The sequence below is a fragment of the Polypterus senegalus genome, chromosome 12, assembly GCF_016835505.1.
Source record: "Polypterus senegalus isolate Bchr_013 chromosome 12, ASM1683550v1, whole genome shotgun sequence".
Classification (NCBI taxonomy): domain Eukaryota; kingdom Metazoa; phylum Chordata; class Cladistia; order Polypteriformes; family Polypteridae; genus Polypterus; species Polypterus senegalus.
In genome coordinates this window covers 79692229-79836407 of record NC_053165.1, presented here as the reverse complement: position 1 = coordinate 79836407, position 144179 = coordinate 79692229, and the positions used below count along the sequence as shown (strand labels likewise).

The window sequence follows — 144179 nt, the reverse complement described above, 5'->3', positions numbered from 1 at the left end:
AAGAAAGGGGGCTTAAAAAATTAACCAAGCAGACGTCGTCCACTCACCTCCGCTTCGTTGTCTTCTGTGTGGCCTTCACTGCAAATTAAGAAATAAAGAAAACATAATAAAGATGGTGAGCAGTTCTTTCAGACCCTCAGAATGAAATAAGAGCAAGAAGGCAGAAGGGGAGGTAAAGCCTGCCAGAGACCCTCCAACTCTGAGGGATTAACTGTGCGCAAGGACGGGAAAACACTGACAGAGACTTCTGGATAAAAAGCTACCACATCTGAGGAGCTTCCGAGTCTGGGATGTGAAGGAAAGTACATGAAACAGCGCCCTCTGTTGGCCACAGCAGCCGCTACGGCCACTCTGAGAAAATCGATGAGGAGGTGCTCACGGCAGAAAGGGGCGTGGCTAAACCTGGGCGGGCTTCAACGTTTAACTCCGCCCGTAATTCATAGACCTTTGGGTCCTGCAAAGCTCCACGCTAGACAGGGAGGACGCAACCCACACACGGATGATGGAAAGGAGAACTGGACGTTTATGGCAGTTGGTCCACTCGACAGTCGTCAGTGTTTGAGTCAGATGAGCCTCCCACAACCCTCCACTTAACCACAGCGTATCATCGTGACAGTCACTGTGCTCTGTCAACTGTCACTTCCAGAATGGGGCATGGCACCTGTGGACTATGGGCGGAGTTAAATACTTAAAGCCCACGTGACATTCTTCATTTACATAATCTTAGCTGGTCCGCGGCAGTTAGTTATGAGTTCCCATGAAATCACTCGTCTAGTGTGACGTGCCCAGTGAGTCAGGTCAACTAGTCTGCGACTGGCAAGGACATGTACTCTCTGCACACGTGGCACACACTTATATGTTGAACTGGGGACTTTTTCAGCAGAGGTGAAACTAATGGGGGCTCGAGCACCTCTCATTCATTAGCCAGGGCCCCCAAGTCAGCAGTAAGGTCTTCCATAATATTTGCCTGTGATTTCTGTTCATTTGTCAATAAACTGAGCTGAACAAAAGTTCAAAGGGGACAAACATGGGAGTTGTTTATTGCTTGCCCATTCTGCTGTTTTCAGGCCCACCTACTTTGCAATTTTTGGCTTTGCTACTGTAGACTGCAGCTGCAGACTGTTTATAAAAACCAGAACTTTGTTTTCCGTCCAATCAGATTATCGAGAGGGCTGTCGCTCTCTGCAGTTCAGATTCCCCGCCCCTACTTCATTAGCACCGCCTTCGGAGCCGTTGGATTGGCCTAGAATTGCGACACTCCGTGAGCCATCTAATTGTCGCCACCCAGTTTTTAGTGAAATTGGTCAAGATTGCCTTCAGACGTATATACAGTATTACATGTCTTATGCATATTTTTCATATATTACATGTCTTATAGGGTGGCACGGTGGTAGCGCTGCTGCCTTGCAGTATGGAGACCAGGGTTCGGCTGGGATTGGCTCCAGCAGACCCCGTGACCCAGTGTTAGGATATACTGTAGTGGGTGGGAAAATGACTGACTGACTGACCGACAAGTCTTCCATCCACCCATCATCCAACCCGCTATATCCTAACACAGGGTCACGGGGTCTGCTGGAGCCAATCCCAGCCAACACAGGGCACAAGGCAGGAAACAAACCCCGGGCAGGGCGCCAGCCCACCGCAGGGCACACACACACAGCCAGCACACACTAGGGACAATTTAGGAGACCTGTCTTATAAACATATTATATATACATTATACATCTTATATGTATTTTACATATATTATAGGTCTTATATATATTATATATGTCATATACATTTATATCGGGCGGCACGGTGGCGCAGTGGTAGCGCTGCGGCCTCGCAGTTAGGAGACCCTTAAGGGTTCGCTTCCCGGGTCCTCCCTGCGTGGAGTTTGCATGTTCTCTCCGTGTCTGCGTGGGTTTCCTCCCACAATCCAAAGACATGCAGGTTAGGTGGATTGGCGATTCTAAATTGGCCCTAGTGTGTGCCTGGTGTGTTTGTGTGTGTCCTGCGGTGGGTTGGCACCCTGCCCAGGATTGGTTCCTGCCTTGTGCCCTGTGTTGGCTGGGATTGGCTCCAGCAGACCCCCGTGACCCTGTATTTGGATTCAGCGGGTTAGAAAATGGATGGATGGATCTATTTATATTTAAATATATATACATTATACATCTTATATAAAATGTTATACGTATTATACTTCTGATATACATTTTATATACCTGTATATCATACATCATATATATTATACAGTCATATGAAAAAGTTTGGGATCCCCTCTTAATTCTTTGGATTTTTGTTTCTCATTGGCTGAGCTTTCAAAGTATCAACTTCCTTTTAATATCCGACATGCCTTATGGAGACAAAAGTATTTCAGCAGTGACATTAAGTTTATTTTAGATTTACAGAAAATATGCAATAATCATCATAACAAAATTAGACAGGTGCATAAATGTGGGCCCCCCAACAGAGATATGACATCAGTACTTAGCTGAGCCTCCTTTGAGCCTCTCGACGCTGTCCTCCTATAGCCTGTGATGAGCGTCTGGATTCTCGATGTTGGGATTTCTGACCATTCTTCATACCAAATCTCCCAGTTCAGTTCAATTTGATGGACAGCCTGCTTCAAATCATCCCCTAGATTGTCGATGATCTTCATGTCAGAAGACTGTGACGGCCATTCCAGAACATTGGACTTCTCCCTCTGCATGAATGCCTTTGTAGATTTCAACTGTGCTTAGGGTCATTGTCTTGTTGGAAGGTCCCAGTCTGAGGTCCTTTGCACTCTGGAGAAGGTTTTTGTCCAGGATATCCCTGTACTTGGTTGGCCGCATTCATCTTTCCCTCGATTGCAACCAGTCGTCCTGTCCCTGCAGCTGAAAAACACCCCCACGGCATGATGCTGCCACCGCCATACTTCACTGTGGGGACTGTACTGGACAAGTGATGAGCAGTGCCTGGTTGTCTCCACACATACTGCTTAAAATTAGGGCCAAACAGTTCTATCTAGGTCTCATCAGACCAGAGAATCTTATTTCTCACCATCTCAGAGTCCTTCAGGTGTCTTTTAGCAAACTCCAAGATAGAACTTTTTGGCCCTAATTCTAAGCTTTATGTGTGGAGACAACCAGGCACTGCTCATCACTTGTCCAGTACAGTCCCCACAGTGAAGCATGGCGGTGGAGGGGGTCTGAATACTTTCCATACCCATTGTATATTATATATGTCATTTATATTTATATATATATGTTATATATGGGGTGGCACAGTGGCGCAGTGGGTAGTGCTGCTGCCTCGCAGTTAGGAGACCCTGGGTTTGCTTCCCGGGTCCTCCCTGCGTGGAGTCTGCATGTTCTCTCCCCGTGTCTGCGTGGGTTTCCTCCCACAGTCCAAAGACATGCAGGTGGGGTGCAGTGGTGACCCTAAATTGTCCCGTGTGTGTGTGGACTGGCGCCCTGCCAAGGGTTTGTTTCCTGCCTTACGCCCTGGGATTGGCTCCAGCAGACCCCCATGACCCTGTAGTTAGGATATAGCGGGTTGGATAATGGATGGATATATATCGTCTTATATACATTTTATACACTTTATATATATATATTGTATTACAACATATTATACATTTTATATAACATATATTTTACATGTATCCATCCATCCATCCATTTTCCAACCCGCTGAATCCAAACACAGGGTCACAGGGGTCACGGGGGTCTGCTGGAGCCAATCCCAGCCAACACGGGGCACAAGGCAGGAACCAATCCCGGGCAGGGCGCCATCCCACCGCAGCACTCTAAATATACATACAGTATAGGACTGGTTCAGCGAGACTAGGATGGCACTGACTGAACACCCAGGCTCCGATGGTACTCACCTCCCATACAGACCAAAAACACCAGAAGGGCCAGAATGGCTGCAAGTAAGGTGGCTGCCGCGAAGGATCCAGCGATCAGCGCCCCCTTTGGACCTACAAAGACAACAGGACAGCTCTAGTAAGCGGCAGCAGCTCATGACACGGGGGACGTGGCTGCTTTCCTGTAGAGGACCCTCAGATGGTCTCCACGCACAAGTGTCAGTGTATGTATGGGAGAAATGGCGTTGAATTGTCACAGGCAGTGACACTTAGAGGTCTGCCGAGTTTCAGCCAACCTCTAACAGCAACTGCTGCCTGATTGAAGTTGTACGGTTACAGAAAGTGAGGGGCGAGTCTTTTTTAAATGTTTAAACTTGTTGTCACCACTGTTGACAAAGAAATGCCATCCCTTACCTGGCAGGGAGATGTAAGCTTCTATTTCAGCGGGTGTTGTGTAACCTGTAAGATAAAGAGACCACTCAGAAATAGAAAGGGTGGACCATCTGAGCTGAAACTTTAAGAGTCTGCAAGAAAGAAATGAAGAGAAACAGAAAGGGAAAGGTGAGCAAGGACTCCGTGTAGCTGCCTTACCTGCTAGAGAAGGGACGACAGTCACTTGTGGAGAGCGAGTGTGCGCTTTAAGAGAAAACAGAGAAGTCATTTAGCACCCAGTGCCCCGCATCTCAGGGCTTGCAGTGCCCCCAGCGGACTCACACGACTAAACTCGAGGCGGACACGGACACGCTGCCACCCGCCCGCCACAAGCCGCGAGTCTGCGCAGACATCCGCCCGGCCGGCCCCGAGCCGCCCACAGGCTCGCTGCTGCTTTTCAGTTACACCACAGCAGTGGCGTAGCTTGGGTTGCGGTCCGCCCCGGGCGGCACATATTTGGGGGCGGCATTATTGGCCAAAAGGCTCAGTACAATTTGTGTGTAAGCAGCAGGGTTCGAAAAAAAATCACTCATTAATGGAAATGGTCAAATTCTCTGATTTTTAACCACAAAAGCTTGAAAAGTAATATTCAGACTGTCCTCCTGTGACGGCATCAGACACAGCAGTTGAAATTTATGAGCCAATAACAAAAATAAAAAAATGGCACCGATAATAATTTCTAGGAAGATAAACAACTAATTTACAATTTCGTTATCAATCCGAATGCGTTCTTGCTCTGCGCAGAAAACATCCCCACCTATCACTTGTACCCTACTTTGGTTCTGGTTTTCGTAGCGTAATTATATTAAACTAATAATTAGAACACGGCTTATCAGTGTGTCTATACTATATTCTTGTCTAGTTGATGCTTGTAAATATATATACAAATGATTGTTGTTTCTTTGTATATGAATAAATCTATGCAAAATGTATCTTAATTTTTCTTTATACGTCATTTTAATTTTCTATTTAAATAGTTTAACATATTCAGATATGTTAGAGGGCAGCAGCTCGAAGCCCCGCCCCGCCCCGAGCGGCACGAACTCGAGCTACGCCACTGCACCACAGCACACCAATCTGGCCAGTTGTGCCCCTCACTGGTCACTAGCCACTTTTTGAAGATCGACCACTTTTTCTCTTCCGCAAAACCCTAATTTTTTTGAAGGGTGTTACGTGATTATTATATTCTGCTCGTATTTACAGATATTTACACTCATGCACGTGTTTGCTCTCAGAACAGACCGCACATAATCCGTCATTAAATCCCATCTTCATCCGAAGTGTAAACTGTCCTAATAAAAAAGAATCTTTACGATAAATGAGCTCGTGTGCCTGCGCGTAACCCAGTCAAGCCCTCAAATTAGGGGGAGCTGCCAGCTGTGGACTCTGCAGAGGAAGCACCGTACCCGTCGGATGAGAGGAGTACAACGCGCGCACACACACACACGCACACCAACACACACGCCACACAACACACACACACACACACGCACACACACAAACACCTTTTTTAAGATTTGCAATGTTGCAGATTTCCACATTTCGGCTGCGTGTCCACCTTTGGCCACACGAGGGCACTTTAACCCCACTGGAGTCGAAACTTACTACAGTAAATAAACGCCCTAAGCTGACTTAAGGTGGCGGATTTAAGGTGGACTTCCAAGTTCCAACTGAAGGGCGCAGAAGACCCCATATAAGAAATGTTTTCCTAATCTTGTCTTAACAGAGAGGGCTCACGTTTCACTGTGATCTTCACTCTGGTGCTGCTACTGGAGTTGGTGAACCCCATGGCTGGTACTTCTGCTTGATACATGCAGCTGTATGTCGCCTCTGTGCTGTCCACCATGAAGGTCACCTCCGATGCTCCGGCGGATGGGTACTTTGAAGCAACAACGCGCTTCTTCTTCCTCTCACCTTCCATCAACAGGAAAGTCATTTGGGCTTGTGCCTTGGGAGCCGTGCAGCGGATTTTCACTTTTTCTCCCATGTGGACAGCACCATCAGGAGGGGTCACCATGATGGAGGGCTTCCCAAGGCCAGGCTGAACTGTGGAGATAAAGAATAAGCAAGTCAGCTTGGCGTTTTGGGCCAGTGTGAGCGTCAGCAACATGTGAGATTCAGGAATGTTTCTACTGCCGACGAGGAGAATGAAAGCAGCAGGGTGGATGTGGACAGACGTTAGAAAGCAGAGCTTTCAGTGGGACAAGGTGAACAGTTGTGGACACTTGACATTTGGTGATGGGCACAATTCATGACTCAGAAGGTGGCATACCAGAGCAGGGCATGTCTTCAGAGTGCCACGTCTGAGTGTTTATTCAAAGACAGGTGGTTAATTTTCAGGTCAGCTTTTCTGGGTGCCAGTTGTTCACCTATACATCGCGTCGCATGCCACACTTTTAACACATTCAGAGTGGCATAGCCTTACATCCTGGACTCAAATCCCTGCATGTTCAGGTGCCCCCTGGGCCCATTTGGATGTTATAAAGGGTCTTCTTCTTTTTCCTCCCATACTTAAAAGATGGGCATATCAGGTTAATGGGTGGCTCAAAATTGGCATAGGACTTTTCTAGATGCCAGGCTGAATCCTGGCTCGTGCCCAATGCTGCCAAATCCTCTATGACTTTTTATAAGATTCAGCAGGATTTGAAAAAGGATGGAAGGATAGGAAAAATAAAGCCTAACTGTGCCTGTCTAAATAGCTGGTTGGTTCCTATCCCTTTGGCATGAATGACATGCCTGGCATGAACCAATTTGATACCCTCACACCAAAATACTTCACTTAATATTTAAAAAATCTGATCGTCGGACAGTAATAATCACCTAATATGACAGGAAGAAGGACCTGAAGAAACTGAAGGAACTCCATTATCCACAATGCATCAGCACTTCAGTTATATTTCATCTTTACACTTCAGCAATAATTTCCATGAGTCGTAGCCTCCTCATACATTAAAAGCACATCAGCTGTTCTCTTTTTCAGAAAGGTGCTTTATAATCTCAGTTTCAAGTAAACTTTGCAGGCCAGGGCTGCCCTTACTGCCTGAAAGTGTGTCAAATACACACAGAATGTCCCTGAAGTACCAGACAGAAACTTATCTCTTGGGTTGGCACGCCCAAGCACTGATTGTCTATCACTTTTCTGCCCAACACAGACACACCAGCTGCTGCCATCACTGCCAGGGTGATGATGCCACTTCAAAAGGCTTCCTCTGGTGTTTCTGCTTTGTTTTGAAGCAACGCCCACCATGTGCTACAGGCTCCACCTACTGGACGTTATTTGCATGTAAGTCATTAAAACTCACTTGGGACTTATTTTAGGTGAAGGAAGAAATGTGCCAGGGGAGTGTGATGCCCCCTTCAGCACACCTCCCTTGTGCCTTGGCACTGGGCAGAAGCAGGTAAAACTATGAAATGGCATCTGAGCTGTCATAAGACATTTGCTTTTAGGTGATGCCATCATGGAACTTCAAATTAGCTCCCCTCATAATGGTATTGGGGGGTCGTGTATGAATTTGCTTTGCATTCCCTGGCATCTATAGACATTCTGTGCCCTCTCCTTTTCTTGGTAGTACCAGCGTCCATCATGCTGCTTTAGCTCATTCCGTTGTGGGTTTTACGTGGAGAATTTTAGGATCAAATCCTGCCCATTGCCACATAGCCAACAATAAGAAATCTTGATCTAATATAGCGCCTTTCACAGTGTGTGCTATTTAAAGCATTTGCAGAACATTTGCAAACAGCAGCAGTGAAGAGGGCAAAATGCCAACTGGAGTAATGAAAGTGAAACTGGATGCCTGGCACCCCCTTTCACTGCTGGTTCCCATATGGGCTGCCAATCCATTACCCCATGACGAACCTGCCAGTGCATCAAGTCACATTTCAGAGTTCTACCCGCATGGCACACACAGTTCTTATATAGGGTGGCACAGCACTGCAGATTTACAGCTCCAGAGCCCTGAGTTCTTGATTTGTTCCTAAACACCTGAGAGATGTCCAGGTTAACAGGTGGCACAGAATCAACACCAAACCGTTTCCTAAGGCTGGGTTTGATCCTGATTTGTGCCCAGATGGTACAAGTTGGTCCACCTATGACTTTTAAATAGATTCAATGGAGTGTAAAAATGAATGCAAGGATGGGATGCGCTGAGCCTGGCTAAATAGCTGGTGCTGGCATGCACCAAGGAAATGGCTGGCACAGCCTCATTTGATACCCACAAACCAAACGGGCAGATTTTATTCTGCCTTGACTTGAAAAATCACATTCCTTGATGGTAATGAATGGCTTACAGCAGCTTACTTTTAATATAGCGCCTTTCATGTGTACTATTTAAAGGAGGACTGAAAACAGACAGGAGTAATCAGGGCAAAGTGACCCATCCTAAAAAATTGTTTAAATGAGTGGCATCCAGACCTGACTCCACACCAAAGTGGGAAGGGGGGTATCTGAAATATTAAAGGGGTGAATTTTATAAAGTTCCAAAAATCTAACAAGGTGTAATATAGTCAACAGCGTGGGGGTCTCAACATGATATCTTTTTTTTGGTTTAAGCCTGGTTGAGGTAAGCAGGGCATGGTGTTGTCCTTTCCAGGGTTGGCACTTAACTTGGACACAAAGGTGCATACGTTAGACTTAAAAAGCAGGTGTGTGGTTGACATTAAACTTGTAAGAGGGTGGCTGACCGAGAAGGAGTAAAGGGTGTGGGCACACTCTGGCACAGCTCAGAATAGCAGACCACGTGACATTGTCCAGCCTGCTTCACCCAGTTTGGGGTTGTGGAGGGCAAGGCAGGAAGCAGCCACAAAACAAACACACAGAGGACAATTTAGAGTCACCTTTGAGCCAACCTGTAGGTTTTAAAAGTGGAGTACTTAAGAAAAAGCTACAAGGAACACGGGGAGAACATGCAAACTCCACTATGGGTGGGCATTGGATTTTTACTCAGAGGACATGGTGTATGGATAGGTACCACCAAAATATGTAAGATGATCAGGGTATTCTTTAGCTTCTGCTAGCCCCACCCTAATAAATGTATTATATGTCATAATCAGAAAACTCCACCCTGAAAAGGAGGCCTAGAAGGGTCCCAGCACACCAGAGTTGTCAGCTCAATCATGGCAGTTGAACCCCAATCCCCTACATATCTCCTGGAAAGCTGGCACAGGTGAATACAAGTCTGGCAAATCAAACAAGAGGCGCCACCTACCTGCACTGATCTTTAAATATACATAGGAGCTGAGGGGGCTGCTGGTCCACTGTCCAGCGACGAAGGTCTGGAACTGGCAGCAGTAATTGCCTTCATCGCCGGCAGACAGATTGTCCAGGATGAACTTGACGTCTCTCAGTCCCCCACGGTGGTCTTCTTGATGATCGATGAATATTCGCTCCTTGTATAGCAGGAAGCGGTTGCCTGTGGAGTTTTGTGGAGCTGCACACAACATCACTGTGGAGCCCTCAAGCACTGGTGAGCCGGCTGATAGATCCAAGGAGATGTGAGGGGCAGCAAGCTGAGCTCCTGCGGGCACAAAGACACAGCGGGTCACATCTCAGGGTTCATTATATGTTTCACATGGACAGAAGTCCATTCTAAGTGGAATTTGGGGCACACAGATAGCAGGGAGGATGTCTCAAGGAGTACCAAGGGGCACACACAATGACCTCTGGAGACCCCCCAATAGGAAATGAGACCACCTTGAGGGGGCTGCAGGATGTTTTACATTTTTGGATGTTGGTTAGATTGGTGTTTCTCAGCTGCTGGATCATGACCCACCATTGGGCCGTGGGCTGCTAGTTGGTAGAATTTATATTGGTATTGGGGGCCTCAGTGGGTGACGAGTGAGTAGGAAGAAAAGAAAGCCATGCCTGCCTGGTCAGGAAACTGGAAGGAGATGGCAACATCCCACCAGGACTGTGCTGAAGACCCTCACCCAGCTGGGAGGCCAATATAATGGAGGGGCTGGTGGAGACAACCTGCCTGGATTATATGCTCCCTCAGCACCTGGGCCACAATACCCAAATGCATCCCCGCACAGCATGCTGGGAATTGTAGTCCTGTGGGAAAGCCCTATTTTGTTTCAAGGGGGCCCCCAGAGGGCACTGTGGGGATTAGTGGTTCCAACTTTGTGAAGCCTCTGCCTGACCCAGGAGGGCTTCTTACGTGAAATATCCCAGCAGCAGAAGTCCTCCTTGGGGTCTTGGATATAAGGAGCCCCTCTGCCTCCACCAAAGCTCACCGGGGAGGAACGGAGAGAAAGACAGAAGAGAGCATCTTTATTTGTATTATGAATTCCACGAGATGCCCATTGAAGTATTTTGTTATAACAATAAAACCTTCCATTTCAAATGGGACGTTTGTCTGGGGTTTGGGACTCTGTGGTGCCCCCTACAGGTCACAGAACACAAACAGGTAAGCAAACCAAGCTCCTTGAATTTAAGGGACAGGGTCGCTGCATGCCTGTTCTTTCATGTTTCTTTTTTTTATTACATGCTATAGAGAATGCAGTTTGCTTTTTGGGAGTTGCGGTGTTGCCAATTGGCACTGCCCAGCATTTAATGATACAACAGGCGTTCAAAGTGAACACACCATTTGACACCTTGCCGTGCACAGCACCAATCATAGTAAAATGACTTGTGGAGCACAAACTCAGGGTTCGGGTAGGTAGTGCCAATCCTGACAACATCAGCAGGCAAGGCACAGACCAACCCTGGGCGCAGGGCTGTCTTAACAGCATCATAGGCCCCTGGGCAAAGTGGTGAGCTGGGGCTCCTGTTTTGATAGCAAAACAGAAACATCCATAGGCATCAGAAACATCGTGGGCCTGTGCCCATTGTGCCCATATATTAAGACAGCTCTGCCTGGACGGGCTGCCAGTCCAATGCAGGACCCACTCACATAAACACACTGAGGCTATAGAGAGCCAGCCTGGAGGCGTCAGGTAAGCTGAACTGTGTGTCTCAGCACCGAGCACTCGAAGAAAAGACGCACGCGCACAAGCGGAGAACATGCAGACCCCGCGCGCACTTTCACGACTGGGAAACTGCGAGGCGCTTGCGCTTACACTAACTCACAAGACGACATAAAGTTCGACTTTTTGGCTTTTTAAAAATGGTCTCATTTCACGTTTCCTTGTCCGAAAGTCATTTCGAAAGGACAAAGCTGCATTCCTAATGTACGAGGCCCCTGCACCGCACGTCTTACTGCAGGTAACTGTCACGATGTCGCCCGCCTGCACGATCTCTCCGCTCTACTTGCACCTTCGCTTTTCACGAGGCAGTTCCCCGGTTCGGAACGGGTACACCAGAGGGTACTTACCCGTCGTTTGAGCGTGAAAGAGAGGGGTCCACGACCACAGCACTGTTAAACAAGGTAAAAACGGCCACATTTGTCAAGACGATGCCTTTACAAGGGCGGCTCTGTTTTGCGCTGCGGTTAGCCGACCTGAGGCTGAGTTTTGGGGATGGGTGTCGAAACTCCGCACAACGACAAAGGAAGGAAATGATGCTGCTGGGTAAGAGACAAAGAGAAGTAAAAGCGCACTGTTTGCGCCTTTCTTCTTTGTTGGTTGAACTCTTTGGTGCGAAGGTGAAACAGCTGCTGCCTCGGACAGAAATTGCAAGTGGACAGAAGTCAGAAGCCGCTCGGTGCGCGCGCCACAGTTCATCACACGAGGCAGTTTAGCGGGCGCTCCGCTGGCACCTCATGTTTAACCACACGATGGCGCAACTCACCGCACTGTTCTGCGCTCGAAATAAGCTACACATGCAGATATTGACACGTCTAAAAGTCAAGACGTCGAAATGAACATAAGATTTTTATGGTATTGCTCCCCATCAGCCAACGTTTTTTTTCAAAGGTTGCAATATCACAATTCAGGACAAAAAAAAAACTAAGATTAAAATGGGAAATCTTACACCCTTACCCTGAGCACTGGTGTGCCGCAAGGATGTGTACTAAGTCCCCTTCTCTATGCACTCTTCATCCATGACTGTCAACCCATCCACCATCCTCCATCCATCCTTATCCAACCCGCTATATCCTAACCACAAGGTCACGGGGGTCTGCTGGAGCCAATCCCAACCAACACAGGGCGCAAGGCAGGAAACAAACCCCGGGCAGGGCGCCAGCCCACCACAGGGCACACACACACAGCCACACACCAAGCACACACTAGCGACAATTTAGAATCGCCAATGCACCTAACCTGCATGTCTTTGGACTGTGGGAGGAAACCCACGCAGACACGGGGAGAACATGCAGACTCCATGCAGGGAGGACCCGGGAAGCCAACCACCCATCCACCAATCAAACATTATTATGATACGACGGCCATTGGACTTGTAACAGAGAACAATGAAGCTGCATAAAGGGAAGAGGTTCAGAATATGACACCAACAACCTGGTCTTAAATACCAAAAAGACCAAAGAAGTTATTCTGGACTTTAGGACCACTAAAAAGACCAATCACAGTCCGATAACAATCAATTCAGATGCTGTGGAGAGAGTTTCCAGTTTTAAGTTTCTAGGTGTCATCATCTCAGAGGACCTGTCCTGGGCTATAATAGGCAAAGCTAAGGAGAGGTGACCTCCCGCAGAAGCTGCTGGTTCATTTCTATAGATGCACCATCTTAACTAACTGCATGATGGCCTGCAGGTACAACAGCTGCACCAAGGCTGCTAAAGAAGCCCTGCAGCGAGTCGTAAAAACAGCTGAGGCCATTATTGGGACTGAACTGCCATCGCTCGAACTCTCGTATAAGGGGCCACAAACATTCTCAAGGACACAACTCATCCTGGAAATTCTTTGTTTGAGCTCCTCCTGTCAGTAAGATGCTTTAGGTCAATCCGTGGACGCACAAACAGACTAAAAAAGAGCTTTGTCTCATCTGCCATAAACTTTCTGAACTCCGAATCTCCTCAGTCTGAGATCATTTTGAATTGAACATGTGCAATAAGCTATATTGGTAATGTGCAATATGCTAATGTAATACAGTATAGAATACTATATGTAATGTACTATTCATTAACAGGCGCAATAACAATTTATGCTACTGTACTTCGAGTAATAATAATTTGCTCTGGTTACTTGATCACTTAACACTGTATACGACATATTTGGAATTATTTGACTTTTCTTTAAATGCACCTTGGGGTTGTCATAAAAAGTCATTTCATTGTGTTACACAATGACAATAAAGTGCTTGAACTTGAAGCATTGGATACTTTGCTCCAAATGGCTTAAACGACAAATAATAATGTTAGTAGGGTCTGCTTAATTAACTTCATTTTATTTATTCATTATAAGTAACTTATTTACGGACTGTTAATAAATATACTGCGCGTGCGCACATTTCAATAGGCGCGTAACAGTCAACCGCCTGCCTGGTGCGGCAAACCCGGAGGAACTGCGGGTCTCAGAAGCGCCTGGTCAGGTCGTGACCCGGTGACGTGCACCGGGGGTGTTAAAGCCCCGCCCCTTTACCCTCAGTGGCTCAAGTGTTCAAATCCCCCGCTAGTTTTTTTTTCTTTTAAAAACTTTTTATTCGGCTCTCATTGGATTGGATTGTACTTTTTGGAAGTAGTTGTTGAATCCTGCGTCCCGGATGGCCGGTGGATTGTTTCTATTATTGGATATTTCCTTTTTCCTCCTTCCTACGCGAAGCCCCCCTTTGCGAGTAGGGTGTACACCCCAAGTCACCCTGATGGTAGATCCGACCATGCTGCGGCTGAAGAGAGAAGGTTCAATACGGAGATAACATCATGTCCTCGTCGTGTCAAGTCCTTTTAAAAAGAGAAGGGGAAAAAAAGTCATGCAACTCAGTTTGTTGAGACAACAGCAACGAAACTGAACGAAAAGAACAAATAAAAGAGAGTGGAGTTGACAGGTTGTCTCTTTGACGTGCGCGGAATGAAGCGGGGAATGTCACTTGAGATGAGTTACGTGCTGACTGTCACAACCAGCCATATGGGAACGAGAGGATCTGGCAGAATCACACGGCAGCGTGACCTTTTAATTATAGCGCTCTGTGTGTGTGTGTGTGTGTCTGGGTGAGGAAAGGGGGGTCGTTATAAACCCTGGAATGTCGTTGCGTATTTCTACTCTGGGTCGGATTCCTTTAATTAGTACTCGGGCTGATGTTGTGCACGCATCGAGACACCAGGGGGCAGCAGAGTGCAGCGCTTCAGTAAGTAAACCTCAGTTACTCTTCATGTCGGTAAAACTCTTAACGCTACGTCCGCATTACTACGTTTTCATTAAAAAAAGAAATTGTATTTCAAGTACAATCACGCATTTCCTCACCGTTAAACCCAAAATAAGGTTATCAAAAGTGAATATGACGTAGTCGTTCGCATACACCGGCAGTGCGTACGTCGGCTGAGACAGGCAGAGAACGTGTCCTCATTGATGGGATGGCTACACCGCCAGCCATGAGAATTATCGCGTGGATAAAAGGCGAAAATGGAAGCTAAAGTAGTGGTGTGGCGTGCTTGACCAGGACAGCAAACAAACTTCATGTACTTCAGTTCTGGCACAGTTTTACCGTAATAGATTACTAGTTTAGCGTTGGGCGGCACGGTGGCGCAGTGGGTAGCCCTGCTGCCTCGCAGTTAGGTTCGCTTCCCAAGTCCTCCCTGCGTGGAGTTTGAATGTTCTCCCCGTGTCTGCGTGGGCTTCCTCCGGGTGCTCTGGTTTCATCCCACAGTCCAAAGACATGCAGGTTAGGTGCATTGGAGATTCTAAATTGTCGCTAGTGTGTGGCTGTGTGTGGGTGTGTGTGTGCCCTGCGGTGGGCTGGCGCCCTGCCCAGGGTTTATTTCCTGCCTTGCACCCTGTGTTGGCTGGGATTGGCTCCGGGATGGATAATGGATGGATGGATGGATAGTTTAGTGCTTGCAGAACTCAGGGGTTGCCTTGACGGAACCGGTCTCATCTTGACACATTTCCTACCTCGTTACAATGGCCAGACCTTAATACATTAAACTGTAAAGCTCCTAAATCAGCATTTAAGGGTGCACTTAAAATTGGGTCTTCAAACTGCAAGGTAACTTTACTACATTATTGTCACTGTATACTAATCAATTAATCAATCCATTGACCAATCAATGAATCAATCAATCGACCAATTTTTCTATAAAGTGTACTGTACAGTGTTCTTAGGCCCACATACATTTTGTCATCGCTGTTCCAACAATGACAGTGAGTGCTCTGGATGGACGAATCCAAATTTGAAAGGTGACAGTTTGGAGAGGGTGACACGGAGGAGTTTGTGAGGCCAACAGTGAAGAACACTGAAGGCTTCCTCATTTGTCCATCTTACAGTGCAAGAAATGTAGAAAACACTGCCATTTAGCCCCCCTTTCTTCTTCTGCCCCCAATATCTGTCTATAGGACCGTCTGGCTGGACTGTTTTATTACCATGTCATCCTGTGTCTCCAATCTATGGAAATTTAGATAAGAACCCCCATTTATATAACATCTGGAAATCTCTGTGAGCTGATGACCTGATATGTGGTGACTGATGGGGCTTGGATTTCAAAAAGCCATCTTGGTCTGCTTGTCCTCCATCTAAGCAAACCTATCTATCGACTCGGGGGACTCTGCCTGGCACTCGGACACCTCTTTTGATTTGGTGGCACCAGAGAATCTCTTTCACCTGAAGCTGAATTTTTTAATATAGTCCATGTAAGGAATTGGATATGAAAGACACTATATAATAATAGATAGATAGATAGATAGATAGAAAGGCACTATATGATAGATAGATAGATAGATAGATAGATAGATAGATAGATAGATAGAAGAAAGGCACTATACAGTATACATTGCATCCGGAAAGTATTCACAGCACATCACCTTTTCCACATTTTGTTATGTCACAGCCTTATTCCAAAATGGATTAAATTCTTTTTTTCCTCAGAATTCTACACACAACACCCCATAATGACAACGTGAAAAAAGTTTACTTGAGGTTTTAGCAAATTTATTAAAAATAAACAAACTGAGAAATCACATTGTCGATGCACCTTTGGCAGCAATTCCAGCCTCAAGTCTTTTTGAATATGATGCCACAAGCTTGGCACACCTATCCTTGGCCAGTCTCGCCCATTCCTCTTGGCAGCACCTCTCAAGCTCCATCAGGTTAAATGGGAAGTGTCGTTGCACGGCCATTTTAAGATCTCTCCAGAGATGTTCAATCGGGTTCAAGTCTGGCTCTGCTCTGGCTGGGCCACTCAAGGACATTCACAGAGTTGTCCTGAAGCCACTCCTTTGATATCTTGGCTGTGTGCTTAGGGTCGTTGTCCTGCTGAAAGATGAACCGTCGCCCCAGTCTGAGGTCAAGAGCGCTCTGGAGCAGGTTTTCATCCAGGATGTCTCTGTACATTGCTGCAGTCATCTTTCCCTTTATCCTGACTAGTCTCCCAGTTCCTGATGCTGCCACCACCATGCTTCACTGTAGGGATGGTATTGGCCTGGTGATGAGCGGTGCCTGGTTTCCTCCAAACGTGACGCCTGGCATTCACACCAAAGAGTTCAATCTTTGTCTCATCAGACCAGATGTTTTGTTTCTCATGGTCTGAGAGTCCTTCAGGTGCCTTTTGTCAAACTCCAGGCGGGCTGCCATGTGCCTTTTACTAAGGAGTGGCTTCCGTCTGGCCACTCTACCATACAGGCCTGATTGGTGGATTGCTGCAGAGATGGTTGTCCTTCTGGAAAGTTCTCTTCTCTCCACAGAGGACATCTGGAGCTCAGACAGAGTGACCATCGCGTTCTTGGTCACCTCCCTGACTAAGGCCCTTCTCCCCCGACCACTCAGTTTAGATGGCCGGACAGCTCTAGGAAGAGTCCTGGTGGTTTGAACTTCTTCCACTTACGATGATGGAGGCCACTGTGCTCATTGGGACCTTCAAAGCAGCAGAAATTTTTCTGTAACCTTCCCCAGATTTGTGCCTCAAGACAATCCTGTCTCGGAGGTCTACAGACAATTCCTTTGACTTCATGCTTGGTTTGTGCTCTGACATGAACTGTCAACTGTGGGACCTTCTATAGACAGGTGTGTGCCTTTCAAATCAGGTCCAATCAACTGAATTGACCACAGGTGGACTCCAATTAAACATCTCAAGGATGATCAGGGAAACAGGATGCACCTGAGCTCAATTTGGAGCTTCATGGCAAAGGCTGTGAATACTTATGGACATGTGCTTTCTCAGTTTTTTATTTTAATAAATTTGCAAAAATCTCAAGTAAACTTTTTTCACGTTGTCATTATGGGGTGTTGTGTGTAGAATTCTGAGGAAAAAAATGAATTTAATCCATTTTGGAATAAGGCTGTAACATAACAAAATGTGGAAAAAGTGATGCGCTGTGAATACTTTCCGCATGCACCGCATATAGATAGATAGATAGATAGATAGATATGAAAGGCACTATATATTAGATAGATAGATAGATAGATAGATATGAAAGGCACTATATAATAGATAGATAGATAGATAGATAGATAGATAGATAGATAGATAGATAGATAGATAGATGTGAAAGGCACTATATAATAGATAGATAGATAGATAGATAGATAGATAGATGTGGATGTGAAAGGCACTATATAATCCGTCATTTGCCCACCTTACCAGAGGCTCTGCCTGCTGTCTCCTTCTCCGTTACCTCCATAATTTTTATGCCTGAACGTCCCAGACCAGGAGCTTTTTTCTGAGACGCCCCACTGACTATGACATGTCCTGGCTGTTCGAGGGCCTGGCCAAACCGCACCTAAAGGTTTTCTTCACGCCTGTTGCGGTGCAGCCAGCTGATTTGCTGTTTGCATTAACAATCAGGTGTACCTAATAAAGTGGCTGCTGAATGTATACATATATATGTTCATGTTTTATACTAGAATAAAATGTTTTACAAGACATTTTACAAAACGTTTAGCGAGATTTTGTGGGTAGAAGAAAGTGTTCAGTGTTCCCCACACCACCACCACCTCGTGGGGGCTCAGTACGTCTCCACCATCGTAAAGCAAACGGCACGCTGGACCCCCGGCCGTTTCTCAGTCTTTCCTCATCACTATCTGCCTTTTTGAACTCACTCACCTGGTTGCTTAAGGACAGATTTCATCAGACCTCCTAGTAATGGCAGCTGATCTGTTTACAAAAGGATTGGAGTTTGCAGTCTGGACAGCCGGGCTCTTTGATAACAGAGGTGAGCAGGTACACGGGGCCACTTTTAGAAGAATTACGAAAGGCAACGCGGGCGGGGATTTGCGGCTGGGATCGTCACATTATCTCCCTTTCAGATCACAGACGGGGATGGCGCTTCACAGTCTTTTCTCACAGTCAGTGGCTATAAAACAAACATAACAGAGGCGCAGGGTTCAGAATTGGAAAAGATTTCAACCAATTCATGTTAACACCGCACAGTCTGCTGGTTAGCATTGCTGCTTCACAAATCCCGGGTTCAAATCTCACGCCTGGTTGTTTTCTGTATCAGAGGCTCTCAGCCTTTTTGGTTCCTCTTATATTTTGTTAAAATTTGGCCAAAGCGATCATTTAGATTGAGATGTCACGCATCAGTCACACGTAAACTACAAACTATAAAATGCCTGCAATAATGCTGGCAAATACAAAATGGCAGCCGCCATGGCCCACAATACAAAACAAAACGTCATAGTGACGTCATGAAAATGACAGTGATCTTTATTAAAGACACATACAAAATACTGCGGTGGGCTGGCGCCCTGCCTGGGGTTTGCATCCTGCCTTGCTCTCTGTGTTGGCAGGGATTGGCTCCAGCAGACCCCGTGACCCTGTGTTAGGATATAGCGGGTTGGATAATGGATGGATACAGAATGAAATTCTACACAGTTCAGTAAAACTTGACAATAAGTGGTGCGTGACCACAATAAGTCCATTGGTCTGATGAAAATAAGCGTTCAAACGGCAGCATTTTCTGATGATCAATAAAAGTCAACTCTTCATAGACAGCAAAGGAGGGCGGCAAGGCGATAAAAACTCTAAGCTCGTCATGAATGTGAACAGCGTTCCGGTGTTCTTCGTGATTATTCCATGTATTTCCAAGTTCTTTTCTTCTTTTTTGGAGGGGTTTCTGAGTGTAGGGAGTTCTTGTTTTCTTATCAGCAGTTGTTTTTATTTTGTTTTTTCGGCATGCGGCCATTTTGTTTATTTTATCAGCCCCAGCATTTTGAGGTACGTTGATTGTGGTGGCCATGCTGGTGACAACAGGAGGTCACAACTCATAATAATTAGGCTTTTTGGTTTATTTTTATTTTCCTATATATATAAATATTTTTTTCGCATTGGTTTCCAAAATTAGTGTTGCCAAAAGTTTGAAGTGTGCCGTTGTGATATGTGAGGTTTTTTCCGTACACATTCATTTATACAAAAAGGGTCATTGAGGCCTTAAATAAATACAAATGAAACCACACAAATCAGCTGACAGAGAAATGTGGAAGATGACTCGGGCAGGCAAATACATGCACCCTATGCAGGATACAATTGGCGTAGTCGGCAGGATTGTCGCTAAATTACTAACCATGATTCATTATTTTCTTTTATTTTTAATAGGTTCTTCCAATGATATTGGCATGAGAAGGACCAGCTTCACATGGGTGAGGAGACCATGGACTCCAGTGGCTGAGTGAATTTTAAATCGACATCCTGGCTACAACTGGAAAGGGAGCTGATTATACCTGAAGTTGTAAGTCATCGGACTGAAAGTGAGGCTTAAAATATCAGGAGAAAGTCTAGCAAGCAGTTGGAGAAATGCTGCTTGTGATCACATTTTACACGACAGTTAAGGGCTTTGGAGGCTCTTGATGATGATATTTATTTTTTTCGAAATTCCAGCCGATTAAAATTTTGCCTAATTTTTTGATGGACTGTTTCGTCCATGCATTTCGAATTTCACGTTGTTGCTGCTATGTGTCCTTCCCGTCGTCAGAACCACCTCGTATATTGCTAAGGGTGTGTCCTCAGAGGTCGCGACCTTTGGAGAATGACATAATGAGATCAAAGGTCATTGTGAGTTGCACGCACAATCACCCTTTGTTGTAGCGCTCTGTCTGAGAGTTTTCAGTTTGTTTTATTTTCTGGGTTCTGACCTTCTCGCCGTGTACTTTTGGCACCGATTTGTGTTTGTTTGATGCTCATGTCTTTGATCTGCTGGTTTTGACCCTTTTCTGTTACGCTTTTGATCTTCCGGTTATTTCCCAGATCGAGTCATTTGTCTGACATAACAGTGCTCCTGTATAGAGGTCAGCATCGTGCAATGACACCCATTTGCTAACACGCGACTGACGAACGCCCGACTTGTGATATCATCAATACGCCTTGTTGATCTTGGATTTGTAGTAACGTTACGAGCGATTCTGAGAAGCTTCTCTCGATAATTTGGGAGTCATTTCTACAGCAGTTTGGTTTTCTGAACTGCTTGAGGTGCATTGTCATTCCTGACTTCCCTATCCAGTCTGAACTTTGATCTCTCTGTCTCCTGGTTCTTTCCCACTTCTTCTTTCATACCTGCCTTACTAGATCAGGCCCAGTATGACTTCAGGAGACAGGAACATCAGGAGATTAGGAGAAGATTTCATGGAGGTGAGGACCATGAAGCCCCCTACACCTTTAGCCCAAACCGGCAAGAGGAGGGACATTCAGCAGAACAAACCCGTCTTCTCATAACGTACAGAGAGACCAGAAAGTGGAGGAAATGGAGGAGCAGAAGCTGTGCAGGTTAGGGTTTTGACTCGGATGCTTGGAAATTTTCCATTATAAGTTGTTCATAGGGAGTGCACACTGGGTGCTAACGGTTAATGGTGTCACACACATGTGCACTCAATCGACTTAGCTAAGGGAAAAAACGTCGGGTCAGGTGTTGACCAAGTGCACTAATGTCTATTCTGCCTTATCTCCAGATCACCAGAAGGAAAGACCACCTAAACCCCATGCAGGTTCCACTTCTGTCTCCAGACCACGTCCTCCTACTGACCTCACTTCCGCCCGTTCTCCCGCTGGACCCTCCTCTTCCTACCCATTACCAATAAGGCCAGCCACTTGTCTTTCCCAGTCAGTCCCGTCTTGGACTTGGTTGTTTAAGACTACTCGGTATTTGTTAATAATGTGCGATGTCCAAGCCCAAACCTTTCCCTCGTCTGTTGTGCACTTTTATGATGGTAATTACAGTCTCAACGGTTCCACCAAAATGGTTCTTCTTGCCCTGGAGAAACTTCAGTTCTGGCCCAGTGAGATTGTTGCATTTTGAATGATAAGTTTCAGTTTTATTAGTACCCCAAGCAACTTTCCAGAAAATCTAAATCTGATGCAGTCAGATCTTCCTCCTTGTCTTGCTACTCTACAAAATACAGTAACACCTCGATTATCCGTCACTTGATTAACCGTTAGGGCAACAAAAATAAAAAAATGTGAACGCCGGCATGTCTACCTGTTACTATTGCTGCACAATACGCTGCCAGCTCCTGGAACAGCTCTGCCTTGTGCTAGCGTGTTGTGATCGTCCTCAGCCCCTCATGTCAGGCAGCATTTGGAGATCATAGAGTCAGTTACACACCTTCAGCTTTAATAGCATTTAGAAGACGGTGATGGTGCTAAGAACCTCATCAGAACTGGCTGATGTTAAGAGTGGTGACCAGCAGGGGTCAGTGTGGGGGGCTGCTGCTATTTTTAATATATATGAATTATTTAGATAGGAATATAAGTAACAAGCTGGTTAAGTTTGCAGATGATACCAAGAGAGGTGGATTAGCAGATAATTTGGAATCCGTTATATCATCACAGAAGGACTTGGACAGCAGACAGGCTTGGGAAGAATTGTGAACGATGAAATTTAATGTCAGTAAATGTAAAGAATTACATGAAGGAAGTAAAAATGTTAGGTTTGAATACACAATGGACGGTCAGAAAATCGAGAGTCCACCTCATGAGAAGATTTAGGAGTCGTAGTGGACTCTAAGCTATCGACTTCCCAACAGTGTTCAGAAGCCATTAGGAAGGCTAACAGAATGGCAGGTTATATAGCGCCTTGACGTGTGGAGTACAAGTCATAGGAGGGTCTGCTTAATCTTTATAACACACTGGTGAGGCCTCATCTGGAGTCCTGGGTGCAGTTTGGGTCTCCAGGCCACAAAAAGGACATAACAGCACAAGAGAAGGTCCAGAGAAGAGCAACAGGGCTGATTCAGGGCTACAGGGGATGAGTGATGAGGGAAGATTAAAAGAGCTGAGTCTTAAGAAGATGAAGAGGAGACCTGAGTGAAGTGTTTAAAATGATGAAGGGCGTCAGTCCAGTGGATTGAGACGGTGACTTTAAAATGAGTTCATCGAGAACACGGGGACACAGTTGGAAACTTGTGAAGGGGAAATTTCACACAGACATTAGGAAGTTTTTCTTTACACAAAGAACAACAGACACTTGGACTAAGAGATCAAGTAGTGTGGTGGACAGTCAGACTTTAGGGACTTTCAAAACTCGACTTGATGTTTTTTTGGAAGAAATAAGTGGATAGGACTGGCGGGCTTTGTTGGGCTGAATGGCCTGTTCTCATCCAGATTGTTTTAATGTTCTAATGTTATAATTAATCTACTATACATTGTTATGGCTGATAAACATATGCATGTGGTGTTGGAATTGTCACAAAAAATTGAAATTGTTAAACGTTTACAAAACAGCAAAAGCGCTTCAGGTGTTGCTTCAGTTTATGGAATGGACAAAACAAAATCGAAAAACACGTTGAAAATGGAAACAACTGGCAGTAATGTTATTCTGTATTAATGTTAATCTCCTGTATTGTCATTTTCGTTTTAAGTTCTGTTTTGTTTTGTTAATATATTGTGACGTGCAGGCAGCTTATGATGGGCTGTTTGGGTCCAAAAAGGGCGGAATGATGGACTAGGGGCGGGGCTTCTGCTCTGTAAGGGGAGGACACGCCTCTTTAGGAGATGAGTGACAGGAGAAGCTGGGAGAAGAAGGAAAGTGCGGCGAAGGAAGTACTGAGTAGGGAATCAGTCAGACAATAAGTATAAGAGTGTTTGGGGTACAGAAAAAGAGAGAAGGTGAGGGGCAGGGGATAATTATTGGTAGGGAAAGCTTTCTTTGATTGTTTAGGAGGTGCACTTCGTAACTCAGGTAACGGAGTATAAGACTGGGCACCGTTTGTTACAGAATAAAGACTCCAAGTAAAACGTAGAAAACTGCAGTACCTCTGAGTTGTATTTGCTTATTACGCTGTTCATTACAATATTATATACACATTCATTCATTTTGTTAATATTATATTTTGTTAATCTAGTCTTATGACAGTTTGCTAAACTAATCTACTGTATATGATTTTTAAAGTAGCTGTTCTGTTATCCGTCGCGGCCTCAGTCCCGACCCCTGACTGATAATCGATTTTTTACTGTATCTTTATTCCTGGTGGCGTGGACTGGTGGCTCTGAGGTTAGGGATCTGCGCCGGCAATCAGAAGGTTGTCAGCTCCAATCCGTAAACGCCAGAAGTGACTCTACTCCGGTGGGCCCATGAGCAAGACCCTTAACCTGCAATTGCTCCGTCCTGTGTATGACATTAACCTGTTCTTCTACTTACAGGGGGAACTTGGGAGTTTGGTGGCAGGACTGGCACTCCAGCCACTAGTGCTGAGGTGTCAGCCGCTGCATGGCTGTACTCGGGTCCTAGTCTGGGACCCTGAGGTAGTCTGCCATGGGGTGGGTGCAGAAAGGCTCTGTATCAGCCCACGCTCGCTCCTAACCTCCTCGATCTTTATTCCCGGACGAAGCTGCTTCAAGCGTGTTGCAGGGTTTAGAACAGTAAGACGAGTTTCATTTGTCTTAACGCGGGCACGAATTGCAGGACCACCACGAGGACCACCGAGAGGAGAAGCTCATCACACTTTCCGTCTAGAGGGGCTTTTTTTTTTTCTTATACAATTTTTTTTATGTCAGCTCCACAGAAATGCAGAATAACAATATGGCTTTAACAGCTGTTTTTTTTATCTTAACACCAAACAAGTCGATCTCCATGTGCGAATTTCGGTTCTATTTTCAAAGATGGCACAAAATCAAACAAAAGACAAACAACTTCTGCACCTTCCTTCCCAAAAAAAAAATGGGAAAAAAATCTATTTTTATGTCACGCGCTTATCTTCATGAAAATGTCAATATTTTTGTTTCTCGGCGTGTGCGTGTTTATTTAATAATTAATTCTTTTTTTTTTTTTGTTAGAAGCTAATTTTGGATCTTACATCAAAGCCCGTCAGTTCTCAGGAAAATGAGTCAGCGGACTTTTTTAATTAATGAAAACGCTCATCTCGGCCGAGGTGTTTTTTGAGCTCCTTCTGTTCAGCCTCTGCGACCGCAGGGAGTCTTAATGCGAATTTCCCAGGCAGGCTCATCTCGTTGTGGTTCCCTCAGTAGTTCCGTATTTTACTTCTTTTGTCATTCTTTCCTTATTTATTGTTATTATTATTAGTGTTATTATTATTTGGTTTGGCTGAATGTACCCAAACGAGTCAGGCTGGCAAACCCGTTCCGCTGGTATCTCGAGCCGCCCACCAATGAACTCGCTGATCTCGAGAGTAGTCTGGACGAGAACGGGCCATTCCGCCGCACGCAGCTCGCCAGCCCTCCCCGCGGTTAACTCCTCCGTCATCGGCGTCGAGTCGCGCTTGGAAGGTCAGCTAACGTCCTACTGCGCGCCACACTGCGTGCCTGTGCCTCCTGATGCTTGTGTGACATTTACTCTTGAGGCGATTCCAAAGGCCCCCCACCCCGTGCTCTGTCTGCCCCTGCACTTTGTAAAGGTCCCGTGCCGCACAGATTCACACCGTCCTATAAATTTTGTTGGTGGGGATTCCAGGAACCACTCATCGCTGGCCCGACCCTAACTCACTCAGAGACAGAGACGCGAAATCCATCCACCCATTCATCCATCCATCCATCCATCCATCCATTATCCAACCCGCTATATCCTAACTACAGGGTCACGGGGGTCTGCTGGCGCCAATCCCAGCCAACACAGGGCACAAGTCAGGAAACAAACCCTGGGCAGGGCACCAAACCACCGCAGATCTATCTATCTATTATATAGTGCCTTTCATTTCTATTTATCTATCTATCTATCTATCTATCTATCTATCTATCTATCTATCTATCTATCTATCCAACCCGCTATATCCTAACTACAGGGTCACGGTGGTCTGCTGGAGCCAATCCCAGCCAACACAGGGCGCAAAGCAGGAAACAAACTCTGGGCAGGGTGCCAGCCCACCGCAGGGCACACACACACCCACACACCAAGCACACACTAGGAACAATTTAGGATCGCCAATGCACCTAACTTGCATGTCTTTGGACTGTGGGAGGAAACTGGAGCACCAGGAGGAAATCCACGCAGACACGGGGAGAACATTCAAACTCCAGCGAAATCCAATTAATCAAATAAATAAATATACCGCTCTAAAAACCTGAAAGGCACACTTTTTAATCGGAGTATAGCATTAAGTCAATGAAACTTGTGGGCTACTCATCTGGTCAATTAAGTAGCGGAGGGGCTTGTTAATCAGTTTCAACTGCTTTGGTGCACTAGAGGGGCAACAATGAGAAGACCCCCAAAACAGGAATGAATGATTTAACAGGTGAACGCCACTGACATTTTTCCCTCCTCATGTTTTGTCACTGGCTTTGCATTTGGCTACACGGTCAGTGTCACTACTGGCGATACCTGGACCCTACAGAGCTGGCACACGTAGTCCAACTTCTCCAGGATGGCACAGTAATACGTGGCATTGCCAGAAGGTTTGCTGTGTCTCCCAGCACAGTCTCAAGGGCATGGAGGAGATTCCAGGAGACAGACAGGGCCCCTCTTAGAAGGCCCTTAACCCATCAGCAGGACTCACCCGTATCTGATCCTTTGGGCAAAGAGGAACAGGATGAGCACTGGCAGAGCCTACAAAATGACCTCCAGCAGGCAGGCAGGCAGGCAGGCCACTGGTGTGAATGTCTCTGAGCAAACAATCAGAAACAGACTTCATGAGGGTGGCCTGAGGGCTCAACATCCTCTAGTGGGCACCGTGGAGCTCAATTGGCATTTGCCATAGAATACCGGAATTGGCAGGTCCACCACTGGTGCCCTTTGCTTTTCACAGATGAGAGCAGGTTCACCCTGAGCACATGTGACAGACATGAAAGGGCCTGGAGGAGATGTTGAGAACGTTATGCTGCCAGTAACATTGTTCTGCATGACCAGTTTGGTGGTGGGTCAGAGATGGTCAGTTTGGGGAGGCATATCCATGCAGGGACGCACAGACCTCCACAGGCTAGACAATGGCAGGCACCTTGACTGCCATTTGGTATCAGGATGAAATCCTTGGACCCATTGTCAGACCCTGTGCTGGTGCCCGGCCTCTAGTGGTGAGAGGATGAAGGAGTTGATATCATTGACTGCCACCCCCCGATGCTCACTCGCCTGACACCTCTGGGTGGGACATTATGTTTCAGTCCATCCGACACCTCAGCCTGTCCAGGAGCTCAGTGATGCCCTTGTCCAGATCTGGGAGGAGATCCCCCAGGACACCATCCATTGCCTCATTAGGATCATGTCCCGACATTGGGGGGCCATACAAACTATCCATCCATCCATTATCCAACCCACTATATCCTAACTACAGGGTCACGGGGATCTGCTGGAGCCAATCCCAGTCAACACAGGGCACAAGGCAGGAAACAAACCCCGGGCAGGGTGCCAGCCCACCACAGGGCGCCATACAAACTACTGAGTATCATTTGGAGTTGCTGCAATGACATTTCGGCCAAATGGACTCGCCTGCCTGCCTGCCTGCCGCCTCATTTTTTCCCTTTGATTTTCGGGATGTCCCTCTCTCTGTTGGTTGATCATTTTCATTCCCATCCTTTCGTTCCTAACACATCACCATATCAGTTCATATCAGTAGAGAGGGCCAGCAGGAGTTTTTTCCCATTGAGGTCTGATGTGTTTTCAAAGTGTTCCTTTCATTTTTTGAAGCAGTTTATATTTTAAATGGAAAGTAAACATAAACAACAAATAATCAGATACCCCCCCCCCTTCTCCTACAGCGATAACTAATACAGCACCCAGCAATAAACCCCCAGGACGGTGCCCATGAATCAGTCCCAATGCAGCAGTAACGGAGAGAAAGATGACGATCCCAGGAAGAGCTTTCTGTACGTAACGTAATAAGCGGTCCTAGCTGTAGTCGTGATGAGATTTGGGGAGCACTCCCTTCGATGAAGCACGATGACCAACCCACCGCGACTCACAGGACAGACAGGCAGGCAGGCACAGGACCCTCCATACAGCCTTACAGGTTCACAGTCCAGGGGGGTTATGGCAGACAAGGCAAATGGGTGAGCAGAAACCCAGACTGCGGCCTCCTTCGCTGCTTAGCTTAGGCGGCTCCTTTTTAAGATTCCTGCTGGCCCCTCTCCTTCCCAGCAGCCCCTGCTTTCTACTCAAACGTCCAAACTCCCGGGGCAGCTGGGAAGTGGAGTCCTTTAAGTTTTAGCACGGCTATGACTTCCTCGGCACCTTCATCCTTCCCCTCAGTGCACACGCAAAGTCTAATGGAGTTCTGCTCACGTGAGACAACGGCACAGCGAGATGGTGGCTCTCGCAAGTCACAGGTGAGAAGAAGACCCTCCAGTGTAAAACCGAGCAGATGATTAAAGTGACTGAGGCAGACGATTCAAGAAAGTAAGCACCTGCCAGGCTCGTATTCATGTAATAATCCAACAGAAGTGTCCCCATGTATACAGAGCCCCCTGAAACCCCCCCAAATGCTGAGTGTCTCAAGTTGTCACTCTACTTCTGGCCATCTTTCTAAACATAAAGTTTAAAGAAAAAAAAAAAAAACAAAGCCCTTGTCTAATAATGGCTAAAACACAAATCAGTGTCTCCTGTATAAAGAGACCCCCAAGATGCCCACTCAGTACTTGTCACTCTTCTTCTGGCCATTCATCTGAAGTAACAATTTGATGAATAAAAAATTATCAAAGCATTTGTCAGGCCTATATTTGTTAACCAATAAACTAAAACCAATGCCCCCCATATAAAAGGGGCCCTCTGGGTCCTCTGAATACCTACTTTGCCTTCACCTTTAGCTGCCAGCCTTCATCTTCTAAGACCCTTAATGACATCACCATTGCTCCACCCACTGGTGACATCACTTCCAGCCAAACCCAGATGACATCATTTCCGATACCCAGAATTCCCTTTCCTTCCACATCAGTTCTGGTCCAAGGTTGTCCTGACTCCGCCTCTTCCTCCTACCCACCATATTTGTAGAGCCGTCTCAATCTGGTAATCAGTTCAGTTGTGAGCTCCGCTCCTGTAAAGAGGAGTTTCTTTTCATTTCCTGGTGTAGCGGGTGCTGCCCTTGCACCCGGAAGAACTCTGGGTATCCCTGGAAGGATCTTCCTCCATCTTCCCGGGTGTGGTGGAAGTGAACGTTTCCCAGGCTCCATAACGCTTGGGGTGCCCTCTGGTGGTGGCCACGTGTCCCAACAGGCTTGAGACTCCTTGCACCTCTTCCGTGGTCCTCTCCCGATCCAGGGGGGTTGCCCCCTCGTGGCCTGGAGGACGTATATACCATCTCCCGGTCCTTCCAGGCGTCCAGGTTGGGTCTGTCCCCCAGCCTCCTATGACACTTTCTATCTACTATATAGTGCCTTTTAGTTCTATCTATCTATCTATCTATCTATCTATCTATTACAGAGCACTTTTTATATCTTTCTATCTACTATATAGCGCCTTTCATTTCTATCTATCTATAATTTTAGTTTCTGGCTGACTCCTTTATCCCAGGTGACTTAAACAACATGTCAGAGGTAAAATTATTTCAATTTCTTTTGTTTTTTCCAGTTTGAACACAGTCAGGTGAAGTGACTTGCTCAGGGTCTCACTGTGTTGGGAAAACAGGATGTGACCCACAACCACAACCTCTGAGTTTCAAGTCCAGAGTCTTAACTCCGCCATCCTGCTGGTTCTAAACATGGATGGATTAAACAAGAAAGTTCTGTGAGGGCTCAGACACGTATATCATGACATCGACTTCATCCCAGTGAAGTGACAGTGACTTTGTGCAGCTCATTGTAATTGCTTTGCTCCTGCCTTTCTTATAATATTTTATTCAGTGAATAATCAGTGGAATTCTGGAAAAATGGATGCCGACCAAAAGTTTTCAAGCTTCTCTTCCTGTTTGAAACTGCACACCTTACGACTGGACTTTGGTTCAAAGGCCTCCACTGCAGCTTCCTCAGAAACAGACATGGACTAATTTAAACTATGAGGTGTGTTTGTGCACCCATGAGATGGCAGCAACACCTTAAAGTAGGTGCCTATTACCCTTCAGATCAAAAAACTGGCATCTAATAGAAGTGACTGGAGGGCACATGCCAGGCCAGTGACTGTCAAGGATTTACAGGACTCTCTACAAGTCCGATGCACGGCTGCGGTTCTCTAATCTCTCACTGCTTTACAGATCTGCTGCTTTAGCAGGGGTGGGCTGGGGTGGGGGTGGAGTCAGAAGGCTTAATTAATATGCAAAGCACTTCCTGTGAGCCCAGGTGGGCTCATTCTGACGCAGCATCTCCCTCTTAAGGCATCAGAGGTCCCTAATGAAGATAACCGCCCGCCAACTTCCGATTGTCTCTGGGTATCCTAGCAACCACATCCCCAATTGGCAAGTGACTGAGGCATTCAGGGCCTCGCCGGCTGCGTGAGCACCCAATAATTAGCAAGTGAGGGACTGGCAGGCTCTGCCCCTCCAAATGTGCCAAAGCGTTAGTGATGAGGGCCGCAGAGGGGCAGGCGACCTCCACAATGCTTGTGGATTTTGGGTGGCATGACATTGAAGTCTCTAACAACCAAAGACAGAAGTGTCACCTAAAGCAGTAAGCCTATCTAGGGCCTCAGTGGGACAGCAAGACTTACCATTGGCCAAGGCAGACGTTGTTTTATCCTGACGACTATAACAAAATGATCTATCTATCTATCTATCTATCTATCTATCTATCTATCTATCTATCTATCTATCTATCTATCTATCTATCTATCTATCTATCTATCTATCTATTATTATAGTGCATTTAATTTAATTTCTATCTATCTATCTATCTATCTATCTATCTATCTATCTATCTATCTATCTATCTATCTATCTATCTATTATAGTGCATTCAATTTCATTTCTATCTATCTATCTATCTATCTATCTATCTATCTATCTATCTATCTATCTATCTATCTAAAAGCCTAAAATGGAGGTCAGGATTTAACATGATAAAAATATTTTTAAAATGTATAAATGACCGTCAAGGTAGAGGATGACTGTGAACCTCTGGCTTGAAAAGCCAAAAATGTTTCTTAAACATAAAGAATTTATTAGCAACAGCAAATGTTAAAATAAAAACTGAAGACCAAGAAAAAATGGTAAAACAAAGTTTCGGACGTGAGCATCAGTAGGCTTTGCGCCCTCGGTGCCAAGTCACTAGAAGTATTCTCTAACATTTCAGTGCTGTTCTGGATGTCTGATCATATAACAGGTCATTACAATAGCCATTCACTAGAAGAATTCCTAATTCATTGCAGTATTCCAGTATTTTAGGGTCTCTTTCTCTTGCACAGTTTGGCATGAAAACTAATCAGCACATCGTCGTCTCCAAGCAGACTTAAGTTTCGGGTTTGGTGTTTTTCCTTTCAGCCGTTTTAGCTGAGTAAAGTAAGCAGTGGCCTCTCCATGGGGTGCCAGCGGAGCTCTGTGGCTTCTGGTTGGCACAGCTCATATACCCAGCAGCACCCTGGTCGCCGTGCCATCTGACGGCCGTTCCCTCATAAGCAGGAGTTTTTTTTTTTTCTTTTAGAAAACATGTGACTATATCAGTCTTTTACAAAGGGGGCAAAATGACCCCAATTTTGTGCTCTTAAAGCATCATTGTGGCACGCTCCTCCAGAGACGCCGCAATTATGGGTCTTTGTGTTCTGTTTCTCTCAAAAGAAAAGTGCGTGCAAGAAGAAGATTAGCAAGAAAGTAACGGTTCTCATTCAGCCTTTGCAAGCACCCCCAAACACACTCCCACCCCACCCAGCCTCCCATCGCCCCAAGCCAAACCAAACTGGCATTGTATCTTCAACTGTGTGAATCACCCCCTCCAGATGCACATGGCATCACCGAACAGGAGGCCTCAGGCTCACGTGGCAAGAGAGAGAGAGACCCCCCCCCCGGTCCACCTTTACGATGATATGATTAGGAATTGTTACCAACCTTCCATTGTTATGATGCTCCTCTCGGTATCCTGCCCTACCACCTGGTGCCACAGCTCGACGCCCCACTTGTTTTCCTGGCGGAGGAGTAGAACTAAGAAAAAGTGAGCTGGAAAGACTCGGCCGCCATATTAGATGTAGAGGGGCCGGCATGGGGGGTGGCAGCCAGTTGGCAGATGACTCAGGGGTACTATGGTCATGCCTGATCCTGACCGTGGACCCCCAGAAGTTTATTTTCTGCACTGCTGCTGCTAACTGGGGGTTTTGTTTTCCTCTTCTGAATGGACAGACAGCAGTGCCGGCCCTCCATGTACGGGAGTCTGTCTGCTTCAACAAATCTGCGCCTTGACTTGAAAGAGCTGACGACTTATGCAAATGATTTTCTTCTGTTTTATATTTGCGGTAAATCTCAACCGCCCTGAAGAGATTTGTTTTCACTTTGACATCAGGGTCCAAAATAGCCGACCCTTGAAACACATATATGGACTTTTGAAGTGTAGTGAGACCACCAGTGCCACCTTTGTAGAGACAGCCAAAGGGCTTTCTGGGGAGATTCTAGATAATGCTTTCCATCATCAAGACACAGCGCTACCCTATGGACCACCATTTCCATGCCTTGACCTGCAGTCTACTACAGTCTGCTGTCCAAGGTGAGATGCCTTCCTCTGACCACTCACCATCTACAAAGCCCCTTGGGCTGGCATGGATTGTCATCGAGTCTCCTTCCACGATGAGTTCAACTTCTAACATCACTGGATTTGCATAGGAAAGTGACACAAGCACATTCACAAATGATGGCGAGGCTTATCATGGGGGTCTCTATGAGGGGAGGTTTACATTCAGCTGGTCCTGAATTATCAATGAACTTTGGTCAGCTGGCTCATGGAGGAACTGAGGGGGCAATTTTCTTTTCACATTGATGATCCAAGTGTTGAATAACTTTATGACTTGAGCATATTTAGTGGCAAATCACAAATGGTGCTAAATACTTACTCATGCCCCTTATGACCGCTAATTCTGAAGATCTGAAGCCAATCATTGTGACAAAGATAAAGAGGATGTCAGGAAGGGGGCAAATACATTTTCACAGCACCGTTTGCAGAAATGAACACTCAAGTTTTTTAGGAGATATCCACAATCTTGGACGTGGCCTAACATGTGGCACCGGCTTTTAAAGTGTCACCTGAATGAGGTCACGGGTGTGACTTCTGGGATCCATGCCCTCAGCAATGATTTTTATGTGGCATGACAACATGGTGAAACAAAAAATATGCCCTTAAAATGAGGTTAAAAAAAACACAGCGACCCAGGGTTGTGAAGTCTGCAATTCTGAATGCCAAATGGACATAAAATTCTACACAGTAGAAGCTCACTTACCGGTGTTAGTGGGGCAAGGGGTAACGCAAGGTGAGATCAAAAATGATTGGGGTGCCAACTGGGCAAAACCCCATTGAATGCGTTGGCACAAAAAGTAAATGAAATTGCTAATGGAAAGGATCGGCAAGTTGAGGCGCCCGTGTGGCCCTCCTTGTGGCTTATCAGGTCTGAAATGAGACGCCACCTGCTAGGAGTGTCCTTCCGTTAATAGGGGTGGGGCTTCTCAAGGGGCGATTTCTCAAGGCTAGACTGTGTCTAGTGACGGCACCTCCTCTCGTCCCAGGGTGGTACCACAAGCAGAAGGTGATCGTCTGACACTGGCAGATGCTAAACTCTGTATTAACCAATCACATAAGCGGGCACTGATTTAACACCTTCTATTGGCATCACTATGGCAAGGGAGCTCAAAGGTGGATTTGTCAAAGTTTGGTTTCTAACGTGGATTTTAATACGGAAGCTGATAAGCTGCCCCCCCCAAAAAACACTTGAATAATGTATCTGGCTACATTCCCATAACCCATAAGCTCACTCACTCACATAAATAAGAAGCTAATCCAAGAAGGCAGGGGTGGCTCAGTGCCAGGAGAAACTCGTTGAAGAGGTTGGCAGGACTTGAATGTGCCAGAATGGCATTAAAACAAGTAAACAGTGACTGGCGAGCGAGCCCAGGATGGCTGCCAAGCTGCAAGGCGATAATGACGGCTTTGCACAGCGGAGCGAGCACTCAGTAAACACAAACAGACGATTCTTAAGTGGACATGGGGGCTTCTGGGCTTGTCATGCCATTGGGGGGGCTCTCCGCTGCAGGGTCTGGGGAAGGGAGCTGTGTGAGCCCATCCTGGATGAGAGAATTAAAAGAAAATGAATGGAAATGATAACAGCTGATAGGTAACGAGTGGGAGGGCTGAAGGGGAGGAGTCAATGAAAGAGAGAAGAAGAGGAAGAGAGGCAGGGACTGGGGAAAGGGGCGTGGCTACCCTCAGAGCAGGGGAGGAGCACAGCGGTGAGGGGGCTCGACGGCCTTGTCGGAACGTCTTAATTGTGTTTTGTGGCCTTTCTACTCAATTATTGGAATATTTATCTGTTAGGGATCTGGTTGGCTGAACACCACATGGGGAACCTCTTGAACCCCCGCAGTCGATAATGAAGCCAAGAGTGGGCCTTGGCAAGTGGAAGCACCCATAGAGAGCAATGGACGGGTGTACAAGTGCAGGGGCTTTAATTAAAACAAATTCAAAATAAAGCCAAACAAACATATAATAAATAAATAAATAATCCAATAAATATAATCCTCCAGGTATCCATAGCGACAATATACAGCTTAAGAACCAGAGGTAAAGACAAAGTCAGGACCCCTTTATAAAACCCCTGCTGCAGCTCTCTCTTCCTTTCCCTCAGCCATGGGCTCCATCCTCCTGCCAGTCGTCTCACTCCCATCATCCTTCTCCCTCTCTCCTTCAGCCCAGCGTGTCCCCCTGACTTGCTCCGTCAGCAGCTGTAGCCCCCCATTGACACCCCAAGCCGCTGGAGACTTTTGTCCATCCCTGCTACCCGCCAAGCTGTTCAGCCCCTCAAATGTCGATCACACGTTCCTCTACTCCGCTTACCTCCACTCGAGCCTACTGACCTTCCAAATTCCCCATTTTCCTTCTTTGGCTCCTTTCGTTGTTCCTCGCTCTTGTCTGACTCGATGGGTGCAGCGCCACAATTACAAAACGAATGCAGCAACAAGACAGACCACCTGACGTGTAGGTGTGCGGCGCCCCATCTCCACCAACCGGAGATCAAGCTGGCTATTAATGTCGCTTGCTACTTACTTATTTAAAACCTGTCCACAAATTGCTAAGCCATGGACCCTCTATGCCACGTTACCATTTCAAATTTCTGAATGATTAGTGCTAAATAACCATCGTTAGCACACACCGCTATGGCATTTATTGTCTGACGTTTGTCCTGCCATTTGGTGTTGTATTGTTCCGTGACGGCAACCATACTGTTGTGAGCACAACAATACTCGGTGTCAGGTAGTGAGGCATAAAACCCGCTTCTCCTCGAGTCTGGTTAAGACCGCAAAAAACAAGCTTGTCAGTAGTTTGGTAAAGGGGTTCCAGGGGGTCTTTTAGTGTCCCTGAGGACTAGGGGTGCACTGGACTGCTTATTGTGGCCACTGAGCTATGCGGCAGTAATGCTGACCACCTCCTCACAGTACGTCTACAGAGCCTCGGGTGCTGCCCCTGTCACTGCCCGATCTGTGCTGCCTACCGAGGAGCTGAATCCAGCAGTGAAGACACCACGTACAGCCAGTCTGTGCAGAACAGCAGAGGATTCTCGTAATACAGTCGACCCCTCGTGCCCTCATTTACAGAAATTCCACATTGTCTGAGGGGAGCCTGAAGTGTGACACGCTGCAGCTCTTATAATTCATCAAAGCTTTGCAGTGAGTCCTGGACGGAGCGCGGAAATACGTTTAGCGGTCGAGGAGCAGATGACTGTGGGAATGTGGCCGTGACCCGCTCATAGCTCCACCCCATGTGGCCTCCAAAGCGCTGTGGCGCACCGCTGATGGGAACAGTGAACCCACGTTCTGTGGCTCAGAGGCGAGCATTATGTGGCGTAAGTTAAATTTGAGACCTCCACCTGTCAGCTGCCCAGAGCCCACCTCTGACCACCTTTGGTGATCTCATTTCGAGTTACCAAAATGGCGCCCCTCAGTGTCCATAGTGCGCATTCAGTGTTAATAGACCTCGAGGATTGTGGGGGAGGGGGATTGGGGGTGTTTGGGGGGGCCAGGTCTTCATCAGTATTTGAAACACACTTCCTTCGAGTCACCAAAACGGCACCCCTCGTGTCCATAGTGCACTTTTATGGTGGGGTTTGGCGCCCCTCGTTGTCGGGATAGTGTGCACCTTTTGACTTTCATGAATGTCACCCCTCGGGTGACGCCTGGGTCATCTAAAAGGTTAACCAGCTCTGCCAGTCCCCAGGTGTTTGATGCGTCCTTGACATGAAGTCCAGCCTCTAAAAGACTATCTGACGGTTGGGCATTTCTCGCCCGGCTCTTTATCCTACACGCTCACACACCATTCGCTCCAACTTGGGGTCCCAAAGCGAGATGAGGCCCTGCTCTAGCAGCAGCTCTTTCTTACCACGGTGGCCGCCATGATTCTGTTCTTGTGATGGCGAGGAGCAACAGTTACGTAGCACGGGTGGCTCTTTTGAGGGGACGACATTTTTGAATCGTAGAAGGTACGCCTATCTGTACGGGTCTTCCAGGCGTATCCCATAGAAATCCATGGAAACAAATGACCGACATTGTGTATGAACAGTGACTTTAAAGACATATTCCCCCCAACACCTTTGAATCACTGGGCACAAGGCAGAAACCAACCCAGGGTGGGATGTCAGGCCATTGCAGGTCAATTTCTTCTTAGCTGTTAAGAAAAAACAGAAAGATTTCCAACCGGGGCTGACACACCAACCGAGGGGCTGCAGCGAAGCCCCCCTTTCAGTTGCTATGGTTATTTACATCAGAGAGCCTGAGAAGTAAACAGTGTGCCGAATAACGGGAATGAAGGAAGGCTGAGATGGAGGACGGGCAAGGGGGTTAGCGATTGGGGGGCCAAGGGTTGGGGGGGCTAGGGGGTGGTGCTTGCGGTGACCTACATTTGACGTTGTTTCTCTTCTCTGTGCTTTTGTTCTTGTCAACATGCTGTGACGATTCTGTAATCACGGATTATCCCTGCATGACCGAGGTGTGTGTGTGTGTGTGTGTGTGTGTGTGTTCACATGTGTTTTCAGCTTTGTTTAAAGTCACCGATGCTGGGTGGGAGTTGATGGAGGAGAAATTAATGGACAAACAAGAAAAAAAATAACAACTGGAATAAAAATGAGAAATGTCATATGGTTGAAGAATTGTTTACAATATTATATGTTGCTGAATAAAATACAGCTTTGCTTTGACATTATGTTGTCAAATTCTGTGCTGCAAAGAAAATGAAAATGAAAAAATAATACACAATATTGAGACAGAAGACATGATTGGTTAAACAAATCATAATTCTGAACCTTGGGGGCCTTTGGATCGGCAGCAATACACAGTGGGCACCTGGAAGGTAAAAGTGAAGGAAACGATTCGCACAAAATGGAACGAGCAGTGAAAACATCCTCCCTGTAACCTGCTGTTTATCCCAAGCCATTTCTATCTATGTCTCTGAGTCTGCACCCTCAGGCCAACTTTAGCTTGCTGTCTATCCCTGGCCCCTCCTACTTGTGACTGAGGCTCCACCCACTTTTAGCTTGCTGTTTATCCCAAGCCCCTCTATTTGTGTCCGAGGCTCTGCCCCTTCCTTTTTTTTTGCCTACTGTTTATCCCTTGCCATATCCATCTGTGCCTCTAAGGCTCAACCCCTAACCCTTCTATAATTTGTTGTCTACCCCCAGCCCCTCATTTTTGGGTCTGATGCTCCACCCCTAACACTTCTTTATTTTGCTGTCTATTCCTGGCCCCTCCTATTTGTGCCTGAGGCTCCACCCAAGCCCTTCTTTAGCTTGCTATTTATCCCAAGCCCCTCCCACCTGTGTCTAAGGGGCCTGCTTTTTTTCCCCAACCATATTCATCTGTGTCTCTAAAGCTCCACCCCTAACCAATCTATAATTTGTTGTCTACACCCAGCCCCTCATATTTGGGTCTGATGCTCCACCCCTAATGCTTCTTTATTTTGCTGTCTATTCCTGGCCCCTCCTATTTGTGCCTGAGGCTCCACCCAAGCCCTTCTTTAGCTTGCTATTTATCCCAAGCCCCTCCCACCTGTTCCTGAGGGGCCTACTGTTTATCCCCAGCCATTTCTATCTGTGTCTCTAAGTCTCCACCCCCCAGGCTTACTTTAGCTTGCTGTTTATTCCTGGCACCTCCTAACAGTATTTGAGGCTCCGCCCCAGTCGACTGTTTATCACTGACCCCCCACCCCCCCACTAGAGCCTACTTGAAGAACATTATACAGATGTTTAATCCACTTAGGGATAAAGTAATATGTTATCATAACCATATTTACAGTCCTGTGATGTCACAGCCACGATAAATGTGGTCATGTGACTGAACTCAGAATTGTGCCATGTAAATTAAACATAATAGTAATTAAAATGAACTTTTAAATTGCCAAACCAATCATGGTATAAACACACATATTAAACATGCTTATTATTACATGTGTGTGAGAAAGAATCCCAGACTTGATGGAAAGGGTGTCAGACCTCCAAATGTACAGCCTTCAATATATAGAGAGAGACAGATAGAGCCTCATCCCTAGGTAGCCAGGCTCCAATTACTAGCTGCAGGCTGGGAATGGGAAACCAGATTTATAAGTTTAAAAGTAGAGAAAGTCTAACAATAAATCAAAAACATCTCACAAGGGAGAGAAAAACCAAAAAGCTCTGGCGGGCAAAGACAATCCACACCGTAATCTTTATGAATTAAGGATTTTCTAATCAGAAAGGAAAAAATAAGGCAAAAATAGAATGCAAGAAGGATCAGCCTAAAGGAAACAAATCCCAATGTGTATCCCAAATGTATAAATCCAATTACAAAACAAAAATTCCAAAAAAATAAAGATCAAAAGAGGACAAACTCAATAATCCACTGCTGGGACCCTCGTTCTCACCTCAAAATAAAGTGACATCCCACCTGTTGAGATTCCATACCAAAAATAACGAGGGATGGAGGAACGTTTAATGATCTGGACCATAAATATTACACAATTGTAACAGGAAGACAAAGAGAAAGAAGGAGGTTTGGGGAATCCACTCCGTGTATTGTAAGTCAAAGAAGACCGAGTCCCAGCAGACTGAATGGGGAGGGGTGCAGGAAGAGGCGGGTCCGTGAGGGGAGTGGCGGAAGTGAGGTCAGTAGGAGGGCGTGGTCTGGACAGGAATGCGGACGCTGGCTCCGGTTTGATTGGGCTTCCCTTCTGTTGATCTGTAGAAGAGAGAGAAGAGAGGTGAGTGAACTTCAACAACCCTGAGCTGTCATCTTACCTTCTCAGTAAGCCCTTTGACTGCCTCCCATGCGCACGTGTGTGACATCAATGAATAAGCATAACGGTACGTACAGATATGAAAATGCTTCAAACACCACAACAGCAAGAAACGCAAGCCGCAGAATACAACCTGACTGTACCACAAAGCACATGAGTATCCCTGGTGACGGGTGGGCACACCGCCGGGGGGCTTCTGTCCCGACGCTCCAATGTAACAAACCCAAACCTTAACAAACAGAATGGCTAATAAAAAGGGGACGTGGAAAAATCACCTGGAATACTGAAGTGTGTTCAGGAAACTGAAGGACGGATGATCTAAAAGCACTCGACTTCTTCTTGGTTGTTCTCATTGATTCATTTCGATACACTGTTTTATTTTCATTCATTCCATGAATTACGTTTTACCGCGTGCCTTATCAGTGAAGTTAATGAAATTTAACTCAATCGACCTCGCTATTCTTCACCTGGAAGGCTGCTTCTCCATCTTTTGAGATAAGAAATAATGGAGCACTTGACGAAAGTCACCGAGCCTCAGACACAGACTGACGTCTTCAGACGGAAAACGTTTGCCTCCCGAAGTGACAAAGAAAAATCTGCTTGATGAATGGAGACGAGCGAGCTGCATGCTCTGTGCCTCTTGATCCTGCTGGAAATGGAGCCAATGCAGTCCCTTAATGTGGAGAGACTTTGTCATGAAACTTCCCTGAAAGATGGTGTAAGATGAGGAGATAATGAAGGTCTAATTAACGGGAATGCTGCTGTGACCCTCGGGATGGCAGATACGGCCCGGCTGCTTCTTTAAGGTCCCATTGAAATGAGCCCTGAGATGCCAGAGATAGAATGAGCAGCGCAGGACCCTCAGAAACAAGCAGATTGGTCATTTTTTGCTAGTCAGTAATGGGGCCAGTGGTGTTTTGTTTGACCCCAGCCCCACCATAACGGGGGCCTGTGAATGTGACAAAAAATGCATTAAAAAACCCTCTGCAACACCCTAATATAAAGACTTATATAATAAATTTATATATCCACCTTAATAAAAGGATAAGCGTCTGTGTGTCTGACTATTTGCTATGTCTCTGTCATTCCAACAGATGGCGCAGCATGAATATTAACACTGCTTTTACAAACCCTATACCAAATGGCACATAACAGAGACATGCATTGCATTTGTCATTCCAACATATGGTGCATCACAATGCATTTTATTGCTGCAAATGTTTTGTATTGCACCATATATTGGAGTATCAAATGCAATGCATTTTTATTAAAAATATGTTCCAATGGATGGAGCAACAAGAATGTTAACACTCAAAACACTGAGGTCTGCATTGATTAATTAGATTTCAGCCCATCTTTGACAATTAGCACAGCTAGTATATATTCAAAATGCCAATGGTTGTGCTTGTCTGTCACATGATTACTCATGAACCACTGGGACTACAGCCTTGATCTCGGTCTTAATCGAAAACTTAGGATGTGGTCACCATCATAAAGTTATCAGGATTTGCATCTTTGCTATGGCAAACTGCACAGGGAAACAGATCAAGATGGTGAAATAGCAGAAGGAAAACGAAGAGCAGCGACATCTGCTGAGCAGGAAGCAAATGGCAGAGGCCCCATTACATGATAGAGACAAGAACAATGACAGCCCTGGACTCTGCTGAATGACATCTCCGGACTCCACTGGTCGCAACCTCTCCGTACTTCTGAACTTTGGCTGGCTAGCATCAACATTGACAAAGTTCTCGGGCATCGCAACTTTCTTACTGCAAATGGGATACAAAATGCAAGTTCGACAAACACAGATATGTGCCTGTGCAAAGTGAACTGTGCCTGCTACATGATCCTTGCAATTGCAAAAACAGACCAGTGCCCATCATTATGGCACAACGAAGAACAAGAGCCATGATGCCCACATTTACGCAAGGCCGGAGTAAGACCCCTACAGACCCCTGGGTGACTCACCTCCTTATCACACAGTTGATCATACAATACACACCAGGTTGTCTGATATGAAGCCGATATTTCTTATACTTGATTTCCCTGTGAGATTTTGGGACCCCCTTAATCATTTCAGTTTCATAGATTGGGTTAGGGGGGATATTGACATAAAGGCCTCTAGCCTTCACTGATTATGTCAGAGCACGCGGCTGGCTTCACAGGAGCAAGTCACTCCTGCCACTGAATCACTAAGTTTATGTAAATGAAGAGCACTACAGAAAATCACTGGAAAAGTCTTCTGAAGTGACACGGTCTAATCGGCAAGCCGACTGCAAAAGAGTCCAAACCCACAATCCATAAGAAAAATCTAAAGACAGAAGTAGAAGCAAAATAGGCCCTCAAATCCTGAAACAAATAGCAACAGAGATATCAGTATAATCAGCAATCCTCCACAAACACAACGTTCTCCTACTCCGTGCTTGAACATCCAGATGGTGGGCTCATGAGTGGTGATGTCGGGGGTTTCGCTCCACCCACAAAATGAAAGGAAAGGAGGCAAATTTAAAGTAACAGACCCATAATTGTAAAGAAAATGGAAAATACACATCAATATGAAAATAATCATTCAAAAACATCAATAAAATATAAAAGACACACAAATACAGACCCATACAAAACACAAACACATAAAATGAGGGAAGGAGAAAGAACACCAAAAAGGGGGAAAAAATTTCAAGACTGTGCCCTTTCAACCTTCTCATGTTTCTCCTTCCTCCCACAGGTCCACCATCCTCTTCCTCCTCAACAGGAGATCTTTTAGAGATTTGGAGGTCCTGTTAAAGTTATCTCCAGTAGCTAGCGACCACTCCCTGTTAAATTACAGACAGGATTTATTTCCTGGTGTATGTTTAGTTTCTGCTTTATTGCTGTTTTGTACTTGTTTTGAATGATTGTTTTCATATTTGTAGGTCTTTTCTATGAGGTTTGTCTGTGATTTAGTCCATTCAGAGAAGAGGACCTCAGCAGTGGTGCATTGAGTTTGTGGAGGAGTCCATTGTAAATAACTGGATTCATTTTGATTTGCTGGCCTTGTGGTTTATCTATCTATATAAAATTGTGATCCTGCCGACTATTCTAAAATGAATATCTATCTATCTATCTATCTATCTATCTATCTATCTATCTATCTATCTATCTATCTAATATATAGTGCCTTTCACATCTATCTATCTATCTAATATATAGTGCCTTTCATATCTATCTATCTATCTATCTATCTATCTATCTATCTATCTATCTATCTATCTATCTATCTATCTATCTATCTATCTATCTATCTATCTATCTATCTATCTGTCCTTCTGTCTGTTTGTTTATTTATATATTGTTCTGTTTATTGGATTTCTGCTACTGCATTGTTTATTCTGAATTGTTTGCCTGAGTTTGCCTTTTAGGCAATTTCTTTCGGCTCCTTTTGAACTTTTTAAATATATTTTTTAAATTCTGTTTAGAAACCGTTTATTTTCTAAATATGTCTTTGGTGAAACTTGTCTCCACAGCCCAAGTTTTTGGATTCCCTCCCTTGTAAGGCATTCTTCATATATTTTGGGCAAGTTCAGGTCACTGTTTGAAGTCAAAGCCTCTTTTTAGGCCTCTTTATGCCAGGGCCAGCCAGTAGAGTATTGGGGGCCCGTCTGCCTTAAGTGAGATTCTGCAAGCAAGAGCGATTTGAAAAGTAAAAGGGAGAAAAGCTGAAAAGAGTTAAAAAATGGAGAATGCAGTCGCAAAGCCAATTTGCAAGACAAACATTGAAGTCAAAAATACTAGCGCAAGTTGAGACCAGAGAAAACTTTAAGAATAAAGGGATTTTTGAACAAAACAACAAGTGACGATAAGGCTTTTGGATTTTTTGAACTTTTGAAGGCAACACCACGTTTAGGCCTGTTTAGGCCAAAGCCAGTCAGTAGAGTATTGGGGTCAGCCTCCTTTACATAAGCAAAAGCTTTTTGAACAGTAACCAGAAAAAAAAATAAAAATGATCAAAAGCTGAAAGGAGCTGACAAACTGAGAATGCAATCACAAAGCCAACATACAAGACAAACCAAAAGTCAAAAATTTTAACATGAGTCGTCTACACAAGTACATTAAAATTAGCGCCAAATTGGAAATTCAGTTGGCTGTCTGATCACAACAAGAGACGGTGACACAGATTTGAATTATAGGACTGGGAGATGAGAGGTAGTGAAACATAAAAGCAGAGGTTGATACTAACAAAGACAAACCGCTCTTTCACCAAGCAGGAAAGTTAAGAATTAGAAACCACTGTGCGATAAGAGAGTCAAAAAACCAAAATCAGAAAGGCGCTGATGTGGAATTCTGGGAAAGTTGCCTTGGCAACAGCTGATGCTCCTGCCACAAAACTGCAGGTTTTGTTTACGCTCCATTTGTTTTGTGGGTGGTCCCCCAAGAGGAGGGGCTACCATGTGAGTAGTCCACAATGGCATCATGGGATAGATGATAATGATATTTAATTGTCAAAGGAAGACAGACAGTAAAAACTAAGGTGAAAATTTGACTCCAAGGGTATAAAAACCCAAGATTAGCCGCACGGATCTCAAAAAAAGTACAAAGACAGCAATAAAAAAAAAGTTCAGCTCCAGCTCATGCCATCATCATCATCATCATCATCATCATCATCATCATTATCATCATCAACCTGCACTTTGAACTCTCCCACCATGGCTGGAGTGAGCTGATCTGTTGTAGAGGAGGAAGTCCAAGCCCACCTTCAGAAGGCCTTATTTGCCCTCCTCTCCACGCCGTCAGTGACACAACAGCACAAGAAGAGCTTTTTGTGGGCCGTTGTGTTCTGGTGTGGGGCGCGAGACGCCTCCTGTCATCCACAACACATGCACTCCACACGTTTACGACATTTCAATAAAACAAGGAGCAAACCCAGTTTAGTGATTGTCTGGTAGACACCGGTGCATAGAAGGTGGCCGATAACAGTAGGCCTAATGAAGGCGGGGGTCCAGTTAAAGTCTGCCATGAAACCCTTTGGCCATCGAGGGTCCCCAGCGCTTGATTTCCTCTCCACTCTGCCGAGCTGCTCTTTCCAAGCCTTTTATTTGCATAAGCCCCATTTTGTATCCGAGACACACACGAGGGGCCTTCCTCTGCTGCACTGATGTGCCACGTTAGGCCTCTGGCACGAGGGCAACGAGCTGAAAGGCCGTGCCAGGTTTTTATGTTTCTTCGATTTCCATTTCTTGTGTTTTTTTGGTTTTTATATGCAGAGGGGATGAAAAGAAAATTCTGCACGAGGACAGAAGATGGAGAGCATCAGGAGAAATAAAAAATGTTGCCAGAAAAATCGAGACGCCCTGACCCTGGAGCAGGACCACCTTGGGAGAAGAGACCCCTTCTGTCTCAGCCCACTTCATGTGCTTCCTGCCACTGCACATTTCGTGTTTGTGTTGTTATTTGAGTACCATTTTGATATTTTGTGATTAATTCCCTTTTTGTAATTTGGGTCATTTTATGGTTTTCTTTGTTTCTTTGCTTCAGTTAAGAGAACACGGGTTCAAGTCCTGGGTCCTCCCTGAGTGGAGTTTGAAAAAGAACTTTGAGTAGTGAGAAAAGCGCTATATAAATGTAAAGAATTATCATTATCATCATCATCATCATCATCATTATTATTATTATTATTATGAGGTAGCGTTGTTTGTGTCCCGCCCTGCTCCCTGCATGTAGAGCTAAGCTGTCATGTCTCACCCCAGGTCTCCTCCACATGACTGGAGATTAAATTCATCTTTTGTTCATTTTTGATTCCTTTTATGTTGATTGCGTACATCACTCTTTACTTTTGGTGTTGTTTATACTGCATGTGTTTTATGGGTGGTCCCCCAAGAGGCGGGGTCACCTGCCAATCATGGCCAGGAACTGCCCCCTTGCCCTACAAATCTGGTGGATCTCCCACAGATCCTGTGAATGCTCTCTGTAGTTGGCGAGTTAGTCTGCCCTTTCCCGTGCTTTTTTTTCGTGAATTATTGGATTTGCAAGCGCAGTCTTGATGGCGTCACGCTGTTTTCAAACAGGATACAATGGAAAAGAAAAGCACTTTCAAACAATGTCACCTGAAAGCCCAAGCAGCCTTCTGCTCCTCTTCCTCTTTCTTCTTTGTCTTCTTCACAGGGCAGGTTTCACCCCTTTTTGGAGATGATGTCCTTTTAGGGACGACACTCTGGATCATTTTTCAATTTCCTCTGAAAGTGACGAAGAAGAAGCAGAAGGAGGAGGAAGAGGAGCAAGCAGAACCAGGAGGAAGCTTCTCCATACTTAAACATTCGGTGGGACGGCGGAGTGACAACATAAATCTGAATTCTTCTTGTACTCTTTTTAAAAATAGAAACAGGCGCCCAGAGCGCCTTTTGTTTTGCTCTGATTTGTAAACTCGGATCCACCCCACCCCACACAGCTCCAGTTTTAATCCCGATTTTCACCTTGCCTTGCATTTCCGTGTTGCACTGCACTTGGACTGCCTTTGTGCTCTACAGAGCTGAGCATTGAGGTAAGAATCCATCTTTTAGTTTATGAAGATTCTTCATTATTACTTGCCGGGGTTTCATGGTGATATCCCCCTCTACAGTAATGACCATTTTTGGATTTGACTACATTAGCAGTACTGAAGCCAAACCTCTGGGACATCTTGATGAATCTGGATGAGAACAGGCCACTCAGCCCAACAAAGCATCGCCAGGCCTGTCCACCTGATTCCACCGCAAATAACAAGTCAAGTCCAGTTTTGAAGGTCCCTAACTGTCCACCACACTACTTGGTCATCTCCTCCATGTGTCTGTGGTTCTGTATGTGAAGAAAAACCTGGAAATCTGAGCATAACAAGTTTCCAGCTGTGCCCCCATGTTTTCGTTGAACCCACTTTAAAGTAACAGCCTCGATCTGTGGGACTGGCCCAATTGCTCTCCTACGCTACAGTAAGGAGGACGGAGTAGCAGGTGGTCAGCCATATCTGTGCCAAGTGCACAATGCAGGATTCTACTGAACATGTAAGGCAGCACTAAAAGGTTCTGCACTGGCCAGTGCCCAAGAAATGCTGCCAGTACACGCCTGAGAAATTTCCATCATGTGGGAACATGGCAGTCCGAACTGAGCGCGTCGTTTCTGCTAAGCATCCTGCAGGAAGGAGAAGCAAGTGCCTGCCGATCAATGTAGCGATCCCAGCTGACAATGCCATCATGCTCAATGACGCAGAGAAACAGAAAGATCTGGAAGGATGCGTGGCACTGAGACTAGAGTGGTGCCCATGGTGTCACCAAGAATGAATTTGTGAATTTGTGAAGAATCTACCCAGGCACCACAGAGCCTAAAAAGGAGCTCCTGGTCCAGACACAGACACCCCAAAGTGTCCAAATAAAACAAATCCTAATAATGCTTATCCAGGTCTGGGTTGCAGGGGCAGCAGATATCCATCTGTGCCACCCAAGGAGGGACACCAAGATGTAACCCCTCCAACAAGTCTTTTCGGGTTCTTCCTTTGGGGTTGGATGTGCATCCTAATCCGATGCTCAAGCCACCTCAATTGGCTCTACACGACGTGGAGGTCTGCACCCTGAGCTCCCCCTGAATGTCTGCGCCCCCCCTCGCCGTATCTCTAACCGCAAGCAGGGTGTGAAGGAAGTTCACTTCTGCTGTGAGTTCATTCAGTCACTTCCCAAGGCTCATGGCCAAAGGTGAGGGTGGGAACGCAGATCGGCTGGCAGAGCGAGGGCCTTGCCTTTTGGCTCAGCTCCCTGTTCAGCACGAGGGACTGGCTGGTGCAACATCCTCATAACTGATGACGCCACTCCTGGGCTCCTGTCGAACTCTCAGCACATATAATAATAATAATAATAATAATAATAATAATAATAATAATAATAATAATAATAATTTAGTAGCATCTTTACAAAACGCAAGGTTGACAAATAAATTGAGACCAACTATTCAATCCGCTAACTACAAGAACCAGAAGTCCGATGATTTCACCACCCATGCAAGTATAAAAGCAGATTTCGGATTGCGTTGGAAAGTCCCCAGCTACTGTGAAATTAACAGGAAAAAAAAAAATCCCAAAACGCTCCCCGACGCCTGCAGTGACCCTGCGTGACCCCCCATACCCCCCCCATGTGCCCAGTTATGTAGCGGCAGGCTGGTTCCAGCAGGACCTGCCCTACTTTCTGCCCACTTTTCCTTATTGAGGTCATATCCATTAATAACTCAGATTTGGCAAAGGGCTTTATTGCAGATTGGATGTGCCAAGGTTATGTAACACTAATCTTTGTCTGTAAGTAGGTCATGGCGGCTGGTCGGGGGGGCGGTGGAGCTGTGGGGTGGGGTGGGGTGGGTCCGAGTTTAGAAATCAGAGCAAAACAAAAGGCTCTCTGTGCGCCTGCTTCCTTTTTTAAAAGAGCACAAGGAGAATTCAGATTTATGATGTCGTTCTGCCGTCCCACCGAATGTTTAAGTCAGAAGAAGTTTCTTCCTGGTTCGGCCTGCTCCTCCTCCTCCTCCTCCTCCTCCTTCTTCTTCTTCTTCTTCTTCTTCTTCTTCTTCACTTTCAGAGGAAATTGAAAAACAATCCAGTGTGTCATTCCTCACAGGACATCAAATCCAAAACGGGGTGAAACCTGCCCTGTGAGGAAGACGAAGAAGAAAGAGGAAGAAGAGCAGAAGGCTTCTTGGGCTTCAGGTGACATTGTTTGAAAAGTGCTTTCGTCCTGCCCGGCGTATTTTTCTTTTTCCACGTATCCAGTATGAAAGCGGCATGATGCCATCAAAAGAGTTCGCTTTCAAAACAACAGTTGCTCTTTCCTTGAAAAATATAGGTCAGCTGTTTGAAGGATCTTGGGGTCTGTGCTGCAGTGGGCTGTGCTGAGGTCCTGGTCGGTGTAACTCAGAGACTAAAGAGAGGAGCAATGAGATATCAATGTGACGATGAGGACCACCTAACAAACAATGAAGAGCAGAAGGCGAGATCTGAGTTCTCAGGACCCTTTCCGACGTCCGTTTGACCCTTCAGGCCTCCTGGTGCTGTACTTGAAGATCTGAAGAGTTCTCAAACGTGACCAGCGGCGCCCTCTGCAGGTCCTGTACTGCTGACAGATGGAGGGATTGATATTGAGGAACAGATGAGAAGAGGTCCACGAGAAGAGGTCCTTCATTGTCTTCTGTTGATCAATACTGTGGACCTCTTCTCATCTCTTCCCCAACATCGTCACTCCATCCTGGGCAGGGCCGTGGGGACGCTGGAGTCATTCCAGAAAGCATTGGGCACAAGGCAGGAACAATCCCAGGACAGAGTGGCCTACTCGTTGCAGGAAGAGCACACACACACACACACTCACACACACACACACACACTTGCATACACACACATATAAACACACACACACACACATATCAAAACACACACAAACACAAGCACACACGCATAAAAACACACACACAAACACACATGCATACACATGCACACATATAAACACAAACACACACATAAACACATGCAGACATTTAAACACACACACACAAAAACATACACATTAACACACGCACACACACAAACACACATGTACACATATAAACACACACACACACATATAAACACAAACACACACACACACATAAACACGCACACACACCAGTGGTTCTCAAACTCAGACCCCGTTTCATGGCTATGGTGTTAGTTTTAAGTTTAAAAAACTCGGCCGTGAGCGTCAGTGGGCTTTGTGCCCTCAGAACCAGGTGACCCGGACTGTTCCAGAACATTTCCATCATTATTGATTATTATTAAAACAGGTCATTATGACATCAATTGATGAGAAGAATCCATAATGAATTGCAGAATTCCAGTACTTGAGGGTCCTCTAGAGGGTCTCTTTCTCCTTCACAATTTGGCTCAAAAACAAATTGGCACCTCGTCATCTCACAGCTGGCTTCAGTTTCGAGTTTGGTGTTTTTCCGTCCAGCCGTTTTAGTTCTCGACCGTCATCAAGAAACTGTGACACACACACAGACAGACACACATCCGTCATCGAGATATCGATATTTTTGGTGTCAGGGGACCTGTCAAGATCCATTGAATCAACTTTTATGATGAATGTGAAACTTTTCCTTCACCCCCCCCCTTAGGCGATAGGTTTTGATGAATGCCATCACTCAATGATCATCAGAGATTTAGGGTGGATTGGACATCCTGGCTCCAGCACTCACTGTGTGTGTAACACCAACTTCTGCTCACGTCCTTTCCTTGATAGCCAGGTGACCAGAAGGCACTATATAATGAGATGTCCTGAATTCAATAAATGACCGTGTGACGTCACCCGGGGGCTCTCAAAGCATTTAGGCCGAGGACCACCTTGTTAAAGACATGGCGGAGCACCTGTGGTGGACAGCTAGTTGGCACTGTAAAATTTCACGTTCTCTTTTACTTCAGGTTCTCTTGTAGAAGATCACGTAGCGACGCGGGGAGCAGAGACGCCACAGGCTCAAAGTGTGAGTCCGCAGGCCTGAACAGGGCGGCTTATTAGGAAGCCCCTCCCCAGTTTAGGTACCTGTGCTTCTCTCTCTTTGTGGAAGGTGCCCCCCATGCCACAAAGTGGACAACAAAAGTCCAACCCGAACAGCACCCCAGTAAACTCAATCTGCTCCCAGTCTCTTTCATCTCGTTGTACTGATTTTCTATGAGCTCCTAGGCTGCCTCCATTTTGTAGTTCTTCCTCCTTCACCTGGTACCCTCTCTCACATTTGGGTGGCATACCCTGCTCTGTTTGAGATTCTCAGCCCTGCACACCTAGAAGGAAAGTCTGTATAACAAGACCAAGGCTACGTTCACATTATTTTTTTTAAGGTTGTAGGTTCCGGAGAGGAAGGACAGACATCCTGGCCGGGATAAAGGAAGGATTCACACCCAACCAGGAGGCCATAATGGAAGGAGCAAGTGAACGGGCTCAGCTGGTGCAGTTTATTCCCCTTCAAGACAGATGGCAGTGCCCCCTCAGTGCTCAACCCGATCAGGACACCCTTAGAGATAAGGGAATAAGCACCCTAATCAGGACACCCACAGAAGTCTGGAAATGTAGCCCTGTTATGGTCTTTGGGGACCACCAGAGGGCACTGCCAGAGAAGGACACAGCCTGGACAGAAGACTTAGACTGAAGTAGTTCCCGGGTTTTGTTCAAAAGGAAGCCCACTGCCTCACTTAGGTGGAGTCAGAGTCAGAAAGCAGTGGGCGACACTCTTGGAGGACGGAAGGAGGATGAAACTTGATTGTATTGCCTACGATGACCGATCTTTAAACGGGCGATTATTGGAAGTTTGCTTTGGCTGAATAAATATCTTTAATTTAAATTGAGAGATGGTGTTGGGTATTACTGGGTCTGAGGATTGGTGCTCAGTGGCGCCCCCCGGTGGCTACCATCCATCCATTATCCAACCCGCTATGTCCTAACTACAGGGTCATGAGGGTCTGCTGGAGCCAATCCCAGCCAACACAGGGTGCAAGGTAGGAAACATACCCCGGGCAGGGTGCCAGCCCACCGCAGTGCATTGAGTTCAGTATGTTTTTATATAGCGCCTTTCACAGCCTGCACTCTTACTTAATGCAATCATAATTCACTGCAAACTCTCGAAATAACTCAAATGCCATATCATCAGCTTACATGCTAGATGCCAAGGAGTAGTGAAGGGCAGCCAGCCAGATAAAACCCAAAGGTTCAAAGTCAGCTCTTCCAGCTTTCTCCTGTGTGATCTGACATGACCACCCTGAATTTAGAGATTGTACATATATGTGTGATGTGAGACCCCCCATAACTGCCATGTGCCACCTTTCTAATAAGCGACAATCCTGCAATGCCCCACAGACTTTGGGGGCAAAAGAGCCAAAGGAGAGCAGCAGAACATCCCTCCGCTGGTGAGTGCCAGTCTGACAACAGTGAAGATTTTTTTCCCCCCCTGAAGTCAGAGAGCAGCAAAGCACAATGGAGGCTGAAAAACAAATCCGCCTGACCTACATATGGCAGCGCCTTACATTTCTGCTCCATGGATCTTGGCAGCGTGTCCTGGCTTTAGTATCCGTGTAAGAGGTTATTGGACGGCCTTTTTTTTTTTTTTTCCTGAAAGTGTTTACATGTTTAACAGGGAGGCTGTTCCATTACCTCGCTCCACCCCCCCGGCCCCCCGCGGCCCCCGCCACTGACCTAGTTTCCCGACCTGTTTTCACAGGCTTCTGCCTCCTGTCCGCTAATCGAATGAAAAACAAACGACTTTGCTTTTCCTCCAGTTCTCCCGTTACAGATTGGTTTGGGGGGGAGGGGCACGCGGTTCTCCGATGTCACCGCTCTCCATGGGGCCTCCTAGAAGGCCTTGGCAATGGCAGGAGCTCTTTGGGGGTTCAGCCTCACTGTCTTGCTGACAGGCCGTTTATCTTTCCAAACTAAACGTGGGAAGGGGTGCTTTTGCTCGATTCGTTCCAAGGCCAGTCGCAATGTAACTGGGGTGGGGGATAACTTCTTCTGATCTTTACCAGTATGGATTGGGGCACCTGAAGTGGCATTCCAGATATTCCCACTGTGTGTGCAGAGCTGACTAAGAAAACATGCACTTGCCTCACTGATCTCGTCTGTCCCTGTTTTGCTACTGACTGGTGTACAATTTAAAGAAGAAGAAAGGGATGAAGTTTGGGGTCCTGCAGGAGATTTTGGCGTTCAAGGGACAAAAAACCAAAGCAACACCCAGTCATGCAGAATAAACAACTGGTTTTGTGCCATTTTGAAAAGGTTTTTAGAAGTTCTGAGGTCCACAATTGAGAACTGGCGTGGCTGGAATGTGCGCGGCTCCAGCTACAAGCGAAAACACCTCCAAGGTCTTCGGGACTTTTCTCCTCCTCCAGTTTAAGGAAATAAATGGAATAAAAGTTAGCGAGGGCAACTGGCTCACCTCTTCCCCATATTCACTTGACACAGCCCCTTAAAATGCTCCTGATGCCCACCTGTCTGACTCTTTATTACTTTTCATGCCACGTAAAGAAACACCTCAAAAACGTACTTTTGTATTCCTTGTTATCGAGAGATTTCAGTAATTAAACTCCTGACCTGGAGAGCTGTTGCGGTACCCCCAGTTACTAAGGAATCTGGAATGGTAAAGCGTAACCCCATGACGTCACCATGGCAACGGCATTAAATGGACAGCCTCCAATGGGATCACGACTTTGGGTTTTGGTTTCCGCTTATGAACTGAATTTCGACTACGATTCTGACGTGAATTGGTCTCTGTTCTTTACTTCTTATTTTCTTCCCTGGGCCAGTTTTAGTGATCGGACGCTCGTTTTGGGTAGAATACGATCCTGATGTGTATTTTGCATTTCTCCACTTTCATTTGTGTGAACTATTTGAATGTGTTTAGGCCACCTTTTGTGTTTTTGTGCGATCGTCACTATATTTGGAGGACCTGTCGTTAGGGCAGCTGGCCACGTTGTTAGGGGCGTGTCCTTGAGGTTGCGACCTGTGATGCGTTAAAAGGTTGGATGAGAATTCGCTCACAGACCATCTCCACGGGGTGGCGCTGCATCCTAACGCCGTTTCTTTTCCTCCCAGATGATTGACAACCTCACCACCTCTGACGTCACTTCCGGTGTCCGTCCACCTGGACCCGCCTCTTCCTGCCTGGCCGTGTCGCCATCTTGGATAGTCTAGTCTGAGACTCGCGTCCTTAGGGTCTTTTTTTTGCTGAAAAACTTAATTCATTTTGTTGCCTTTATAATATACAGGGTCGCGGTGTCACCCCAAATCTTTATCTCTGTCTAGTCCTCTTTGACACAGTGGCCCCAAACCCCCAATATGAATACACACAGAGTCCCAGGTTCAAATAAAGGATGGTTTATTCACCCACAAGTACAAGCGATCTCTCCACAATACTCTCACCACCGCACCGCCCTCCTTGTGTTGCCTTCCTACCTCCCAGCCACCGACTCGCCTGGACAAGGCAGTGCAGTCCCTTTTATTGCGGGGTCAACTGCCTGAATTAAAGTACTTTCAGGTCATACAGAAGTCCTATTGTAGGGAGCACAACTCCCTGCAGTGCCCCCTTATGGCATCCAGGGACCCCGGCTGGGCTGTGTTGCCAGACTACACTTCCCAGCATGCCCTACAGGTTCCATACTGGGCACCAATATCCAGAGCTGCTGCCATCTAGTGTCCTGGGGGAATAAAGAGCCCCCAATGACGTCTTCTTCTGGTGGGCTGTCCCTCAGCTTTTTCCAGCCATCACTTCTGGGTCTGACTCTTTCCTCTCTCCTGGTTGGGATGCCCATCTTCCTGTTCGGAGCCTCCCATCCCGGGTAAGGAACCATCCTCTCCTCTGGTTGGGATGCCTGTCCAACCCCTGTGGCATTTACACTGTATATGTTACATTATGTATGTTTTTAAGTTAACTGGTGGGTCTTCTTTAGCCTGTGGTGGGTGGCCTTGTGCCCCAGATTCCTGCCTTGCACCCAGAGTGGCCTGATGTTTTTTATATTGGACCAGGTGGATACATTCAGAAAACAGAGACCCACGGACCCACCCTAAGACCCAGCCTTCTCATTCCCCTGTGTTCTTCAATCAGGTAAATGGCAGAGTCGCTCTGCGGGGCTTTAAAAGGCCCTCGGGGATGTCCTGTTAGAACAGATTTGGTTACTGAAAACCAGAAAGGCAAGCCTCTCCGAAACAGAGGAGCGTGAAGATGTGCCAGCCGGGAACACAATCAGCTCATTATGAGTGCCGATCGTCTGCCCTGCTCCCGGGCTGCTCTCCGCTGCCGACTTGCGTGGACAAAGTAAACGTGAGTTACGCAGAGGCGGCCATATGGCCATCACAACACTCGTCTTCACCACGAGCCGGATCTTCGTGCTCCTCGTCGGCCCTCCTGCTCCTCTGCGTCACCTCGACTCCGTGCCAATTTACATGTCGCTTTAGCAGAGATCTGTTTATAGATCGGGGCGGGAGGAGTGCAGCTAAAAATGGCTGAGGCATTCACGGCGAAGTGCAGGTCTTGGTTACTTATCTGAATTAAGTGCCTCTGGGGGGGACGGGGGTTGTCGGTTTTTAAGTATCCTGGGAGCCATGGAAAAATACAGAGCTGTGAGGAGCGACAAGGAAGGAAGGAGATGTCAATTGAAGCTATTGCTTTGTCATCCAAGGCGGGCACATTACCCAGTTCACCTTAAGTAAAGCCTGAAAAGAACGCTGAGCCCACCCAAGCCGAGCTGAGCCCAGCCGAGTGGTGACCGGGTTGGCAGCTGCAAACATACGAGGGGTGTTCTGTTCAGGTCTACACAGTACGGAGTCTGACGAGGGACAATGGGGGCACCCTAGGACCCTATCATGATAACAGAGTGGGTATTTTGGTGACTTTTAGACTGTTTTATAATTGGGCTTCACTTTGCTGTTCTTTTGTAATTCATCGTTTGTTTTTAGGGTTGTGTTCATCTTTCATGTGATTACTCGCGAATCGCTGCGCTACAACCTTGAAAAGCTTATGACATGTGTCACGCACGTGCATCAGAGGGTCACTTTCTAAGCTCATCCGACATAAGCAATGCCACTCCGGGACACGAGGGGGCGCTGTCACTAACGGTATTGTCTCTCTCTGTTTCCCTCTCTCTCTCTCTCTCTCTCTCTCTCTCTCTCTCTCTGTCTCTCCATCCACAGTTCAGGGAAGTCACCCAATTAGGGCGTCTAACTCCGCCCCTTCAGGCTAGGGCGGGGATATTAAACCAAGGTGGTGTCTCAGTTTGGAATTGGGCCAGCCGCAGGGCGGAGCTCTACACCAAAGACAGACCCCGCCCAGCCGAGCTTACTTGAATAAGTAAGCCTACGACTTTCTGTTTTTCTGTTTCTGTTTATGTTGCGGTTTAATGCACCATTTTTAAAAGGCGTGACCCAATATTTATTATTTGGACTTGGCTCATTCATCGCTCAAGCACACGTGATACCTGCTGGTGAAACGCAAAATGGTATTGGCGGTGTGATGTAGTGGTTAACACCCTGAGGTTGTGGGTTCAAATCCCACTACAGACACGTGTGACCCAAAGGAAGTCACTTGACCTCCCTGTGCTCCAACTGGAAAACCACACTAAATGTAACCAGTGCTATCATAAATGCCAACTAAATAGATGTAAATATTGGTGACTTTCTTATAGTTAACTGCTCAAGAAAGGCAAAGAGCAGCAGTGACATCTGCTGAGAGTGAAGCAAATTGCAGAAGGCACTCATGTGATGAAGAACACCATCATACAGAGAAGATACGAGTGGCGCCATCTACTGAGTGACTTACTGATGGCTGGAAACATTTATTGTTATGTAAAAGCTCATTCCCCCGTAAGCCCATCTATAGATAATCCCCCCAGGACATGGTACACACGTGTCCAGAATTCATAATCAATTGTGAATATTTTGTCTATTGATCACCAATTGTGATGAGGGACTCCGTCTTAGGGTTTACTCCAGGATACCAAACACGAGAGACATGCCTGCCACTTTGGAAAGCCACCTCATCAGTGCGGTCACTGAGATGATGGTGAAATCAAAAGACGGTTCAGCTTGCTGCGTATGGCCCCCCTTTACCTGTGGAATGGAGGTCCGCATGTTTTCTATGTGTTCTATATTTTGTTTTATTACTTTAGCTTGTGTTCTAAATTACAAAGTGCTCTGTGCATTTTGTTTGAAAGGCGCTTTATAAGTGAAGCTTTTACCATCACTGCATTCAACTCGGCGTCCCAGCTGCTTAGCCACCTGAGTGCAGGACCCCCGGTTAGGTGGGACTAATCTCCAGATAACAGGATGCGCCCAACAGTTAATGAAACAGAAAGCACAAACTCCTTTTTTTGGTGTTTGCTTTTTGACCTGAATCTGTGAGTGCTCGGTGCCCATGGTGGCTTCCCCGTGACCTTTTCTTTATTATATTTTTTCTTTCCCTGCATTGACACCTCAGTCTTTCTGGGCCACTCGGTCATAAAGCCACGTGTGATGATTTCAGCTTCTCCGCCTGAATGTAGGTCAGTATACCGGCAGTGCGATGCTCTGGCTGCCTCTGGGTTGAATGTGGGTTAGGCAGCCGGGCCAGGGGCTTCAGGGCACACCCTTCTTCTTGTCGGGTCCAACTGTGGTCCTCCTCACCACTGCAGTGAACGGGAGTAGTAATGAACGAAGAGCATCAACCAGGCAACTCTGATTCCATTCGGATGAACGTCCGATTTCGTCATCTTTTTAGTACAAATGGAGATGTGAGGTGGCAGCTTCATGAAGGACCCCCCCCACCCCGCCATCTTGCAAAGATGTGAAAAGAACCATTCAGTGAGGCCATTCAGAAAACCTGCTTTCTTTATTGATACTTTAAATTAACAGTGTCATTAGTGTCCACTCATTCTGACCATGACCTTCAGGGCAAATCTCAATCTGGAAGGGGTGGTGGTTGGGGGGGTGGTTTTGGTTTACAATGTAGGGTTTAGGGGGCTGGTGCTGAAGGAGAAGTCTGACTAGCCATTCCAGGAGTCAGCTGATGCAATGGAGCCAAAGCTGCAGACCTCCACAGCTCCACTCCACTGACGAGCCAATCAAGTTGCACACTTTGAGATTCATGCCTCGGCATTACATGTCAGTCATGTGACACGACACGTCCCGGTGAAGGCGAGGGGTCTGGGTGGGCTACTTTAGTCAGGAGTACTCTGTAAGGGTGTCCTGTGGTGGGCGTGTCCTGTTGTAGGAGTGTCATGTAGTGCTGAAGCCCACAGTGACATAAACGTGCAATCTGATTGGCTGTCCTGTGACTCCCCTGAATAGCAGGACTCTGGAGGTCGTCATGATAGACCCTTTCTCAGCTGATGGGTATCAAAGTGGGTGCTGGGGTGGTATAGAAGCTGATCTGGCAAGGGTGTTCGTGGGGTGAGAGTGGGGCAACAAGTGAAGGGGTAGCACTGTTAAATTGTGGGGATCACGTCAGGAGACAAACATAAGGGTGGGACATCTCCAGGTCACACAAGCACACACATGGCACACTACTCACAATGAAGGGCACCACACAGTGTCCCGTTGGAAAAAAATAAAAAAGAAATCAGAAGCAAAACAAACCAATTCACTCGACAGAACGGCTGTACAGTTATACACAGTGTCATCATGAAACAATGGCCGTCCGGGGCCAGTGCACTCAGTAGTACGGGTCAGGTGGACAGAAGCTCCCCGACTGGCAGATTTGTGCTTTTCAAATAAACACTTCCTCTACCTGGCATCACAATGCAGAATTCACACGAGATTGCTGGTGCTAATGTTTCCGTGTTTTCGAAGGAACCCAGTGGGACATTTCTCAGGCCTTGGGAGCCACAGAGAGAAAGGCACAAGGAAAGGGAGCTGAGAAAGGGGGAGAAGGCGCAGGGACCTCTAAAGGGGGCTAAGGAGAGGGTCATAGGGATAGAAATATGGGGCAGCGGTAGAGAAAGGGGCTTGAAACGGGGAGTCGGTAAGAAGGAAAGAGGGAGAGAGAGAGAGGTCATGGAAAAGGATAATAAGGAAGGAGGTGTGCAAAAGAATTGGGGAAGGGGTACGGAGAAAAGGGAATAAGGCACAGGGTGGGAAAACGCAACAGGAGAGGTTAGGGATACGGGTAGAAGAATTAGGGAAGAGGGTACAGAAAAGGGGATACCAAATAGGGAATGAGCAGTAGGAAAGAAAATGGAATAGGGACAAAAATAAGGAGCCGGAGAAAAGGGAACAAAGAAAAGGGACAAGGCACAGGGTGGGAAAACACAACAGGTGAGGTTACAGAGAAAGGGATGGAAGAATTAGGGAAGAGGATAAAGAAATAGGGATACAGAATGAGAAGCAGGGAAGAAAATGGAATGGTGAAAGAAATAAGAAATTGGAGAAAGGGAACAAAGAAAAGGAAATGATACAGGGTGGGAAACCACAACAGGAAAGGGGGATAGGGAAAGAGTTAGGGATATGGGTAGAAAAATTAGGGAAGAGGGTACAGAAAACGGGATACCGAATAGGGAATGAGCAGTAGGCAAGAAAATGGAATAGGGACAGAAATGAGAAGTCAGAGAAGGAGATGGAGAAAAGGACAGGACACCAGTTGGGAAAATACAACCGGAGAGTTTATAGAGAAGGGGATAGAAAAAATAGCGAAGAGGAGGAGAGAAATGGGAATGCAAGAGTAGTAGGTAAAATAATATAAGGGATAAGGAAGGAGATGAGCAAAAGATTTGGGGAAGCAGATGGAGGAAAGGGAACATTAAGGAAGGGAAAGGGGGAGGGTGATTAAAAAAACAGGGAAGAGGATTGGGGGAAAGAACTTAGAGAAGGACAAGGAACGGGGATATTAAAATGGAACACGGGGAAAAATCTGGAGATGGGATGTGGAAACTGAATGGGAAAAGCGTATTTGGAAAAAGAATTGGGAGGAGGGTAAGAAAATAATAGAGGGGATTGGATACGGAAAGGCAATAAGAAAATGGGATGGGATACTTGGGCAAGTAAAGTGGTATGAAAATAAAATTAGAGAGATATATGGAAAGAGGGAAAGGGGAAAAGGGGATGGAGATCAGCAACCGAAATAGAACGGGAAGCAGAATAAGGAAAGGGGATCAGGAATATCTACAAGAAGGAAAAGAAAATTGGGAAATGGAACTGGGAAGATGGTAAAACAATAAGACAGTAAAGTGCTAAGGTGAAGAGAATATGGAAAAATAGGGGTAGGAATGAAATGGGGAAAAGGCCAAATCTAGAAAGTATGGTATAAAAATGGGATGGGAAAGTTAAAGGAAAAAGGGATACAGCGGTAAAAAAAGAAAGGTTAGGGGAAGGGATAAGTAAAGGGAGGAACAAAAGAAAAACAGGGATGGTGCTGGGGCGACGGAGCCAAAGAAATGGGATGGAGGGATTGTGCTCCGTGAGACCAACGTCATTAAGTGCTCAAAGTATGAGGAAATCCTCCAAATGATGGCGCTAAAGCCGCCTGCAAAGCAAACGCTTGGATGAGCTTATTGGAGACAAAGCCATCTCAGAGCGGAATGAGCGGCCGCGTCATATCACTGGAAACGAGCAACTCGGGAGCGAAGCAACTGGACTCCCAGGGCGAGGCATAATGTCTGATCTACGGAGCACATTAAGAAATGGAAAGTGAAAAGTATGTGTGGCTGAGACCGACTCTGGCCGATGTGGTGTGACACCAGCCCCCCAATCAAGTGACACACATTGAGAAGGACCCTCCGTACATCGCAGCGTTGATTTCGAGGCAGAGAATGCGGTATAAAAATAAATTGGTGAGTCACCGCAAGACCTAATTCTGCAACCAAGGGATACGGCTAATGACAATTCTCCAAACCACTGCTGCAAACAATTTCTGGAACATTCCAGCTCCTTCTCAACCCTCGTTGTCAATTTGTATTTTACTGGATGTGCCGCCAACCAAAAAAAAAAAAATAGGCATAGGAAATAAACAATGTGACAAGTCAAGTGACGGGGACAGCGGCAAGATGCTCAGAGACCAGGGCCCTCATTTGTTAATATTAAAGGATAAGCAGAAATTAAGACCCCCAGGGTTACTCTTTACTTTTTTTGGGGGGGTAAAGTGTTTAGCGGACAGGAATTTTAGGAACTGCCCCTCAACATTAAGGACTACCCAATTAATTTCCTTTCAGTGGTACTCAGCTCTTTAAGGGTAATTTATTAATGTGATTGTGTTCTGCTCATTTAAATTCATCTTTTGTTGTTTACAGGAATAACTGTAATAAAGGGCTCACTTTGAAAGGCGCTATATAAGGAGGGCTTGAAGGGAACATGGCCGGTCATTCCAACTGTAAAAAAGGTGATTGTGGTAAGGGTGCTATGTAAGGTGAAGAATGGCAAATCAATCCCCCTATAATTATAATAAAGGTCTTTTTGATACTGCTCCCTATGAAAGGCGCTATATAAGGCAAAGATTGACCAATCAATTCTGCTTCAAATGTAGTTGTAATAAAGAGCCTTTGTGACAGTGCTCCCTGTAATAAGCACTATATAAGATAAAGAATGACTACTAAATCCCCCTATAATTGTAATAAAGGTCATTGTGATAGTGCTCCCTGTCAAAGGCGCTATATAAGATAAAGACTGACCGATCAATCCCCCTATAATTGTAATAAAGGCCACTGGAACAATGTTTGCTATGAAATGTACTATATAAGTCAAAGACTGCCTGTGCAATTCCTCTTCAAATGCAATTGTAATAAAGAGCTTTGCAATACTGTTTACTGTGAAAGGAGCTATATAACAAAGACTGAGTGACCAATTCTGTGATAGATAGATAGATAGATAGATAGATAGATAGATAGATAGATAGATAGATAGATAGATAGATAGATAGATAGATAGATAGATAATTTTGGTGTAGTTGGCAGGATAATAGATCTGAGGATCGCCCTCCAAGTTCTTCCCATGTATGTGATACCACCCCAGACTGACAGGGGGTGCTGCTGCTACCTGTCTTCTCATTTTTTTTCTCCACAGTGTCATGAAACCGCCCAGTGAGGGCAACTTAACTTACTTAACCAGACAAAAAGAACCTGATTAACGGCAGCCACTCATTTTATGAAGTAACTGTTTTGTTTTTCATCTTGCACCACAATAGACGGATAGATAAGTAGAATTTATTATAATAAAGGGTGTCGTATTTAAGTGCTCACTGCAAAGGGAATTACATGAAACAGAGAGAAGGGCCAAGTTCAACTGGAACTGTAATAATGGTCTTTGAGCTATCGCTTACTATGAAAGGTGCTATATAAGATAAAGACAGACCAACCAATTCCCCTCTAATTGTAATTAAGTGCGGTGTGATGCTGTTCACTATAAAAAGTGCAATATAAGACAGAGCAGCCAATCGAGGCCTATTCGAATGTAATGATCATACAAGATAATACATACATATAAGATCTAGTCTGACTGACTGAGCTCCTCTACAGTTGTAATGAAGGGTGTTGTGATGGTGCCCACTGTGAAAGATTCCACATTATAATGACTGCCTGAGTCCCCTTTGAGTGGGCCAGTGCTCGCTGTGCAAGGTGCTATATAAGATCACACTGACTGACCAGGTCTCCTTTAATTGTAATTAAAGAATGTTGCGATTGTGCTCAGATGAAGGCTGCTATATATGATAGGCTGACAGGTTGAGTCCTCCCTAAATATAGCTGTAGTAAGTGATCTCTGTGAAAGGCGCTATATAAGTTGCAGACTGACTGATACATGTCCATACATTGTAATAAATTTGGGATTGCGCTCATATGAAGACTGACAGGCCAAGTCCTCCTCAGATGTGACTCTAATAGATGGTGACATCGCTCAGTATGAAAGGGGCTATATCAGGTGGAATGACCGCCCTTTAAATGGTTCAAATGAAGACCAGCAGAGCTGAGAAAACCAAGAAAGGAAGAGGGCATCATGGTGGGTGCTGTTGGCCTTTGGGCTTTGATGGATCTTGCCAGTGTCCCCCATGCCTGTATCCACAGTGAATACTCACGCTTGCCCGGTAAGGGGTGTGAGGGTCTATTTGGGCCGGAATGTGGCTCTGGGCCCAAGTTTGGTGTCACTTAATGGGACAGGCTGGGGTGTCACTTAATGGGACGGGCTGGGGTGTCACTTAATGGGACGGGCCGAAGCTGAAGTGCTGGGATTTGCCAACAATTAAAGAGCTAACTGACTTTCCACATTTAGAAAGTTTTGGGTGGTTCTGCAAAATCTGCTGTCACTTTTTGAGGATGGGTTCTTTCATATCTCTTTTATTCATTTATTTTATTTTTTTATTATTTAAAGATTGTCACTGCTTTAAAAATAAAGCAGAAAAGGTTAAAGTGCTTTAAACATAGAAAAACAACTTATCTAAATTGCTATTGTCCACACTTCAAAAAAAAAAAAAAGCGTCTTTTGTGAACTGAGCGTACAGCCAAAGTATTTTGGGGGTGGGGGTCCGGTGAGGGGTAGTGTGGGCTATTGGGGGTGGGGTGGGGTACCCCTGAGTGCATAAAACCAAAAAAAAAAAAAAAGGGACACCTAAAAGGGTTGAGATAGAGTGGTGTGCCCCCTAGAGGCAATTCCAAGTACAACTACTGTATAAAGAGGAATTAAAAACCACAAACAAACATCAACCATGAAGAATTCCTTTGCCCCTTTCCCTGGACCCAATGGTGAGTAGCATGGCATCGGACGGACACTTTTAGCACCCATCGATGGGACTTGATATACACAAACCTTGAAGGCCTTTTTCCACTATGGCACCCGAATGCACTCAACCTCTGTTTGCCTGCCTGCCCACCAAAATGAAGTGCAGCCCACCCTTTTGCTGGCCCACACCAAGTCACACTGGCAGGATGTTCATTACAAGCACCACAAATTCCGATCAAGAGTCAATCTCTAAACCACAGGGGGCGGTGGCACTGCCCGCTATGCCAGCCTGCAATACCACGCCGGGCTGAAAAATGTGGTGGCATGCTGTTCAGTTTTGGTCTCCTCCATCGAATACCTGTGAAAGGCGCTATATACACCCAAGTCACAATGACTTACTCCCAGGTCCACATATCGTCAGTGCCAGTGTGGCAAAAGTGCATGAAAATGGGGAGCAATGAGAACCCATTGAGCAAACGTAAGGGCAGTCGGTGGGCCGTAGTGGAAAAAGGCGTTTTTTTGGTACCTCAGGATGGTCCACACAAAGGCTCTTGGAAAAAGTTGGAACCGTTTTATTGTGCTGGAATGAAGCAGTTTGCAGCCATTTTGGGTGGCTGGGAGTCCAACCAGAAAGTGGCAAACAAAGACAGTGGCTTGGGGTCACTCAGCTGACAAAGGTGCAAGACTGACTGTGCCCAGGTGATGCCTCCACCCAAATGCATACAGTATATGCGTGTGTGGTATCTGTTCCATAAAATAAAATTTGTATATATCGTATGTACTATAATATTTCACACTCATTTACAGTCCAAGTGCTCCATAAAAAAAGAGACGTGGAAGAAAGTTCTTGCGGCGTCCCAATGGGGAATGGAAGCCGGCGCAGTGGGAGTGGACTTGTGGGGTGGTTCTTTGGTTGAAGAAATGTCTCCAGCAACAAAAGTCCAGTTGGTGGCCCCGTTGAACTTGTCAGTCAAAAACGAATAACAATGACAAAGGAGAAGAAGGAGAAGAAGAAGAAGAGTCGAGATTCGGCTTCCCCCATTTCCCCCACCTCCACTTCTCCCCGGATCCCAAAGGAGTTCCATTCTCTGTCACTGCATTTCCTTCCCTAAGTGCTTACGGGGTCAGCTCGCCAAGTCACCCGGGCCACCTCAACTGTTGAGCCAGCAGGGGCTTTTTTTTGGCCAAGTGGTCGGTCGATCCTGCCGACTCCGCCGTCTCCCTGCTCAGTCACGCCGCTTGTTCCGACAAGCAGCCCGCCTCTCGAAATCCTTCGATGAGTTCTCCTCACGGTATTTTACTTCCCCCTGCGGTGACTCTGGAGCCCCGACTTTACAGAAGCCGTTAGGGTCTCTGGTGGGCATGACGGGCATGTGTTCATAGACCTGGCATCTGCTGGGACTGTCCTTCTCAAGAGCAGATGGCAGGCTGACGTGAGTAAGTGCTAGGTAAGGGTGCTGTGGTAACGCTGCCGACAACTCGGGTGGGCTGCCCCCGCTGTTGCTTAGCGCCCGGTACTTGAGGCGCAGCTTGTGTGGCAGGGCGGTAGCTTTGACCTCCACCTGACCTTCAGCGGAGCCAAGCAGAGCTGGTGCCACCACTGTGGGTGAGAGTGACTGGGCTGAGAGCCCGTGGTATCCTCCAGATTCAGAAGACGAGGAGGAGGAGGAGAACGACGGTGAATCTTCATCGGCAGACGTCTCCTTATCTGAACTCCTCACGTCTCCATCGGTGGAGGAGCAATCTTTGGTTAAGCTCTCGTGTAAGTAGACGTCCGAATGCCTCCTGCCTTCGAAGGTGAGGACTGGCGGTTCTTCATCTTGGGAGCTATGATAGGAATGATCATAGGCCGGAGAACACGCCTCTTGGTGGTCACCACATCCGGTCTTCCCCAGATCCGGAGCAAACGAACTCGGGGGGAGATGTGGATGCTCCCGATATTGGTGCGTGTCCATCACTAACGTCTTATAAGGAGAGGGAGACTTGGGTTCCATCTCTTCCGGCTGAGCAGCTTCTTCCGAGAGTTGGTCCGGGACGTCTGGCTTGAGTGGGCCTCCCCCCAGTGGTGCCAGTCGTGGCTGTTTCTCCAAGTCCAGCAGTGCCTGGCTGTCCACAAGGTAGGAGCTGCCGCTGCTCCTGTACAGGATCACTCCTCTAGAGGGCGCCACCATTGAGGGAAGTTCGCCGGCCTGCTTGTCATTGAAGTCCAGCGCCGTTTCCAGTTCGTGATCGGGTTTAGAGTTTATGCTCCGGAATATCATTGGTGAAGTGTCCGCGTCCAGGCAGGACATGTCCATGTGCGAGCCGTCGTGCTTGAGCTCATAGTTCATGGGCTCGGGGCTGTCCCTGGAAGAGCCGTCCGACATATCGGAAAGGGAGCCTCGTGGCGAGTATTTTGCCAACGTGTTGTTGCCCCGCCCCCGGACAGACTGCTCCGCCTCCGAGGAATCCGAATTGAGCATGACCTGGGAGCCGCTGGAGTAGCCGCCCGAGAAGTAATGGTTGACTGCGTTGCCGCTGATCTGCTGGCTTTTCTCCACGTAGGACGCCGTGCTGATGAGCCCGAAGCGAAGCTTCAGCTGTAGCAGCTCCGTCTTCAGCCGCACGTTCTCCTCGTTGAGCGCCAACACGCGGTTCTCCAGGACCATGTCGTTGAGGCGCCGCTTCTCCCGGGAGCGCTTGGCCGCCTCGTTGTTCTTGCGCCTTTTCTCCCAGTAGGAGGCGTCCTTCTTCTCCTCCGAGATGAATTCTCGCTTGCGTCGGCAGGTCATGTTAAGCTTGTTTTTCAGGAGCCTCGGGGGTCGAGGGGAGGCGAGGTCGTCATCAAAGGCAGTGAAACTTTCTGAAATCGTGACCGATGGCGGCGTTAGGCTTTCCATTCTCCGGTAGCGGCCAGCTTTACTTGGCGCGGTTCAGCTGGCATTGAAGATCCAAGGTGGGAAAAAAAATGTTCACCAAACCAACCGATTTTGTGTTTTTTTTTTTGGCCGTGGGAGGCTTAGGTCACAAGGTTAGCAAAAAACGGTGGGTGACCCGTGCCAGATAAAGCAGTCGGGCACTTAGCTGACATACTAAGGGGTCTCGTCTTTGGTGAACCAAGAGTAAGTTTTGAGTAGTGGCAGATGGAAATTCCACAAAGTCAGCGGTCAGTGAGAAGCCGATGGGCACAGGCTGACCTTCTGGGGACGGAAGAAGATTCCGGATCTTTCCTGCAGGGTTCAGCAGTCCCAAGACATTCCAGGATTCCTCGTCTTTGGACACAACTCCAGCTTTGGAAAGGCTGCCACCTATCGACTTCGTGTGCGAGAGCCAAGGAGACGATCCTGAGGGGAAAAACACAAAGAGGAGAATGCAGTTAGGATCCATGTTTGCATGAAAAGACCCTTCAGAACCGAAGACCATAAAACTGGGCCACCCGACCCTGCCGGTCCTCAGTATGAGATGCTTGACATATTGGGTCTGCTACTGTTGTGCCACCCAACCTTCAGAAGCAAGCACACGGGGTCTCGGGAAGGGCACAGATTCGGGTGCACAAATCAAGGGGCAAACCGCACTTTCATTACAAATCTAATCTCCCAACATGTTTGTCTTTTCAACATTCCATTCTCCGCCATCACACTCGCTTGAGAGGACCTACTCCGGCCTAGCAGCCCGTCCACTTCATGCCACCTAATATTTACAACCTCGAGCTCACATTTCCTCGAGTTTGCTCTCCCCACCCTCCTGTGCATACCTGACCTTTGACTTATAGAATACTAGCCATTTAAACCCCCAATCTCTGCTGTCCCGTAATCGTAGTGAAACTGGACAAACTTTATAAAGCAATAAACAAACAGGTAGTGCTAGCTAAGTGAGGGCAAGGTGCGCTCCAACACATGGCGACAGGTAGAGCGACTCAAGCAGGGGCTGATGCGCGAGTGATGATGGCCCCGCCTGCCTGCCTCCCCACTCCTGAGGTCCCGCCCACCTCCCCACTCCTGAGGTCCCGCCTCCCCCTCCCTTCGGTACCACAAGAGAACTCTGATACTGAGGGCAATGAGAGAAGTTGCAGAATCAACTGGAATGTTCAAGCAAATCATAGAAAAAAAACGAGCTAAATCTGTGAAGCAGTTCTCTTGTGAAAAACAGACAGACAGACATTGGATTTTATATATAGAGAGACATAGACAGGTATAGAGAGATACTGTATGTGAAGTGAAAGGCACTACATGATAGAAATTAATTTTGGGAGAGTTAGCAGGATACTAGATATATAGCTCGATACTGTATGAAATGCACTGCATCAGGGGTGTGCAAATTCTAGAAAAAAATCGATCTAAATCTGTAAAGTAGTTCTCTCGTGAAAAGTGGACTATCCATCCATCCATCCACCCATTATCCAACCCGCTATATCCTAACTACAGGGTCACAGGGGTCTGCACGAGCCAATCCCAGCCAACACAGGGCGCAAGGCAGGAAACAAACAATTTATATATAAATAGTCACAGACGAGAGACAGTTTACAGGCTCAAATAATGTCGTTTCTCAGCCGAACCAGGGGTTGGCGCTGTCATGTACCTTTGTCCCTCTGCAGAACAACCAAAGAGCCCTCCTGATGACATCACTTCCGCCTCACAGAACCCTCCTCCCGATGAGCTCACTTCTGGCCCTGGTCCATGAAATCCCGCCTCTTCCTGTCTACTCCATATAAGGAGAAGAGCCTTCTCAATGTTAGTCAGTTCAGTCGTGAACTTCTTTCTGGAAAGGTGTGTTTTGTTTTTTCAGTATATGGGGTGGCCATCGCCAAACCTTTTTCTGCCTCCGCTCTATTTACTTTATATATATATATGTATATATATATATATATATATATATATATATTGTGGCCCCGGCGAGGGCTTGTGCCTCCTCCACACCCGAGGCGTCCGTCCTGGTTCTGTTGGGGCCACGGGTTGAGGCATGGAAGCCCTTCCCTGTAGGGGCCCGTGGTCACCGCCAGGCGGCGCCCGATGCGGTTTGTCCCGTCGCGGTTGCCGATCGGGGCAGGAGCCCGGCGGGGCGCTTGAGGACCGGAGGAGGCGAGTGCCTCCTCCAGACAGAGTGGGGGCGTCCGTCCTGGTTAGGCAGGGGGCCTCGGGTACAGGGCACGGAAGCCCAGCCCTGCAGGGACCCGTGGCCAACGCCAGACGGCGCCCAGTGCCTAATTATCCGGGAGCCGACACTTCCGCCACACCAGGAAGTGCCGGGGGGAAGACTTTATGTGGCGCCCGGAGAGCTGCCAGGAAGGCAGCCGACACTTCCGCCACGCTGGGGCGTGGCCAAGGAACAGATGGCGGAAGCACCTGGGGCTCATCCGGGGCATTATTTAAGGGGCCGCCTCCCTCCAGTCATTGGTGGAAGTCGGGAGGCAGAAGGACTGAGCAAGAGGAAGGACTGGAGGCGGCCAGGAAGGCACAAGAGACTGTGGGCCTGGACTTGGGGAAATCGGTGCAAGAAGGCACTGGGGGTGCACGTGAGCACGAATTGTAAATAATATTAGTGACAATAAATAGTGTGTTGGGTGAAACAATGTTGTCCGTCTGTCTGTGCCGGGGCCAGCCTTCACAATATATATATACATAATATGTATATATTTGTCATGCATGTCTGTGAATCGCCGGCACGGTGGCGCAGTCGCTAGCGCTGCTGCCTCACAATTAGGAGACCCATCTGGGTTCGTTTCCCGGGTCCTCCCTGCGTGGAGTCTGCATGTTCTCCTCCCACAGTCCAAAGACATGCAGGTTAGGTGCATTGGCGATCCTAAATTGTCCCTAGTGTGTACTTGGTGTGGGTATGTGTGCCCTGCGGTGGGCTGGCGCCCTATGGTGGTGCCCGGGGTTTGTTTCCTGCCTTGCGCCCTGTGTTGGCTGGGATTGACTCCTGCAGATCCGGTAGTTAGGATATAGCGGGTTGAATAATGAATGGATCGATGGATGTCTGGGAACCACCGTCCTGGACAAGAGAGGGCACTGATGCTAACGCTATCTTCTCCTTTCTTCCCCGCAGCCAAGAAAAAATCCCTGAGAGGGACGACTGACCACACCTGAGAAGTTCCACCCCTTCTGGTTCTCAGAATATAAGAATGGCTCGTTCCTGGATGGTGACATCATATACAGTATTTACAGAATGGTCTCTCCTCTAGTGAGTCTTATACATACAGTACAACTCAAGTGGCCTATGTGTTCCATTTCCCGGGGTGTCAATCAATAATGAGTCTTCTTGATCAATCAATTAATCAGTAAACTTATATATCAGCACGTCTGGCAATCAATCCATTCAATCAATCAATCAACCAGAGTTATTTTCACTGTCTTTAGCCTGAGGCCCCTGTGCTTACAACATGCTGGTGTTGATGCTTCTGGAATGAGCCTCCTAATTGTGTCCATCGATCAATTATTATTATTATTATTATTATTACTATTATTCTCATTTATTAACTTATTATTACATCAGCTCTGATACAGCTTGTCACATTTCTTTCATCCCACCCCACCCCCCCGGTGCAGAGGCAGGTGACGTGACTTCCTCGAGGTCACACGGTGCCAATCAATCAATCAATCAATCAGACAGACCTGGCACACAGCAGAAGCCCTTTGAACCCGGTGCTGTGCCCTCACTCCTTTGTTGTCGGGCTCTCCGTTTACCTCACAAGCTGACGTTTTGACACTGAAAACATTAGTGGGCTTCATTTCTTTATCTTTTGAGAGAGGTGGGCCGTGTGTTTTCTCTCTTGTTAAGTTTTGGCGGCCGGACCCCCTGAGCCTTCATAGTGTACATCTGCGTCAAAGTGGCAGAGCCACCCCCACCGTGCACAAGTCCTGTGCTCATCAAGTGACACCCTTAAGGCTCCCTTTTGTTTGAACTCCAAGAAAAAACACCCACCCACACAGAGGGGCTGCGCACTGTGAGGATAAAAACAAGTGGGACCCGGCGACACGTGGCCGACAGACACGTTGGGCTCCAGTGTTTAGCCTGAGAACAGTGGGCCGGTCACGAGGAGATGGGGGTCACGGCGCACGCGGATGGTGACTCGGCGGCCACAAACATCAGGCAGCAGTCAGAAAAGAGAGCGCCGGCCGGTCCACAGGCACCAACGATGGGAGGGAACCTAACTCTTTATAGTGCCTTTCACAAAAACTGTACAGCAGACACGTGCAGTGATTCTGAATTCACAAACGTGCACCTCACAGCCTGAACGACCAGGCCTGCAAAGTGACCAACCAGCTTGGGCATCTCCCACCCTTCATAAAGGCGGACAGCAGCTTTGCTATCACAAATTCTCACTACCTACAGAAGGTCGAAACACGGTGGGCTATTAAGGTCTCTCCAAAGACTGATGCATTGCCGTTCTTTTAGCTTCTTGCTTTGAAAAGCACTATATAGCATAAAGATCAGCCCCTGTGTGGAGTTGGCATGGTCCCCCAGGGGTCCAGTTGACCACCCACATCCCAAAGACACATGGGCTACTCTACGTTGGCCCATGTGGGCCGGGTAATTGACTGGCACCCCCTTCAGGGTCGGCTGCTCTCATGCTGTCAGTGCTGCTAGTGTTGGCACCAGATGCATATGACCCTGAAATGGCGGAATGTGTTCATCTTAAAAGATTGATGTAAACTTCAAATTTAACTAAAGGAATTATCTGGAATGAAGGCGTGGGCACAACTGTGTGGGCACTTGCCATATAAGCATCAGCACTGATTTGGTTACGTGTGATAGGAAAGGCACTATATACCTGAGATATCAACTGACATATGTCTTTGGAACTGGAAGGAGATGGAAACTGCTGTTTTTTTGTCATGTAAGGCACTATATGAGTTTAACAAATGAAAAGTTTAACATAATAATGAAGGTTAATCCAACTGAAGCCAAAAAGGCAGCAGCACTAACCACTGTGCCACCATACTGCTCACCTGCATGATTTATCCCTAGAAAAGTGCATGAACTGTGGAAATGAAAAGTGTACTGTTATTGCCATGAAAGGCACTATATAATTTCAACAAGTGAATGGTGTAATGTAGCAGTCTAACTTCACCCACCTGAAGCCAAAAGGCAGTAGCGCTAACCACTGCACCACCATCCTGCTCATCTGCATGAATTGTCAAAATAAAAACACAGCATTTTTGAAATGTGAGGCACTATATCAGTTCAATAAATTAATGATTTAACCCAGAAATCTAACTTAAACCAACTGGAACCATAAGGCAGTGGCACTAACCACTGCACCACCTTACTGCTCAACTCTGTGATTCATCCTCCAAAAAGTCCATGGAAATAAAAGCGTGCCGCTTTTCCCATGTAAGGCACTATATCTGTTCAAAAAATGATTGATTTAACACAGAAGTCTAACTTAATCCAATTGAAAATCGAAAACAGCAGCGCTAACCACTGTGCCATCATACTACTCAACTCTATGATTTAACTTTCAAACAGTCCATGAACCAAGGGAACAAAAATGTACTGCTTTTGCTATGTAAGGCGCTATATCACTTCAACAAATAAATGATTTAACACAACAGTCTAACTTAATCCAGTGGAAACCATAAGGCAGCAGCGCTAACCACTGTGCCACCTCACTGCTCGCCTGAATTCCCTGATGAATGCAAAAAAGTGAACTGCACTGTAAGAAAGAATAGACACTGAAAGGCGCTATATAAACATCAGGAATGAGATGAAAGGGCACTCTTTAAATCGGAGATGGGCTGACAGATGTATAGATGGGAGAGGGAACTTTGAAGTGACGCGTGATGCGACCTGACGTGATGTGACGTCACAAACTCAAGGTGTGTTGGATTTCTGTTCACTCTTACATACTGTAACACATTTTGCAGAAGCGCACACTCCGCAAGGCCCTGTCCACATATTTTGCTGTTTGCTGAACCTCAAGCCTGAGTCCATTTACAACTTTTAAACAAACCACCTCTTAGCCTGGAGGCCACTGAAGGTGCTGCTGAGGTGCTTGTGGTGAGCTGAGGCTGACATTTTTATGCTCCGAGTGATCCAGTGACCTGGGTTCAAATCTCACGCTCCAGTCTGTGGGTTTGCTTCTGGATGCTCCTGTTTCCACACACAACCCAAACACATCATTTTGATTGGCCCAGACTGTACGATGGAGTGCCATCCCATCTGAGGTTGGTTGCACCCAGTGCTGCTTCTGAGATGGGCACCGGCCATCGAGTCATGCAGCTTGGCACAGCCCAAATCAGAGGAAGCATTCGAAGGCCACTCCTGTTCTAAGCACTGACTGCACACACTTGTGACGCTGGTTCTCAGCCCATCAGGCTACAGGAACATCACTCAGCCCAACTGGCTTTTCCACTTTTGAATCCCAGAGCCATGACGTCACCCTGTCACTTTAGCACGGCCATTTGCCTTAAATGTTTTTCCACTGGCACCACTAGAGGAACCCATGTGTGTCAAGGAAAGCCACCTGAGCCATCTGGACTGATTGTCTGACCCCCGGCTAGAGGGTCCCGAGCTCGGCCAAAGTAGATGTGCCCACCTTCAGGATTCCCTGATGTAATGTGTGGTGCCCTGAATCCACACCTGAGACCCTGAAACAATCTGCCTGCACACAGGACCCCGGCTTTAGGCCCACCGGATCTCCTTCCTCCGTGATTTACTCCTCTGGGCTCCTACTTTCTGTCTCCATCTCTCCCTCTCTCTTTGGTTTTTTTCTTCTTCCACCCTCTAAAGCTTCAGCGTGTCCCACTGACCCACAAAGTGCTGACGCTCTACTATAAACACGCCGCTGTGCGCCGGCGCCGTTGCCAGGGAAAGTAGGTCAGTGGGACTGCAAGCGCAGCAAGGCGGCCAAAAATAGAAGCGGCGAGGAGGAGTCTGTCAGGAGAGCCGGGAAAAGGAATTTCACAGACTCGGAGCGGCTCACGGGGGGCTAAACACATTCTGGTGGAGACAAAAAGCTTGGGAGGGTCTCTCCAGGGGGCTTCTAGGTCCACATTCCGGGGTCGAGCAATAAGGAATGAAATATAGAGAAGTGGGAAATACCGGACAAGTGGCACTGTGACAGCATAACAGGTGTCAGACCCCCAAGGACAAACGTCCCAAGACACCATCCATCCAAAATGTCCTAAAAAGGAATGAACCGTCCACCATGGAGCAACGTGACAAGATAAGATAGGTGGGGTTCGAAAATCATCAGGCCTGTCAAACCTCATTCTGTGAAACAGGAAATCAATGAACGCCACCAGAAAATTGGGAGCAAGTGGCACGCTTTGGTATCTGGATTGAAATCTTGAGGCCACTCAGCCCTCCAGGCCAACCTCCACCAATCAATTTGGAATATCAATGAAACAGCCGTTCCTTTTCCCAAACTCGCTTATCCTGAGCAGCGTCACAGGGAAGCTGGCACCTATCCCAGCAGGGATCGGGCACAAGGTAGGAACAACACCGTGGAGAGGGCGCGGGTACATCACAGGGTGAACTCACAGACACAGCCAGGCGATAACATCCAGACCCAAGAAACTTAGGAGAACACCCCCAGATGTCCTTCATGCTAATTCTAGTTCTGCATCAAAGTGTGGCAGCACAGTGGACAGGTGGCACTGCTGCTTCATGGATCCAGTGACCAGGGTTCAAATCTCACACCCAGTCTACGGGTTTCCATCGGCATATTCCTATTTTCCTCACACATCCCAAACACATGCAGAGGAAGCGGATCATCAGTTCCACACTAGCCCAGCAAGTACCCCACCACCAATGTGATGGACTGGCATCCCTGGTTCCAGTCTTGTAGTGTCACTTAAGCCATATCAGAGAAACTGATCCTGTTCTACTATATTTAGTGAACGCGCTTGATCCAACTTGAGGGTTTACGCATTGTTACCCTCATGGACCCCTAAGGGATACCTTCAAGGGTCTGCCCCAGGCGAGGGGTGGGGGGGGCGGATGCTCATTAATGTTTTCTCCCCTTTTGCCTTTAGCTCTGAGGATTAGATAGATAGATAGATAGATAGATAGATAGATAGATAGATAGATAGATAGATAGATAGATAGATAGATAGATAGATAGATAGATATGAAAGGCACTATATAATAGATAGATAGATAGATAGATAGATAGATAGATAGATAGATAGATAGATAGATAGATAGATAGATAGATAGATACTTTTTTAATCTCAAGGGGAAATTCACATTTTAAAATTAAAAATTAAAAACCCAGACGACTCCTGGCTCCGCCCCAGGCTTGGGAAACCCCGCCCCTTTTGGGTCAACCGCTAGAAGTGTAAAGCAGGAGTTCAATGGAGGGAGAAGGGCTGAGACCACCAAAAGAGAAAGAGAAGGACAAAGGGGTCTGTAGCCTGCTTTTGTCCTGCTGTTAGAATCTGTGAGTTTCTTATTGAAAGGGTATTGCCAGGCTGGCACACCAAATACTTGCACCCAAGTCCAAGTCTTTGCTGACCACAGTTCGTAGCACCTTTCACATTGCTGTCCATTTTTCTTCACACTCACACACACACACACACACACACACACACACACACACACACACACACACACTCAGAGATGCTTTATGAACGGGGGTCTTTGTAATCTCTAGAGGCCACCTACGTCCCCCCAATGTTCCAGTCTCGTTGTCTTTGTGTCTTCCATCTCATACCATTTCACTTCATGTCCTGGTGAATGTATTAAGCCGAGTACTGGCAGGGATACGATGCCAAGCTTCTGGTCCAGGACTGAGGGTCTTCTCATGTCCCGGTTACCCCACTTCCAGACCCGACCCTTGGTCTTTGTAAACCACATTTCCCAAGACGAGCTGAAGGACAGTGCTGGGATGCCATTGTGCCATTACACAAATAGAGAATTAGTATCCATGGTGACCCTGTCGTTAGGCTATAGCGAGTTGGATGGATGGATGGGCACCAAAACCGGAGTCAGATTCCTTATATTTGTGCATACTTGGCCTATAAATCTGATTCAGATTCAGATGAGGGGTCTCAGCTACAGAGCCGTATTAATGGTAATAGAAAGTATAAAGAAGGGAGGCTCATCCAGACAGGAATCAGAATGTGTTAGCAGTGAGAAAATAAGTGAATGAACTTTTATTATTAATGTATATGGAGAGCAGTTCAACTGTAGAGCAATAGGAAGATGTTAGCAGGGGAACTCTCATATTAAACCAAAAGACGATTAACATTAATGAGATTTAAGAAAAGGGGGCTCATCCAAATGGCAATGGAAAAGTGTTTGTAGGGGTATTAGTATTAAGGTAAGAAGTGAATTAACACACAGTATATTAAAGAATAAAGAGAGCCGATCAAAAACAGAACAATAGTAATCTTAGCAATATTAGCATGAAAAATAGTTCATTAACATTAGTGAGAGTTAAGGAAAGGGGGCTCAACTACAGAACAATACGAATCATAATGTAAAAGGATAAGGAAAAGGGGGCTCTTCAGAATATAATGTGTTAGGTGGGAGACGAAGCACCGATTATCGTATAGGGGCCTCGAGTGTCCCACAGCCATTATCTTAATGTTCAAGTGCCAGGGAGCAGGCAGGCTTGAGCAACAAGCAATGAGATGGCATGAGAGTGGTACGGCAGCGCCACCCTTCATGGCACCATCAACCGAGTATCAGGAGTGAACTGCGCGACTCTGATTGAGTTTGAGGGAAAGGAGCGAGGCAGCAGCAGAAAGGGGGCCATACTAAGAGTAGTGTTAAATTACAAGAAGTCCCATTGAGGGGGGGAGGAGTGGAAGCCCATACAGTGTTGGTGACAAATGGCCCACATAAGGGACCATCCTATCCATGTAGAAAGGGGGCCGCCTGCACAGACTCGGGTGTCACAAAACAGCAATACCGATTAAGGAGGGGCAGTAGGGAAGGCAAATAAAATGAGGTCCTGTACCCAAATGCAAATGGAAGCTGCAAATGGAGGAGAAGGCCATCAGCTCCAAGAAGAAGGAAGGGGACGAGCGGCGGATGAAGTGGAATGGAGGAGTGAATGAGTGTGTCTGGTCATTAGATAAATGGAGCAGCGACTAAACTGGCAGAGTCTGCTATGAATGGGTGACTCAAGTGCAGCAAACAACAACATCTGTGCAGGCTTTGGAAAAGCAGACTCCGGGTCTTCAGAACAAGACAATAAGAAAATTAGCAAACAAAGGGATTTGCCGTAAACACGCAGCTTTTCTACGAAGCTCAGTATGGAAAGGGCTGTGGAGACTTCCATCCTGTTGGCTCCCAAAACGTGTGACTGATGGGCACGTGGCCCTGTGCTTGTGCCAGTGAAGCAGGTTAGCCCCCTGATCACCAGGCTCTCTGATGGTTAATGCTCTTCACAAAAGTGGAGATTTGCCCATCTCAACAAAACCCTGGACTGTGGTGAGCCTTCGTTTGTTCTGCGTGAAATAAATAAATAAAAGGAAGGAATAAACATCTCCTTACAACTTAATGCAGGTACCCTGAGATCAGCACTGGGTACAAGGCAGGGACTATGCCAGGAGGGGCACTACTCAATTGCTCACATACCAGTGGGCATATGGCATGTGGAGTGGTCAGATGCCTCGTGTGTTTTTCATGTCACAGTACCTGACATGCAAGAAATCAAAAGGGATATTTTATTTATATAGCGCCTTTGCCATGCTCAGTGTGGCTACCTTTATTGACGCCAGCTACTTGATTATTTGCACAGCTATGCCACCCTCATACTTGGTGTGTCTGTGAGCAAATGCAAGAAGTGCTGTCTAGCGCAGCCTGAATCCATCCTGGCAGCAGTGGGTACCAGGCCAGTATGGGCATCATGCAATTACTACGCATATACCAGTAGGCACCCCAATGAGAACATACCACCACCCCCATTTGCTTTTTCATGTAGCAGAATCTGACATTTAAGAAACTAATAATAGTACATTTTATTTATAAAGTGCCTTTCTCATGCTCAGAGTGCATACCTTTAAGGATGCCAGGTACACCACCCTCATAGTTTGTGCGTCTTTACTGTAAGTAGAAGTGAGTGCATTTGAGCAGACCTGCGAAGCCATGCAGTGTGTGTGTGTGTGTGTGTGTGTGTGTGTGTATGTGTGTGTCTGTGTGCATGTATGTGTGTGTGTGTGTGTCTGTTTGTGTGTCTGTTTGTGTGTGTGTGTCTGTTTGTGTGTGTGTGTGTGTGTGTCTGTTTGTGTGTCTGTTGGTGTGTGCGTGTGTGCATGTGTGTGTGTCTGTGTGTTTGTGTGTCTGTTTGTGTATATGTGTGTGCATGTTTGCATGTGTCTGTTCGTGTGTGTGTGTGTGTGTGTGTGTGTGTGTGTCCTCAAAATGGTAAATGCAGCCCAACTGCCTGGCCGGGTTTGATCCGCTAACAGAGCGAGCAGGCGAGCGGACAGAAGGGAATCCAGAGCCATCAGACAGTCTGCTCTCCGCTCGCACCTCTGAGAATCCCAATTAAAAACGTCTCAAGAGCACAAGACACCAAACAAGCCCGACTTCAGCTGTCGGCGGCTATAAATAGAGATGAGGTTCACTAAGGAGCGAACACCAACAGGAACTGGGAGGAACAGAAAAAGAAAGCACGTCAAGGAGACGGAGAAGGGCTGCGCCTCTCCTGGGGGTCTCGTTTTACTTCGGTCGCGATCGGGGTCCGCTGGTGACCTTGAGTTACATTTACTTCTGTGTAGCTGCCCTGTGTGCTCTGCTAGAGATGAACGAGCAAAGATGGTAATGTCAGTGGAAGAAGGCGGACCCCCGGGGGGCTCCTGCTCATACGTCACATAGTGCCTTTCAGAGCCCATGACCTTAACAATTCAGTGATTCTCATGTGACCTGACCAGTAGGCCGCACGCAGGAGGGCATTTTGGTTTAACTTTATTTTATGTGGCGTGACGTTGTTTTTGTATCGTTCGTATTTGACCTTTTATTGGTGATTGCGATTACGCTTTCCATACGGCCTTTAACAGCTGATTTTAGCTTTTCTTTATTTCATATTTAGCTTTTCTTGTGTGATTTGAATCTTTCTTTACTTCTATAGCATTTTAGTTATTTTCTTTGCAGTGGTCCTGGAAAGCCACACCTTTTTCAATGTGGCTTTAGTATGGCTCTATTTTATATAGCGCCTTTCATAGATGATTTCTTTGTTTTCTGCAGCAGTTTTTTCCTTTTAATTTACATAGGACCTCTCGTGTGTGATTGTGTTATTTTTGATATTTCATGACATTTATATGGCTGAAGCTTTTATCCAAGGCGACTTTTGAGACAACACTTTGAGACACAATCAGTTCCATTTCTTTTTTATTTTCCAATCGTAAAAAGTGACGTGCTCAGGGTTACTTGGTGTCAGCAGTGGGATTTGAACCACGTCACACACGTGCACATGGGAGGCGGCTAAAAGACGGCAATTCCTTGCCAAACCAGGGGACGGCAGAGAGCACTAATCCTTCTTCTTTTCCATTGACAGACCGATCATGGGGAATTCCACTTGGGCCCGATGACGCCATTTCCGGGTCCGGCCCCGAGCACATCGCTTCTGCTTCCTGTCTGATGACATCATTTCCCGTTTCCTGCTATATAACCACCATGTTTGTCCATTTGCGTTGTTGCTTGTTATGCACTGATCTGAGTCATCTGATTTTTCTTTCTTTATGGTGGCTGCCCGCAGACCTCTTTTCTTGTGTTGTGTGGATCGTTTACAACCCACAGCCTTTTGATTTGAGGTTTTCCTTATTTGAGATTTCATCTTTTATAGGAGACCTTAGTTTATCTTATGTCACACATTTCATAAGTGATCATTTCTTTTTGCCTTTACATAGTGTCTTGCATTGTGACTAGCCTACTCCGCCATCATAGCTCATTACAGATGTTCCTTATTTTATATAATTGCCGTTTATAGAGGGCGCCCTTCATGGGTGATTTCAGCTTTTCTTTATTCTACATCTCAGTATCCATAAGAAAGTTTAGCCTGTCGCCCTCCACCACCACACAGGGAGAACATGCAAACTGTGAATGGGAAACAGGACTTGGTGTTAGAAGTGACCCGCCATAGCACACCTGGGCTTCTGAGTGTTAGTGTTAGGGTTAGTGACCCACACCATCAGTCGTTTATTTTATAGCGCCTTTCAAATCAGAGCCACAGTAACGTTAAGGTAGAGGCCGGCCGAGGACGCGGTCACTCAGAGTCCATTTCACGCATTTACTTTGATAGCATGCGCCGCCTTTAAAGAGTCCACATTACGAATACAACATGTGAGCGTCAGAACGCTGAAATGAATATAGCGCCTTTCACCGAATGCCCCGTCTCAGGGTGTTCTGTTTAACAGTGCAGCAGGTGCCATCAAGTTGTAGAAGCTGGCAGCCCCGCCAGATGACAGGTTATATTTATCTTCATATAGCGCCTTGCATGGCAAACGCTTCTAAATACTCACTAGGTTTGGAATAGAAACATATCACTTGTTCTTATAATTGCTGACTTAATGTTTCTGTACATTTTATTGCCCCCCAAAAAGAAAGCACAACTTGTGGCCCGTTAGGTGAAGTTTTCAGGACTCAGTGACTCAACGTTTATTTTATAAAGCGCCTTTCCAGATCGGCCTTGTGTTAAAGTGGTATACAGTCTAGGTCTTCGGTGCCACAGGGAGCTGGTACCTATTCCAGTAACACTGGGTACAAGGTGCGGGGCTCCTCAGGACCGGATGCCAGGCACACAATTGAGGCCAGCCAGTTAACCCAACATGAGGATCTTTGGGATTTGACAGAAAACTCCACATGTGTGGCTCCAGAGCTGGGGTGCTACCTGCGCCTTTCAAGACCTCCACCAGTTACTGGGTGGTTTGCATCAGGCTGCGAGAAGGTCAGCTGACATCCTCCGTGATTACAGCGTCTTCTGTCATGACTGCCTTCTTCAGGTGTTTAGCAGCATACGTCGTATTTTTCACAGTTAGCTGATAAAGTGTGTCTGGCACCCAAAGAAAACGCACCTCTTTTTAATTTTTATTTGCCCCGGCCCCTCCCATTTTTCTTTGTTGCTAGGCAACAATGATTACACGACTACTAGCCAAACCCCCTCTCTTTTCCACCCCTACCTCTCTCCTCGTGTGACTACAGCATAATTAGTGTTGCCCAGCAACCAGCACAGCAGGGGTACATGGCATGCAGAGGGAGGGGCTGGCTGGGGGGGGGCGGAGCTCGTGCCAACTTCTGACAGACTTTTCCTAGCACACGTCCTTTAGGCACACTTGCCGTTTGCTTTTCCCTGCACCTGAGGCACTCTTACAGTGACCATGCAGGCGGACGAGGGGCCGAGACCAGCTCACTCTCGCAGGGCTTTACGTTAAAATGATAGACTTGGCATGCAGGGAGCCCGCGTGAGCTTCTTTGACTCTTTTTGTGTATTTTTAAATGGCACGCTTCACAGGGAGCACCTCGGAAAGTTTTATATCAATACAAGCAGGCTTGGTTTGGGGGCATCCACCCGTCCATCCACTTTCTGAACCTGTGTATCCTGGGGTGGGCAATGACGCACCTGGAGACCATCCCAGTACTCATATGGCAGGGCAAACACACATGCCCACCAGGCCAGTTAAACCACCCCAATGCCAATCATTGTTTTCTAAAGTCCCTTTCACAGTGAACACCTCCTGCCATTAAACACCTCGCAAGGAGTTAAACGATGTTAGGTGACATATAGCGCCTTCCACACAGGCTTCACACCAGGTGGCCTAAAGTAGACAACCTAAGACCACAGAGAGTTAACAGAGACCCTTTAAGACAAAATCATAAGGGGTGTCCATCAGATCTTAACTTCTAGGTGTCCTAATCCACAATAAGCCGCAGCCCATTGGTCCAGCACTTCAGTCTACATGCAGAAGCGTCAGCTAAATGAAATGCACTGCAACCCACCATGCCAACGGCATCATTCACCCCCACGCGGACTCAAACGCATCGTTCTCGACACCCTCATTCCAAACCATCTGTTGCATGTACAAATAAAATGCAATGCATTTTTAATTCCAATAGATGGCGCACACAACTGACATGAAAAAACATATAATTTAGGAAAAAATGATAGATAAATAGAAAAAACACGCAACAAGATCAAGGTCACAACTCCAGTAGTTCACGAGTACCCACGGATTACCCTGCCACATGTGGTTGACAGGCAGCAGATGCCGAAGCTGTCATTCTTCTTCTTATATCAATCACGTCATCAGCGTCTGCAGTTTGCTTCACGCTCAGCAGATGTCACTGCTCTTCTTTTTCTTTCTTAGACGTCACCCTCAGTCCACCTAGGCAGTTTCCCATTAGAAAGACAGGAACCCCAATAACGTCACAGAGGTTGTGGCTAGCCACACGTTTTGCTTCATCAGCACCTATCACATCATAAGCTTTTGATTAAGATCAAGATCAACGTTCTAGCCCCAATGGTTTACGAGCAATCGCGTGACAGACACACACAACCCTTAGGATCTTATGTGGTCTGGCGACCATTGACTGCGTCATACACACGAGCCTGGTGAATATCTCCCGGGTTATGTGACACGGCTTCTGTATCCTCGACTGTGAAGCAGCCAGAAGATGATTGGCTCTAGCTCAAGCCTCGCCCCCTCTGGTCTCCCGAATGCTCAAACTGCTCCTCAACCAGAAATCGGTGCTGCTTGCTGGGCCCACTTTGGAAGAGAAGGGAGCTTACGTATAAAGTATCATGGCTGACATCATCAGCACTTACGATGAACATCGACAGAGTTTTAACCATTTCTTTCCATCTTTTTTGATACTGGACATTAAACAGGGGGTCCGGCTGGAGCCCCAACTCTTCCTCTCTTGACCGTTGTGCATTCACAGCAGTCACATTGATTTGTCTGACCGCTAGTGTCTCAAACTCAGGTCCTGGGAAACCAGTGTGTTAACAAAATATATTTTTTATTTGCATAAATTATTCCTATTCTCAGAACACTGAAATGTTCAATGGACTTGATTCCCTCTGATATTTCTTCTTTCATTTCTTATATTTTTTCCTATTTAAAATGTATTGTATTAAGTTACAATGACCTTTGTTTGTCTGTTGCCTCAGTTAAGCAGCATTTACTATCAGATTCTCAACAGCAGAGCTAATGTTTCAGATGCACCACTTGTTGGAATTGAAAAGTGCAACATCTTTTGTTACTACGTGGATCACAAAATGCATTCCAACAGACGGCGCATTGCAAACACAAATGCTGAATGCACTCAACAGAGGACAGCAAGAAATCAGCTTCTCCTCGTAATGGAGAAGTGTGCAGAGGTAGTGGGGCTGTGGTTGGCGCTGCTGCCGCTGCCTCACACATTCAGTGCCTTGGGTTCAAATCCTGTGCCTCTTCTACTCCCAAAGGTCCAGGAAGATTTAAGAAAGAAAGGATCAGAATAAGAAAAACAAGAGAAGCCAACATCATTACCAGAAAATCAAACCACGTGATCGACATTTCTAAAAAAGAAAAATCAAAGACCCTAACGGCAACATGAAAGTACGGCGACCAAAAAGAATTTCGAAAAGCAAGAAAACACACCAACGACGTTGTCATTCAAAACTCTCTGCAAGTGCCAGCTTATAAATGGCTGTGCTGATGATGTCAGGTGGGTTTGTGGGTAATTTGCCATAGCAACAGCTGATGAAACTTGAGTAAAATAGCTGTATGTGTAAAGAAAACAAAATGGCGTAGCAAGAAGGTGGTAAAAATATTCAAAGATGTATGTTAGAAGAAAACAAATGTTGCCATTAGACTCCTTGGGTAAGAAAACCTCAGACTCTACTGTATAATAAAACGCTAAGGTCTGTGTTTGTGTGTCCAGTCCCTGAGAGCAATCTGATTGGTCCGTTTGGCTGTGCTGTGATCGGTCCGTTTGGCTTTGCTGTGATTGGTCCGTTTGGCTGTGCTGTGATTGGTCCATTTGGCTTTGCTGTGATTGGTCCGTTTGGCTGTGCTGTGATTGGTCCATGCGAGTGTGAGACACACGTGGAGGAGCCATACTGAGAGCTCCTTTCTGTCATGAACCACAAGCCCCAAGCATTAAAGAGTTACAAAGCACGTCATTCCAAACACTTCCAACAATGTCCACTAGAGGGGGGTATCTCTATCAAACCCTGGCTAGCGAGAAAGGTAAACAACGAATCTTTCTACAATAAAAGATTTACTCTTCACAAAACCAACAATGAAGCTCTGTGGAGCAGATGGGCAAAATGGAATTGCAATCCAAACCAAACAAGTCCTAAAACAAATTCCAAAGGTGAGGAAAAAGAAAACAAAGCAGACAGTCGAAACGTCTGAGATCCAAATCATTCACAGTACGCTCACCAACTCCCAAGAGTATTCACTGTGGACCTCCAGGGATTGTGGAAGACCCTCCTGGTTTAGAGGGCAGTGATTGGCAGGTGGCTCCGCCTCTTGGGGTACCTCCCACAAAACACATGGAACATGACAAAGGAATCAAAAATGAACAAAAGAGACACAACATATGAATCTGAACCCCAGCCTTTTGGGCCAGGGGGTGGGCAAAAAAATGACAGATTCTGAGAAGGAGGCTTTCCAGGCAAGTGCTGGTCAAGAGACGTCCAGTTCCTTAGGGCAAATATTTTAAATGTATTCAACTACCCGTCCTCAACACGTAACGTGGCTAAAAGCTGTAGAGACTGTTATAATACGTCCTGGATCTCTCACAAAATCTTCATTACATAATTCCCAATTATTATCCATGTGGACTTTGCACCCTGATGCTCTCATTAGGGCGACCTCCTGCCTTGCACCTCTGCTGCCAGGACAGCCTCCAGACCCCCATACAACCCATGCTTGGACTAATATCGTATTGTAGTGGGCTTTGTTTGCCCACAAGAGCTTGAATGTCCACCTCACACCCACTCTGCACCACCACCAGGCTCATTCACATCTCGTAGGAGGGTGCAGTGGAACCGCTTTCTGTTTGAAGCCCCCCACCCCTGTGGATCTGATTAAACAATTGGGCTGTGATTTGGGAGTGCTGGGCAGGGAGGCTCTCTCAGAAAACGGAAACACCTGAAGGATACCATCAGCAGTGGGGTGCCCCTGTAATCCCCCGGACTTGAGTGGCATGTTAGTGCAGACGAGCCCCCCACTTCAGTGGGCAGTCCCATCTACTCCATGGACACCTTTCCAACTAGCCAGCTCATCCTCCATTTGGTTTTATTTTGTAGTCTCTCGCCAGTCTGGGCTTTCAAAAGCTCGGCGGTGGTTGGAGAGTCAGGAGCGGCAACTTCATCAAGCAGCGCCTGGCGCTCCCTCCCCTCGCCCCCCAGGCAGCCAGCCGGTATGATTCATCTGACCTACATTGCGGCGGCCCAGCTTCTTTAGCGATGCATTACGAAAACATTCTGCTGGCATGGCGGCACTCGGAGCACACAAAAAAAGAAAACAAACAAAACAGAAACACGGTGGGCCTCCTTCAATGGCATCACCATGTTTGCTAGAGCCATTCCAGTGCGGATTTTTATTATGCAATTAGTTTATGTTTTACTTTTTAAATGGGGGGGCTAACAATTCTAAAGAGGATTTGGCTTAGTGGGGGGGAGAGGCAAATGTGACACAAGGAACAAAACAAAAGTCTAACAGCTCTCAACGGCAGAACCTGCCACACCCAAGTGAGCACCGTGGAGCCTGGCATTCTGCCTGGCACCCTGGGTTACGTAACAGGCACTAATAATGAATGAAGTCCACATCCTCGAGCTGGAAATGTGCTGCTGCTGCTGCTACCTACCACACCCTTTACTTTACACAAAGCTTGAGGGTCTTCTAGTTTAATTCAAGACATTACCATAGAAAATAAGGGGGGTGACGGGGAGGGGTGGGGGTCCAATCATCAGACTCCGGAAGCATCCAACCCAGAATCACCTGCACACGGCCATTTTCCTTTTATTTTTCATTCTGTAGCTTTGAAGCGGCCCTCCTCAATCCCAAAAACATTCAGGATCTGTAGTCAGCTGCCCCATCCACACATAGATCCTGAGTTTTTTGGAGATTGTGGAGGACCCCTCCTCAAGTAAGTGGCCCCCAGCTGTCCACACCAACTCCTCTTTCTAGCAGCAAGCCAAGCATTTTCAGAGATGGCCTCTCATTGGGCCTGGGCCCAAACATACTGACCTGTTCTGTAGTGCAGGTGGCATTAAGCCAGATTTTCTGCCTGGCACCCAATGTTATGTAAAAGAGAGCAGAGGGCACTTACCCTGAGCCTCACACTGTCGTGTACAAAATGGGTGAACTCCTTCGGATGAGACCTAAAAGCGAGGTCATGACTCTCTATGGTCATTAAAGACCCCTGGGCATCTTTCAAAAATGAGTAGTCCTGGCTAAACCGCCCACCATGACCTTGTCGGTTTTAGCCCCCTAATCACCCCCTGTATCTCACTAGCTAAGTCTCTCTCTCTCTTATCCCTTCATCACATAATAGCAAACGTGTGACGAGAGTACTGGCGTAGGAATGGTTACTGTCACATCATTCAGGTGGATCCTGAACATTGGTGATGGATGAATTGGACCCTCACTGCCTACCCAAAGCACTTTGAGTAGTTAGAAATGCACAATATAAATGCAAAGAATTATTATTATTAAAATATCCATTCTGTCGTGCCACCCTCGGTGAAACACCAGCATACTGCAGACTAACAACCGTTACAGCATCTTCACACTACATACCATCACAAAGCAAGTCAAACATCAACACCACCACGAGTCGGGGACTCGCTTATAGATGGAGTGTCAGACAAAGAGGAAGACACCGCGAGAGAGAGACGCAGAGGAATGGAGGCGGAGCGAGCTTGTCGTTCACCCAACCAATCATCTGCAAGACTGAAGGAAACAGAGCGCGCGCCAAGAGCAAATATGGGCGGTGCCGCGGAGTCGGGGGGCGGGGTTTGTGAATCAGGCGCGAGGCAGGGAATCAGCCAACGTAATGTACCCTACCCGGGGGGTTTGGGGGCACTAAGTAGCCCCTGCCCACCCTGTTGCCCAGACTGACAGTGCGCTGAAGTTCAAGACAAACGTCTGGCATTTTAAACGCGAGGACGTCCAACTGAAATGAAGAACAGATACCGCCAAAATTAGCGGAGGCTACCCGCACTCAAATTAAAGAAACCAGCCGTCATCATACTTCTTATCAAGTGCGGGTTCAAATGTATTGTCATCTGTCCGCTTTACAATTAATTTGTCACTCGCATACCTGGCACAGACGCACCAACTACAGGACATCAGAGATTAAATGTAACATGGAAACCGTACTGTGATACAGCTGAAGTTAATATATAAAGTGCACGGCACGATGTCCCATGATTTTCAGATTAAGTTATAACCGACACCTACTGCTTTGGGGGATTTAGGCTCCAGCTTCCCCATGACCCTCAGGATAAGTGGGTTTGAAGATGGATGGCCAGACAGACAGACGGACTTTCATCCATTCATCCATCCATTACATAACTCGCTTATTCAGTTCAGGGATTAAGGGCTGAGAGGACCGCCAGTCCATCGCTGGGCACACAAGTTCACTGGCACCAGCAAAATAACATAAAAAAAACTACTGACTGGAAAAAATGGCAAATGTGTGACAAATGGCAAACGAAAAAGCAAGCGAAACCAAAGTCAGATCATTTATAGCCACTCGTGCTGTCACCCTTAAGCCATTAATGAGTTATTAATGCGTCAATAATGAGTTAATGGCTTAACAGGTGGCTATCTGGACTTGAAACTAATCGCGTTTAGAATAACCTTTTTAATATAAAATAACTAGGAAAACTTTTCAGAGTAAAATAAGAGCGTGTAGGATAACGCTTAACGAACGTCGGGTTATCGATAAGTCCGGAGGGACGCGGAATTGCCTCCAAATGCCCAGCGTTCGGTTATTGAGTTGGCTCCTTTGTTGCGTCCACGCGGATCCATAAGGTTGGAGCAATGGATGCTTAAATGCCAGGCTGATTTTTGTTCTTCCCAGTGTACCCTGCAGTAACTCGACTTCCGCGCTTCTGCATGTCCCCATCTCGAGAACACGTAACAAGGTGGTCTTGTCACTCCACACCGTGGGCTACACGCACGTCCTGCTTACGTCTCAATTCGCAGAGCCAGGGCGTAACGTGACTAGAGCGGCCATCGATCTGAGAAGAACTCAAATCCGCCAAGACGTTGGTGTTAATCCGTTAAGGTTTCAGGCTGTTCTGACAGACCTCCTGCGTCACGCTTGGTCTCGCGTCTTATCTTAGCGCTTTGTGAAACGCGATCCTGCCATCCCAGACCTACTTTATATTAAATGTGGGTCACTACATGCCCTTCAGGAATGTTAATGAAAAACGCGTCTTGCTGCAACACACACACACACTGCCCTCTCCGGCCGCTTAACTGTCAGCCGCACTTTGTTACCTCAGTAGTGAAGTTCACGTCACAACCATTGGAGCAGGAGGGGCTGTCCGAACGTACAGCGTTGTGCCCAACCGCCCCATCCGAGAAATTCACCATTTATAGAACAGGAGGTGCTTTGTAAAATCCTCCGTTCATTAACTCGCTCTCCAGGTCAGGCTGCTCAGCAGTGGAGCTGCCATCAGCATCAGAGCCCTGCAGATGGCCGCTATTCGCCCGCTTTCTGGCATTGCAGTTTTAAGAATTAATAGCATAAATGTATTGGTTATTTATATAGTGCCTTTCCAAGTGATTCGGTGCCAGTCCGAGAGGCTGTAAGGGGTGCCATTCCATGGCAGGAGAGCCGCGCTTTATGAAAAAAACGTCTTTAAAAAGATAATTCTGTGCTTTTAACGACATGCTTAAGTTAAAAGTTAAGGGGCTAAAATTTGTGATTTTGTGATGCCGCTCACCGTGTAAGGCGCTATATAAAATGTTTAAAAGCGGGTATCGGTTATCTAAATAGTTTGGCGATTTTTAGGAAGTAACCATAGCCAATAAAGATGACTTCCTGGCTTATGGAATTTTTCTTTGGCCCCCCAAAAAAAGTCTTTGTCGGCTTTGATCTTTAAAAAGAACTTTAGTTGTTTCATTCTACTGATTGCTCAGTTTTTAAGTTACTTTTTGGTACTGTCTGCCATGAAATTGTAATATTTTTGAGAAGGTTTGTTCTTATTGTTAAATGAAAAGAAATTAAGAATAATTGATTTCATGCAGTATAGTGAAAACTGGCAAAAAAAAGAAAGAACGCTTTGTTTCCTGACAAATGTGATTAGCTTAGAAAATACCTGATATTTGAAAAAGACGCGACTTAATTAAAAAATATATATTTATATATATGGTTGATTGATTGACTGATTGGTCAGAAGGGGGGGTTCGTGCGAAAGGCAAGTATAACATGAATTAACTAATATAAACAGTGCTCACTTGGAAAGGCACTATATACTGTAAATAACCAATACATTTATGCTTTTAACTCTTAAAACTGCAGTGCCAGACAAAGGGCGAATAGCGGGAATCTACAGGGTTCTGATGCTGATGGCAGCCCCACTGCTGAGCAAAGAGGGGGCGCTCTCAGTAAAATGTCTCCTTTTTTGCCTCAAGGACAGACCCGCCCCCTGACTGCTGACGACCCCGTCACCTGACTGGACGCCACGCCCCTTGTGCTTCGGATGGGATATAAAAAGCCTCAAACGCGGAGGTCGACCATTCATCGTGGCGCATCACCACACCAGCCTGGACTACGTGTATCAAGAATATTGTTTTTTGGTAGACCTAAGTAGCCAGCGGTTGGTTTTGTATTATTACAATTTGTTTTTCACTTTTTTTTTTTCATTTCACTACAGGGGGCTTACCCAAGGGGTACCCCAACCATTCATATACACTGTATATTGTCAGACACGAGTGCTTAGGTCAGTCTTTCTCAACCATTATGGTCCTGCAACCCCATTTTTCATTTTTGAATTCAGTGACCCATTAGGAGCAATTGTAAACTGCCCACTTGTTGTAGAGTGCGGTTGGCTTTCGGGGGATTCCCCCATGGTGAAACTGGTGCTGGCAAGGGGTGAGTCACCTTTGGTGAAATAAGCTCACTTAGAAATGGGGAAACACATCACTCCATGCTTACAATTACTAAGGTGACCCACTTGCAAACCAATGATGACAACACAAGGTGGCAACCCAGTGACTGAGAAACACTGGCTTAGGGGACACCTTCAGTGTTACTGACAGAGTAAGCAGTACCACGGTACACCAAGAGGGGGCGCAGTTGCTAACTCCTTCTGCCTGCCTCTATACTGTAAAGGGACTTCAAATAAAAGCACAGTCATCAATAACACCTGATGAGTGGAACTTCACCCCATAAAATGACAACCATCTACCCGGCTACCCGGACTGGGCTGGCTGGCTTTCAAACATCAAAACCCTAGACCACCTGAGGGGTTTATCCAGCACTTATCATTAAATCAAGTAATGTAGCAGAAAAGGAAACCCCACCGGCCTTTATCTGTCACCGTCACCTTGGCCTCACACTCCTCCTCTGCTGCTCGGTCCCTTTGAGGGGTCGTAGCTTTGGCGGTTGTGCTGACTCTTTTTTCACTTGTACTTCTAACCCTTGATCAGCAGGTTTTAGGACCTTCGCTGCTTCTGATTTTTATTTTAAGCTGACAGACCCCTTATGTGGGGGGGTCAGAGTTATTGCTGCAGGAATCCTCCATCCACCTTGCTGAACCTGTTCTGTTGTGGGAAGCCACCCAGTGCACCTGACCTTGTGATTTGAAGCGGGGCTAAAATAAATAAATAAAAGCACAAACGCTACTCAATCACTTCAAAGCGCTGAACGCCTGGGCCTGAACTCTGACCTCGAAGCTGAAGGTAGAAGAACCAGCCGCACAGCAATTGGCAGAGAGCTTTTTATGTGTTTCGCCATTTTCTTGGTCTCGTCATGCTTTCCCTTGGCTTGGCTGTTTAATTACTTCACTCGGGTTTATTTTTCTTGTGTAATGAAATCCCACATCACAATACCAAGATAATTAATTCCAATATAAGGATGCCACCAAAGGGTCGCCCACTGCACCTAGATGCTGCCAAGTCATTCTTTTTCGAGGGGTACTCTGACAGAATGCATCTTTATGCCTAAGTTTGAAATCTCACATTTTGCATTTCAGTTGTGTGAGTGAATCTGTTGGCTGCGCGGGAGCAGGACGGCTGGTATGTGTGTGGAGTTTATATGACAAGGTGTTCTTCAGAAGTTGCAGCAGATACTTCAGGACTTTCCATTTCTGTCATTAGAATGAATCTGTTGGCTGCGCGGAGGCACACCGGCTGACCTGTGTGGATTTTACATGCCATTGTGTTCTTCAGAAGTTTCAACGGATACTTCAGGACTTTCCATTTCTGTCGTTAGAACGAATTTGCTGGCTGCACGAGGGCACACTGGCTGGTCTGTGTCTGACGTTCACGTGCCTTTGTGTTCATTGAGACGTTTCACCAGTTCGTCTGGTTTCCTCTCACACTCAAGTATGCACGCCATTGCACAGCGTCAGCTCGCCATAACCGTTTATATGTCCTGCACTGCACTGGCACTCTGTCCTTTACTTGTGCCTGATGCCGCTAGAAGTGGACCCTGCTCCGCTCAACAATTAGGCAAGTTTAAAAATGTGTCTGCGTCTCCTGCAATTAATCAGGGACATTGCGTCCCCAGGCATACTTGGTAGCCCAGAACGAGGCAACCAAAATAAGAGTCAATGAAGGAGGATGAAGGGTCCCCCTTGAAATGACTTTTGGGTGCCCCTCCTTATATGATCAGAGGTGGTCCCATCCAGAGTTGTATCCCACCTTACTGCAAGAACAAATTTTGGCACCCATGACCTTGGACCCCATGGATGGTCTGTTTAATTTGTAACATCTAAGGGTCTGCCTATTGCTTGAGTAGAAATCCCTTCCCGATGTCTTCAGTTTTAAGGCTCAGTCCTGCTTCCTGAATTAATGGAATCTCTTGATATACTTAAACTCCCACCGATCTGCGAGGGGGGGGCCATAAGTTAACTGCCGACATGCAGCAGCATTCGATCCGCCAAGCACCAGCGATTCCGCCATAATCACCGCAATAAGGAGCTCCAAGAAGCGCGAGCGCTCCGCTCCTGTGAGGGCCGAACGAGACACGGCGGTGCTGGACTTTCCCCTCTTCAATCCAGCAATCTCAACAATTTGGATAATTTTCAACCCCGCCAAAATAAAAAAAAGAAGAGAAAAAAGAAAAGACTCGCTGCCTTAGCCTTCGGGTTAGATGTTATCTCGGGAGCAAAGGTGGCCACTTGGCCCGACGGGGTTGATCTTTTACTGCATTTCTGTCTAGCATTGTTTTTTTTTTCCTCAGACAGGAGCTTAAAGCATTTAAAAAGGGGCACTGGAGTGTTTTTTTTAAGAAAAAAAACGAGATAAGCTATGGAGTTACGATCGATAAACGCGCACTTGGAAACGTAGGGACATTACGGAGTCACGAGAATGCGGGCTATGAATGAAACGCCGCGGAATTCCGTAGGAAAAGGCGCATCACTCCCGTCTGCTGTTTCGGTTGGAGAAGCTCCGCATGTCACAAAGTGCCACAGCCCCTCCACTTTTTATTTGGAGACGATTGCTTGGCTGTATATGGGGGCCGCTTTACAGACACCAAGCCAGAGTGCCATTGTTCTGTATTTGTTCAAGGTGGCCGCTTAAAGTTGCGTATATCTGTGGAGTCCTTTGTCAAGGCTGTGATTGGGCCCTTCAAACTACAATGACTGCAGGGGGCGGACACGTATATTACAAGCTCCCTTTTGACTGGAAATAACAGAATGAGTGAGTGAGTGAGTGAGTGAATGAATGAATAAATGAATGAATGGTGATTAGCACACACAGTACTTCACTGCGCTCTTAGCACGTGGCCGTCTCTATAACCCTATAAATTAGTGCAGGCATTCCATACGGGCCACCATCTTCTGTCCGCTCAGGGTAGACCGCAATTACCCTAAACAGCAAAAAGATTAATGAATGGAGGGAGAATTCGTGGTAATAATGGCAGTTGTTTGCTGAAGTACCTCCAGTATGGGATTGAAAGACTCTTTCTTTAATCTTAATGCCGTTAATTGCTTTGAAATGAGTTATAGGACTATGAACGACACAAGAAATAAACGGCTGCCCACTGCGCGATATGTTAGGGTTCACGGGAAACGCGACATACAAACTGTGCACCAATCTAGAACTGTTAGTTGATAAAATGACGGCGGCAACATAGATCAGCGTGTTGATGGCCATCTCAAAGAGCTTGAAGCGCACAATACCGGCTTATTACTAAACTCCCAGTCACCTACACTCTTAAAAGTAACAGTTCAAAAATGGCACTGTACTGGTTTGTATTGTGCCTCATAAGTGTAACGTGATATTCGGACACTTTGATGTTATTGTGTAACACTTCGTTTCGCGTCTGTAATAAGGCTTACAGTCGAAAACATCAAGAAATAATGATAAAATATAAAAATTAGCAAAATAAAAACAAAAAATGAATAGACCGGTATCAAAACTGGCCAGTCTCATCACAAACACACATCTATCATAAAGAAATCGTGCCTATAGCGCCCCCCAAACAGATGAACCAAATACCCCCAATTCGCAGATTGTCGAAGTTGAGGTCATAAGACCAGTCCGCGCTCACTTCTCCTATAAAAGCGCTTGCGCTGCCCGGAAGGATTATGACGCACAGAACGATTCGATTTTTATGTCAATTTCCAGATTTTTTTTGTTGATTAACTGCTTTTTGTCATTTGTTACTGGCAGCTACTCATCCATCGATTCTCAAAACTCGCTTCATTATAAGCCCACGGCACCAGCATTGGGTGCAAGGCAGGAACAATACCCGAACGGGGCGGCTGCCAATCGCAGGGCACGCACAAACACGCACAGGGCACCACTCTTAAAAAATGCCGGTTCTCTATACTTTACTGTGCTGTGGGGTTCCTCGCAGGTTCACTGCTTGACAAAGGACCATCTTATTCGGACTTTCATATGAAAGTAGTTCATTGATCTTTGAAAAGGCTCCTAATATGTGGGCAATGCAGGATTCTTTAATGCCTGGTAGGCCAGGACCCTGAAGTGAACGAATAGTAAGAGTGTTTTAAAAATCATGAAACTCTACTGTATTCCCACATGTGGCATCATCCATCCCTGGGTACTTACGGAGCTTGTTAAGGATCTAAACAATGAAAGGTTCTTTCTACTGCCTTCATGTGGATGGTCCGTATGGAAACCCACAAAGATTCCCCTGAGGCATCGTCCTGAAGAACCACACTGGCACCTTTATTTTTAACAATGTGCGGCTCACTTGGCATCGCCAGTTCTCCTAACCTGCATGTCTTTGGACTGAGGGAGGAAACCAGCATTAAATCACACGGCAGAAAGGAGGTCAGTGCTGGTGACTCACGGATCGCTCATCGCGGGCTCTACTGGTGAGTACCTCTGGGTGGAGGAGTGGAGGTCTGCTCTTTCTCAGTGCATGTTAATTTATTTGTTTACTTATTTGCTTTATTTCCAGTTCCCAAATCCTTACACCTTAAGTCAATTGGAGATGCTAAACTGGCTACGGGTGCGAATGCGCGTGCGCTTCATGGACGTGCATCTAGTGCTGGAGATCTTGTCGAGATCGGCTCTTCCAAACGACCCCTTGAATTGAGCTACGAGGTCTTCTGTTCCTAAGTGTGTGCATACATACGATTACGGTGTAAAAAAAAAAAAGGAAAAAAAAACAACTTTCAAAAGTTGATCCACTCTCGGGCTCACTGTACATAGGTGGGCATTTCTGTAAACGTGTGCGGTGCTTTACATGCAGATTAAAAGAGTTAGCATTTAAACCAAACGATCGGCGCTCTTGTCTGTGTCATTCATTGAAAAACCCTGGAAAATTAAACAAAGAAACCTCCAGATTTCTGCAAGCTCCTTCCGAGTGGCCATCATTTTAACTCCGTTGCGCTTTAGGCTCAGCTACTGTTACTTCTTCCTCAGTTCTTCTCATTTTTATAAGGGGTCGCTATTTTTGACGAGACTCCTCAAGTACTATTAAGTTTCATCACATCAATAGGCCGGATGTTACTATTGCTGTCCAAAAGGATTCGACGCGTTAAATTCCTTGTTAATAGTTAAAAAATAAATACATAAGTACATAAAAATAGCCATAACATTAGAATAAACTCTTATAGTTGGCCATTGGCTTACACGGTCGCTGAAAGATAAGCGCAAATGGCGAAGCTGGTGCTGGAACAGCATGAACTTGACAGCGCAAACAAATCCCGCCACGCTTTTCATTTTCCGGGTGGGCGCTGCCACCCACCCTAGAGGTCTGGACATCTGATTCAACACATGGAGTCGATCCTTCATTTCGGATAGAAAGCGGTGAAGAACATGAACACGATATGCGGGGGTCCCGGGATGAAAAGACCCGCTTTCTACGTATACAATGCAGAATAACCGGCTGACCCTCATCCAGCCTTAATATTAGCCCCCCCTTGAATGGTAATGATGTAATTAGTGTTGTTATATAATTTTTTGATTATTATTCAATTATTTCAGTTGTTGAGTGCCAGCACTGAGCGCTGAAACACGTTCACAAGTAGAATATAATTACAAAGTTTACAAATGGTTGATTACATAAGGAGAGAGATTAACTTGAACACACAGCAAACAAAGCAGTTCCAAACCGATTGAAAATAATACACTTCTATTAATATGACCCTTGAGCAACAATGTAAAAAAAAAATGACAGTAATTTACGGTTGAAATCACCGGCAGCTGAGCTGTCAATCATTTAACCACCCAATAAACCGTCCGGTGTATCTCGGGAGGTCAACAATTCTAATTCTATCACCGTTAATATTACATTAGACTGTCCTATCCAGATGACATCTTGAAATTACAGCAAATCAAAATCACTCACGAGAAATAGTTCTGTGACGTCACTTTTAAGTTATAAATATTCCCACACGACACAGTTCAAGCCTTAAAGAGAAAAACTGCTTTACTATAGCAAGACATTAAAAATGTTTAAACACAATTATTTAAGTCATTGCATATAATCCAATGTTTACAGAACGCCGTTCATGTGGAAAAAGGGAACGTTGCTTATCTGATGCCCTGTGTGCGAAACATTCGCCGTCATTTCAAAGATAACTGAGCATAAATCAGCTTCCATAACCATAAACAAACACTCAAAAATGATTTGGCTCACCATCATTACATTTTTGTTTATCTACGGTGCAGAAATATGCGGGTTAAAACGTGGAAGAATGTGAGGCTTTACTACAAAGGGGGTGTTCCCTTATGCAAATAAGGTCCGGTATTTATGCAAATTTGGAATACTGAACCGTTTTGAGTTTACGGCAATGCAGTAATTATTCATAAAACAGTCTTGCGCATCGAAACAATTGACATTGACAGATAAAACTGCTCAAATGTAAATTTGCGTGTATTTAGTATTTTTATTCGAAATATTTCAACTGTTCAGTGTATTTTTTTGCCTGTGGAAATACAATGTAATGTATTTTTATTGGATTTTTTTACAATGATATAGCCAGCTGACAATGGAAAAAGGAAAACAAAAACTTGAACAACATCCCTGGAGAAAACAAGCCTCGGGGGAGGTGGGGGGGCGGATAGGACAGACAAAGTCTGACACAAACCATTTAACTGGTTAGCCATTCATTTGTAACGCGCTGTAGTGATTAAGACATTGGACTCCACACTATCAGAGTGTGACCCTGAGTAAGTCACTTCACCTGCCTGTATGGCACTTGGGGAAAAAAACAAAACAAAACAAACCCATTGCATCCCAAGTGTTGAAAAAAATAACTTAATAATGATAGATTGGAAAGGCGCTATATATAGGCGTCCACTCCACGTGACTCTACATTGAATAAAATGGTTCGGAAAACGGGTAGGTGAATGTCGATGACCAACTCTAATATACAGACTGAAAAACCGGCATTCGCTATAGCTCCAGTCTTAACATTACTGTGACACTACAATGACAGTCACCGTGCATGTCGGTATGACGATTTATTTAGAATTTACACTGAACAAAACAAACAAAAATAGAAACTTTACCTCCACATAATATTTTCCTAACTTGCCGTCTCGTCTGCACCTTTTATTTCAGACTGGGAATTCTCCGGAATTTAAGTGAGGTCTTAGCCATACAAACGGGCACTGATGTCATGAATAATGGCTTCTCTTTGAAATGAATCACGATAGCGGATCGCAGACGTCTGGATGTCTGAGAAGGACTCCTAAAGGCTCGCTCCAATGCCGACTTATTTACGAAGCCAAAAGAGACACGCGCGCGGTATTGAGACTCCCATAATAAGCCTGTTGGAGTTTGTGAAGTGGCCGCCCCTCCCCCGAGCCGAATCACAACTGAAGCACGCCGCGCCTCTTTGCTGTTTTACGGCGACGAACACAATCATGGAAAGCCATTTCAAAGCAAACCATCAATCACCAAAAAAAAAAAGTGCGAATCCATCCAGCCTTCTAAATCCGGCGCGAGTTCTTTGTCCGAAAACGCGTCTCAAGTTCATTCGCGATCAGGCACGTAGCCCGAGCGGTTTGTGTGTGAAAATCCGAATGACAACAAAAGCGTGGAGGAGCGCGCCGATCGGAGCAGCCGCACTCGCACCCAAACAAAGCCGCGGAGCCAGAAAGTGCTCAACGCGACCAGAGGCAGACCTCCGGCAATTCGCGATTTGAACGGACTGGAGACTCGAATGCTGTCTATATCAATCAATGTTTTATTTTTTTCTGAATTCAAAGAAATTAAAACACACTCACGCGCGCACACACACACGCCAGACAGGTAAGGAAAGACAAAGAGTGCCATGAATCCAGAACAGCTGCTGGTGAGACACACCGATTCAGTCATTCCGGTGTAAAGCGCACACCCCCTGTCTAGCAATGCTCGTCTCTGAACCCATTCTCGTCTTTATTATTGATTCATGCCAAAAAAAGAAAGAAAAAAAAAAACATGCGAAGGCAGAAATGCTCAAAAATACGGGACACACGCACGCGCACACATCCACGCCGTGTCGCAGCATTTTCGACAATTACCTCCTGATTCATCGAACTTCCAGTGAGAAGAGCCAAGAATGGACGCGAGTGCCGAGAAAGAAGCCTGCTGCGCACCTGCTTTCCCACTGCGGAGACTCGTCTCGAGCTGTCCAGCGATCACTGCGTCTCTCTCGCGTATGTCGAGATGTCCGTCGCGCTGCCTGCACTCCGGTGCCCCGCTCGTCCTTTTACTATTTCGTCTCAGATCCTCATGTTATGTTTCGCGGCTTGCTCCAGTTTCCCTCCTGAATGTATGTTAGTAGGTCATTCGTTGCATAACAGCCCTCTTTGAGTGCCTAGTCACGTTTCCACTTTCTCTCTCTCTCCCTCTCTCTCTCTCTCTCTCCCTCTCTCTCTCCCTCCCTCCCTTCCTCACACACATTTCTTTCCCTTCCTATCCCGGGCGGCTGCAATTAGATCGGGGGCGCAGCTCCGAAGAGGGAGGGGCTCGGCTGTGAGCCAGGCGCTCGCATCTTTGGCTGAGATGTAGGGCACTGATACGCGTAAGAGAGAGAGAGAGAGAGAGGAGACCAAACAGGGAGAGGGAGCGGAGGGAGCGAGAAAAGAAGAGAGAGAAAGAGAGAGAGAGAGAGAGACGCGACAATTTTAGAAACAAGCCTGCAGTTGTAGACAAAAAAAGAAACTCGCGCGCATAGCGGTGCGCCCATTCAACACCACCTCCAGCTGGCCTGCAGTACACACATTTTTTGGCATTCGCCTCTGTGCTTTTAAAAGTACGATTGTTTATTTCGCAAATCATGTATGCTTTTTTATTCGACTGGACCATTACTGTCTCACAGGCAAGATCTTTGCAAAATTCCCAAACGTAAACGTACGGCTATACGCAGCAAAAATCAAAGGAGCTTCTTTAGTGTAATCTGGTGGACTATCAGATTTCTTGCGTTCCAAACAACCCCCCGGCTTCCTCTACCACCAAAGTGTGCCTATGCTTGCCTGAGTGTGGGCTCCGGGGGCTGTGGTGCGACCACTTATAGTGATCGATAGATAGATAGATAGATAGATAGATAGATAGATAGATAGATAGATAGATAGATATGAAAGGCACTACAGTGGTGTGAAAAACTATTTGCCCCCTTCCTGATTTCTTATTCTTTTGCATGTTTGTCACACAAAATGTTTCTGATCATCAAACACATTTAACCATTAGTCAAATATAACACAAGTAAACACAAAATGCAGTTTTTAAATGATGGTTTTATTATTTAGGGAGAAAAAATCCAAACCTACATGGCCCTGTGTGAAAAAGTAATTGCCCCCTTGTTCAAAAATCACCTAACTGTGGTGTATCACACCTGAGTTAAATTTCCTGATTACTGCCACCCCTGTTTCAATCAAGAAATCCCTTCAATAGGAGCTGCCTGACACAGAGAAGTAGACCAAAAGCACCTCAAAAGCTAGACATCATGCCAAGATCCAAAGAAATTCAGGAACAAATGAGAACAGAAGTCATTGAGATCTATCAGTCTGGTAAAGGTTATAAAGCCATTTCTAAAGCTTTGGGACTCCAGCGAACCACAGTGAGAGCCATTATCCACAAATGGCAAAAACATGGAACAGTGGTGAACCTTCCCAGGAGTGGCGGCCGACCAAAATTACCCCAAGAGCGCAGAGACGACTCATCCGAGAGGTCACAAAGACCCCAGGACAACGTCTAAAGAACTGCAGGCCTCACTTGCCTCAATTAAGGTCAGTGTTCACGACTCCACCATAAGAAAGAGACTGGGCAAAAGCGGCCTGCATGGCAGATTTCCAAGACGCAAACCACTGTTAAGCAAAAGAACATTAGGGCTCGTCTCAATTTTGCTAAGAAACATCTCAATGATTGCCAAGACTTTTGGGAAAATACCTTGTGGACTGATGAGACAAAAGTTGAACTTTTGGAAGGCAAATGTCCCGTTACATCTGGCGTAAAAGGAACACAGCATTTCAGAAAAAGAACATCATACCAACAGTAAAATATGGTGGTGGTAGTGTGATGGTCTGGGGTTGTTTTGCTGCTTCAGGACCTGGAAGGCTTGCTGTGATAGATGGAACCATGAATTCTACTGTCTACCAAAAAATCCTGAAGGAGAATGTCCAGCCATCTGTTCGTCAACTCAAGCTGAAGCGATCTTGGGTGCTGCAACAGGACAATGACCCAAAACACACCAGCAAATCCACCTCTGAATGGCTGAAGAAAAACAAAATGAAGACTTTGGAGTGGCCTAGTCAAAGTCCTGACCTGAATCCAATTGAGATGCTATGGCATGACCTTAAAAAGGCGGTTCATGCTAGAAAACCCTCAAATAAAGCTGAATTACAACAATTCTGCAAAGATGAGTGGGCCAAAATTCCTCCAGAGCGCTGTAAGAGACTCATTGCAAGTTATCGCAAACGCTTGATTGCAGTTATTGCTGCTAAGGGTGGCCCAACCAGTTATTAGGTTCAGGGGGCAATTACTTTTTCACACAGGGCCATGTAGGTTTGGATTTTTTCTCCCTAAATAATAAAACCATCATTTAAAAACTGCATTTTGTGTTTACTTGTGTTATATTTGACTAATGGTTAAATGTGTTTGATGATCAGAAACATTTTGTGTGACAAACATGCAAAAGAATAAGAAATCAGGAAGGGGGCAAATAGTTTTTCACACCACTGTATATAATAGATAGATAGATATTAATTTTGTATACTTGGCAGAATATTAGATAGATAGATAGATAGATAGATGTGAAAGGCAATATATAATAGATAGATAGATAGATAGATAGATAGATAGATAGATAGATAGATAGATAGATAGATAGATAGATAGATAGATAGATAGATAGATAGATAGATGTAATTTAAAAACGTGAAGGAAAACTTTAACCAACGCAGTGAGAACATGGAAGCCCACCACAGATAGTGGGCAGGGCCAAGATTTGAACCCAGAACCTTGTGAAGGAGAATTCCTAAGCACTGTGCCAGTATGCCCATTATGGTGATAGGCTTTTTCACTTAATTATCTCTTCTAATATTCTCATAACATTACATTTTATAATTGTATTTATTTATTTTAAATTCAGAGATTTGATGACATTACAATATGTTTGAAGGTGCAGCTTGATTTCTTTCATTTTTGCTGCTGGTATATGAAGCTCATTCTGCCTCAGTTCACGTGTATATTTGTATACGTATGGTGCATGTATATTTCTGTGCACATGTACAGTGTGTGTGTGTGTGTGTACAGTATATGCACAGTCACAGAAAATTCCCAGGACCACTACATTAATATGGCAGGGTCTCTGTTTCCTCTCAAAACATCCTTAATTCTTCATGGCATGTGTTCCCCCAGATGCTGGGCACACTCTGAGAGTCTGGTCCATGCTGACGTGATTGCATCACACACTTTCTCCAGCGCTGCCAGCTGTACATTCCTGCTGTGAATTTCCTGCTCTACTGCATCCCAAAGATGTTCTACTGGATTCAGATGTGATGATGGGGAAGGCCACTGAGGAACACTGAAAACTGAAGGGATGCACATGGTCAGCAGTAATACTCAGATAGGCCACGGTATTCAGGTGATGATGGATTGGCACCAACAGGCCCAAAGTGTGCCAGGCATTCACTCCCTACATCATTGCAGCACCAGCAGCCTGGACGGTGGCCCCAAGGTGAGTTGAGTGCATGGGTTCCTTCTATCGACACCAAATTCTGCTCCTGCCATCTGTGTGCCTTCAGCAGAAGCTGAGATTCATCAGACCAGGCTACGTTCTTCCAGTCTTCACCTGCCCAGTTTTGGTAAACCTGTGCCAATGTGACCTCAGTTTTCTGTTTTTGGTTGATAGTGGAACCCGCCATGGTCTTCTGCTGCTGTAGCCCATCCACCACAAGGTTCAACGTGCTGTGCATTCTGAGATGTTTTTCTGCTCACCACAGCTGTACAAAGTGTGTATCTGTGTCACCGCAGCCTTCCTGTCACCTCAGACCAGTTTGGCCATTCTCCTCATCAGAAGTTTTTGTTTTTGATTTTTTCACATAGTTCTCAGTAATCTCTGGAGAATGTTGAACATGAAAATCCCATGCTTGTGGTGTCAGCGGTGGGATCATAGCTGGTTTTACATTTACACATTTGGCTGACGCCTTCATCCAAGGCAACTTACAACCTTTATGATACAATTGGTTCCAATTTCTTTCGGTTTTCCAAGTGCAGCACAGGCAGGTCATGTGACTTGCTCAGGGTCTCACAGTGTCAGAAAGGGGATTTGAACCCACAACATTGGGGTTTGAAGTCTAAAGCCTTACCCACTACACCACACTGCTTTAATGCAATAATGCCATGTAAATTATTCTGGCTTGGTGCCAACACATAGTAAGTAAGAAGTGGGATCACAGCCTTTATATCCAATAATTTCATGTCAGTTGTTTTGCTTGGCATTGCACTTGGAATCACCAGTGGGATGGCAGCCAATGTATGCAATGATACCCTGTGAAGTGTTCTGTTTGGCGTCACACATGGAGTCTGCAGTGGGACCATAGACAGTGTATGCAGCAGTGCCATGTAAGTTGTTCTCGTGGTGTCAGCGGTGGGATCACAGCCGGTTTATCCAATAATCCTATGTGAATTGTCCTGGCTTGGTGCCGACACATAAAGTAAGAAGTGGGGTCGCAGCCTTTATATCCAATGATGCCATATAAGTTGCTCTGCTTGGCATTGCATGTGGAGTGAGCTGTCGGATTGTGCCCGGTGTGTACAACGATTCCTGGTAGCCCGTTTGGTTTCACAGACAGAGTTGACAGTGTTATGTGCAGCAATGGCATGTGAATTGTTCTGCTTAGTGGGGCACATGGAGTCAGTAAAGGGACCGCAGCCCATTTATACAATCGTACACCGTAAGTTGTTTAGTTTGGAATCAGCAGCGGGATCACAGACCGTACATGCCTTGTAAAATGATCTGTTTGGTGTCACACATGGAGTCTGCAGTGGGACCATAGACGGTGCAAACAGCAATGCCATGTAAGTTGTTCTTCTTGGTGTTGCACATGGTGTCAGCGGTGGGATCACAGACCGTACATGCCTTCTAAAGTGTTCTGTTTGGTGTCACACATAGAGACAGAAGTGGGACCGCAGTCAGTATTGTGACCGGTGTCACCGCTGGTTAGTTACCCATAATGACGGCGACAGTCGTACTTCAGTGCAGTTCAGTTGACAATCAAAGGCCAGCCGCACATTTCTTATGCTCTTATCTGTGGGCTCCCTCTCTGTTAAACTGTAAACCTCTGGCAAAGAAACACAGCTGCCCTTCAGAAAGTCCCTCTTAAACACACTCTTACCCGTCCCCTCTGCGGGATCAGCTGCCGGCTTGCAGGCTTACTGCACAACAGGAGGTTTAGAACATGTAAAAGACCGAGACCCCCCACCCCTGGTCAACCTAACGGCCCCCATCTCCTGTCCTCTCTCCCTCCAGAGTGCATCTGCCCCAGTCGCTGCTTCCAAGCCATTGAACCCGCTTGATGGGGAGGACTTTGTGTTCTTTTGACCTGGACCACCACGTTTGACAGTTTGCAACCGGTGTGCTTTTCTGCTGAGGATAATCCCCTTCGGAATAAAGTCTGGTGTCTGCACCTGCCTGTTCAGCAATAAAGATTGGAAACCTGATCCCTTTTCCAGTCTCTTGTGCAACTCCGTGCAACCCAAGCTTGACAAGATGTTCAACCATACCAAATAAGGTGTTTACGTTATGTTGCACATGGTGGCAGAAGTGGGATCAGAGTCGTTGTATCTAATGAGACTAAGAAAAGTTCTCTGCTTCGTGTTGTATTCGAGGACAAGGGTGGGATCAGAGCAATCTGATGAGGTAAAGTCTTCTGCTGTGGGTGGCACAGAAGTAGGATTCTGAATTGTGTTCCCAGCCCATGAGACTAAGTGCAGTGATGTGATCCACACCAGACAGAGTGAGTGTCAGCCACCCGGAGAGACTGACTACAATGATGAGCTCAGTGTCACTGATTATTTCAATTGTTTCTATGGCTATGCTGGTGAAAATAAATAAATAAATAAATAAATAAGGAATGCACCCAATTCAGTCGAACACGAGGTCCTGCTGGGGTCCACTTTGCTCTAAAACTCCAGCGTTCGGACGAGGCGTGAACACTTCGGCAGTTAACAGATGCAATAACACAATTTGACCACAGGAGGGCAGTAGAGCTCAGTAAACGCCACCATCTTAAATGAGCCTTTCAGTGAGGGACGAAGCCAACAATCAGATACGTAAGATCAATAAACTGGAAGTAAGATCAATAAACTCCAACTGATTCTTTTATTTAACTGTGGTTAACAATTATTGCTTAGAGCTCACTATACGTGACGACATTAACAAGTGGGAGCCTCCCGGGGAGATTCAGGGTGTGGTAGTAGTGGGGTCACAACTCGTGTTTAAGGTCCCTGCTCCTCAGCTCTATGACCACCGCCTGCCATTATTCTCACCGTCATCATTTCCATGCTCTGCTGCCTCCAGGGTGCACCCTAAGGCTCTTCTTGAGTTTGTTGCACTCCCGTCGCTGTCGTTGTCCCCGTCTGCGGTTTTCAGACCCGACACTAACGTCGCCTTTCCATTCTGCTTCTTCACAGACGTCACTCGCCTTGTTAATATTTATAACAGTTTGCAAATAAAATATGTCTGACATAACTGCAGACGTGACATGTAGGAAATTGATAACAGCTGGTAGCCAAGTATCTGCAAATGATATGCAGCTAAAGCTGGCACAAGCAAAGCTGACGAGCAGAACAAATGGGTGCCCAATATGGTGCCCCCTGCACAGCGCTCTCTGCAGGGCCCTTCTGTCTCCATCTATGTTTGTCTTCTGCGATGACGTGTGCCCACCACCCAGATACCAGACTATAGGAGGACTAGCCTCACAGTTTAGTCACCAGGTGGGCTATGAGCTATGGTGGCAGCCTGAAATCGGGCATCCATCGGTTAACCTCACAGCAGTTAATGTGTTGGGTTTCACCAAGATCGGGAACATGGCATATATCCATCACATCTACTTAGTTCTGTGCCCCATGGAGCAATGTGCCAAGTTCTCAGCTCAGAGATGCCAAATATTTTCATATCGCACCTTTTGGACAGTGAGCACCCTCTTAAAGAGTTTGACCAAGATGGCGCCATACTCGTTTCTTTGTTTTGGTGGTTACTAACGGTACAAACAGACTCCTTGCCCCTCATTCCCCTGAGACTTGCCAGTGTTGACTCCTTATGGCTGGCAAGAGCTACCAACATATCAACAGTCCTTGTCCTATTACATTTACCCCTCTGCCTTCGATATGCCCAACCACCAGACCTTCCTTGCCACCCTCTCTGGCTATGACACAGAAATGCCCTCAGGTGGTTTGATTCATACCTCTTGGGCAGATCCTACCATGTAGATGTCAAGGGTGCACCAGGAAAGCTTGGGTGGTACTCCCAAGGATCTCCTCTTCTTCCTCTGCACCTTCTTACTAGACCCTGTCATCCATGCCCATGGTCTCTCATGTCAGTGCCATGCTGACGATGCACAGCCACACTGTAGTCGCACCGTTCCCCCCAGAAGACCACTCGGTATTATCTCCACATGCCTCACTGATGTCGCAGCCCTGATGAAGGCACACCATCTGCAGTTCCACCTGGCACCCTGATGAAGGCACACCATCTGCAGTTCCACCTGGCACCCTGCTATCCCAGCTCGCCTGTTTCCATTCAGCTCAGCTCATTAAGGTTAAAGGTCAGGTGGAGGTCGATGGCCAGTGGCCCTTGCCTTCTCTCGGTCTCCATAAGATCAGACCAAAGCTCCTGGTCCAGGTTCGGACCACTCCAAGTCTCAGGAGCGCCATCAAGTGTCACCAGGCACCTGCTGATGATTCATAATGAGGCTGCACTTCTGGGGTTCAACCAGCTGAGGAGGGCACACGTCGTCCCTTTTTTCAGATCACCACATTGGGCTATCAGGTTCAGATCCTCGATGCCCACCTACAGAGCAGTCAAAGGGTCCAAGAAGATGAGCAGGACAATGGTGGACACAGACTCTTCAGCATCAAGTACTTATGGAGGAGCAGCTTTTAGCTCCAACACCCTAAAAGCTCCAAACATGTGGGCCCAGGATTCACCAGGACATCATTGTCATGTTGAGGGGGCTGCAGTGTCTGGCAAGTCTGTAAGGAGAACCTCATCCCACTAGTGTGTTTATGTGAGTCAGGCATGGAGAACGTCATCTGCCTGGTGCACGGCCTCAGGTGGCAACTACGATTGTCCCAAATGTCAAGGGTGGCATTTTGGGGGGCTTGGACAGGAGTGAGTTCATCCTGCTAATCCACTCCAAGGAAACATGGATGCACTGTATTTGATATGCATTTGTTTAGGTGGTCTGCTGGGGGGGGAGGGGTCTTGTAGGCATCAGTCCAAGTTCAGATGCTATCTTAGGTCAACAGCAAGTTCGAAGGGTGGGACAAATAGAAGAAGGATGGAGTAGATGAGTATGAGAAGGGCAGGAAGACCACTCGTGAGCTGTTAGCCAATCGTACATTCGCTCGTCGACTTCTAGCACCACCCTCTCCTGCAAAAGTCTCCTCAAGATGGTCCAGAGCATCCTGAGAGCTGGCAGTCCATGACCACAAAGCTGGGATGAACTTGTGGGACCAGCTGAGCCACCCCAGGAGCCATCAGGTCAGGTGGAGGAGGACAGCTGACATCTTAGTGCTGGTTCACTCCCACCCCTCCACCAGACCAGACCAGACCACAGGTCCCAAAGACTGTGATTGGGCTCTGGAGGAGTTTGCATTATTTTCAGGATGATGGGGTCCTGGTTTTTCAGATTTTGTTCTGTGATGATGTCCTCCATATTAAGAAGACATATTCTCCAACCCCCCCCATAGTTCTCTTCAGAGCTGTTCCATGAAGTGCTAGAATGTGACCCCCTGCCTTTTTCATGCAAAAAGGGCATTAACTTAAAGTGGTCTAACCCTTCAGGTGGACTTCCAGTGGTCTTCCTCTTCCTGTCCTCTTCCATCATCACCTGCCAGTACCTCCTGTGTAGGTCAAGTGGGCTGAACACCTGGGCTCCTTGTACCAGGGGCATGGGGTATGCATCCAAACCAGTCTTGGCATTTACTCCCCGGTGGCCAACACAGAGCCAGTATGATCCATTCGATGTTGGCACCAAAGAATTCGCTCAATCTGAGTTAAGGGTCCGCAGTGGGTGTACAGCAGGACTCAGGCCAGCCTCACACATCATTTTGAATGGCCAGCTGAATTGGAGGATTGTGGGAGAAATGAACACCGTGGCACGGGGAGAAGCAGTGAGGGACTGGGCCAAACAGCATGGAAGTGCCAGGTAGAAGATCTGGGCACACTGCCTGCCACCTGTTAGTCCATTCACCATTTATTTTTTAATCATTTGTGGGAATGTGGCAAAAAATATACATGCACCATTCCCAGTGCTCGAGTGTGTTACTTTATAGAGCACCTCTCATAACGCAAGTGATCAAAAGGCAGTGTGAACAGTTTCAATGGTATATGTAAGAGAGAGATGGGCAATAAACAGCGTAGCACATTTGGGGGGCATCTGAAAGTCAGGGTGAGATGGTGCAAAAGGTAAGCAATAATTGTTAAAAACAATTAAATAAAAGTATCTATTGATCTTAATAAGGGTGGCACAGTGGTAGTGCTGCTGCTTTGCAGTAAGGAGACCTGGGTTTGCTTCCCAGATCCTCCTTGTGTGGAGTTTGCATGTTCTCTCCATGTCTGTGTGGGTTTCATCCCACAGTCCAAAGACATGCAGGTCAGGTGCATTGGTGATTCTAAATTGTCCCTAGTGTGTGCTTTGTGTGTGTGTGTCCTGCAGTGGGGTGGCACCCTTCTTGCTGTTTCGTGTGCCCTGTGTTGGCTGGGATTGGCTCCAGCAGACCCCCATGATCCTGTGTTAGGATATAGCAGGTTGGATAATCACTGACTGATCTTAATTATCTGTTTGTTGGCTTTGTCCGCCACTCAAAGGCTCAATTAAGATGGGTGGCGTTTAGTGAACTCTACTGCACTCCTGTGGTATAATTTAGGTACTGCACATTTTGGCAGCCTAAGCCTTCACGCTGCCCGCTTTCGTCCGAAGTCGAGAGTTTTAGCCCAAGGCGGTCCGAGGAAATAAAATTATTAAAAATGACAGAGTGGACCCCAGCAGGACCTCGCATTCAACTTAATTGGATGGATTCATAATTTATGCATTTTTTAACACCACCATCACTATAGAAAATGTTTAAGTAATGGTAGCATTTAATCCTAAAAATTAGAAAGCAGAAAGCTAACAAACAGCAATACTCCACCTTCACCATCTTGATTTTCTACCGAACATTATTCATGGTTTAAAAAAGCAAACAAATAAATAAGTCATTATAATAAAATGATCAAACAGAAAAACAATATTTTAATTTCAAAATTGCATTGTGTAATAACGATAGCACTGCTGACTCACAATGAGGGGACTGGGGTTCACATCCGGGCCCTCCCTGTGTGGAGTTTGCGTGTTCTCCCCTTGGCTGCGTGGGCTTCCTCAAACACTCCAAAGACATGCAGGTTGGGTGAATTGGTGTATGTGTGTGTGTGTGTGTGTGTCCTCACACTGTGATGGGCTCAAGTCCTGTCCAAGGTTTGTTTCTGCGTTGTGCCCTGTGCCAGCTAGAGTGGGCACCATCGAGTGACCCTGGACTGGATTAAGTGGGTTAGAAAATGACATATTGTGCTTTTAATTTCGAGTCATTCATTCATATTACACTGATTTATTTTCCAACACTGATTCTTTGATACACTTATATCTATTCTCTGCTCGGTTGTCTGTTTGTATGTTTTCTTAGAACACTTTTAATTTTTTTTTATATTGCATAGTTGGAAAAGGTGAAAGGCAATAAAACTTAGAAGTGCAACGATCAGAATCAACAAACCGCCCAGGACTCAGGCACCATGTCCAGTCACAGTGTGTACTAAATCAGTTCTCCCTCCACAAACACTCGCAAAGAAGGACTGGCAGTTTAAAACTGGCACAGTTAGAGTGTGGGCATGAGGGGCAATCACATGGAGTTTCATGCTGACCATGGCTGAGTGCTGCTGTGAACCAGACGATGCCAGGATAGACACCTGTGTGGCAGGACCCTGAACTGGACTAAAGGGCTTGAAAATTTTATGTTATCATATAGAGTGCCTTATATAGTGCCATCTTGGTGCCAACCCTTATAGAGCAAAATCTATCTATCTATCTATCTATCTATCTATCTATCTATCTATCTATCTATCTATCATTCATATAGTGCCTTTCACTATCTATTTATCTATCTATCTATCTATCACTGGTGAAACAGTCACAGATTTATTTGCACAGCTGGAGACTTTTGGGGGGATCCCTCTTAGTGTAATTCACTGAAGCACACCAGATGGCGCTGTTTGAAGTGAACTCATTTCATGTGACTGGCAGGTCTCTTGAGTTTGGCTCCTTAGTGATTCTCGCCCTCAGCCTCCCGGCTGCTCTTACCTTCTCTTCTCCATGAGAAACATTTTGTAAAACTGAATTTGAAACACTGCCCAACAGCTTCTGCTGTATCCCACACTCTGCAGATGTGGCACGTTGTTGACGGGAGGACTGGCTGCCCCCTGGACGTGGCACACTTTCTCTCCAGCTTGTCACCACTCATTTTTGCCGATAGGACGTCAGTCGTTTGTCTGTCCCTGCTGGTTAACTTCATAAACAGGGCCGTCTGTTTAATGACGGTGTTGAACCGCGCACATTCCAGGATATTAAACACTGTTATAATATTCCTGCTCCCTCCTTGTTCTTTTTTCGGCAGCTCTGACTGGTCCTAAAATCATGTGGCTTTTCATTTAAATGGCCATTTCTTCTTCTTCTTCTTCTTCATCCCCTCTTTTGTGTGTTTTCAGTCTTAATTCCCCAGGTTTTCTTTCTGTAGTCAATGTTCCACGACTCTTTCTTTAAATATTTTTGTTTTCCTCAGATTTAGTTCTGTGATCACAATTGAACATTCGTGCCACCGTTGCTGCAGGAATACCAGGTATATTTAAAAATGTGACACGATGCTCACAAAATCCTGCCTACTGGTGTACACAACACAAGTTCCATTAAGATTTGATAGGAAGCTCTTCCTTGGTATTGTAGCCTGTGGGGCATTGGGCATCTCTAAATGGCAGCAAAAAAGCAAAATGTGCATCAATTTTATCAAAAATAAGGGTTTTAATAAATCAGAATCATGGGAGGGATGATCAAAGGGAGTTACACAAAGTCAAAATTACAAGCAGCATTATAGCAAGTTGTAGCTACCTCTCTGAAATTAAATGAAGGATGGCCAACACTCCTGCCACATGCTTGTCCCCACTTGTGTCCCTTGTGTCACTTTGGCTCTTCTGGATTCCTCCAGCGTCTCCCTTCAGCCTCCTCACCTCCTCAAAGTCTCTGACATGAGCCCACCAGTAGATCAGAGTATTATAACGCCCTGCCAATAACTCAAAGCTCTTCATAGAGTGCCCTCTGGTGGCCACCCTTGTCCATGGCATGAATTTACAAGGGCCAGGTGACTGTGGGACGCCCCCTTTGGGTTCACCTGCTGTCACCATGGGGCTTGGGGGCAGACTGATCCTTAAGACATTATTATACTGTCACCTGGCCCTGCCACTATCAGGTGACTTTTTCTCTCTCTGGTGTTGTCTTCATGGCCGCACTGTCCCTTTGATCGCCTGGTAATCTGTCACGGGGCTTTTGTCTCTACTTAATAATTTCAATATTTCAGATGCCAATGGACAAATAAACATTCAGGTGGGCTATTTATTTATTTATTTGTTGCTTTTTTAACATTCTGTCCAGAGCTATCAGAGGGCTCTTTGCACAACTAATAGTAGGACAAGTCACTCTGAGGGGAGACACACCTGTAGTGAGTGAGTGTGAGTGTCTAAGGCGTCACCATGAGAAAAAAAGAATGGCTGTGACATTGAGCCCTTGTGTTTAAACATTAGACATGTGCCCACAAATCAAATGAAGTCCCCCTTATTAAAAATAAAATTCCATGTGTACATAAGCTGGTGACGTGAGGCGGTCCGAAGACGTGGCATAAAAGTGATTCCCCTGAAGAACAACACATATCACACCAGAGAGGGCGCAATTGAGTCCCAAAGTACCCCTGGAGGTGGCTTGGGCTCAGAATTTTATGTAATGACAATTAAACCCGAGTCAGGCTCGGGGGGGGGGAGGGAAACGTGGAATGACGTGCTTTATGGGGATAAGCACTGAATGACAGTCAGGACGGAATTCTGCTGCCATCTAGTGGATGAAATAACTCCACGCTGCAAAACGGCAGGAATATCTCTAGGCTTTCTGCCACTTAAAGGTAACCAATTAATATTCATGAGTGGGGCGGAGCCAACAAAGAAAAACATGATGGGAAATGAAGAAAAGCTGTAAGGGGCAGTTTAACAATAAACCGAAACTGAACCACGGGTAGTGAAACTGGAGCAGGAGGTGCTGAGAGTGTGTGACAGAAAGGCAAAATGTGTGTGAAGGGCAAGAAAGATGTCACAAGGTGTGGATCAGACACTGACATTCTACCCTCTCAGGTGCAAGTGACAGAAAAGTGCGCCATGATGCACATGGCTGCTGTCTCAGTTGTGACATCGAGCTGCGCGTCGATGACCGTCTGCACTAAACCTACCAGAGCACAAGCCGTCCACCCTCAGTTACACATGCAGGCTGTTTGAAGTAGCCTTCGCTGAAGGATGGGGCGGGGTCTGGTGTGGGCGTGTTCACGTGTGGGCGGGGTCTGTCGTTCAACCCTCCTGCATTCAGTAATCCTCCACTCTCTGTTAGAATGTAACGAAGGTATGCTATGAGGTACGTGTTGATTTATTTAATAATTTAGCACTTTAGTAATGAGGTTATTTCTTTATTTTTCACCGTTCACCCCGTAATGTGCCACAAGACAGTAACACCACACGCCACATTTGCAGGGCCGCACAGCACAGTTGTATGACTAGCGATTATTAAGGTAAAGCTTTATCATAAACGGCTAAGCACAGAGAGGATTACTGAACACAGGAGGGTTCTGGCAGACCACCCCACCCAGCGAGGACCCCCTCCAAGCCAAGCCATTTATACATAAAAAGATAAAAGACAAAATGGATGGACCCTCCGAGAAGACCACTATTCTCCGCAGAGCACAGCTTCAAAGCCAGCGCCTGTCATTAAAACGCTCCGTGTGTAACGGGGGCTGGATGGAGCAGAATGACCACCGTGAAGTGGATTTCAACGCCCTCACCTTTTTTTTTTTGACTTTGAAAGTTGCCGTATTCTGTCTCCTCCACCTGGTGGTGCCCAGTGTCGGGTGGCTTCTCCATGGACTCTTGTTAATGAAGCCATGGCCGCTTGTTCAATGCCCATCCCAAAATAAGAGGTCAGTTGCCCAGAAGTGAAGCCAGCGTGATCATCTCCTGGGCTCAGAGGGCTTTTGGAAGAAGGTGATGAGAGAAGAGCCTCTTCAGCTGGGCAACCTCCTCTGACAAGAAGGCCAGTTGGGATTTGAGCGTGGAGCTCTCAGAGGGGCTGCCAGCCTCATTCCCCAAAGGCGCCCGGTGCCGGGCACAGTACCCAGAGTCAGCTGACATTTGTCCTTTGGATCCTATGCCTTGTCCATGATACCTGGTCTGCATGCCCCTACGATCCAAGGGACCCCTCTGCTGAACACAAGCATATGTCTGTTCTTCAGTTGGCCCCCTGCACACGGTTGTTGCCAGGGTCTTCCCTTGTGGCATGAAGGATTCTGGGATTGGCTCCACGCACTCCGGGCCTCCTGCTGCCTTAAACCTTAGCTTGTGGGGGAGGCTCTTGATGCCATCCCCAGGCTCAAGCCTGGCCGTTGGCACAACTTCGCTGGGACAATGCCCTTCTCCTGCGGTTTCAAGGGACTCTGTCTCTAGGTCACTAATCCTGGCACACAGTTGCCCCTCAAAGCCCGGAGGAGAGTATCGGCCATGTTCGCTGAGGCGGTCATCAAAGAACAGCGGACTACCGACGCGCGAGCCCCCTGGTGTGGAAAACCCTGAGTCTTCTGAAAGGTTAGGAGTTTCACGGTTGTCACTCAACGGTCGACCTGCAAATCCCTGAGGATGGATATGGGAACGTCCCTCGGCTGGACAAGGAGGCTGCGCCATATAAGGAAAAGAGCTGGAGTGACCTGCTGGTCCAGGGTGGTATTTGGGAGAACCCTGCTGGGGGCCGCTCACTGGGCATGACAAGGAAAGGACGGCCACTTCAGAAGGATCCTTGACAAGTCCAAACCGGAATTTGAGTGCCAGCAGCTCAGTTCTGAGCCGGGCATTCTCCTCCAGGAGGGCGAGGACCCTGTTCTCCAAGACCATGTCGCTGACCCGTCGTTTTTCACGGGAGCGCTTGGCCGCTTCATTGTTTTTCTTCCTCTTATCCCAGTAGCCATCGTCCTTTTTGTCATCCGGTATGAATTCCCTTTTCCTTCGCAAGCCGTTGACTCCTTTATGCTTGGCGGGCGCAGATCCGAGCAGAGAGTGGGCCAGGAGACCGTTGGTGGTCAGGATGGACGCGGCTTCCTCCGTAAAGGTCAGCGACCTGCTCTGGAGGTCCGCAGTGGGTATGTGAAGTGGGGGAAAGACCTCCTGCAGGAATTCGGAGGCTGGGTGAGGGATGGCACTGCCCGCTGTCGGTCCACTCATTTCTGGATGGCCAGCTGCTGGATTCCAAACGTCCAATCGGCAGGTTGGGTTCTGTTAGCGCCTCATGTGCTCCATCTAGTGGCAGGAAAGGGAAAATGGTAAGTCGCTGGCAAACATTCCCGCGTTATAAAAGGATTACGTCAAGAAGATAGCAAAAATGTGACTGCAATTACTTTACATTTGAATATGTGAAGAAGAAAAGTCACCAAGAGACAGGAGTGCTTTGCCCCAAAGTCCCCAAACCCACCCCTGTGTTCCTCAGTTTGACTCCTATTTCTGGTCCTAGTTAAAAGAGACGTCAAGTGTGCACCTGGCAAGCATGGGGGTCCCCCAAGGGTGGGTGCTGGGCCCTCTCCTCTTCTTCCTATGCACATCCTCGATGGTCGCTGTCGGTCAGGCCAGTGGTCTCTCGCTGATGATACCTGTCACTCCCCTCCAGAGGACCACACAGTATCCAGTATGACCCCTCTGCCTGTCACACTGAAGTGGCAACCTGGAAAAAGGACCACCAATGCCAGCTCAATGTGGCAAAGACAGAGCTCCTTGTCATGCCAGCTCTTCTGTCCATTGGGCACCCTATCTCTGTTCAGCTGGGCTTGTCACTGCTAAGTCAGCATGTGAACTTGGAGTGGTCCTTCACTCATCGTGTTTCGGGGGTCTCTCGGTCTTGCCAATTCACTCCATGAAACATGCGCAAGATCGGACCACATTTGACAGAGTATGGAGCACAACTCCTGGTCTGGGCAGACTTTGGTCTTGTCACATGTGAGAACTGGCATATGTCACCAAGCCACCACAGGTGACTCAAAATGCAGTGGCACATGTGGTGTTTAGCCAGCCAAGGTAGGCACACATCACAACTTTGGGTTCCTGTGGCATCAGCTCCTGGTCCAGGCTTTCATCCTGTCACGTCTGAGAAGTGGCATGTGCCACCGAGCCACCACAGGTGACTTAAAATACAGTGGCACGTCTCGTGTTCAGCCAGCCAAGGTGGGCACACATCCCTCCTCATATCAGTTCACCACATTTGTCTCCTTGAAGCAGCAAGTGCTTGACATCAGCCTGCAGGGTGGTCCATGGGTCAGCACCTATGTGTACATGGAGACACTCATGAGGTGCTGTGCTCCTTCTTGACCACTCAGGTCTGCATGGCGTCAGATTTCAATACAAACGTATTTCAAGATAGCTGGGGGACCGAACGGCCCACGTCCTTTCAGACATCTGACTCCCTGAAGAAGTGTTTGAAGACCCTCGTCTTCTTCTGAGTTTCTATCTAATTGATGGTGGCTTTGATGGGTTCTTCTAACCAAGGAATTGTAACTTGCTGGTATTTTGTTCTGAGTTCTTCACTTGTGACAATCAATTTGTCACCTTGTCCTGTCACACCCGTTCCCAAAGAGTCCACCAGACTGACATCTACTCCGTTATGATGACCTTCTTTTGTAAGTTGCTTTGGATAAAAGTGTCTACTAAGCAAATAAATGTGAATGTAAAAGTCCAGGACCCCAGTGCATTCCTATGTGTAAGTCTGGATTTGTTGTTCTTGTTGTTGTTCGGCCATCTCATTCTAGTCTTGGTGCTGCTAAGGCAGTGGTGGCCTTGGTCCTGCTGAAGACGTCCCTCTTGTCAGGGAGTAACACTCTCTACTGTCCTGATCTGCCTCTCGTCCTTTTGGTAATGGAAGAAGACCTCGTCAGCTTCACCACAAACCATAATGTCAGGACTAATCAGGGATCATCTTTGATGGTCGTGTCATGTGCTTCTGGAATCTTCCACAGTTACCTTTCACTCCAGAGATCTGTGACTTGTGCAGTCCAGTTGGCTACCATTGCACTTCTGCAACACCCTGCAAACTGAACTCACCAAATGTCTGGTGGGCACAATTGAACTGCATTTACTCACTTGTCACTTGTCATAAATCATGGCTGAGATGTTCAAGCAAGTTGGATCACACACTGAGTGTCAAAAAGACAAACAAATTAGGAAATGCAAAGGCTGCACAACCCGGTGAACATGGAACAGTCCGTGTGTTTATCCAGCACAGACATTTAAAATGGAATAAAGTACAATAATAAGCAAGAGACAAAGGTTAAGGGGGCAAAAACAACTGACCGTGTTCCTTAGCAGACACGCAGGATCAGTGCCACCTCAGACTGAAGCCATCTTGAGGGCATCTCGGGGGAAGAAGGCCAACTTCGGCTTCCTCATTTATTCACCCACCACAAGGAATGTGAGTTGTGGTGTTCATCTGCAATTCACACAAAGCAAGAAACAAAGAGAAAGCTGAAAAGAGGCATTGGAAAGCAGCAAGGGCCCACCACCAACTTGCTATCTATCTATCTATCTATCTATCTATCTATCTATCTATCTATCTATCTATCTATTATAGTGCATTTCATTTCTATCTATCTATCTGTCTATCTATCTATTATTATAGTGCATTTAATTTCATTTCTATCTATCTATCTATCTATCTATCTATCTATCTATCTATCTATCTATCTATCTATCTATCTATCTATCTGCTTAATGGTGCGCCGATTTCTTGAGCACAATCTAATGAAAGAATGAAGTTAACAAAACAGTGTAAACACTTCCCAACAGCGCCATCTGGTGTACGTCTATGAATTACAGCATGCGTTACTTCACACTCTTGATTGCGCCAATTTGAATTAGAAGTCAAATTTTGTTGCAGATTCCACAGAAGATTGGGAGGACGCTGGGAAAGGAGTGCAACTGACCAATAATTCAGTTACATTTCTAACAATCTTATTAAAAGAGATTTTGTTCCTCATGTTAAGATTAAGAAACGGACGTCTTTTATCATGAAAGCATGCATTAAGGAGATTAATTAAGGAAGCAGCTCCCAAAACGTTTAATTCCTATGTTTTATATAGTGTTCTGCTTATGTATGTATCTATTATATAGTGCCTTTAAAATCTATCTGTCTATCGTGTAGTGCCTTTCACTTTCATCTAACTTTTCAATCATCTTTTTCATATATTTATCATATAGTGCTGTTTACGTTTCTCTAATTATTATATAGTGCCTTTCATTCCTCTCTGTTATATGGTGCCTTTAACTTCTTTTTATTATATAGTGCCTTCCATCCTTAGATTTTCATTATATAATGGTTGTCATCTGTATTTATCTCGTATATTTGAATCTTATTATTTTAAATCTGGTTTTGAAAAGATTGACTTTTCCACACCCCGTACTTGTTTAGGTCATCATGGGTCTCTTGAGTGGTCAGCATGGCCTCCTTGCGGCCACCTGTCAGTTTTCTCCGGCACCTCATTTTCTCCAGACATTCAACACGCGCGCAGCTCACGCCGGTTTGTTAACTCCGAACTGGCCTGGGCGCGAGGATCAGTGCCGTTGTGTGCCAGTATTTGCCTTTTGCCACGTGTGCCATCTCTGAAATTGCAATGGAACAGGGCACCCTTTTGACAAGTAGCAGCCTTCATCTTTCCATAGGATAATGGATGAACCTTACTAATTAATGTTGCTTAGAACATTAGAACAGTCTAGACGAGAACAGGCCATTCAGCCCAACAAAGCTCGCCAGTCCTCTCCACTCCACATCAAGTCGAATTGTGAAAGTCCCTAAAGTCTTACTGTCCACCGCACTACTTGGTAGTTTATTTTAGTGTCGCGCCTCTCGTGGTTGAGGTGGCTCCGCCCTCTTTATGCAAAGCGTTTTGCGAGACTTAAAAAGCGCTATAATGCATATAAATGCAATGTCTTTTTTATTTATTTATTTATTTATTTGTTTATTTATTTATGTATTTATTTATAGCTAGTGGAGGAGCTTCTCAGAATAAAAAAAGAACAAAATGCCTGACCGGTCGGATATTCTCTTTTCTGGTTTATCGTTGCCCATTTCTCTGCTTGCCCACGTCTAACATCACGCCGACTTCACGAGCTCGGCGATTTTCCGATGTGCTTGTTTAAACATCACTGTTGTCGTTTGTCTAATAAATGGCGGAGATGAACTCTTTATGCTTTGTTAATTCTTACATTAACTCCTGGTGGTTCCAAAAGACATCTGAGTCTGGGGTGATGCAGAACTGTTTATCCCCACACACACAACTCTTCGTTTATTGCGTAACTAGACTGTCCCCGAGCTATAAGTGACACGAGGTCTCAGTGGCTTTAAGCGGCACAATCTTTACCAAAGGTTAAACAGGGGGTGGTTATTGGAGCTGACATTTTGGGTCTTAAGCCGTCGGTCCTGGGCGATTAGAAAGACTAACACGTCGAAAGCCGCAGTCGTCACTTGGCATCAGGTGGATTACTTTGAAGTAGCAGGGATGGGGCGGGCGCTATTTGTGGCTTTGTTTATGATCGCAAGGGACAGCCGAGCTCGTGTCCTGGATTGTCACCTCCGACTTACTTTTCGCTGTACGCAAAATTAGCACATCCATGACATTACCTGCATGCCCCTTAAATCTTCAAAGATGACAGACAAAGCGTCAGCGCGATGCCATCGAGAAAACATCTTTGGTTTCCCTGAAGTGCTTTCCAAATGCAGGGTCCAGAATGAACGTAAACTTATTTAACAGCCTCCATAATAAATGATAAAAGGTTTATGAACCCTCAGCCTGCTTCTGATTTTAAAGCGACTTGTAAAGAGAGACGCCATTTAAGATGTAATGTACGAGTGACGTCACGGGGGGACGCGCTGCTGTCCCTTTATGGCTGATGGCCTCTATAAGTCAGTTTTGAGTTTTGATTGTCACCAAATATGGTGATTCAGAGGTGACATTGCTGCCTTTCAGTAAGGAGGTGGGGTTCAAGCCCCCCCTGCACTGATCTTGCAAGTTCTCCCTGTGCCCACCTCCAGGGATTCCACCTTCTTCCAAAAGTCCAAAGACTTGCATGTTAGGTGGACCTCTGACATCGGCACGTTCTAAAATGAACGTGTCCCCAAACTCACTGTGACAGCCATTATCGTAGAGGACATGCCATGAAACTCATGAAGCTTAAGGTGCAGGACCCCCCTAACCCCAGAGGGGCCCCAGAAGTGACTTTAGTCAACATTGCCTAAAAATTATTGGGTATCTACTGTATGAGAAGGGCTTTTAAAAAATAATATTATTAATACTGCTGTGATTTAATACAAAATAATAATTCAAATTAAAAATTAAAAGGTTATTAAAGTTTCATGTTGGCCATAAATGAAAAAACATTCGAATTAAGAATGTTTCATTCTAAATATATGAGGGGGGTGAAGGGGCCTCAATAAGAGTTCAAGCTTCAGGACCCCAAAAATGTCAGTCAGCCACTGGAAGAGGATACAAAAGAGGTGAAGGAACAGACCATGAGGGGGACCCTGTGGGGGGCAGCATGTCAGAAAGACCACCAGACACTTCCAAAAAAGTCAATCAGCCAACCAGCCAAACCGACATCCTGACACATACAAGTCTTTAAATTCTAGATTTATTTATTTATTTAATTAATTAATTAGTTAATTTGTTTGTATTGTAAGGCATGGCTGGCATCCTTACCAATCAGGGATGCTCATGAAGTAAAAAGATGGAAGAAAGGCAGCTTCAGGAGGACACTGCCTCCCCCGTCCCGCTTGCTAGCAGCCCTTCCAATGGGTTACAGTGGTAGTCCCGGATTCCCTCAGGGCATCATGGGACTTGGAGTTTGCTGAATCAGAATCTTTAAATGCACGTCACAATATTTACCGAGCGCGACACCGCCAGCTCAAGCCTTTGTCGGGGGTCCCAGTCTGCCCTGAGTCCACCCGCTTGTCTTTCTAATACCTTCAGGCCAGGGGTGTTGTGCTTCATCATTTATTAGGGGCTCATCCCCTCTCTCTGATAATACAGTTATTTAACATGTGTGTTGGGGGGGTCCCACTTTGAATTTGCTTAGAGTTTATTTAACACTCAGTATAGCAGGGTGGGGGGACTGGGGTCTTAAGGTACCACATGGAATTTTCCTGCAGTTGTACATGCAGGTCAGATAGCTGACCTGGAGGAAGATGAGGGTCCATAAGCCTTGGACCGGGGGTGGGGGGTGGGGGGGGTGGATTGCAGGTGGTGTCTCTGTCTGTAAAAGTCAACGTGGCTCAGAGGTGCATGTGGACTTTTGTACAGACGAAAGTGACTGAGGCTGTGTTTGGTGAGTTGTTGTGTGCCTCGAGAGCGACGCTGGACTCAGGAGGACGGTTACAGTTGGCGTGTGTGGCTCTGTCATGCGTATCCCATGAGGCAGTAGGAGGGTTAGAGTTGGTGGGTGGGGCTCTGTCGAGTGTATCCCATGGTCTTAGAGTTGGTGGGCGGGGCTCTGTCTTGCTTGCACTCACTGTCTTGCATGCCCTTAGTGAATTATCCATCCATCCATTTTCTAACCCGCTGAATCCGAATACAGGGTCACGGGGGTCTGCTGGAGCCAATCCCAGCCAACACAGGGCACAAGGCAGGAACCAATCCTGGGCAGGGTGCCAACCCACCGCAGGACACACACAAACACACCCACACACCAAGCACACACTAGGGCCAATTTAGAATCGCCAATCCACCTAACCTGCATGTCTTTGGATTGTGGGAGGAAACCGGAGTGCCCGGAGGAAACCCACGCAGACACGGGGAGAACATGCAAACTCCACGCAGGGAGGACCCGGGAAGCGAACCCGGGTCTCCTAACTGCGAGGCAGCAGCGCTACCACTGCGCCACCGTGCCGCCCTAGTGAATTATATATATAGATTATTCAAACAATATGTGTGTCATATTTTCATTATTACTATATATGTAAACCATCATCCTTTTATACTTTGCTGCTCCAGTCTAAATGCACAACCAAGTTTAGACTCTAAGAACATTCTGAGTGTTTGTTCTTATGAGATCAAATGGCGTCCCATCCAGGACTGATTTCCACGTAGCAGACTTGTTAGCGCGTGGCGTGCTGGTTAAGCTTTGGGCCTCAAACCCTAAGGCTGTGGCTTCAAATCCCGCAGCCACTTTTGAAAATTCTGGGATTCTTTCTCCTTTGGGCAGGATATGAAATTTTTAGTGTCTGGGCTACCTGGCTGGATAAGAGAGATGAAGAAAACCTGAACTGGGCCTGTGACTGAAGGTGGTGAGAGTCCTGCTAAAATCAGGAAGCCATAAGGATTTTAAAAATATGTTATCATCTATTCATGGTTATTTATTGAGTCTATTATGGAATCAAGCAGATAGATAGATAGATAGATAGATAGATAGATAGATAGATAGATAGATAGATAGATAGATGAAAGGCACTATATGATAGATAGATATATAGATAGATAGATAGATAGACATGAAAGGCGCTATATTAGATAGATAGATAGATAGATAGATAGATAGATAGATAGATAGATAGATAGATAGATAGATAGATAGATAGATAGATAGATATTAATTTAAGTATAGTCAGTAGGATCACAAAATTAGATAGACAGAGGCAGTGTCCCTCAGATTATTTGGTGTCACCATCCACATTCTCTCATTTAAGTGTTTTTGCTTTGTGTTGCCCCTTGGTTGATCAAGCAGAATCATCTGAGTGATGCCCTCTGTAGTGCCCAACATTTCCATTAGAAACAAAAGTAACTTGTGACCCATCGGCAGCAGGCCATGACCCAGTGGCTGAGAAACACATCTCTCTAAAGGACAACTGTGGCACCTCCATTTGTAGGAGTGTACTGACACAGTGTGACCCTGAGCAAGTCACTTCACCTGCCTGTGCAATAGTTTGGAAAAGGAACTGAATCAATAATGTTTCAGATGTTGTAAGTAGATAAAGGCATCAGCCAAGTAATAATTAATATTAATAGTGTTAAATTAACAATTTAGGTGTCAATACGGGTTCAATCCTTCTATGTTTACACTTAATAGTTACTTAAACACTATTGGAGGTCATTTAACTCCAAAAATTCTGCCTGCTGCGCCCCTTGGCAGTCACTATACAAAGGCACTGGAAAATGTCCTAAAGACGACCCAGTCTGCTGTGTATTAAACGCCCCAGTCGTGTTCCTATCTTGAAACAAGTCATGGAAGGGAATGCTGCTCGGGGTATTATAATTAAGCACCTTACAGTTATCCATAGGTCGTACACATTAAGAAGTGGCCCGCTTATCTGCCAGCACTTTAACGCGCTGTGCCAATGAGAGGGCGCTGTCTGCCCGCCGGTTTTCCTCCTCATTAAACGGACACACTAGCCCCCCAGTTTGGCTCGGACCACCGATCTCTTGGCGCATCCGCTGTTTATTCTGCAACAGCGCAAATCCACAACTTGTGAAATTACAAAGGTTATATAACGACGGTTTGGGGCAGATCTGATAAACGTGCGCGCACACAGACACACACGCGCGTGCACGCACACACAGAGGCCGTCTGCTTCTCCAGATATTTATATAATAGCGCGCGATTGTGCAAAGTTCTAAGATTGCGCTCACTCTTCACTATTATTAGATCATTGAAGTTCTTCTTCAGTACAACTAACTACACAAAGCGACTCGTTGGACTTTGCCCCTTTTTCTTGGCCGGAACCCCCCCACCACTGCTTGTTTTTCCGCCCCAGTCCTCCTATTCCGTCCCGAGTCCTACCTGCCGCTCCGTCTTGTGCGCTCCTTCTCCCAGCGCGCCGCGATCGCCTGTGCCCCTCTCCCGCAGCGGACAGCCGTATTTGTCTCCTCGCCAGATGAGTTCATTCAAGGGCCTGGCTTCACCTCGTACGACCCCAACTGCAAGCCCCCTCCTCCCTTCTCTCCGCTCCTCCGCCACCCCTTCACACGGCCCCGCTAACACCGCCCAGCCGACCCGCCTCTTTACAGACTCGGATGAGAACCAACACCCAGCGCGGTGCACCCTTCAACTGCCGGCTGGGCACCTCAGGTTTTCGGCCATTGTCTGGTCATGAGGGGTCGCAGAATAAGAGCTGAACTTGAACTGAAACCAGCAGGGCATGAAAGGTGTAAAGAAAGTTGGCTGAGTGTTTAAGATGTCTTACCTGCGCCTTGCCCGACTATAAAGAGCGAAATCCCGTCGCTTGCGGCCTTTTCTTTATTAATTACAGGCGTGTGAAAAAGTAAAGACACCCCCGGAATATGTGGACATTTCAAGATTTGATCTTCATTTCAACAGTGTCAGACAAATGTAATATAACTGAAACAAAAACAATCAAAATTTGACTTTGTAATAATTTACTCAACAAAAAAATGAACAAAAATGCCATTTCCATGTCACACTGGTGCCCCTTTGACTCTAATGGCTGTCATTGTCCCCTCAAGTTGCCATTTCCTACTGTTTACCAGGCTTTGACATCGATAGGTTTCTTCACCTCTCCATGCAGCTGTGTGATGTCTGAAGGGTCTTTTCCGTGCCAAGCCCATTTTGAATCCCCTCACAGCTGATCCAGGGTTTAACTTGGGCATTCCAGAAACCTCCATTGCTTTCTTTTCAGCTATAGATTACTGGTATGTTTAGGGTCACTGTCATGATCCATTTCTGGTGAACCTTCAATCTTCTGACAGGTGGTCTCACAGTATCCTCAAAACACCTTCTGGTGACTTGAATCATTTCTAGTGGATTCCCGGATGATGAGCTGATGCAGCAAAGCTGCCCTAAACCAGGACATTGACACCGCCGTGCTGGACAGTTGCTATCGAGTTCTTCTGGTCAGATGCTGTCTTTGGTTTTCACCAAACACGTCTTCTTGTTTTGTGGCCAAATAGCTCCGTCTTTGCCTTGTCTGTTCCAGAGGTCCTGGCCGTTGCCCATGGGGACACTTTAGTCTTGCCACAATGTTCTTTCTCGTTTCCTCCTTGGACACCTCAACTAAAGATCTCATTTGTGAAGCCTCTTTCTGTATGGTAGACTCACATACTTTGACACCAACCGTGGTAAGATCTATCTGGGGGGTCGCATAATGGATTTTTGGGTTCCTTAGACAATTCTTTCAACATCTTACTTTCTGCTCGCAAGCTGAACTTGCTGGGGTATCATGGCCTGGAGAAATCTTTTCCACTTGTAATTGATCTTACAGAGAGTGCAAAGGTTGAATTCCAATTGTTTAGTGATCTCTTCAGTGACAAAAGCAGCGATAAGCGCGACAGTTCATACAAAACAGAATTTCGTTTTCCAAAAATTTCAAGAAACAAATGACGTTTCACTTCCTGCAAAATTCAGGCTATCGACAGAAGAAGAAAGGCGTTTAGATCTTGAAGCTTTTCTACACGTTAAGAATTAAAATAAAAATGACACGGAGAGAACAAACCACTGAGCAGACTTGGATTCCAGCCCACTCTGAAAAATCCCAGCTCTACAACGCCAGTCTACTGGGACGAGTCATTACTTCACAAAGAACCAGCTCATTCTGTGATGGGCTCTTTGGTTCTTTAGGCTTTGTAAAGATTTTTCAAATGTGGACAAAGCAGAAAATTTGTATGCGTAGTCGGCAGGATTAAAACATCTCAAGAAAAACCTGAACTTAGTCTGAGTGATTTTTATGCAGCAAGAGTTCTTCTAAAATCCAGAACCTATTGGAATGGCAGAAATCCGTTATCATCCATTCATGGTTATTTAAATAACTTTTTATGCATCAAAATAAATAAAGGTTCTTTCTAGAAGGTTCATGTGAACGGTTCTTTAGAGATCTAAAAATGGTTCCGTACTTTCATTACTCTGAAGAACCACCCTGGCAACTTTACTTCTGACAGTCTGCTTCTGCCTATTCCTTTATTGCTTGTTGTTTTCATTTGTCTGTCTGGTAACTGATTTACAAAGAGAAACATCTAAATATCACAGCTCTCTTTAAGGTCCTGCAAACAAAATGCACGTCACCTTTGTTTTTCACTTTTTTTTTTTTACTACATTGATTGCTATTATTGTGTAATGGGCACAGCAGAGCAAACAGATGTGCCAAACGGTTATCTGCCAGTGCAGTTCATGGGTCAAACAACAAAGTCACACTGGGCATTTAAATCGGGTGGCACTTTTAGAGTCAGGCCCGGTGTTTCTGTATTGATTGGTTGGTACAAAGTTTAGGTTTAGTGAGTGTAACGGATCTCATCATGAAACCTCCACATTCCTACTTACTCCTATTTTTCTGAAAAAAAAAATTCACAAAAAGAAACCTGGAAAATGTCAGAGATAGAGGGGGATTCCTGTAAGATCAAAGATGACAGTGTGGGCAAGAAAGATACAGTAGGGCTATGTGGTGGTGGTGGGGGGTGGAGGGGGTGGAGGGGGCACCACTGTGACTGCATAGTAATTCAGTAAAGATGATGTATAATAGATAGATGGATATCCATTTTAGATTTTAGTATAGTCGACAGGATCACAAAATTAGATAGATAGATAGATTATATTATATTCATTTTGGTATAGTTGGCAGGATAGATAGATACATAGTATTTGTTGTAGTAGGCAGGATTAGATAGATATCCATTTTAGCATAGTCGACAGGATCAGAAAATTAGATAGATAGATAGATAGATAGATAGATAGATAGATAGATAGATAGATAGATAGATAGATAGATAGATAGATAGATAGATAGATAGATAGATAGATAGATAGATAGATAGATAGATAGATAGATATGCATTTTAGTATTGTCGTCAGGATCACAAAATTAGATAAATAGATAGATATCCATTTTAGTATAGTGGGCAGGATCATAAAATTAGATAGATAGATATTCATTTTAGATTTTAGTATAGTCGACAGGATCACAAAACTAGATAGATAGATAGATAGATAGATAGATAGATAGATAGATAGATAGATAGATAGATAGATAGATAGATATTCATTTTGGTATAGTTGGCAGGATAGATACATAGTTAGTATTTGGCGCAGTAGGAAGGATTAGATAGATAGATAGATAGATAGATAGATAGATAGATAGATAGATAGATAGATAGATAGATAGATAGATAGATAGATAGATAGATATCCATTTTAGTATAGTTGGCAGGATCACAAAATGAGATAGATAGATAGATAGATAGATAGATAGATAGATAGATAGATAGATAGATAGATAGATAGATAGATAGATAGATAGATAGATAGATAGATAGATAGATATTCATTTTAGCTTCCGGTCATTCTCACGAGAAGTGTCGATGCAGTCATGCTCTGTAGCTAACACGACGAGATATGCCACCTGAGGGCATGGCATCACTGGGTAGGAATGCAGCACTGCCGACAGGTATAGAACCTGGGCAACGTGTTCTCACACAATGTACAGTTCAGCTAAACATTTTCATGGCAATTGCATATTCACACTGAGCATGGCAGAAAGTCCTAAACAACCAAAGATCTGAAGGTGCAGGCATCCTCTGGCACATTATTGGGATTTGTATCCTTTGCATGCATGTAGCCATGTGACATGGCTGCCAAGAAAAGAATGGACATACCAGCATAACATACAGAATAAAGCAAGACTGGCAACTAAGGAGGCTCACAAAGTCAGATGCATCCCAGATCTTCTCACATCCTGATGTATTGTCGAATAATGAGAAATAAACCCATTAGAATTTCTTTTTCTGGATTAAAGTTCACAAAACTTCATGTTTTTATTCAAGCAGATAATGTTGATTGATAAACTAGGATGGACGCTCCATTAAAGGAAGTATCTGTGCCAGCGTTTCCAGTTGGAGGGGCCATTCCAGGTACCGTGAGGTGAGTTCAGTTCAGTGAGTCAGAGTTCAGCGGCCGACAGTGGTGTGCAAATAGCACCGGTGGGCCTTGTGTGGAGAGGCTCTGCTAGAGAGGTCAGCTCAGGTGAGCACTCACAGAGAGATTAAATGGGACGTGGCAAGAGCTGTTTGACCTGCTCACATAACGCTGTGCTCAGGATGGTGGGGGCGGTGGGAGCAGATTTGTGTGACAGATTTCCACTGTGGACACCTGCTTACTGGGAAAATTACAAATATGAAGAGTCCACTGTTACAAAGTGTAAAGTGCGTTTTGTTCAGGGTCCGTACTTCCGAGCCTAAGCACAGCATGAAACAGAAGCCTAGCGAATGTTCTGTGGGCTCCCTAACCCGAACACTAATGGGCATCTTACATAAAATGGATCATGGTAACAAGGAAAGGTCCTATTTAAACTTCAAAGTCCTTGTTACCTTACATGGTGCCACAGTGGTACCACTACTGCCATGCAACAAGCAGAGAGACCAGGGTTTGTGTCCCAGGTGCTCCCTTTGTGGAGTTCTCTTCATGTCCATGTGAGTTTTCTCTGGTCTAACCAGGTTCCTCTCATAGTCCAAAGACATGCAGGCTATGTGAGCTGGCATTGCTAAATTGGCAGTAGTGAGAGAGTGTGTGAGTGTGTGTGTGTTTAACCTATGAGGGCTCGTACCCAGCTGAGGGGTTCTTCCTAATGTCACATATGTGTGCCTTAGGATCAGCTTAAAGGATCTGGTGGTGGTAACTCCTCACCAATCCACAGGGTGGCACTGCATTCTAACACCTCTTCTCTCCCTCCCTCTGCAGACCAGATGATTGACAGTCTCACCACCTCTGACATCACTTCTGGTGTCAGACCACCTGGACCTGCCTCTTCCTGCCTTGCTCGCATTTGACCCAAAGGGTCGCCATCTTGGATAGCCTTATCTGGGACTCTGGGTCACGGTGTCATCCTATAGCTTTATCTTTGTTTTGCTCTCTTTTACACTACTTAGCACCTGAAGCTCGTTGGAATTGGCACCAACTTCTCCGTGACCCTCATCAAGATGAGTGGGTTTGAAAATGGAAGTATGGATGCAGTGCTTTGAAGTAGAAACCAATTACTGGTGGTACTCTTTTTGATGGAGATACAGTGTGTGACACTAGAGGGCGCTGTCGCTCCTCAAACCATGCAGACAGACGTCCAGGACACCAAGAAAAATTACCAGAAATAATTTTAATTTCTTCTTTCTGATATTGTGCCACAGTATACACCATTAACACCACCATAAACCAATAAATCAATACAAATACTAACAATAATCCTCCTCTCCTCCCAGCAGCTCAGCTTGCTGGGCTTCCCAGAGTCCTTTATATAGTTTGTGACCCGGAAGTGTTCCTGTCCATCTGTCCATGTGATTAACAGCACTAAAGACTTGTTTTTTTCTTCAGCCCAGAAGTATTTCTGTCCTTCCGTCCCCATGACTTGGGATTACTTCCAGGCTATGATAGAAAGAAAAGTCTCTGTGTCTCCCTGCAGCGTCCCCTGGCGGCACCCACGGTATCCAGTCGGGCTGTGGAGCTGAACTCCATTTTTCATGATGCCCTGCAGGAATCCAGGGCATCTCCATGTTGCAGGGAGGACTCCATCTATCAGCATGATGTGTTGGCCTGGGTAAGCTGCCGGCCATCTCTCACAAGTGATATTTGATCAAGGAGTTGGGACAGTCCCCCTTGAAATTTTACGAAAAGGTGCCAGTTTAGTGAAAGTTCAATCATTACAATGCAGCCAACTGTCAGGTTTGGTTGTAGCACCCGTAAAGATTTGAGAGTTTGGGGGTTCCCATTGAAGATTCACAGGTATGCTAAGTAAAGGTGCTGGTATTCCATTCTATTCACATACAGGTGACTTCCAGCCCCTTCACTGCTGTTTTATACCTCAAATATTTTTAATATTCAGTAATGGATTTGTGAATGGTCTGATCAGGAGCCACATATTTCCCCAAATACATGTAACGGTTTAGGCCCCCCATTTGATTCTTCAGGCATCTTGATTTTTGTTTTAGAACTGACCCCTTTCTCAGAGATGAGCACTCCATTTGCTCCCTACAGTTGGCCTACAATCATGTTTGTCTTTTTTCAAAACAGGCAGAAGATCTGAGCGATGACTCCGGCACTCACTCCCACATGATCACCGGGGAGAGAATTCGGAAAGAGTGAAGGGTTCAAAGGCTAAATAGGGCTATCAGAGAGAGGAATGGCAGCTACGAAACATCTTTATTTAACGTTGCTTTTGTAAATCATTGTGTTGTGGTCAGTGGCCTATCTGCCTGCTTTTAATTTCAAAGTTGTGGTCAGTGCACTATATGATAGATAGATAGATAGATAGATAGATAGATAGATAGATAGATAGATAGATAGATAGATAGATAGATGTGAAAGGCACTATATGATAGATAGATAGATAGATAGATAGATAGATAGATAGATAGATAGATAGATAGATAGATAGATAGATAGATAGATAGATAGATAGATAGATGTGAAAGGTACAAAGTACTATATAGTAGATAGATAGATAGATAGATAGATAGATAGATAGATAGATAGATAGATGTGAAAGGCACTATATGATAGATAGATAGATAGATAGATAGATAGATAGATAGATAGATAGATAGATAGATAGATAGATAGATAGATAGATATGCATTTTAGTATTGTCGTCAGGATCACAAAATTAGATAGATAGATAGATAGATAGATAGATAGATAGATAGATAGATAGATAGATAGATAGATAGATAACGTTTACCTCCCCCCCCCGGGTGGAATTATAGAGTCGCATAGTGTGGGGTCTCCTCAGTCTGTCAGTGGAGCAGGACGGTGACGGTGATGGTGAGTGCCCGTCGCTCTGCCACAGATGTCAGACTGTCCAGCTCCGTGCTTACAATAGAGCCTGGCTTCTCTCACAAGTTTGTCCAGGCGTGAGGCGTCCCTCTTCTTTATGCTGCCTCCCCAGCACACCACCGCGTAGAAGAGGGCGCTCGCCACAACCGCCTGATAAGAACATCTGCAGCATCTTATTGCAGATGTTGAAGGATGCCAGCCTTCTAATGAAGTATAGTCAGCTCTGTCCTCTCTTACACAGATCATCAGTATTGGCAGTCCAGTCCAGTTTATCATCCAGCTGCACTCCCAGGTATTTATAGGTCTGCACCCTCTGCACAGTCACCTCTGATGATCACAGGGTCCATGAGGGGCCTGGTCCTCCTAAAATCCACCACCAGTTCCTTGGTTTTGCTGGTGTTCAGGTGTACGTGGTTTTAGTCGCACCATTTAACAAAGTCCTTGATTAGCTTCCTATACTCCTCCTCCTGCCTACTCCTGATGCAGCCCACCATAGCAGTGTCATCATTTGGTTCTGTTGTGAACCCCTTCAAGTGGACTGGGGTGAAGGTGTTTCAGCACTTTAGCCCCATAATAATTGAATGAAAGTCAGGGGTGCCATTTTTGCAGCAGATGCATTGCATCGGTGGAGACCCACTTAAATATTTTGTCAGTGCAGTCCCTGGCAGAATGAAGTACATTGATTGGTCTTCAAGGTCCTCTTGAATTATCGGTGGGAATGGACACACCCTGGAATTATAAAGTGCAAGCACAACAACTCAGGGGGAGAGTGGGGGGTTCAAAATAAACTATTACCACCCACCCCTCTCCCCCCAGGCTATATGGGCACTGAAAGGACACCAGCTTCTTCTGCTTAAGTGCTTACAAGCAAATGATCACTTTAATACCTAATATAAGGCGGGTATTGAAACCCGAAAAATCGATCATAAAATCAGACCCCGACTTATACGCCCGTTCAAAAATACAACACTTTATTTTATTTATTTAATTTTTTTTTTACATCTTCTTGCCTCCAATCTCGCACCAGTTTCTCAGGCCCATCGAATTTTGTGGCAGCAGCGCAGTTGCCATGACATTCGCCACTTCAACGACTTTTAATTTAAAATCAGCTTCATAATTTCTTCTGATCGAACGCTCCATCGTAGATGAGGGATCCTCTCACAATAAAGGTGTATGAGATATGAAAAAACACAAATCAGTGCAAACGTCGCTTGAATAGTTCGGGTATTACTGTGTGGTGTGGTCACGTAGGCACAATACACAGAAAAGAAGGCTGTGTGCTCTGTGGGCGTTAGGATATCAGAATCTCTTGGACCAATCGCGTGGGTTTTCGATTTATACGATTGTGATTCTAAAATACCGGAAATTATACGGTGAAATCAAGCCCCGACTTTTCCGCGTATTCCGGTATTAATAAAGGATCAAAAGAGCCAAATAAAATGAACGAGTTCGCTCGTGTGTAACACACAGAATTGATGGCTCCGTCCAGTAATCGCTAAGCTTTTTAACTTCTGAAACTGGGAAATGACCGCGTGGTTAATGCAGTGAATCCCAGAGACGGCATTGTTTGGGATTGAAGCCTGCAGCCCCTTTTTTGAAGGGCAGAAGTGAACCTGAGGCTCTAGAATTCCTCGGCCGCCTTTGATTTGTTTAACCTTCTTTTCAAAACTGAAACTCTAAATAAAGACGCGTCTTCCGCTAGTGATGGCGCCGAGAACTAGAAATAACATCCATCATTTGGATCCACATGGCACAGAGTAGCAATGTTAGCGCAAACACAAGCAACGGTCCAACGGCGTTACATAAAAATGAGTAAAGAGTCACAACGCGGAGGCGGCCGTGTCTGTCCCGCTGCCCCCAAAGTCTCAAATCGGCCTACGACAGCGCCAGGCTATTAGTGCCACCTGGCATTATCGAGAGGGAGCTTATATAAACGGAAAATTCGCGAGCGACGGAAAGCAGAAGCTGCCATTATGTAACTCGGCCTCTGCGAATTGCGTAATCCTTTAATTTCTGATGACAGGCTGGCTGAAGTTCAACGAAGAGAGCTGGCCGGCCGGACGCCCACCTGCAGGCCACATTCTCAAGTGGGCAGCCGAATAAAGATTTCAAACGGTCAACGGAACACCTCTCAGAGCTGATATAGATTTTAAATGGTGCGCGGTAAAATCATTAAATTACAGGAAAAGAAATAAATTAGTACCAAGTAACCCTAATTTGGGCTGTTCCTAAGAAATAAAATGATTTACTTCATGAGGTGAAAGTACACAATAAACAAGAACAATCAAATATTTGAAATATTAAAATGGGCGCTTTAATTTAAATGTTTAAATTGTACATATTCTCGTTTGCAGTAGAAAAAAAAATCAAAATAACACCGTTTTTGTAATCAGTCACTTTGAAATAGTCTGAAACGATACCCCACATGCCTATGTCTCAGATTTGTTTATTTTTCAGTACCCCCAGAGGGGCTCTTAGAGGGCTGGGACCACCATACAGAATCAAACATCAAAAATATTATAACATTTATGATCATAACCTCAAAATATCATAAAACAACACTCCACATGTCCACATCACCCAACCCCATGTTTTGTGATTCCTCACATCCTATTAGGTGGTGAACCCATGTTGGTCTGCACAGCTTCAAATCCTTCTGATCACTTTTGCTGGAGACACCTACTGGTTTTCTCTTTACCATAAGGGTATCATTTCCTACCATAAAATAGGATCCAAAAATCGCCTAAAAGTTGAGGAGCTTTTGAGTCTACGGGGCTAAAAATAAGGGAGGAAGCTCAAAACACTGAGCATCTTGCACAACTCAAGACGAGTCAAATGGTGTGTCATATGTGGGGTTTTTCTCATACCAGTGAGTCAGGAGGTGCCGGGCAAAACAAATCAAAATGATTTCAAAGCGTTTAGAAGGAATTCTTATGAACAAAAATGGCGATGACGAACCCTTATGGTTACGTCTCCATTAAACTTATGATGTCTATTCCAGTTTACAGATATGAGCATACAGTTGTTGAATGGGTGGGGTTTGAGACTTGGGGAGGGGCCAGGGGGCAGGACTGAAGACACTCAAACACCTGAGCCTTTCTCACTCGATGCTTGTGTGCAGGGCTCACTCAGTACAGCCTTTGTGACCAGCAGGGTTGATGTCCACCTTACAGATGACCATTTACACCTGGTAGTAATATTGTGTGGTGCATTGTGGCCCACCAGAATGGAGAAGACTACAATAATTATGGGTTTAAAATTGTGACTGTGGCGGACTGACACTTGAATGGACTGGTTAGAAAGTGCAGGAAGTGGGCCTGTCAGAGCAGAGGGGTCGGCAAAGTATTGAAGATAAAGATTGGGGGTAAAGCAATTATGGGTAGAGGGGCGATGGTCCAGTCAGCACAGCAGAGAGGCTGGGACCTAATTAGAATAGATTACAGCAAAAGTGAGTGTTAAGAAATGATAACATAACGATGACAGCAGGGCCTCGGCGGAAGACAAGGACAATGACAAAGGAAATAGCAAAAGTGTTCATGAGAGGGGCAGGTTCTGTCAGAATGCTAAGAAAGTCTGGACCTAAGAGGTTCAGATGAGATTAGAGGAGATGATAAACTAGTCAAGAACATGAGTCAGTAATCCATTCCAGAAGACAGTAGGGCCTGGAGAGGAGTTAGACAAGGACAAGGAAGATGGCAAAGTGCTGATAAGGCTGTTGGTTCACAACCACCATGACACCTAACAGAGCAAAAAAGAATGGCAGAGCTGACAGAGAGTGATCTGAGCACAAAAACACAAAGCTATCAGGGCTGCCATCCACCAAATACTGACCCGAAGGGGGCGGATCAGTGTCCAAAATCCAACTTGTACCCCCAGTGATTCAATGTTGTATAACAATAAAATGTGAAAACTTCCAAGGGGGTGAAGATCACTCATAGACCCTACATATGCAGCTGATGATCTCAGATGCTGGGGTTTAATAGTTGTCCATCCTGCTATTCCACACTCTCACATTCTGCTACTGAACTACATGGCTGATCTCATGTGGCAACTGTTCAGTTCGGAGTCACTTTCAAACTTTGACATTTCATTCTATATCTTCTTGGGGGTCCCCTTAAATAGGTGGGGTCCAAACAATCATTCAGACCCATGATCCACCTCCCTCCTATTTCACTCCACTGGCTACTCAAGCACAGTCCATCATCCATCCATTATCTCTACCCTCTTGTACAGTTCAGAGCCAGAGGAGGATCTGGCACGAGGCTGAAACCAACAGACAGGATGCATAGCATTGGCCAAAGATTAGTAATATACAAGGACGTGCAGGATGAAAGCCGCCATATTCTGTTTTACTATGATGAGAAATGCTCAAATAACACAGGAAAATCAATATACGCTTTATTTGTTGGCGAGCGACATTGCAAGCTCAGCCAATGTTCCATTAGAGAAATACGGTCACCGTCACACTTAGTACCTGTCCTTTATTATGACGTTTACTCTGGCGCCCTCTAGCGGTCCACAGACTAATGTGAATGAACTCCTCTCATACAATCACAAAAAGATAAAAAGTGAGACTGGGATGAAAACCAAAAATCTGTTCAAGGTTTGTGTTGACTAAACTTCACTTGCTTCCCCATCTATCTATCTATCTATCTATCTATCTATCTATCTATCTATCTATTATATAGTGCCTTTCATTTCTATCCATCCATGTAATCTTGTGATCCTGCCAACTATACTAAAAGGAATTTTATCTATCTATCTATCTATCTATCTATCTATCTATCTATCTATCTATCTATCTATCTATCTATCTATCTATCTGTCTATCTGTCTGTCTGTCTGTCTGTCTAGTAAAAATAAAACAAATGAAATCTCCCATTCAGAGCCTTTGCTTCTTCTCATCTGCATCCCATTCTTTTCATCCTCGCTGAGATCTTTGGAGTCCACTTGTGGCTAATTTAAAAGCCATGAGGCCAAAGGAAGGCATAAAAACATCAGAAATTGGACAAATGAGAAGAGAACATTCGGTCCACAAAGCTCACCGTGGTTTCCATAATTCTGAAATAGAAGATATTTGGAGTGACCACAATTCTTCTTAGAGTTGACAAACTGGACAAACTGAGTAATTGGGGGTGCAGTGATTTGGTAAGAGAGGTGACCAAAAACCCAATGATCATACTGGCTGAGGTCCAGAGAAGCTGTGTGGAGATGAGAGAAACTTCCAGAAGGACAACCATCACTGCCATTAGAGTGAGCTTTTCGGCAGACAGAAGCTTCTCCTCAATTAAAGACACACGAATCCCCATTTGGAGTTTGCAAGATGGCTGTAAGAAACAAGACTCTCTGATCTGATGAAACCAGGATTAGCACCACATCTGGAAGACACCAGGCAGCACTCATCACCTGCACAGAACCATTTCAACATTGAAGCATGGAGGGACTGGGAAACTAATCAGGGTGGCGAAATGGAGAAAGAGATGAACAAAGTAAAGTCCTTAATGGAAACCTGCTGAGAGTGCTGTGGACCTCAGACTGGGATGAAGGTGTACCTCCAACACAGGACTGTCTTAATGACAACTCTGGGAATTCCCTTGAGTGTCCCCGCCAGAACCAAGACTTGGACCCAATCAAACATCTCTGGAGAGACCTCAGAATAGCGGTCCACCGACGGTCTCCATCCACCCCACCTGATGGAGCCTGAGAGGATCTGCAGAGAAGAATGGCACAATATCCCCAAATCCAGCTGTGGGAAGTTTGCCTGGTCAAGATGAAGTACTGAGTAAAGGGTCTGAAAACTCGAGTCAAATGAATATTTCAGTTTTTTTAATCTTAATAAATTTTCAAAAATTCCAAAACTCCTGTTTTTTTGCTTTGCAATGCTGGGCTTTTTCTTAAGGGAAAAATTTAAATGATTCTAATTGAAAGATGCAGCATAAACTGTGAAGAAAAAGAAAGGGTGTAAGCACTTTGTGATAGCACTTATTTATTTGTTTGTTTGTTTGTTTGTTTGAGCAGCTTGAGGGCTGACAAGTTCATCGACTTTCTTTAAGGTCACCCAGAGGCTCCTTGGTAAAGACGACACTGACAAGCCTTTGACTGACAATCCACGCCTTAACCACTAGAGGCCGCCACTGTGCTCAGGCTTAACTTCCTCATTACAGGTAAGGCGGGACTTTTCTGTGACGTCACACCCGCCGCTCCGATGATGTTCTCAATGTATTTGTAAAATAAGAACCTGCCACAGTGTGGGGTGCCAGGCTTTTGCTCTCCACGCTCTCGCCCACACAAACAATAAGCACATTTATTAATGGGGATTTTAAGTTGGATTTGCAGCTTTGAGAATTAGGAGGGCAGTTTGGGGAAGCAGAGTTAAATGAAGAGACTGGGCAACAAGCTAAAGTTGGAGTGGGGTGAAGTGGCAGAGCTGGCCAGTGTGCCACCCTGTTGCCCTTACCTGCATTATATACACGTATAAAAGAATGACCTTCTTTGATTTAATATCCATATACATTAACTTTTTGTCAGACGAGAGAATACATTATTTCTAAAAAAAAACACTCAATATGCTATTTTACACGAACTTCATATTTTTTATTTCTTTATTTTTATTTGCCCCAAGCCCTGAGCTGTTGTGCTCTTTTGTTTGGCTTGACCCCATCATCATAAAAAATAAAGAAATGGCCAAACCTGAGTACTCAAGTCTGTATGTGATCCATGGACACCTCTCCCCGAAGTGGCACACATGGCCAGGAAGCCTCTGCCTGAGATTGAGTTACCAGCTTGTGCCCTGAATGCTTTGAAAGTTGTAGAGGGCACACGTTCATGCAGTGGCATATTATATCTTTTTTTAGAGGACGCATGGAAGCAGATGCCACTTGGGTGTCCATTGCTGAGTATTTATTTGACTGCTAGACATGCCTCTTCATATGCAGAGCCAGATGGTCAGACCTGGAAAATGCCCGTTCGCAAAGGTGGCACTGAAAAGGGCGCTGTCCGGTGTGCTTGCGGTAGTGCCGGGTCAGTTCATCAGAACGGGCAAATTTCCAGCCGCATCCCTCCCAAGTACAATGGTATGGTTTCTCACCTGGTGCCAGGAAGAGAGAGAGAAATTTTAAAAATGTGAGAAGATGTGCCAAGGATTTGTGGGTACAACTCACACAGACGCACACACTGACACTGCCTTTAGGGGTGGGGGGTGGTCAGCACGGTGGTTTCCTGAGGAATGCAGAAATTAAGTTTCTTGGTGGGACTTTCCCAGACACTCTGGAAGAAGCTGTCTGGACCTGGCATCACTGACCTGGCAGAATTACCCTTCATGGACACCATGGCACTGGCAATGGTTTATTTTGTAGGATGAAACATCACACTCATCTTCTGCAAGAGTTTAGCACCCACCTTCTTAGACCACCTGAAACAAGAACCGAGGAACTCTGGACCAGCAACAGCTGCTCTCACCAGGTGTTGCCCAGCAGGTTTGGTGCCATAGCATTTTTTATGACCTGTGGGACATGTGATTCATTTGGTATTTCAGGTGCCAAGTGGATTAAGTGGCATAATGGTCAACAGGTTAGGGGTCACTGAAGTCATATTGTTCAGCAGGGTAGTAGTTCTAATATTTATACTGCCAATAGGATTAGGTAGCCATAGCAGTTATAGTGCCAACCAAGTTTGGAGCCATAGAAATCATAGTGCCAACAGAGGCAGGAGCAAAAGCAGATATAGTGCCAACAGGGCTATGAGCCATAACAGTTATACTGCCAACTGATGCAGGAGCCTTAGCAGTCATGGTGACAACAGGGTTATGAGCCATAGAAGTCATGGTGCCAACAGGGTTAGGAGTCATAGCTGTTATATTGCCAACAGGGTTAGGAAGCCATGCGGTGCCATGGTGGTCATAGTGCCCAAAAGGTTATGGGACTTTAGCAGCTAGTGTGTAACCATTAAGGTAGCAAAGCAGGGACTGTACCCAGTACAGATTGATACATAGTTGTCACCTTGCCCACATGTTAAGAATTAAAGCACTAGAGTGGCATCATGCTCTGTTCTGTAACCGCCATAGTACCCAAAAGGTTTTACATTGTAGTATTTAAAGTGCCCAACTAAGACAAAATGTAATTGCACTTATGGTTCCTAAAAAGCTTTGGTGCCATAATAGTTACAGTGCCCAGTAGAACCCAGTAGCCAGGGCAACTGGAGTGGCTACTGTTAATGGGTACCAGATAAGAGCCCATAACTGCAGGTGCTATCAGGCACCATAGCTCGAAAGAAGCGGCTGAAATCAGAGAAGACGGGTGCCACACATTAACAAGGTAGGAGAGGATGGCGGTGATCTTTACCAGTATGGGTGCGCAGGTGAGCCTTCAGGTGGGAGCTCTTCGTGTAGGTCTTCCCACAGCCCGGGTGTTCACAGTTATGCACGGCCATTCGTTTTCTGCTGATGGTCTTGCGGCTCCGCTTGACCTCCAGGCCTTCAGTAGGAGGCATCATAGTAGAGAGGCTGGCGCTGTGAGACGTGGCCGTGCCAGGCACCTGTGCTAAGAGCAAACTGTTGAGCTGGGGGGCTTTGTATTGGTGAGGGAATGGCGAATAGTGGCCGAGGTATTGCTCCTGGTAAAAGGTGGCACGATGGTGATAGCTCGGCAACAAGTTGTAATTGCGCTGCGGCAAGCCTGGAGACTGATGATCCACCATGGGCATCTGGCTTTGGACAAGCTGGCCATCATGGATGCCTCCGGGCATGTAGTGTCCAAAATGTGCTGCCTTGCCGTTGCCTTTAATGGCGCTGTCGATAGTCGCACTTCGTTCCAAATCGTTTCCCAGAAAGAAGCCCAAATAGTCAACAGGAGGCTCCCCTCCATAAGTGAACACTTTGGATGCCGAGGGCGGCGGCTCGGTGAAGTTCACATGGCCGTCATGCATCACCGCGGGGAAGGGGGGCGACGCCTGCTGAACGGGGAGGAAACTGGAGAGCAAGCCGCTGTTACCACTCGACTCCAGCAGATGGCGGTCTAAGCAGGGAGAAGGCGGCTGTTTGACCAGCACGGACTTCTGTAAAGCTCCCTGCACCGGAGGTCCTTGAAGACCGCGGGGGCTGCTCAGCTGGGCTGGGCCGAACATGAACTCCAAGGTGGGGCCATCAGAGATGGGGGCGTTTAGAGTGGACAGGAGCAGATCGGCGTCCCAGTTACTGCTGCTGCCACTGTCGTCCTCCAGATCTTTCAGCTCCGTTTTGATGTGTAATAGCGGCTCAGGCAAAGGTCCGGGGGGCTTGATGGGGGACAGGCTGAGGTCATCAGTAATCTGCACCGAGGGATTTTCTTCTGATTTCCACAACTGGGACAAATAAAAAAAAATGTAAAATTAGAGGCAAGATTAAAAATGCAGCAATGATATCTAGTCTGTTTTGGTCTGTAGGGGGCACTGTTCATTAAAGCGCTCTCAATGTAAAGTTGTGCACACAAGACCCCCTGAGATGAGACAACGTGAAGCTGGGAGAATCGTGCATAGAGGACTCGGGAAAACTGGCCATATGTCATCTATGGACAGAAACAGCAAATCTGAGCATTTTGTTCAATTTTCTTTTTTAATTACATCTAAGACAAACATCAAAAACACTCGCCACACGTACAGCATGCAGGAACGTCGCCATGCGGTCCGAAGGAAGGAGAAACGAGCGGTCTCTGATTTACACGACCGGACACACAGCTAACTGGGACTCGGCGCAAATAAGACTCGGGGCCGGAGAGTGGGCGGAATCGTGGCTGCCCAGGTGACTGCGCCATTAACGGACAGCATATGCAGGCTTGAAAGGAAGAACAGTCGAATAATAAAGAAGACTTGATGGCCAACACCCTCCGATCCCCACCTTGTTAACCCCACCCCGTTATTTGCTATATATTGCCTTGGATTCCTGTAAGTCTAAGCATATACCTCTGATGATGACACCTGGTAGGAATCGAAAGATTAGGAATGGAAAGATATTTTAAGATATGGGATTCACTGGCTTCTTTTGTGGATTTCCAGCTACAGATATGCAAACCGCATCACAGACCTTCACTTCCAATGACGCCTACATATAGTGGGCTTATTTATACAAGTGCAGAGCAATAGTATAGTATGACATCATATAGTATAGTGTACTTCAGGGTATAGATAACCATAATATGTTATAGTATTGTGCTCACTCATGGTTCTGCATAATACAGAAGAGTTTGTTATAGTATAGTTTCATATTATATAGTATAGTATAGTATAGTTCAGTATATAGAATGTTTTAATATATTATAGTATGGTGTAGTATAGTATAGTATAGTATAATGCTGCATAATACAAAAATCACTTACAGTATACTACCATATCATTTAATGCGTACAGCAGGGTAATGTACAGCATAGTATAGCATAGCATGGAATAGTATAGTATAGTATAGTATAGTATAGTATAGTATAGTATAGTATAGTATAGTATTGAACGTGATCACAGTGACTGATCTGGCATTTGTGTGCTTAAAATTCAGTGTCTTGACAAGAGGGTCATGGTGCCCAAATACTACCAGCCTGTTGGCTAAGTGGTGCAGGTACTGCATGAAATTCAAAGCTATGTAGGCAAAGTGCTGATTTGAGCAAGTCACATAAAATAACAGTTAAATGAAATAACGCTAAACAAAGTTGACTGTTTTTTCACAAAGAAAAATGAAGCTTACTTATTGCAGTGGACATGAGGAATTGAAATTTATTATAATAATAATAATAATAATAATAATAATAATAATAATAATAATAATAATAATAATAATGCAGCTTGTATTCCATTATATAGTTTTCGTGAAGAGACTTAAAACGTTTGTTTCTCTAATTAAAACATACACCTATTTAAACATTTTGTGTAGTAATAACAATATTAGTTATCATCATCATCTTCATAATAATGATAATAATAAATGAGAGTGATTAGAGCAGTGTTTTTGTATTGCTATATTTTAAAATACTGAGGAGATCGTTCCTCCCCCACACTATGCGACTCTTCAATTCCACCCGGGGGAGTAAATGCTAACATTATTTAAAGTCATTGTCTGGTTTCATGCATTTTGTATTACTCTTTAATTTAATATTGTTTTTTTGTATCAGTATACTGATGCTGGATTATGTGAATTTCCCCTTGGGATTAATAAAGTATCTATCTATCTATCTATCTATCTATCTAATTCTAGTTCTTCTTTTCATTAAGCCCCGGTACTCAAACTAGAACGTGTCTTTGTTGTGAACACAGAAAGCGAGAGTGAGACGTGCAAACCACTGCTTTATTTATTTATTTATTTATTTATTTATTTATTTACTTATTTATTTATATTAAACACTACTGTTCCTCCTGATTCTGACCACTACTTGCCCGGAAAATCTGACATGCCCTCTACATGCGACATAACGTGGACTCCTCCAGGCCGGGCAGGTCAGGGTCGCGGAGTCTCCGGTGCCCATCCCGGCAGTAGTGGAGCAGTTCGGGCGGTCGGCAGTCCCGAAAGGGCTGCAGGTTTCTCGATTGCGCCTTTAATGAGACTCTGCGTCGGTTGTACTGCTGCCTGCAGTGTCGTGCTGATCTCACCTGCCTTAGTGAGATGTGCGTCTTTTATTCAGACCTCACGCTCCTTTCTGTGTCGTTAATATCAGTCACTTCACCCCATAACTTTATTTTATTTTCATTGCGCGCGTGTGTGATCGATGGAATGGTTTGTTCCCAACCTTTTACATTGTATGCATATTTACCGTATAGACGGAGGTATTCTAAAGGCTCGCAGGGAAGTAACGAGAGGTGACTTTGACTGGAGGTTCCCGTCTAAGGGCGGGTGAGCGCGATGAACCGCACAGTGCCCTGTGTGCCAAGGACTCGCTCCTACTCTGCCCCCGTGTCACCCCCTTCTGTGGATACATTATTTTTTCGAACGAATGTATGGGTGATTTCAAAACTTTAAAACGCTGATATCAAACAAGGTCATCAACACGCAAAGCTACAGATTCTTTGAAATCCTCATAACGAACGTCTCCTTCCTTTCATCCGCACTTGAAAAGCACTGAGCGCGAGTTTACATCGGATAGAGCAAGAGAAAGACGGCCAGTGCGAGGAGCCGCGCGTCCTGCTCTCTTGGTGTGTCGGAGAACTCGAGCAGCTCTACTCTGGACGTGACGTGGGGCTCGCTAGTCAAGGTTTTAGCAGGAAGGCCACCAAGCAGGGACTTGCATGTGGTATGTGACACTTTGTAAAATCATCCGACACGAGAAACATATTAAAGTCTTAATGTTAAGTACGAATTTCTCTCTGTTATTTAATCCAATTCAAGAACATGCAGTGCGTATGAACAGAAGTGTCGCGTGTACCGCATAAACCAGTCCTGGAGGGGGCGCCACTCACGCACACCACATCAGTCCAGTCCGACACGCGAATCTGAGCTGTGAGAAGAAACTGGCGACCCGACCACCAGGAGAACGCGAACACGAAGGTCGAGCATCCAGTCTGCCACCAAGGGACCACTGTGTCACCTATTATTATTATTATTATTATTATTATTATTATTATTATTATTATTATTGATATAGACAAGTGGTTTCCTAAAGGCCTGTCATGTTCTGTTATTGTTCAGTATTTTTAATTAACATCTCTCTCTTTCTTTCTTTCTTTCTTTCTTTCTTTCTTTCTTTCTTTCTTTCTTTCTTTCTTTCTTTCTTTCTTTCTGTTCTGTTCTGTTTGATTCATAAGGTAGCAGGGAGTGTAGATATGACAGTCAAAGCACGGGGCTTCTAACTTTTATTTTTATTTTTCGGTGTGAACTGCTCCATTTCCTTCTCTTTTCAGAAGTTTTGCGTTTTATCAAATTCCTCCGAGCTCTGAGCTCTGCTGTCCCACCACTGATCTTATCTAAGCACAGGGCGCCACACATACAAATACAAAATGGCGGGTCCTCGTCAGCGTCTTTGTCACCAACACTGTCAAGAGTGTAATGGTTATGGTGAGTAAAATCATGTCGGATGGAACATCTGAATAAACAGAGACAAGAAATGAACAAGAAATGAATGACTGGGTGGTGTGGGAGAGAGCCTGAGGTGTGGATTCACTAGATGGAGGATAATTAATTGTATTATAATAAATTCAGCTAGTAATGATAGGGAACCCAGTCTGAAAAGCACTTGAGAAAATGGATGGATAAATAATAATGAAGATGAAGTTGAATAAAAGTTAATTCATCCATTGAGAATCGGAGCAATAATACATAGAATAATACAATAATAGCCAGCCATCCCTCCATCCATTTTCTGATCTGCATTTCCAGCTGAGAGTTGCCATTCGGTTATTAATAGAGGCTGCCCATAAAAATATCATCCATCCTGTTACCAAACCCATCCATCCATCAGTTTTTCATCTTGTTTCCTTTGAGAGAGCTGCAGTCCAATCGTGTCAGTACAAATATTCTTTATATTTTCTATATATAAGTCGACCTGTAAATCCATCCATTCATCCATTTTCTGAGCTGCTGTTGCTGTTGCCAGCTGTGTGTCTGTAATTATTAGTTTCTATTGCTATAAACATCACCTGCTCATTTACTGAGTCTGGAGTGTCTTGAGCATGGGAAAGGCGCTATATAAATAAAATGTATTATTAGTAGTAGTAGTAGTTGTAGTATTGAACCCATCCATCCATCCATACCTTCATTTTCTGATTTGCATTTCCTGTTGAGAGCTGCCATTTTGTTATTATTAGTTGGTGCCGTTAAAAAATATCATCTGTCATTTTGCCAAATTATCCATCCATCCATTTTTTGATTTTTCTTTCTTTGTGAGAGCTGCAGTCCTATCAATATCAGGTGCTATCATTATAAATATCGTGTATCCTATCTAGGACGTCTACTGTATCTGTAAATCCACCCATCCATACATCCATTCACTGAATTGCGGTTCTGTTCTGCACTTCTGTTATTATTAGTTGCTGTCTCTATAAACTTCATCTGCTCATCTACTGAACCTAAAGTGTCTATAAACCCATCCATCCATCCACTTTTTGATTTTCGAGTGTCTTGTCCTCTCTGCTCGTAGTCCCTGATGTACGTGTCCCTTTATCAGGGGCGTGCCAGGCTCACGACGGCCTCGGTTCCTCAGTTCACATCTCTGTTCACTTGACAGCGTGTGCCGCTGGTGCTGATCCTCTGACCGCCCACCGTTTCTGCACCTTCGTCCCGTTATGATTTTTTTTTTTTTTTCGGATGTCCTCGCCATGTCCTGGTGCCCTCCACATGCTGAGCCTTTGTCACTTCAATAACACTTGTAATGGCAAATGTGCGGGTGCCCTCATCCCCAGCATCCTCCCACCATGAGCTGTAGGCCAACAACCGCCCCCACCACTTACCTTATTGATGTCCTGAGGGTTGTAGAAATTGGAGAAGGAGTTGAAAGATGGCAGCACCGCCTGGGTCAGTGCCATGTCTGCAGCGTCTGCCCGGCTGCTCCTCTGATCTTCTCCTGTTGCTTTTGGAGGGGCACACAGTGGATCAATCTTGCTTTAGTCTCTAATGGTCATCTATATCTCAGAGTTTATTTCTCTCTCTCTCTCTATATATATATATATATATATATTTATTTTTCCCCTCACTTCTTGAACTCCTTTGCAGCTCCTCTCATGTGAAGTGAAGTCTCCAGAGGCTGCCCCACCTGTGGGCTCTCATTCTTCATCGCTCTTTTTCCCCGCCACTCATTCTTTGCCCACAATTTCTGCCTCTCCAAACTCTTTGAACCCGCCCTGCTCCCTCCCCCCAGGTTTCAGCTCTGGGGTGAGTGGGCGGGGCTTCGTGTTTGCATATTCATCTGCCGGCCCTCTAGCTTGGGGCGGAGTCACCTCCAGAGGAGTCACTGCTGGCTTCAGTTTTCTCAGAATCTCCCCTCGGTGTTCCTGGGACCCTTTTTTTTTTTTTTTAATGTTCCTTTTCCTCGTGCACGTTTCAAATGTAGACACAGTAAGGAGCCACTTGAGCCCCCAGAAAGGCTGGACTTGAAGCTCTAGATAGTGGAGCGCCCTCTCCTACATGGGCACCACAAGGATGCCCCTTCATATGCGAGGTTTACAACAAACTACAAGGCTTGGGTGATACATTCCAGCTGGCAGAAAGGCACTATATAATCTGAAGACTGACTGGGTGACCTATGGTGGCCTGGCGCCCTGCCCGGGGTTTGTTTCCTGCCTTGTGTCCTGTGTTGACGGGGATTGGCTCCAGCAGACCCCTGTAATCCTATAGTTAGAACAGAGCGGGTTGGATAATGGATGGATGGATGACTGGGTGACAGATAGCAATTCAGTGAAATGGCCACAGGGGGGTGCAGATTGCTGCCCCACAGCACCCCCAATGCCCCATGCAGGGAGAGATGTATGGCAGAATTTGTCTACACAAACATCTTTTATTTGGCAGTTTTTATTTTAAAGGATTCACTTTCTGCTTTTTATGTTCTTTTCCCTGTAATCCTCCTTTCTTTACAATCAACTAAAGCTTTCCCTTCTGGGTCAGTTTACACGAAGACTTCATGTGGACCAGTAAGAGGCCATGACAGTTCCGGACCTCACCACTGGAGGTGCCCTAGAGCTTGTAAAACTCTCAAGTTCAATTCTGCATTTCATTTCATATCAGATGGTGTGCCAAGGTGAATGTCTTACAACTGGGCATATGTAGACACCCCCCCCCTTGTGCCCGTGTAAAGTATCCATCCTGACGTCTCGGCAGAACCACTCGCTGCCATCCTTCTCAGCTCTTCACCATATGCCAGTTAAAGAGACCTACCAGGCTGCTGCCCTTAGGAGGCGGCACTGCACACCAACCTCGGGCACCAGCAGGGAACTCACTCAGGATGCCCATCAGAGATGCTTAGTAACATCCCATCCTCGGATTCGTTAGTGCAGCCAGAGGTCAAGAGTGTGCCTTGCCATCATGAAACAGCAGATTAGGAAAGTGGCCTGACTCACATGTCAGCCTGTAGGAGCTGTGATGGCTCAGTGTGTGTGTGTGTGTGTGTGTGTGTGTGTGTGTGTGTGTGTGTGTGTGTGTGTGTTCACAGCAGACAGCTCAGGGGACTTTCAGGTATAGCTGCCAAAATGGCTGTTCTTTACTCTGCAGTGACCACCTGTTTCCTGAACCCCTGTGTTTCGATTCAGGGTCATGGAGTGATGGAGCCTCCAGCAGTACCATCCTAAGAGGGGCATCAGTCCACCATGGGGCACGTTTACTCATGCTGGGCCAATTTAAAGTTGCCAGTCATTTAATCCACCAATCTTGGCAATGTGGGGAGAAAAACAAAGTGCCCAGGAAGAGAAAATCAGGCCAGGGCTCTAGCCTGGACTCTGGGGGCTGCCAGGTGGCATTGCCACCTGTTGTGCCACTTACTGTATTCTTCTTCTTAATATTTCTTAATATTTGTTGTCTGAACTCGCTTATTGCAGTCTGGGGTTATGAAGAGCTGGTGCCCCCTTTATTGAACAAGGTGCCAGTTAAATGCAGGGCACACTTCCTCAAACTGAACTGTAATGTGCATTGTTCTCTATTGTGCTCTTATGTATCTCCTGTTATTATTATTATCATTATAAATTCTCTGAACCTGCTTTTTGCAGTCTGAGGTTATGGAGAGCTGGTGCCCCCTTTTTTGAAT

The 144179-nt window shown here is 45.9% G+C and overlaps 4 protein-coding genes across 6 annotated transcripts in view; all 4 read right to left on the bottom strand.

Annotated features, from left to right (window-relative positions):
- The window catches only part of LOC120541168, a 16319-nt gene extending 4390 nt beyond the window's left edge, over positions 1-11929 (bottom strand). Inside the window, exons 1-7 of the mRNA XM_039772547.1 lie at positions 11578-11929; positions 9472-9780; positions 6005-6313; positions 4427-4471; positions 4250-4294; positions 3857-3949; positions 48-78 (exon numbers count right to left, since the gene is read on the bottom strand). Coding sequence (XP_039628481.1) covers positions 48-78; positions 3857-3949; positions 4250-4294; positions 4427-4471; positions 6005-6313; positions 9472-9780; positions 11578-11647 — 902 coding nt within the window. The 5' untranslated portion in view covers positions 11648-11929. The remainder of the gene's footprint in view (positions 1-47; positions 79-3856; positions 3950-4249; positions 4295-4426; positions 4472-6004; positions 6314-9471; positions 9781-11577) is intronic.
- A 50338-nt stretch (positions 11930-62267) lies between these two features.
- LOC120541164 (nuclear factor interleukin-3-regulated protein-like) lies at positions 62268-96533 on the bottom strand. 3 transcript variants are annotated; one of them, XM_039772536.1, is made up of 2 exons: positions 96194-96533; positions 62268-65479 (listed from the first exon to the last, which is right to left on the bottom strand). In XM_039772536.1, exon 2 carries the CDS (start codon positions 65033-65035, stop codon positions 63383-63385), a length of 1653 nt encoding a protein of 550 aa, XP_039628470.1. In that variant the 5' UTR covers positions 65036-65479; positions 96194-96533; the 3' UTR covers positions 62268-63382. The 3 variants fall into 3 exon arrangements, with proteins under 3 accessions (XP_039628470.1, XP_039628471.1, XP_039628472.1); XM_039772537.1 differs by having other exon boundaries at positions 96269-96533; XM_039772538.1 differs by lacking the exon at positions 96194-96533 and adding an exon at positions 95198-95217.
- An 11889-nt stretch (positions 96534-108422) lies between these two features.
- LOC120541163 (nuclear factor interleukin-3-regulated protein-like) lies at positions 108423-120689 on the bottom strand. Its single transcript, XM_039772535.1, has 3 exons — positions 120523-120689; positions 114052-114187; positions 108423-112014 (listed from the first exon to the last, which is right to left on the bottom strand). Exon 3 carries the CDS (start codon positions 111937-111939, stop codon positions 110692-110694), a length of 1248 nt encoding a protein of 415 aa, XP_039628469.1. The 5' UTR covers positions 111940-112014; positions 114052-114187; positions 120523-120689; the 3' UTR covers positions 108423-110691.
- A 13386-nt stretch (positions 120690-134075) lies between these two features.
- Positions 134076-142260, bottom strand: klf1 (Kruppel-like factor 1 (erythroid)). The gene is made up of 3 exons (XM_039772534.1): positions 141898-142260; positions 135843-136839; positions 134076-134590 (listed from the first exon to the last, which is right to left on the bottom strand). The coding sequence occupies exons 1-3, from the start codon at positions 141970-141972 to the stop codon at positions 134415-134417; spliced, it is 1248 nt and encodes a 415-aa protein (XP_039628468.1). The 5' UTR covers positions 141973-142260; the 3' UTR covers positions 134076-134414.
- Positions 142261-144179: the final 1919 nt, after the last annotated feature.

Bases quoted from the DNA above. Each gene is read 5' to 3' on its own strand.
- LOC120541164 (XM_039772536.1), bottom strand. From the start codon at position 65,035: ATGGAAAGCCTAACGCCGCCATCGGTCACGATTTCAGAAAGTTTCACT.
- LOC120541163 (XM_039772535.1), bottom strand. From the start codon at position 111,939: ATGAGTGGACCGACAGCGGGCAGTGCCATCCCTCACCCAGCCTCCGAA.
- klf1 (XM_039772534.1), bottom strand. From the start codon at position 141,972: ATGGCACTGACCCAGGCGGTGCTGCCATCTTTCAACTCCTTCTCCAAT. The intron at 136,840-141,897 runs GTAAGTGGTGGG...TATTTGTCCCAG, and splicing joins ACCCTCAGGACATCAATAAG to TTGTGGAAATCAGAAGAAAA. The intron at 134,591-135,842 runs GTAAAGATCACC...TCCTGGCACCAG, and splicing joins TCACCTGCGCACCCATACTG to GTGAGAAACCATACCATTGT.